A 144,179-nucleotide genomic window follows, 5' to 3' on the forward strand; every position below is an offset into this window, starting at 1 on the left:
GAAGGTTACTGGACCTGTTGGCAAGGAAATGCGCGCTGATGCCCAAGGATCCCAATGCCACTATCATAATGGTATATATGATCAAGTCAAAAACCATTATATTCATGGTTTTCCTTAGTGTTGTTGCCTTAAATTTGGAATTTTTTTTTGCTGTTTGTAGCTTGCTACTGGAACTGGGATTGCCCCTTTCCGCAGTTTCTTGTGGAAAATGTTCTTCGAGAAGCATGAACTAGTAATTGCACAAACATTCATGTTTTTCCATAGTTTACCATCCTCATTAATTACACTCACAGTCAAGTTAAGTTGTTGATTTGATCATCACGATATTACAAGTTTGATCATCCTGATACTTTAAGTTTAAAATTAGTTTATGTTTATTGGCTTAATGTTTAGTAGTTTTGTTGAATTGTGGTACTTATATTAGTTTTATGTTTAGTAGCTTGAATTAACTTAATGAATTGTGTTCTTTATATTAGTTTCATGTTTAATAGTTTGAATTAGTTTAATAAATTAGTTGATGTTGAATGTTGAATGTTAAATTGCTAGCTGCGCAGGATTTGAAAATTGATACAGGTTGGGTAGAAACCATAAAACGAATATAATATATATAAAAAATAATAATAACATACGCCGTTGGCTTTTAGGGTAAAGCCGACGTCGTATAGTTTTTAAAAATTTAATTAATTAACATACGACGTCGGCTTTTAGGTTAAAAGCCGACGCCGTATGTTAATTATTTTTTTTTTAAAAAAAATAATAAATATATACGGCGTCGGGTTTTACCTAAAAGCCGACGCCGTATGTTAATTATTTTTTTTAAAAAAATTAATAAATATATACGGCGTCGGGTTTTACCTAAAAGCCGATGCCGTATGTTAATTATTTTTTTTTAAAAAAATAATAAATATATACGGCGTCGGCTTTTACCTAAAAGCCGACGCCGTATGTTAATTAATTTTTTTAAAAAAAATAAATAAATATATACGGCGTCGGCTTTTACCTAAAAGCCGACGCCGTATGTTAATTATTTTTTTTTAAAAAAAAATATACGACGTCGGTTTTTTAACCGACGTCGTATCATTTACTTACGACGTCTCTGAAGTCGACGTCGAAAGATAACCGACGTTAAATGGGGTATTTTAACCGACGTTAAAACTGTTTTCTGTAGTAGTGCGGGCAGTGGCCTGCCCGCCGACCACCCGCTGGAATCTTGGCTGCCCGCCGGCGGGTCCACCCGCCACCTACCTGCTGGAAAGTGGGTACGAGGCGTGTTGTTTTCCCCCGTTTGATGTTTTCCCGTATCCCGTTGTGTCTCGTTGTACCCCGTTTTCGTGTATGAGTCTCGTTTAATGTTTTGAATACAGTTGTAGGGATTTATGTGTAGTACGTGTCGTTGTTATGCCTTGATTGCTATTGATTGATTATGTGTTGATTGATTGAATGATGATGAGTATCGTGGTCATTGCGCAATGGCCGGTGTGACAGATGATAAAGATGTTGAGATTGTGATTGGTGGAAATGAATTGTTGGCGGTTGGCACAACGAGTGCCCGGTCATTGTACTAAAGGTACAGGCCTAGCGGTTACTGTGCTAAAAGCACAAACCCACCTTCGACTAGCTTGCCGTTGAGCATGGTTCAGGTTATAAGTGCTGCGGTGTCATGTCGGGGCTATATGCGCTGACCCCTTGATATTGATACTAGTGGTACGGATCGTGCGAATGGCACTGCGACGCTATCTTGATATGTTGGTGGTTGAAAGGTGGTTTGTCGGTGGGGGCATGCAGTTGCCCGAAGGAATAGGGGAGGCGATATAATGGTGGCCTGGAGGTATAGGTTGGAACTGATGTAAGGACGGAGGGGAGCCACAAGGTTGGAACTTGGTATAAGGTTGGAAGATGGATTGTGTGCCTTGATGATTACCTGTTAATTGATTGCCTTTGAATGCTATAGTTGTCTCTATTTGCTATTTATGAGCTTATCTGTCTATTATGTCTTGTATCGTATTCTCAGGACGCATGCTAGTCTTTATGATTATATTGTCGAGTCTATTATCGTGTCTTGAGTCTTGATCTTGGATTTAAATTAGAGTCCCGTAAGTTATATATGTATTCCAATTTCAAAATTACTTTCCTATATCTACCTATATTGTACTTAACGCGTTGGAGTGGGTTACCAACATTATTCGCTGACAGTTGTTACACCATATGTTTTCCCAGGTACAGATCAGTAACTTCGAAGCGCGTTAGATGGACTCGTGGATTTAGCTTAGTATTAGTTAGATGGCCGGTGAGCCTTGAATTGTATCATGGATATTAGTATTAGTTCATGTTTGGTTAGTTTAGCCTGTGCATCTAGGTTCTCAAACCTAGATGTGGCATAGCACCCCGACTATTACGTTTCGTTTATGCTCTGTTTTGGATTTAATATTAGATTCGCCTTTATTTTATAAGCTTTAAATATTTTAAAATTTTGGGGTGTTACAGTTGGTATCAGAGCCTAAGTTCGACCGTAGGATAAGACCTCTAAAGGCAAGACTTTAGGACATTAAGTTCGGACTCTAGGTACTTAAGTACACAGGATCTAGGGAGTCTAGGACGCACTGTGAGACTGTGAGTTTATCTATCATTATCTGTTTAACTTCTCCTTGCTCTATTCTGTGCTTAGCTTAAGAGTTCCCCATAATTATAGCATCAAGGTAAGGAAGCAAACCCCTAACTTACCGTTACGATCGGTGCTGATCTTGTAAACATCGGAATGGCGCCGACGAGGAACCAGTCGAGAACCCCCGAGCTCCTACCCCAGGATTCGTTAACCCAGAACCTTCAACAGTTGACTCAGGTTGCCCAGACGTAGAGCAACGCCATCCTCAAATAATAACAACCGACCACCCCTGAACAGGAACCCAGACGTGGCTCGCCAAGTCTTGAGCCATCGCCCATCTATCTTCGCAGGGGAAGAAGATCCTACGACCCTCGAGGAATGGATCCGAACGTTCGACAAGATCTTTGAAGTAGTGGAATGCCCGGAAGGACGCCGCGTGGAACTAGCCTCGTTCTACTTCGGACATAAGGCTGATCTTTGGTGGGTTCACGAGGGACCTGCCTGTATGCAAGAACTAGGATTCAACTGGGAAACCCTGAAGGCTCCGTTACGGGGACGTTTCTACCCCGCGCATGTAAGGGCAGCCATGTACGAAGAATTCCTCCACCTGAAATAGGGGATAACTACAGTGGTGGAATATCACAAACGATTCTTCGAGCTAGCTCGTTTCGCACCTGAATTGGTGCCCACAAAGTCGACTAAAGTAGAGAAGTTTGCGGTGGGTCTCAACTTCGAAACTCGAAAGGCTTTAACCGTAAGTAAACCCAGAACCCTCAACGAGGCATACGCTAATGTAACACCCCAGATTTTAAAGACTTTTAAAACTTATATAATAAAGGTAGAATCTCATTAAATCCCAAGATACGATACAAAGAGTACGGGGTGCTATGCCACACCTGAGCTGGAGAACTCAGGTGCACAGGCTAACTAACTAATATCCATAGTAAAGAGAATGCATAACATGGCACGCAGGCCGAAAGGGAAACTATCTACTTCCACATTCCAGGGTTCTAGCGCGCTCCAGCGTCTACTCTTCTGTGCCTGAAAGCCAAATATATCTGTTCAGCGAGAGATGCTGGTAACCCACTCCAACACGTTGAAATACAATACATACATATATATATATATATATATATATATATATATATATATATATATATATATATATATATATATATATATATATATATATATATATATATATATATATATATATATATATATATATGAAAAACCATTTCGAAGCATGAAGATATAACCTGAGAGACTCTAGCTTTCAAATAAGGGAATAGACTCGACAGATAGGGGTAACCACAACTAACAGACATAACCAAGCGTAGACAATTCACAAGCATACGATAGATAAGCACAACCAATAATCATGAGCAAGCATACACAGTTTACTAGCATATATCCTATGGTCCCGTTTTCATAACAGTCATAACATCAATCCTCCTGATCACATCACGTAGCACACTTTGTTGGCGCCACAGGACCAATCGCATGCCCATACATGAGGGTAAGCGCATATAGCTCTGACACGGCCCCGCAGCACCCTGCCCCGTATCGCAACACGGAGGGGTCGATCGCAACCGACCGATGAACCGCAGCTCATTATAGTTTGATCGCAACCAAACAGTGGACCGCAGCCCAAGAGTATGTCATCTGACCGCAGCCAGGAAAATGAACCGCAGCTCATGTAGAACGTTTGATCGCAACCAAACGGTGGACCGCAGCCCTATATAATATTTATATACCTGACTGATCGCAACCGGCCTGGTTAACAGTCAGTGTGGTTCTCAACCCATCCAACTGCCCGTATAACCAATTTGATCGCAACCAAATTGGGGTATCATGCACACATAACACATAGCAAGCACATGCAACCCACATTAACACATTGGGAAGGGGGAGAAATCGTATAACGAAACCTATGCGTGATCATCCACATGCTAAAAATACTCCTAAGGGGTTCATACTCCTTACACCTAGGCCAACGGGATACCAATCCAACTATCATGCAATATACAAGACTTATTCAACCTACGAATGGTATCCGAACATCAAACTAGACATAGGCACAATGGACAGAGTCCGTTGGGATGTCACGGGGGTCGGGGAAACATCAAATGGGGAAGTCGGAAACCCGAGGTAGGGTATTTTCCAGCGGGTAGCCGGTAGGTGAGGGTTCACCCGCCGGCTGCCCGCCGGTGGCGTGACTCCGGGCAGCGGGTGCCCGGCGGGCAGCTGCCCGCCCGCCGGCTCCCCGCTGCCGGTGTTGCCCCAATAAGCCGCGGGTAGGTAGCGGGTCCCCTACCCCCACCTACCCCCCACTGACTCTTTTTCACCAAAAACGCCCCGGGAACCTTTGTGGAACCCGAAACCATGCTTAGACACTTTCAAACGCAATTGATAACACACGTAGACAATTAACGGATCAAAATCAAGAAACATACGACATCGATCCTATCATGCTTTTCTAAACATAATTAATACCCAAACGTGTGAATTCCCACCCAATACACCAAGAATAATACCACACGAATTTCACGATACAACCTAGGGTTCTAATCACTTTTAAATTAACAAGAACACAATTCATCCTTTAATGTCAGGATTCGGTAGGAATATCACGTAAACATCAAGAACATCATATAATTATCAAGAACATCATATAATCATCAAGAACACCATATAATCATCAAGAACCTCTCAAGATCACCAAGATCACCCATGGAGTCACAATGCCAATTATCAAGATCAATATAACGAATCATCAATCACGCATGAATATGGGGGAAATCCTAAGAGGGGAATCATAGCTATGAAAATAGGTTTTGTTGAGACATGGGTTACCTCTTTAGCCTTAATTAATTCCTTGGCTATGAAGGGTCTTTCTTTAATCTTTCTTCTTTCTTGATTTCTCCTAGGGGATGGAATTCTTGGTGTGGTGAGAGATTATTGTGGTGGGGGTTCTAGGTGCCTTCTAAGTTCCCTATTTATATATCTAAGAGTCTTACTTGGGGTCTATTCCTTCTAGGACTAGGGGTTGGGTTTAGAGATGAGGGCCCATGGACTATGGTGGGCATTTTCCTAATTAATTCCTGTAATTTAATTCTTTCTTTTGGGTAATTGGTTAAATGATTAATTGGTTTTAGGGGTCGTAACACGGGGTGTTACACTCTCCCCCCCTTAACGGGAAGCTTCATCCCCGAAGCTTGGTCCTTGTCGAGTGATTTCCTTTTAGTTACCTGGTGTGAAAAGTTCGGGGTACCGTTCCCTCATTGTGTCCTTGAGTTCCCTTGTTGCTTCCTTGGTCCCATGGTTGGTCCAGAGGACTTTCACCATTTCTACGGCTCGACGTCGGGTGTTTCTCGTCTTGGTGTCCAGGATTCTCATGGGTTTTTCTTTGTATACTAGTGACTCGTCGAGGTCCACGGCCTCGGGTTGAAGCACGTGGCTTGGATCGTGCACGTACTTCTTTAGCTGGGATATGTAGAATACGTTGTGTACTCGTTCTAATTCAATGGGTAGAGCGAGGCGGTAGGCTAGGTTCCCGACTCTTTCTATGATTTCATAGGGGCCGATAAATCGAGGGCTGAGCTTCCCTTTTCTTCCGAACCTCCTCACCCCTCGTGTGGGCGAGATTCTCAACCAGACCTTGTCCCCGGGTTTGAATTCGGCTTGTTTTCTTTTTAGGTCGGTGTAGGACTTCTGGCGGTCCTGGGCAGCCTTCATCCTTTCCTGGATGTGTTTGACCTTGGTTATGGTATCTTGTAGGTATTGGGGACCTAGTGCTACTGGGTCGACCATGTCTTCCCAACATAAGGGTGGTTCTACACTTTTGTCCGTATAGAGCTTCGTAGGGCGCCGTACGAATGCTTGCGTAGTAGCTGTTGTTATATGAGAATTCAATGAGGTCTAGGTGTTCCTCCCATGTCCCTTGAAAGTCAAACACACAGGCCCTTAGCATGTCTTCAAGAGTCTGAATGGTTCTCTCGGTTTGGCCGTCAGTGGTGGGGTGGAAGGCAGTGCTTAGTTTTAGTTGTGTCCCCAAGGCCAATTGCAGCGATTTCCAGAATTGTGAGAGGAACCTGGAGTCTCTATCGGACACAATGTTTTGGGGGACTCCGTGGTACTTCACTACTCGGCTCAGGTAGGCTTGGGCCAGTTGTGTCATTGTCCACGTTTCCTTCACGGCAATGAATCACGCCGTTTTGGTTAGTCGGTCCACTATGACCCAAATTTTATCCTTGCCGGTCTTTGTTGGGGGTAACCCTCCGACGAAGTCCATGGATATGGAATCCCACTTTCCTTGTGGTATCTCAAGGGGTTGTACGAGTCCCTTGGGTTTGCATCGTTCGGCCTTCACCCTTTGGCAATTCAGGCATTTGGCCACGAAATCTGCGATTTCCTTTTTCATGTTGGGCCACCAAAACGATCTTTTCACATCTTGGTATAGTTTGTCACCTCCTGGGTGAACTGAGTATGGGGAGTTGTGTCCTTCCTCCAAGATCTGTTGTTTCAAGTGAGGGTGCGTTGAGGGCACGTACCACCTACCTTGGTAACGAAGACTGCCATCCTTGTGTATTTCGAAGGGTCCTTCCTTTCCCTGGGTTAGGTCGAGACGAATTTTATCTAGTTCCGGATCCTGCTGTTGTCCTATTTTGATTTCCTCGAAGAGTGTGGGTATGATTTGCGTGTTGAATAAGTGGACATCGGGGTGGGTTTGACTTTGCTCTATTATTTCCAAATTCAGTTTTTGGAAGTCCCTGTACAGCTGGTCTGGTAGGATCTAGGTGGTGTTGAGGGAGTGGTTAGTCTTCCTGCTTAGGGCATCCGCCACAATGTTAGCTTTTCCCTCGTGGTATTGGATGTCTAGGTCGTAGTCTTTTATGAGTTCTAGCCACCTTCGTTGTCTCATGTTTAGGTCTTTCTGGGTGAAGATGTACTTTAGGCTCTTATGGTCTGTGTAGATCTTGCATTGCACCCCATACAAGTAATGCCTCCAGATTTTTAGTGCGAACACGATCGCGGCTAGTTCGAGGTCGTGGGTGGGGTAATTCTCTTCGTGGGTTTTGAGTTGCCTGGATGCGTATGCTATTACCCTGCCTTTTTGCATTAACACGCACCCCAACCCCTTTTTGGATGCGTCGCTGAAGACCTCGAATCCTTCCGCCCCGGAGGGAATGGCTAGCACGGGTGCCGTGGTTAGCTTATCCTTCAATTCCTGAAAGGCCGAGATGCAGTCGTTGTCCCATCGGAAGGGGGTTTCCTTTTTCATGAGTTTGATGAGAGGTTGGGCTATCTTGGTGAAATCGGGTACAAACCTCCTGTAGTAGCCAGCCAAACCTAGGAAGCTTCAGACTTCTGAAAGTGAGCTCGGTGTGGTCCATTCCTTGACGGCACGAATTTTGGCGGGGTCCACCTTAATTCCCTCCTTGGCTATCACGTGGCCCAGGAAGGCCACACTGTCTTTCCAGAATTCGCATTTAGAGAACTTGGCGTACAGTTGGTGCTCTCTTAGAGTTTGCAAGGTTATGCAGAGGTGTCTTCCATGTTCTTCTTCGTTTCGGGAGTAGACTAGGATGTCGTCAATGAATACAATGACGAAGTCATCCAAGTGGGGTCGGAATACTCGGTTCATGAGGTCCATGAATATGGCGGGTGCGTTGTTGAGTCCGAAGGGCATTACTGTGAATTCATAGTGGCCGTAACGTGTCCGGAAGGCCGTTTTCTGAATGTCTGGCTTGGCCACTTGTATTTGGTGATATCCGGACCTTAGATCAATTTTCGAGAACACCCCTGTCCCTTTAAGTTGGTCGAACAAGTCGTCGATCCGGGGAAGGGGGTATCTATTCTTTATTGTGACTTGGTTAAGTTCCCTATAGTCGATGCACAGGCGCATGCTTCCATCCTTCTTTTTAACAAATAATACTGGTGCCCCCCATGGGGAGGTGCTGGGGCGGATGTAACCTTTATCTAGCAATTCCTGTAGCTGCGTTTTTAGTTCCTTCATTTCTTTTGGCGCCAGCCTGTAGGGTGGTTTAGAGATCGGGGCAGCGCCAGGTACGAGATCTATGGTGAACTCGACTTCTCTGGCCGGGGGTGCCTCGGGGATTTCGTCCGGGAAGACGTCGGTGAATTCGTTCACCACTGGAATGGTTTGTGGTTCGGGGGCTTTGGTGTTGAGGTCCTCGGCCGAGCATAGGAAGACCTCGCTTCCCTGGTTTAGGTATTTCTTTATTTTCATCATGTTCACCAACTTGATCCCTGAGTCCTGGTGGGTCCCGCGGTACGACACCCTTTTACCGTTTGGTCCCCGTAGGACCACTTTTTGTTCTCCGCATAGGATTTGTGCTTGGAATTTCCCTAGCCGGTCCATGCCCAAAATCACTTGTACCCCATCCAGTTTGAATCGTATTAAGTTGCTGGGAAATTCCACCCCTTGGATGGTGATCATTATGTTCTCGTACATGCGGTCGCACTTTAGGATTTCGCCGGAGGCCACCTTGACCTGGAGTCGGACCTTGGTGCTGGTGTTGAGGCCGAGCTGACTGGCAAACTCGGTTGCTATAAACGAGTTGGTAGCCCCTGAGTCAAATAGTATAGTGGCGGGGGTGGCGTGTACTAAGAAGGTTCCGGAGACTATGTTGCTGTCTCCGACCCTGGCTTCGCTTAGAGTAAGGATCCTTCCCTGAATGGTTGGCGTTGTGATCTTGTGAGGAGAGACGACCCTGGGGTTTTTAGGCTCTCGAGTGGGGTTTGTGTGATCCCCTTCAGGTTTCCTTTTGTACCCCGGGTGTGTCTCCCGGGGTTGGTTTGAGATTTGTTGTAGTTGGGATGCCTTGGCATAGGCTTCTCTGAGGGTTCCTGGCTCTTGTGTGGCCAGTGCTCTTTGGTGTTCGGGATCAAGGCCTGTTATGAACTTCTTGACCTTGATCCTCTCGGTGGGTACTAGCTCGGGGGTGTGGCGAGCCAGTCGACGGAATTGCTGGTAGTATTCCGTGATCGGGGTGGCACCTTGTTTTAGGTGGAGGAACTCTTCGTATATGGCGGCTCTTAGATGATTGGGATAGAATTGTTCTCGTAGTCGTGTTTTCAGGGTTTCCCAGTTGGGTTCGAGATTCTGTTCGTATGTGGGTTTCTCGTGAGCCCACCAAGTGTCGGCCTCGTGTGTGAAGTAGAAGGAGGCTATTCTTACTTGGTGGTTTTCTGGGCAGTTGGTTGCCCGAAATATCTTGTCAAAGGCCCCGAGCCATTCCTCGAGGGTCGTGGGGTCTTCGTTCCCCGAGAAGGTGGGTGGTTGGCGTGCCGAGACTTGGTGGTGGATTTCCAAGTTCTCGTTTGTCGGTAAAGGTTGGGAAACGGTAGTACTCAGTGCGTGGGTAATTTGAACTAGGTGTTGCAGATTCTGAGTCAAGAATTCCTGAGTGGGGAGCTTCGGTGTCCCTACCTGTTTCCTTCTTGGCGCCATCCTGGTGTTCATGGGTCGATGTTAATTTGCATTCTTACCTTGATGTGATAAATGGAGGGGGGAGTTTTCTTTTAAATAAGTGAGGGAGGGTCAGGTGTAGGTTTCACAGTCTCACCGCGTGTCCTAAGATTCCTGAGTCCTATGTTCCTTAATACCTAGAGTCCAAGCCTAATGTCCTAAAGTCCGGTCTTAAGAGTCTTATCCTAGGGTCAAACTTAGGCTCTGATACCAACTGTAACACCCCAGATTTTCAAGACTTTTAAAACTTATATAATAAAGGTAGAATCTCATTAAATCCCAAGATACGATACAAAGAGTATGGGGTGCTATGCCACACCTGAGCTGGAGAACTCAGGTGCACAGGCTAACTAACTAATATCCTTAGTAAAGAGAATGCATAACATGGCACGCAGGCCGAAAGGGAAACTATCTACTTCCACATTCCAGGGTTCTAGCGTGCTCCAGTGTCTACTCTTCTGTGCCTGAAAGCCAAATATATCTGTTCAGCGAGAGATGCTGGTAACCCACTCCAACGCGTTGAAATACAATACATATATATATATATATATATATATATATATATATATATATATATATATATATATATATATATATATATATATATATATATATATATATATATATATATATATATATATATATGAAAAACCATTTCGAAGCATGAAGATATAACCTGAGAGACTCTAGCTTTCAAATAAGGGAATAGACTCGACAGATAGGGGTAACCACAACTAACAGACATAACCAAGCGTAGACAATTCACAAGCATACGATAGATAAGCACAGCCAATAATCATGAGCAAGCATACACAGTTTACTAGCATATATCCTATTGTCACGTTTTCATATCAGTCATAACATCAATCCTCCTGATCACATCACGTAGCACACTTTGTTGGCGCCACAGGACCAATCGCATGCCATACATGAGGGTCAGCGCATATAGCTCTGACGCGGACCCGCAGCACCCTGCCCCGTATCGCAACACGGAGGGATCGATCGCAACCGACCGATGAACCGCAGCTCATCATAGTTTGATCGCAACCAAACAGTGGACCGCAGCCCAAGAGTATGTCATCTGACCACAGCCAGGAAAATGAACTGCAGCTCATGTATAACGTTTGATCGCAACCAAATGGTGGACCGCAGCCCTATATAATATTTGTATACCTGACCGATCGCAACCGGCCTGGTTAACAGTCAGTATGGTTCTCAACCCATCCAACTGCCCGTATATCCAATTTGATCGCAACCAAATTGGGGTATCATGCACACATAACACATAGCAAGCACATGCAACCCACATTAACACATTGGGAAGGGGGAGAAATCGTATAACGAAACCTATGCGTGATCATCCACATGCTAAGAATACTCCTAAGGGGTTCATACTCCTTACACCTAGGCCAACGGGATACCAATCCAACTAGCATGCAATATACAAGACTTATTCAACCTACGAATGGTACCCGAACATCAAACTAGACATAGGCACGATGGACGGAGTCCGTTGGGACGTCACGGGGGTCGGGGAAACATCAAACTGGGAAGCCGGAAACCCGAGGTAGGGTATTTTCCAACGGGTAGCCGGTGGGTGAGGGTTCACCCGCCGGCTGCCCACCGGTGGCGTGACTCCGGGCAGCGGGTGTCGGGGAAACATCACGTAAACATCAAGAACATCATATAATTATCAAGAACATCATATAATCATCAAGAACACCATATAATCATCAAGAACCTCTCAAGATCACCAAGATCACCTATGGAGTCACAATGCCAATTATCAAGATCAATATAACGAATCATCAATCACGCATGAATAAGGGGGAAATCCTAAGAGGGGAATTATAGCTATGAAAATAGTTTTTGTTGAGACATGAGTTACCTCTTTAGCCTTAATTAATTCCTTGGCTATGAAGGATCTTTCTTTAATCTTTCTTCTTTCTTGATTTCTCCTAGGGGAATTCTTGGAATTCTTGGTGTGGTGAGAGATTATTGTGGTGGGGGTTCTAGGTGCCTTCTAAGTTCCCTATTTATATATCTAAGAATCTTACTTGGGGTCTATTCCTTCTAGGACTTGGGGTTGGGTTTAGAGATGAGGGCCCATGGACTATGGTGGGCCTTTTCCTAATTAATTCCTGTAATTTAATTCTTTCTTTTGGGTAATTGGTTAAATAATTAATTGGTTTTAGGGGTCGTAACACGGGGTGTTACAGCTAATGCCGCCAACCTTTACCGAATCCAACTTCTATAATGGGGAGTTCGGGAGCATATCCGGAAAAGGAGTAACGGAAGTGGGAGACCACCTGTAAAGAGAACTAGGACGCCAATTAAGTGCAAGGAAGTAAAGTAATGCATGAACAACGCCTTTGCTTAATCTTTAGTGCGAGGTAAGTATATCATGTTAACTTGTGAACCCTTTGCCTTAGCTTAAAATATCATTCGCCCTTGAATCCCAGCCTCTTGATATTCCTAATTGTTGGAATCCTTGCCTTGAATCCTTGGTTATCCTTGAAAGCAATTAAACTGTGACACCCCAAAAATCCACACTCCAATCCATGAATTAATTGAGTAATTAATTCTATTTCTCTTGAGGAATTGATTCCTAAAATCCTGATTTTTTTGATACTCAAGGACTAGTATTTGACTAGTCAATCTTTAAGTTGTGTTGTACCTTGTGCTTTGGGAGGAGTTCCCTTGTTCCTTACACTTTCTAAGAGTTAGTAAGGGTAGCCTTGTCTTTTCACCAAGAGTTAGTTTTGTAACCTAAACCTAGAAGACTTCTTCATTTAATTCCTCACAATTCCTAGAAAAATATCTCTACCTTCTCTCTAGAAAAGAAGAGTAGCTTGTTCTTCAAGCCAAGTGAGACTTTTGACAAGATTCCAAGTTTTGCTTCCAAGATTCAATCTTTCACCTATTTGGGCATCTAGAAGGGTAAGATCTAAGCTTGTCTAGTATTGTTGGTTCCATCTTAGTTGTCTTTTTCTTAAAGCTAGGATCTTTATGATCTTTTGGTTTGATCTTGAAGTGGGTTTGGTTAGTGAACTTAGTGGAGAGCTTGTTGTGGTGTAAGAGGAGTCTTTTGGTTTTCAAGAGGTAACCCATGCTCTACAAAACCTATTTTTCTTACCTATATATGATTTCTTGGCTTCTATTTGTGTTTTGCTATGAAATGTGAGAGTTTATGCATTTATCTTGTGATATTGCATATCTAGAGCTTGTGTTTAGGATTCCTTTGTGCCATTGCTTGGCATTTTCCATGGTTCAAGTCATTTTGTTGTGTTTGGTGAGATTTGGTATGTTTTGGACTTGAATTTGTGTTTGGAGAAGAAAATCTCCGAAGGGATTGTTTGACACAGGAGCGTGTACTCGCGGGCAGAACGGCGGGGAGAGCCCTACCTGCCGCCTACCCGCCTGTACACGGGAATGTGGGTGTTGTACCCGCGGGCAGAACGACGGGTAGGGGCCTACCCGTGGGTCCACCCGCGGGGTACACGGTGGCGTTTGGTTCAGGATTTGTTCCCCGTGATTTGTTTGTCTCGGTGTTTGGTCTTTTCGCTTCCCGTTGTTCTTTTGTGGAACTATTTGAGTGTTTTCTTGATGTTTCTTAGGTCTAGAGCTATATGGTAGGTATCCATGTAGGATCTTTGGTGTCGTGAATCGTGCTAAGTGTTCAACATTGTGTTTCGTTGAACCAAGAAGTGTCTTGTGTGTTCCTCGGAACTATCTTGAGTTTCTCCGTTGATAAGCATGCTAGTTTGTTGTCTTAATGCTAGCGTGTGTGTTGTTCGTACCTTTCGTTTGGTTGATGATAACTTGCGTTTTCATCGTTGTTGTTGTTGGGTGGTGACTCGTTCCTTGATTGAGTATGTTTCATACCTTCGTTGTAATCCGTTGCTTGACTTTCGTGTGAGTGGTGGTGCGTGTGTGGCTCTACCTGGATTGCACGATTAGTGGTATGGGACGCTAGTCACCAAGGTATTGCAGCGGTCCTCGTGGTGGCCGTGATGTGATTATGGAGCTGTGGCTGAGTCCACGTGATTGGGGGATAACATTGTGTTATCCGGGCATGTGTTGCCGTGATTGGTGGGTTTTCGTTGGTGGTTATAGGTGGGGGACGACGGTCCTGGCGGAATAAGGTTGGACTTGGCTGTACAGGGGTTTTCTGGAGGTAATGGTTGGCTTTGAAGGTACAAGGTTGGGGGTAGCCATAAGGTTGGAACAGGGCATAAGGAAGGCATATCAACTCGTGATGGGTGATGTCACGAGGGCTTGTGTAGCCGTTGTTGTGTGATCTTCTCTCGTGACTTGTGTAGTCACGGAGGCTTGTGTTGTTTGGCATGTGTTGCCGTTGGGTGAGTCTTTATCCTTGTGTGTGGTTAACCTTTGTGGTTGGGATGTGTTCCCGGTGTTATCCTTGCGAGTGGTGAGTCTTGTGTCGTCTTTTAATCTTGGCTTTTGACTTATATATATGTATTCCGTTTCAAAAATGGTTTTTATATCTTATATCTACCTATTTATGATACTTAACGGTATTGGTGGGTTACCAGCATCTTTCGCTGACCGGGCGTCGCCCCGATGTTTATCTTTGTGTTCTTTCAGGTGTTGAGTAGTCGAGCGCGATGTCTAGAGCTGGTAGCTTAGTACCTGTACCTTTAGACTGTGTTTTTGGTGGCCTGCGTGCCAATGGTTTTAGATTGTTTTTAGATGGACGTTTTGGGATAGTGTGTTACACGTGCAGATTGTCGCCTTAGCGTTACCTCGTGTGGTATACGTGGCATAACACCCCTGTTTTGGATTTCTTTTATCCAGTTTCTGTTTATCTTCCGCTGTGCTAGTTTTATTGTTAATCTGCATGTGTTAAGGCTTGTTTTTAGGTCTTGTTGTTTTTGTGGGGGGTGTTACAGTTGGTATCAGAGCTTAGGTTTTGAGCCTTGGTTTAGAGCCTAGGAAGAGTTGAGTCTGGACTTTCTAAGTGTTTAAGTGTTTTTTGAGACCTCTAAGAGACCTTAAGAAGGTAAGTGTTAGGCTTAGGATTCTAGGTTGCGCGGTGAGATGTGCGTTGCTTTCTGTCTTGCTTGCTTGCTTGCTCTTTTGGTAACCTTGTTGTTGTAGCAGAAGTCTGTGATGCCTCCTCGCCATCGAACCTTAGTGTTTGAAGATGTGGGTGAAGTGGTTAAGAAATCTCGGTTGACTGAAGCTAGCAATGCTTCTGGGGTGATTGAGCGGTGGATTCAGAGTGGTACGTTCACAAGGGTAAGTCCTAGTGCAGCGGCTTTGCCAGCACACTGTGATGTAAGAGAGTTTGGGAGGATAGAGGTTCATCATCCGGTGGTGGGGTCATCTGAAGAGAGGGTGCTTACCTTAAATGAAGTTCGAACAAGTGACAGTGACGTAGTAGTGGGAACCTTCCTTGTGCAATCTGTGCCAGCAACAGTCTTGTTTGATTCAGGGGCGTCTAACTCGTTTATATCATTCGGCCTCGTGAAGAAGTTGGGCTTATCTGGGGGCACTGGAGTGAGGTTTGACGTGAAGGTAGCATCGGGAGAAGTTAGGATGTGTGATCGTCTTTTTGAGGACATCAAGATTTGTATCAAAGGTGAATAGTTTTCGAGTGATCTAATCCAGTACGACTTGGATGGGATGGATGTGGTCCTAGGTATGGACTGGTTGGGGCGGTTTAGAGCCCAAATCTTGTGCAAAGATCAGAAGGTAGTGCTACGAGGACCCAGCGGGAAAAGAGTGTCATATCGTGGAAAGATGGAAGAACCCGGAATTAAGTTGGTGTCTATGGTAAAGATGAAGAGGTATATGGACAAGGGCAATGATGTGTACTTGTGTTCGGTCGAGAACTTGAAGGCAAAAGGAGAGGTAGCTCAATCTATTCCCGTAGTCCGTGAGTTTCTTGATGTTTTTCCCGAAGAAATACCGGGTATGCCGCCTGCTAGGGAAGTGGAATTTCAGTGGATCTTATGCCGGGCACTGCACCCATCTCTAAAGCCCCTTATCGTTTGGCTCCGCCTGAAATGCAAGAGTTGAAGGCTCAATTGCAAGAACTTCTTGATAAGGGTTATATCTGGCCAAGTGCATCGCCTTGGGGAGCTCCGGTGTTGTTTGTAAAGAAGAAGGACGGGAGTATGAGGTTGTGTATCGACTACCGGGAGCTGAATCAAGTTACCATCAAGAACAAATACCCTCTCCCAAGAATAGACGACTTGTTTGATCAACTCCGTGGCGCGGGAGTGTTTTCCAAAGTTGACTTGAGGTCAAGATACCATCAGATAAGGGTAGCAGACAAGGATATCCCTAAGACTGCGTTTCGGACTCGGTACGGTCACTATGAGTTTACAGTTATGCCGTTTGGGATGACTAATGCTCCTGCAGTTTTTATGGATCTGATGAACAGAGTGTTCAAGCCCCACCTCGATGATTTTGTGATCGTGTTCATCGACGATATTTTGGTTTATTCAAAAGATAAGAGAGAGCATGTTGGGCACCTTCGGACGGTACTTCAAATCTTGCGGGAAAAACAGTTGTACGCCAAGTTCTCTAAGTGCGAGTTTTGGAAAGACAGTGTGGCGTTTCTAAGCCACGTGATTGATAGTAGGGGGATTTCTGTGGATCCGGACAAGATACGGGCAGTGAAAGATTGGACTATACCTTCATCGGTGTCAGAAGTAAGGAGTTTTCTTGGTTTAGCAGGCTATTACCGAAGGTTTGTGTTAGATTTTACCAAGGTGGCTCAACCGTTGACTAAGTTGTTAAGAAAAGAAGTGCCTTTCGTTTGGAGCTAAGCTTGTGAATCAGCATATCGAGATTTGAAGGAGAGGCTCACGTCTGCACCAGTTTTAATTTTGCCATCGGGAACGGAAGGGTTTGAGGTATACAATGATGCGTCCAAGAAAGGACTAGGTTGTGTGTTGATGCAAAACGGGAGAGTGATTGCTTACGCCTCACGTTAGCTTAAGGTTCACAAAGAGAATTACCCTACGCACGATTTGGAATTGGCCGCGGTGGTGTTTGCTTTGAAAATTTGGAGGCATTATCTCTATGGGGTGCGTTGCAAGATATTCACGGATCACAAGAGTCTCAAATATATCTTTACCCAAAAGGATCTCAATATGCGACAACGAAGGTGGTTAGAACTCATCAAGGACTATGAGTTAGATATTCAGTATCATGAAGGAAAAGCTAATGTGGTGGCGGACGCCTTAAGTCGGAAATCGAAGCATACCGCTAGTTCTATTTGGGTGGTGGCGGATGAGCTTTGTAAGGAGCTTCAACAGATGAGCTTAGAAGTGGTGGAACAAGGAAATGTGGAGGCAGAAGTTCGTTGCTATAACTTGAGGATTGTACCTACGTTTCTGGGAGAAATCAAGGAAGAGCAGCAAAGGGATATGTTTTTGACCAAGGTAAGGGATGACCTAGCTAGAGGAAAAGGGGGACCGTTTGAGTTGTCTGCGGATGGGGTGTTGAGGTACAAAAACCGTGTGTGCATACCCGCGTCATATGATCAGTGGAAGCGACGGATTTTGGAAGAGGGTCATAACACACCCTATTCGGTTCACCCCGGGGGAGACAAGTTATACAAAGATGTGAAAGGCTTCTTCTGGTGGCCTAATATGAAGAAGGAAGTTGCAGAGTTTGTAGGGAAGTGCCTTAATTGCCAAAAGGTTAAAGCGGAACGTTGTAAGGTTAAGGGGTTGGTACAACCGTTAGAAATTCCACAAGGAAAGTGGGATTCTATATCTATGGATTTCGTGGGAGGATTACCGACGACCCGTTCGGGTAAGGACAAAATCTAGGTAATAGTTGATCGTCTGACTAAGACCGCTCGCCTTATTGCTATGAAGGAGACTTGGACAATGACACAGTTGGCTCAAGCTTATGTCAACCAAGTGGTAAAGTATCATGGAGTTCCGAGGGATATTGTCTCCGATAGGGATCCAAGGTTCTTGTCTCAATTTTGGGAATCCTTGCAAGCAGCCCTTGGGACTAAGCTAAGTCTCAGTACGGCTTTCCACCCAGCCACCGATGGACAAACAGAAAGGACGGTACAGACTATCGAGGATTTGTTGAGAGCTTGTATGTTAGATTTTCAAGGGTCTTGGGAGGACCATATGGATTTGATCGAGTTTTCTTACAACAACAGTTATCATTCGAGTATTCGCATGGCACCTTATGAAGCTCTCTATGGACAGAAGTGTCGTAGCCCGCTTTGTTGGGAGGATCTTGTCAATCCGATAGTGTTGGGGCCACAATACTTGTTGGACACATCCGAGAAAGTTAAACAGATACAGGAAAGGATGAAAGCGGCTCAGAATCGTCAAAAATCTTATGCTGATTTGGCTAGAAGACAGGTGGAGTTTTCGGTTGGGGATAAGGTTTGGTTGAAGGTATCTCCCACCCGAGGAGTAATGCGGTTTGGGAAGAAAGGGAAGTTGAGCCCTATATTTGTAGGCCCGTATGAAATCTTGGAAAGGATTGGGAGTTTGGCTTACTGTTTGGCGTTGCCTTTGGAGTTGGAAAGAGTGCATAATGTGTTTCACGTATCGCAGCTCAAGAGATATGTTCACGATCCGGCTCATGTTTTACCACCGGAAGTGTTACCGATAGAGGAAGATTTGTCTTATGAAGAAAGGCCGCTCAGAATTTTGGACTTCAAGACTTGGGACACTCGTAGGAAATCTGTTAAGATGGTAAAGGTTTGGTGGTCTCATCATGGGGTTGAAGAAGCTACTTGGGAGCTAGAGGCATCGATGCGGGAGCGGTACCCTGAGTTGTTTGTGGAAGGTACCTTGTTTCCTTAGGTTGTTGTGTGCTTTGTGTGCTTGCTTGTTCTGTTTGTTGCCTTGTTGTTTAGCTAGTTTGTTAGTTGGTGTTTGGGTTAGTTCTTGGTTGTTGTCTAGAAGTTGGTTGTTGTGTTGAGGTTAGAGTTCTTGATGCTCAATATATCCGTTTGTTGACCCCTTGCCAATCCTTGAATTCGTAATGTCTTCTTCTTTGCTTTGGAACCCTTGTGAGAACTTTTGGAGTTTTTGACCAAAAGGGATATTCTTGAAATTTCTTGTCACAATTTTGTTTCCTTGTTACCTTCATTTTAACTCGTTGTACCCAAGTTTCGGGGACGAAACTTCTTTGAAGGGGGAGAGGATGTGACACCCCAAAAATCCACACTCCAATCCATGATTTAATTGAGTAATTAATTCTATTTCTCTTGAGGAATTGATTCCTAAAATCCTGATTTTTTTGATACTCAAGGACTAGTATTTGACTAGTCAATCTTTAAGTTGTGTTGTACCTTGTGCTTTGGGACGAGTTCCCTTGTTCCTTACACTTTCTAAGAGTTAGTAAGGGTAGCCTTGTCTTTTCACCAAGAGTTAGTTTTGTAACCTAAACCTAGAAGACTTCTTCATTTCATTCCTTACAATTCCTAGAAAAATATCTCTACCTTCTCTCTAGAAAAGAAGAGTAGCTTGTTCTTCAAGCCAAGTGAGACTTTTGTCAAGATTCCAAGTTTTGCTTCCAAGGTTCAATCTTTCTCCTATTTGGGCATCTAGAAGGGTAAGATCTAAGCTTGTATAGTCTTTTTGGTTCCATCATAGTTGTTGTAACACCCCAGATTTTCAGGATATTTAAAACTTATGAAACAAAGGTGAAATCTTATTAAATCCCAAAAACAGAATACAAGAGTACGGGGTGCTATGCCACACCTGAGTTAGAGAACTCAAGTGCACAGGCTAACTAACTAATGCCTCAATAATGTTAATGTGTGAACATGGCACGCAGGCCGTAGGGGAAACTAACTACTTCTATGTTCCAAGTTCTAGCGCGCACTAGTGACTTACTCTTCTGTTCCTGAAAGCCAAATATATCTGTTCAGCGAGAGATGCTGGTAACCCACTCCAACGTGTTGAAATACATTACATATAGAGATATATATAGATATACAAAAACCATTTTGAAGCATGAAGATATATCCTACGAGACTCTAGCTTTTAAAACCGGGAATGACTCGACAGATAAGGCTAGACACAAGCAACAGTTATAACAGGCGTATACAATCCTCCACAGGCAAGACAGATAAAGCTGAGCACAATTAATAATCATAACCCAATGTAAGCAATCCCCAGCATAGATCCCATAGTAACATCCCCCAATATAATCATAAACACACTCATCCATATCTCATCACATAGCACACTTTGTTGGCGCCACAGGACCAATCGCATGCCCATACATGAGGGTCAGCGCATATAGCCCTGACACGGCCCCGCAGCACCCTGCCCCGTCTCACATTACGGAGGAGCCGATCGCAACCGACTAATGAACCGCAGTTCTATATAATATTTATATACCTGATCGGTCTCTACCATCCTGGTTAACAGTTGGGATGGTTCTCAACCCATTCAACTGCCTGTATAGTGGACCTTTGTCCTATATAATATTTATATACCTGACCGGTCTTTACCAGCCTGGTTAACAGCCGGTATGGTTCTCAGCCCATCCGACTGCCCGTATAGTGGAACTTAGTCCTATATAATATTTATATACCTGACCGGTCTCTACCAGCCTGGTTAACAACCGGTATGGTTCTCAGCCCACCCGACTGCCCGTATAGCCCGATTGATCTCAACCAATTCGGGGTGACACGCACACATAACACGTAGCAAGCACATGCAACCCACATTAACACAATGGGAAGGGGAGGAAACATATAACAAAACCTATGCGTGATCCTTCACATGCTAAGAATAGTCCTAAGGAGTTCATACTCCTTTCACCTAGGTCAGCGGGATACCAATTCAACTAGCATGCAATATATAAGATTCATACAACCTACGAACGGTACCCGAAATATCAAACTAGACATAGGCACGATAGACGGAGTCCATTGGGACACCACGGGGGTCGGGGAAACATCAAACGAGGAAGCCGAAATCCCGGGTTGGGGTATTTTCCAGCGGGTAGCCGGTGGGTGGGGGTCCACCCGCCGGCTGCCCGCCGGCATGCACTGTTCCGGGCAGCGGGTGCCCGGCGGGCAGCTGCCCGCCCGCCGGCTGCCCGCTGCCGGGACTGCCCGACTTGGCCGCGGGTAGGTGGCGGGTCCCCTACCCCCACCTACCCCCCACTGACTCTTTTCATCACAAAAACGCCCCAGGAACCATTGTGGAACCTGAAACCATGCTTAGACACTTTACAACGCAATTAACGATCAACACGTAGTCAATTAACGGATCAAATACGAGAAACGTACAGCACATAACCTATCATGCTTTTCTAACATAATCGACACCCCAAACATGCAATTTCCCACCCGATACACCAAGAATGATATCATACGATACAACCTAGGGTTCTAATCACTTTTATACCCACAAGAATACGATTCGTCCTCCAATTACAAGATTCGGTGCAAATAACACATAAGCATATACAATTATCAAGAATGACATATAAACATCAAGAACTCCACATAATCATCAAGAACATCATAATTATCAAGAATCTCCCAATATCAAGATCACCCATGGAATTATCCCATCAATCATCAATAATAATATCGCAAATCATCAATACACAATAATATGGGGAAATCCTACGGGGGAAATCATAGCTATGAAAATAGGTTTTGTTGAGACATGGGTTACCTCTTAGCCTTAATTAATTCCTTGGCTATGAAGGGTCTTTCTTTAAGCTTTTTTGCTTTCTTGCTTTCTTGATTTCTTCTAGGGGGATTCTTGGAGCTCTTTGGGGTGGTGGGCGTTATTCTTGTGGTGGGGGGTTTCTAGGTGCCCCTTAAGTCCCCTATTTATATATTTAGGTGTCCTAGTTAGGAACTAATATTATGGGCTTGCTAGTTCTATTTCTTTTGGGACTAAGGATTGGGTTTAGGGATAAGGGCCCGTGGACTATGGTGGGCCTTCCTAATTAATTATTGTGATTTAATTCTTTCTTTTGGGTAACTGATTAAATGATTTAATTGATCTTAGGGGTCGTAACACGGGGTGTTACACTCTCTCCCCCTTATCGGGAAGCTTCGTCCCCGAAGCTTGGTCCTTGCCGAGTGACTTTCTCCTAGTTACCTGGTGTGAAAAGTTCGGGGTAGCGTTCCCTCATTGTGTCTTTGAGCTCCCACGTTGCTTCCTCGGTCCCATGGTTGGTCCAGAGGACTTTCACCATTTCTATGGCTCGGCGACGGGTGTTTCTTGTCTTGGTGTCCAAGATCCTCACGGGTCTTTCTTCGTATACTAGTGACTCGGGTTGAAGCACGTGGCTCGGGTCGTGTACGTATTTCTTTAGCTGGGATATGTGGATTATGTTGTGTACTCGTTCTAGTTCGACGGGTAGGGCGAGGCGATAGGCTAGGTTCCCAACTTTTTCTATGATTTCATAGGGGCCGATAAATCGAGGGCTGAGCTTCCCTTTCCTTCCGAATCTCATCACCCCTCGTGTGGGCGAGATTCTCAACCAGACCTTGTCCCCGGTGTTGAACTCGGCTTGTTTCCTCTTTAGGTCGGCATAGGACTTTTGGCGGTCCTGGGCAGCCTTCATCCTCTCCCGGATGTGCTTGACCTTGGTGATTGTATCCTGTAGGTGTTGGGGCCCTAGTGTTATTGGGTCGACCATGTCTTCCCAACATAAGGGGGTTCTGCATTTTTGTCCGTATAGAGCTTCGTAGGGTGCCATACGAATGCTCGCGTGGTAGCTGTTGTTGTATGAGAATTCAATAAGGTCTAGGTGTTCCTCCCATGTCCCTTGAAAGTCTAACACGCAGGCTCTTAGCATGTCTTCAAGAGTCTGAATGGTCCTCTCGGTTTGGCCGTCCGTGGTGGGGTGGAAAGCAGTGCTTAGTTTTAGTTGTGTCCCCAAGGCTAATTGCAGTGATTTCCAGAATTGTGAGAGGAACCTGGAGTCTCTATCGGATACGATGTTTCGGGGGACTCCGTGATACTTCACTACTCGGCTCAAGTAGGTTTGGGCTAGTTGTGTCATTGTCCACGTTTCCTTCATGGCGATGAATCGCGCTGTTTTGGTTAGTCGGTCCACTATGACCCAAATCTTATCCTTGCCGGTCTTCGTTGGGGGTAGTCCTCCGACGAAATCCATGGATATGGAATCCCACTTTCCTTGTGGTATCTCAAGGGTTGTACGAGTCCCTTGGGCTTGCATCGTTCGGCCTTCACCCTTTGGCAATTCGGACACCTGGCCACGAAATCCGCGATTTCCTTTTTCATGTTGGGCCACCAGAACGACCTTTTTACATCTTGGTATAGCTTGTCACCCCCTGGGTGAACCGAGTATGGGGAGTTGTGTCCTTCCTCCAAGATTTGTTGCTTCAAGTGGGGGTGCGTTGAGGGCACGCACCACCTACCTTGGTAACGGAGACTACCGTCTTCGTGTATTTTGAAGGGTCCTTCCTTCCCCTGGGTTAGGTCGAGGCGGATTTTATCTAGTTCCGGATCCTACTGTTGCCCTATTTTGATTTCCTCGAAGAGCGTAGGTACGACTTGTGTGTTGAATAAGTGGATGTCGGGGTGGTTTTGACCTTGTTTTATTATTTCCAAATTCAGTCTTTGGAAGTCCCTGTACAGTTGGTCCGGTAGGATCCAAGTGGTGTTGAGGGAGTGGTTAGTCTTCCTGCTTAGGGCATCCGCCACCACGTTAGCTTTTCCCTCATGGTATTGGATGTCCAGGTCGTAATCCTTTATGAGTTCTAACCACCTCCGTTGTCTCATGTTTAGGTCTTTTTGGGTGAAGATGTACTTTAGGCTCTTATGGTCCGTGTAAATCTTGCATTGCACCCCGTATAAGTAATGCCTCCAAATTTTTTGTGCGAACACGATGGCGGCTAGCTCGAGGTCGTGGGTGGGGTAGTTTTCTTCGTGGGTTTTGAGTTGCCTGGATGCGTAGGCTATTACTCGGCCTTTTTGCATTAGCACGCACCCCAACGCCTTCTTGGATGCGTCACTGAAGACCTCGAATCCTTCCTCCCCGGAGGGGATGGCGAGTACGGGTGCCGTGGTTAACTTATCCTTCAATTCTTGAAAGGCCGAGACGCAGTTGTTGTCCCATTGGAAGGTGGTTTCCTTTTTCATGAGTTTGTTGAGGGGTTGGGCTATCCTGGTGAAGTCGGGTACAAATCTCCTGTAGTAGCCCGCCAAGCCTAGGAAGCTTCGGACTTCGGTGAGTGAGCTTGGTGTGGTCCATTCTTTAACGGCACGGATTTTGGCGGGGTCCACCTTAATCCCTTCCTTGGTTATCACGTGACCCAGGAAGGCCACGCTGTCTTTCCAAAATTCGCATTTAGAGAACTTGGCGTATAGTTGGTGCTCCCTTAGAGTTTGCAGGGTTATGCGGAGGTGTCTTTCATGTTCTTCCTTGTTTCGGGAGTAGACTAGGATGTCATCAATGAATACAATGACGAATTCATCTAAGTGGGGTCGGAATACTCGGTTCATGAGGTCCATGAATATGGCAGGCGCGTTGGTGAGTCCGAAGGGCATTACGGTGAATTCATAGTGACCGTAACGTGTCCGGAAGGCTGTTTTCTGAATGTCCGGTTTGGCCACCTGTATTTGGTGATACCCGGAACTTAGATCAATCTTTGAGAATACCCCTGCCCCTTTAAGTTGGTCGAACAAGTCGTCGATTCGGGGAAGGGGGTACTTATTCTTTATCGTGACTTGGTTAAGTTCCATGTAGTCGATGCATAGGCGCATGCTCCCATCCTTCTTTTTAACAAACAACACTGGCGCTCCCCATGGGGAGGTGCTAGGACGGATGTAGCCCTTGTCTAGCAATTCTTGCAGTTGCGTCTTTAGTTCCTTCATTTCTTTTGGTGCTAATCGGTAGGGAGGTTTGGAAGTTGGGGCAGCGCCCGGTACGAGATCTATGGTGAACTCGACTTCTCTGACTGGGGGTGCCCCGGGGATTTCGTCCGGGAAGACGTCGGTGAATTCGTTTACCACTGGAATGGTTTGTGGTTCGGGGGTTTTGGTGCTGAGGTCCTCGACCGAACATAGGAAGGCCTCGCTTCCCTTGTTTAGGTATTTCTTCATTTTCATCATGTTCACCACTTTGATCCCGGCTTTCTGGTGGGTCCCATGGTATGATACCCTCTTACCGTTTGGTCCCCGTAGGACCAATTTTTGTTCTCCGCATAGGATTTGTGCTTGGTATTTCCCTAGCCAATCCATGCCCAAAATCACCTGTACCCCATCCAGTTTGAATCGGATTAGGTTGATGGGAAATTCCACCCCTTGTATGGTGATCATTATATTCTCGTACATGCGGTCGCATTCTAGGATTTCGTCGGAGGCCACTTTGACCTGGAGTCGGACCTTGGTGCTGGTGTTGAGGCCGAGCCGAGTGGCAAACTCGGTTGCTATAAACGAGTTGGTAGCCCCCGAGTCAAATAACACTGTGGCGGGGGTGGCGTGTACTAGGAAGGTTCCGGAGACTATGTTGCTATCCCCAATTTTGGCTTTGCTTAGAGTAAGGATTCTTCCTTGAGCGGTTGGCGCTGTGACTTGGCGGGGTGAGGCGGCCCTGGGGTTTTTAAGGCCGCGGGTGGGGTTCATGTGATTTCCTTCTGATTTCCTTTTGTTTCCCAGGCGTGTTTCCCGGGGTTGGTTTGGCACTTGTTGTATTTGGGATGCCTTGGCATAGGCTTCTCTAAGGGTTCCTGGCTCTTGTGTGGCCAGGGCTTTTTGGTATTCGGGGTCAAGGCCTGTTATGAACCTTTCGATCCTGATCCTTTCGGTGGGTACTAGCTCGGGGATGAGGCGAGCCAGTCGGTGGAATTGTTGGTAGTATTCCGTGATCGAGGTTGCACCTTGTCTTAGGTGGAGGAATTCTTCGTATATGGTGGCTCTTAGGTGGTTGGGATAGAATTGCTCTCGTAGCCGCGCTTTTAGGGTTTCCCAGTTGAATCCGGGGTCTTGTTCGCAGGTGGGTCCTTCGTGAGCCCACCAGGTGTCGGCCTCGTGTCTGAAGTAGAAGGAGGTCATTCTTACTTGGTGGTCCTCGGGGTATTTAGTTGCCCTGAATATCTTGTCGAAAGTCCCGATCCACTCCTCGAGGGTCGTGGGGTCTTCGTTCCCTGAGAGGGTGGGTGGTTGGTGTGTCGAGACTTGGTGGTGGATCTCCAAGTTCTCGTTTGGTAAAGGCTGGGGAGCGGTAGTACTTAGTGCCCGGGCAATTTGGGCCAGGCGTTGCAGATTCTGAGTCAGGAATTCCTCGGTGGGGAGTTTCGGTGTTCCTACCTGTCCTCTTCTCGGTGCCATCCTGGAGTTCATAGGTCGATGTTATTTTGCGTCCTTACCTTGATGCAATAAGCGAAGGGGGGAGTTTCTTTAAGTTAGAAAGGGATAAAGTGAGGAGAGGTTATGTGTAGGTTTCACAATCTCACCGCGCGTCCTAAGATTCCTAAATCCTATGTTCCTAAGTACCTAGTGTTTAAGCTTAATGTCCTAAGGTCTGATCTTAAGAGTCTTATCCTAGGGTCAACTTTAGGCTCTGATACCAACTGTAACACCCCAGATTTTCAGGATATTTAAAACTTATGAAACAAAGGTGAAATCTTATTAAATCCCAAAAACAGAATACAAGAGTACGGGGTGCTATGCCACACCTGAGTTAGAGAACTCAGGTGCGCAGGCTAACTAACTAATGCCTCAATAATGTAAATGTGTGAACATGGCACGCAGGCCGAAGGGGAAACTAACTACTTCTATGTTCCAAGTTCTAGCGCGCTCCAGTGACTTACTCTTCTGTGCCTGAAAGCCAAATATATCTGTTCAGCGAGAGATGCTGGTAACCCACTCTAACGTGTTGAAATACATTACATATAGAGATATATATAGATATACAAAAACCATTTTGAAGCATGAAGATATATCCTACGAGACTCTAGCTTTTAAAACCGGGAATGACTCGACAGATAAGGCTAGACACAAGCAACAGTTATAACAGGCGTATACAATCCTCCACAGGAAGACAGATAAAGCTGAGCACAATTAATAATCATAACCCAATGTAAGCAATCCCCAGCATAGATCCCATAGTCACATCCCCCAATATAATCATAAACACACTCATCCATATCTCATCACATAGCACACTTTGTTGGCGCCACAGGACCAATCGCATGCCCATACATGAGGGTCAGCGCATATAGCTCTGACACGGCCCCGCAGCACCCTGCCCCGTCTCACATTACGGAGGAGCCGATCGCAACCGACTAATGAACCGCAGTTCTATATAATATTTATATACCTGACCGGTCTCTACCAGCCTGGTTAACAGTTGGGATGGTTCTCAACCCATTCAACTGCCCGTATAGTGGACCTTTGTCCTATATAATATTTATATACCTGACCGGTCTTTACCAGCCTGGTTAACAGCCGGTATGGTTCTCAGCCCATCCGACTGCCCGTATAGTGGAACTTAGTCCTATATAATATTTATATACCTGACCGGTCTCTACCAGCCTGGTTAACAGCCGTTATGGTTCTCAGCCCACCCGACTGCCCGTATAGGCCGATTGATCTCAACCAATTCGGGGTGACACGCACACATAACACGTAGCAAGCACATGCAACCCACATTAACACAATGGGAAGGGGAGGAAACGTATAACAAAACATATGCGTGATCCTTCACATGCTAAGAATAGTCCTAAGGGGTTCATACTCCTTTCACCTAGGTCAGCGGGATACCAATTCAACTAGCATGCAATATATAAGACTCATACAACCTACGAACAGTACCCGAAATATCAAACTAGACATAGGCACGATAGACGGAGTCCGTTGGGACACCACGGGGGTCGGGGAAACATCAAACGGGGAAGCCAAAATCCCGGGTTGGGGTATTTTCCAGTGGGTAGCCGGTGGGTGGGGGTCCACCCGCCGGCTGCCCGCCGGCGTGCACTGTTCCGGGCAGCGGGTGCCCGGCGGGCAGCTGCTTGCCCGCCGGGACTGCCCGAGTTGGCCGCGGGTAGGTGGCGGGTCCCCTACCCCCACCTACCCCCCACTGACTCTTTTCATCACAAAAACGCCCCGGGAACCATTGTGGAACCCGAAACCATGCTTAGACACTTTACAACGCAATTAACGATCAACACGTAGTCAATTAATGGATCAAATACGAGAAACGTACAGCACATAACCTATCATGCTTTTCTAACATAATCGATACCCCAAACATGCAATTTCCCACCCGATACACCAAGAATGATATCATACGATACAACCTAGGGTTCTAATCACTTTTATACCCACAAGAATACGATTCGTCCTCCAATTACAAGATTCGGTGCAAATAACACATAAGCATATACAATTATCAAGAATGACATATAAACATCAAGAACTCCACATAATCATCAAGAACATCATAATTATCAAGAATCTCCCAATATCAAGATCACCCATGGAATTATCCCATCAATCATCAATAATAATATCGCAAATCATCAATACACAATAATATGGGGAAATCCTACGGGGGAAATCATAGCTATGAAAATAGGTTTTGTTGAGACATGGGTTACCTCTTAGCCTTAATTAATTCCTTGGCTATGAAGGGTCTTTCTTTAAGCTTTCTTGCTTTCTTGATTTCTTCTAGGGGATTCTTGGAGCTCTTTGGGGTGGTGGGCGTTACTCTTGTGGTGGGGGGTTTCTAGGTGCCCCTTAAGTCCCCTATTTATATATTTAGGTGTCCTAGTTAGGAACTAATATTATGGGCTTGCTAGTTCTATTTCTTTTGGGACTAAGGATTGGGTTTAGGGATAAGGGCCTGTGGACTATGGTGGGCCTTCCTAATTAATTATTTTGATTTAATTCTTTCTTTTGGGTAATTGATTAAATGATTTAATTGATCTTAGGGGTCGTAACACGGGGTGTTACAGTTGTCTTTTTCTTAAAGGTAGGATCTTTATGATCTTTTGGTTTGATCTTGAAGTGGGTTTGGCTAGTGAGCTTAGTGGAGAGCTTGTTGTGGTGTATGAGGAGTCTTTTGGTCTTCAAGAGGTAACCCATGCTCTACAAAACCTATTTTGCTTACCTATATATGATTTCTTGGCTTCTATTTGTGTTTTGCTATGAAATGTGAGAGTTTATGCATTTATCTTGTGATATTGCATATCTAGAGCTTGTGTTTAGGATTCCTTTGTGCCATTGCTTGGCATTTTCCATGGTTCAAGTCATTTTGTTGTGTTTGGTGAGATTTGGCATGTTTTGGACTTGAATTTGTGTTTGGAGAAGAAAATCCCCGAAGGGATTGTTTGACACAGGAGCGTGTACTCGCGGGCGGAACGGCGGGGAGAGCCCTACCCGCCGCCTACCCGCCGGTACACGAGAATGTGGGTTTTGTACCCGCGGGTAGAACCACGGGTAGGGGCCTACCCGCGGGGTACACGGTGGCGTTTGGTTCGGGATTTGTTCCCCGTGATTTGTTTGTCTCGATGTTTGGTCTTTTGGCTTCTCGTTTTTCTTTTGTGGAACTATTTGAGTGTCTTCTTGATGTTTCGTAGGTCTAGAGCTATATGGTAGGTATCCATGTAGGATCTTTGGTGTCGTGAATCGTGCTAAGTGTTCAACATTGTGTTTCGTTGAATCAAGAAGTGTCTTGTGTGTTCCTCGGAACTATCTTGAGTTTCTCCGTTGATAAGCATGCTAGTTTGTTGTCTTAATGCTAGCGTGTGTATTGTTCGTACCTTTCGTTTGGTTGATGATATCTTGCGTTTTCATCGTTGTTGTTGTTGGGTGGTGACCCGTTCCTTGATTGAGTATGTTTCATACCTTCGTTGTAATCCGTTGCTTGACTTTCGTGTGAGTGGTGGTGCGTGTGTGGCTCTACCTGGATTGCACGATTAGTGGTATGGGACGCTAGTCACCAAGGTATTGCAGCGGTCCTCGTAGTGGCCGTGACGTGATTATGGAGCTGTGGCTGAGTCCACGTGATTGGGGGATAACATTGTGTTATCCGGGCATGTGTTGCCGTGATTGGTGGGTTTTCGTTGGTGGTTATAGGTGGGGGACGACGGTCCTGGCGGAATAAGGTTGGACTTGGCTGTACAGGGGTTTTCTGGAGGTAATGGTTGGCTTTGAAGGTACAAGGTTGGGGGTAGCCATAAGGTTGGAACAGGGCATAAGGAAGGCATATCAACTCGTGATGGGTGATGTCACGAGGGCTTGTGTAGCCGTTGTTGTGTGATCTTTTCTCGTGACGTGTGTAGTCAGGGAGGCTTGTGTTGTTTGGCATGTGTTGCCGGTGGGTGAGTCTTTATCCTTGTGTGTGGTTAACCTTTGTGGTTAGGATGTGTTCCCGGTGTTATCCTTGCGAGTGGTGAGTCTTGTGTCGTCTTTTAATCTTGGCTTTTGACTTATATATATGTATTCCGTTTCGAAAATGGTTTTTATATCTTATATCTACCTATTTATGATACTTAACGGTATTGGTGGGTTACCAGCATCTTTCGCTGACCGGGCGTCGCCCCGATGTTTATCTTTGTGTTCTTTCAGGTGTTGAGTAGTCGAGCGCAATGTCTAGAGCCGGTAGCTTAGTACCTGTACCTTTACACTGTGTTTTTGGTGGCCTGCGTGCCAATGGTTTTAGATTGTTTTTAGATGGACGTTTTGGGATAGTGTGTTACACTTGCAGATTGTCGCCTTAGCGTTACCTCGTGTGGTATACGTGGCATGACACCCCTATTTTGGATTTCTTTTATCCAGTTTCCATTTATCTTCCACTGTGCTAGTTTTATTGTTAATCTGCATGTGTTAAGACTTGTTTTTAGGTCTTGTTGTTTTTGTGGGGGGTGTTACATAAACACCCGTTATGCCTTTACTTACTCTTTGTTATATATAATTCATCCTTGGAAACCTTAAATTGTTATGAGCTTGGAATCATTGACATTGCTCTAATTTTGTATCCCTCTCTTCCGAACCCTTTCTAAAACCCTACAAGAGGTGTAAACCCCTTGCTTTGTCTAAATTGCGTGAAGGTTGATGCTTATTAGGTTGGTGTTAGGATAGTTGTTAAAAATGACTCGGCGTGTTAAGCAGAGGCAACGGAAGCATAGAAAGTACTATGCACTAAGCTTCACAGCAATGAAGATCTTACTTTGGAATGAGGACCTCGATGGTTTTAAGGCACCGTAAGAAGTACATGCGATACACAAAATCGCCAAACGTCATGCGGCGGCACTCCAAGAAAGAGAAAGGCATCACTAAGCATTTGGTCGCTAAAGGATTAAATGGGACCGGACGACAAGCCAAACTTCAAGAAAGACCAAGAGGGCTTGTTGTTAACCAAGACAAGGAAAAGGCAAAAGATTGGATTACAGCCAGCTACCTTATGCAGATTCCAAGATTGCCAACTGTGAACAAGACGCGACCTATTGAGCAATTAGTAAGGGCATGCATGAATCCTTGGGGAAAGGAACAATGGATCACCTCAAGGTGTTGACTTTAGTAAACGACTTAAACTCACGTCTCATTTCCAAAAATGTATTATCGATTGCGTTAGTTGTGAAGTTACAGTTGAACCCTACAATTCAACCAACTAGGAATGATTGACAAAAAGAAACGTGCAAAGTCGAGTTAAGAACTTGCGCTACAGACTTACAAAAGCCTCAAGTCAAGCCCTAAGGATGGACCGAGTTTCTTACAATCTTGGTTATCGTTCGCATCTTCAAAAGGACTCCTTCAAGATTTTGTAAAGAGCAAGAATGCCGACACCCATGGTACAAACCCATTCCAGTCCTTAACCCTTTGTTTACCTTACTAAATGTCCCCGAATCCGTGAAGAATAATGGAGACATCCTTTTCACCCAAGAAGAACAAAATAAGACGACTAGAGTCTAAGGACATTTCTTATCATAAGATTTCGTGCACCCATTCTAGGGTCGTACGTTCACGGGAAGTGTATGGAACACTTTGGTAGCAAGACCTCAATTACTTTAAGGGTCAAACAAGGAAGTAAAATAACTCGTAAGGACCGCCAAGTCATTTCACAACAAGAATCAATAACGGACTGCATTCCAAGAAGGAAGGAAGCGTGCTAAGAGCTTTCGCTACTAGAAGCATCACCAAAAGGGAGCAACAAGCCAAATTTTGGGAGGGACGTGAGGACGTGCTAAGGATCTCACCTACCAAGGAAGAGATGAAATTCAATAAAACGAGGAAACCAACCCAAAGTCCCTTGATCCTTAAGAAACCCCAACAAGAATCGGGAGTTGAGACCTAGGGATTGGCTTTGCTAACCAACAAGGTCAAGACTTTTGGGCATTTTGGGAGAGTATGCACGGAATTCATCACGGGAATTCCTTCAAAAGCGATAAAGATGGATAAGATTTTAGCTTGGGAAGGAAAGATCAACGGAAACCTTAGAGACAGGTGGTGCCAAGACTGAAAGGGCCATCAGTTCGTCGTTACGTCATAATTTAACGAAGCTACAAACAGGAATAATCGCTTGAAGTCAAGAATCCTTAACCCCATTCTAGCCAAATTCCTTTCCTTTCTTTGTCTATCGAATACCGTTTCATTAAGGGACCCATTCTACCCTTTCAAAACTCATTTTTGATTCCTTATTTCAAATGATACCATACAAGGTGGCAACCTTACTTCCTAAGTTGCAACTTTGAAAACTTTGATCCTATTTCCTAAATTGACTTTGTCCTCAAGATTGAAACCCGAATCGTCCACTCTCATTATCCTTCCAACCCAATCCTTATGGTTCTATTCATGGCTATAGGGTTGCTAGAGGTGCTCCCCATATCTCACATTTATTTTTTGCTAATGATAACCTACTGTTTTTCAAAGCTAATGCACAGGAGGCTGGTGAGATTAAGAATTGTTTGCCTATGTATGAGAATTTATCTGGGCAGGTGGTTAATTATCATAAATCTAGCATATGTTACAGCAAGAATACATGTGAGACAGACAGAGAAGAAGTGGCGGGCAGATTCTAAAAGCAGTCCAGGCCCCTAATTTTGGAAAATATTTGGGACTACCTTATTTTTTAGGAAGAAACAAGAATACAACTTTCTCATATATTGAAGATAAAATCAGGCAGAGAATTGGATCGTGGAACAAGAAACTATTATCGTAGGCCGGTAAGGAAATCTTATTGAAATGTGTGGCTCAGTCTTTGCCTACGTTTTCAATGGGTGTTTATGTAACACCCCAGATTTTTAAGACATTTTAAGCTTATATAATAAAGGTAATATCTCATTACATCCCAAAGTATATCATAAGTGTACGGGGTGCTATGCCACACCTGGGCTAGAGAACCCAGGTGCACAGGCTGTCTAACTAATATCCATTGAAACACAATGCATAATATGGCGCGCAGGCCGAAAAGGGAAACTAATCTACTTCTACGTTCCAGTTCTAGCGCGCTCCAGTGCTCTAGTCCTCTGTGCCTGAAAGCCAAATATATCTGTTCAGCGAGAGATGCTGGTAACCCACTCCAACGCGTTGAAATACAATACATATAGAGATATATATAGATATACGAAAACCATTTTGAGCATGAAGATATATCCTACGAACTCTAGCTTTAAAACCGGGGATGACTCGACAGATAAGGCTAGACACAAGCAACAGTTATAACAAGCATATGCAGTTCACAACAGATAAGGCAGATAAGGCAAAGCATAAACAATGATCATAACCCAACATGAACATTCCCCAATATAAATCCCATAGTCACATCCCCCAAGACACTCGTAATCACAACTCGTCCATGTCACAACACATAACACACTTTGTTGGCGCCACAGGACCAATCGGATGCCCATACATGAAGGTCAGCGCATATAGCTCTGACACGGCCCCGCAGCACCCTGCCCCGTATCGCAACACGGAGGGGTCGATCGCAACCGACCGATGAACCGCAGCTCATCATAGTGTTTGATCGCAACCAAACAGTGGACCGCAGCCCAAGAGAATGTCATCTGACCGCAGCCAGGAAAAAGGACGAACCGCAGCTCGTATAGAAACGTTTGATCGCAACCAAACGGTGGACCGCAGCCCAAGAGTATCAATCTGACCGCAGCCAACTTCTGAACCGCAGCTCAGGATAACCAATCCGATCGCAACCGAATTGGGGTAAAACACACATATAACACATAGCAAGCACATGCAACCCACATTACACATTAGGAAGGGGGAGAAAACGTATAACAAAACCTATGCGTGATCCATCACATACTAAGAATAGTCCTAAGGGATTCATGCTTCTACCACCTAGGTCAACGGGATACCAATTCAACTAGCATACAATATAATAGACTCATAAACCTACGAACGGTAACCGAAACATCAAACTAGACATAGGCACGATAAACGGAGTCCGTTGGGACACCACGGGGAACGGGGGAACATCAAACGGGGAAGCCGGGATCCCAAGGTGGGATAATTTCCAGCGGGTAGCCGGTGGGTGGGGGCCACCCGCCGGCTGCCCGCCGGTCTTTACTGTTCCGGGCAGCGGGTCGCCGGCGGGCAGCTGCCCGCCCGCCGGCTACCCACTGCCGGGCGGTGTTTCACGGCCGTGGGTAGGTGGCGGGTCCCCTACCCCCCACTGACTCTTTTCACACACTTTATGCCCCGGGAACCGTTGTGGAACCCGAAACCATGCTTAGACACTTTACGACGAAATTAACGACAACACGTAGCCAATTAACGAATCAAATACAAGAAACGAACGGCACATAACCTATCATGCTTTTCTAAATATAATCAACACCCAAACATGCGATTTCCCCACCCGATAATCCAAGAATAAGATCATACGATACAACCTAGGGTTCTAATCACTTTTATATCAACAAGAATACGGTTCGTCTTCTAATTGCAAGATTCGGTAAGAATAACACATAAGCATCAAGAACGTCACACAATTATCAGGAACAACACATGATCATCAAGAACTCCATATAATTATCAAGAACACCATAATTATCAAGAATCTCCCAATATCAAGATTGTCAAGATCCCCCATGGGATCATCACATCAATTACCAATAATAATCATCATAACTCGCCAATATACAATAATATGGGGAAACCCTAAGGGGAATTATAACTATGAAAATAGGTTTTGTTGAGACATGGGTTACCTCTTAGCCTTAATTAATTCCTTGGCTATGAAGGATCTTTCTTTAAGCTTCCTTGCTTTCTCGATTTCTCCTAAGGGGATTCTTGGAGCTCTTTTGGGGTGGTGGGGCGTTAATCTTGTGGGGGAGTTCTAGGTGCCTCTTAAGTCCCCAATTTATATATTTAGGAGTCCTAATTAGGAACTAATATTATAGGCTTGCTAATTCTATTCCTTTTGGAACTAAGGATTGGGTTTATGGGTTGGGTTTTGGAACTAAGTAATTCTATCCCTAATTAATCATTATAATTTATTCTTTCTCTTGGGCTATTGATTAATTAATTAAATGGTTTTAGGGGTCGTAACACGGGGTGTTACAGTTTATTTGCTACCTGTGTCAGTTTATTCAGCTATTGAGCGAACCATGAACTGGTATTGGTGGGGATCTGGAGCCGACCGAGGTATTCACTGGCAAGCGTGGGATAAGTTATGCATCCCTAAGAAACATAGGGGTTTGGGTTTCAAGGATTTACGGGCATTTAATTTGGCATTGTTGGGTAAGCAGGCATGACGCTTTCTTACTAAACCTAATTCTTTGGTGGCTCGTTTTTACAAGGCTAGATACTATCCTAAATGATCATTCTTTGAAGCATGTTTAGGAAATAACCTTAGTTTCTGTTGGCGTAGTATTATGGCAGCTAAAGGCATGGTTTGTAGTGGTGTGAGACGCAGGATTGGGGATGGGGAATTTACGCTAATTTGGGAGCATCCTTGGCTCCAAGATGATCAAGATCCTATGATACAAACTGAGATGCCTCCTCAACTCACTGGTGCTAGAGTAGTGGGTTTCATTTACCAGGATATTGGTATGTGGGATCATTCAATTCTGTCAGATATTTCCGTACCTACTGATGTAGCTCGTATTTTAAAAATACCAGTTTCCCCAGACTGCGAGGATACTTGGTATTGGCATGGGGATCCTAAAGGTTACTATTCTATTAAGAGTGTCTTCAGGCTAATCATTGGGAATTAGGAGAATAATAGTGGGACATTTGATAAATGGCTCACCATTTGGAAGCTTAAAATCCCCCCCAAATGGAAAACTTTTCTATGGAGAGCTCTAAGTGATACCCTCCCCACCACAAAGAACTTGCTTATAAAGAGGGTGGATGTTGAACCAAATTGTGCCATGTGTGGTATCATCCATGAAGACACTATGCATGCTTTGGTGTTATGTGATTTTGCAAGCAACATTTGGAGCCAATATAGCCTTTCAATTCCTAATATTGTGAAAAATATTTTTCATGCTTGGTTTAGTCAAGTCTTGAATATTCTAGACACTAATAGAATTATGTACACAGCTGGAATTCTATATTATATTTGGAGGGCGAGGAATGGTGCGGTCTGGGATGCTTGTCTTCCATTGCCAAGAAGAGAGATTGCGGCTGCCACTTCTGCATTGCAAGCATGGCGTCACGCTCATCCGGACGCCGGCCGCCAGCCACCGACCGAGACTGCCGAATCATCCCACTCTGCCTTGCTTGCCGAGGCTTTCCCTGCCGCTACCAACAATGAATCTGTGCCACTGCCGAGCCAACCGAGAAGGTGCCAGTTACCGACATGCGACGAACAGTGCGACGGTAGGAGCAGTTTTCCTAGACGGGAATGGTGGGTACATCTCGGCCTTCAGTGCTTCTCTCTCGGACTGCTTCTCCCCACTTATGGCCGAGGCATTTGCATGCAAAGAAGCCTTATCATCGTTGAGGGATCGCGGAGAACGGTCTATAGTGCTACAAACAGATTGTCTAATGCTTCAACAGTTGCAAGATTTACATGTCAGCATTTGACTATTGTTTAGTTTAGTTTATTCCTAGATCAGAAATTTTTTTAGCTCATTCTTTAACTTCATTAGCTTTTGATCAGACTATTGCTTTGTATTGGGATTAGGAACCACCTGATTCAATTTCCGCATATTTTGAATAAATACCAAAGTTTGGTTTCTTTCAAAAAAAAAAAAAAAAAAAAAAACAAACATCATATGATACGATTGATAGAGACACCATCTCTCCATCAATATTCAATATCCTTCCTCTCTTAATTAAATTGAAGTACCAGTGTACCACCCAACAAAATTGCTTTATTTATATTCTTAAAAGATAAAATCACGTTTTTACTTTAATTTTGTAATTTCTAAAAAATGTGCTTACCAAATACCAACACAAATTTTTTTAAATTCGTTGTCTATCTTCCTTAATAAAAAGGAGAAATTTCTCCAATTAATAAACGTTATCATATTTCAAAAATTCTTAGGGGTGTATTCAATCAAGACTTTTAATGACTTTAAAAGTTTGTTAGTATTCGAGATTTTTATAGACTCTTTAAAAGTCTACTGGTATCCGATTCGTACTTATAAAGAGTCTTTAAAAATATATTGTTATTCAACTCAAACCTTTATAAAGTCTTTAAAAGTCAACTACTATTCAAAAAGTTATTAATTTTATAGACTCTATCTGAATAGGATTTCTGTACACTTTTATTCAAAAATATAAATAGTTGAAATCTAACATTCGAACTTCAAACTTTTCAACTTTCTCTACAGACTTTTTTTTCTTTGTATAAACCAAACAGACTTTGTATGTTTCAACACTTTCATAAATACTCATATGTTTTTGGTTTTTATATTTTTATTTTCATACATCTATAAAAAATTATAGCAAATATTTTATTATTGTTGCAAACAACAATTAGGTTTTGTTACTATTTCATACTCATCATTTGATATGTATATAATGTTGGATATCCGTTGGTAAAAAACAAATAATAATCCAATTAAAATAAGATTATTATTTTTTCTGGAAAAAGAAGGGAAGGAAAGATGGAGAATTTGGCTAGAGTTTGGTGTTGGGTTTTTAGCAAGAGTCAAGCGATCACTCTTTCCTTAAAACCTTATTTGACACCTCCCAAAAGTGCTAGGAGCTTTGTGGCCTAGGCTTCCCAGGATAAAATTTGTTGCGATTCAATGTTTGAGCACCCAAACAAGGAATCCGACGAACAAAGCAAGGTTATGAACACAGTATGGCTAAGAAAGAGTAGAAGCAGAGAGTTTTGAGGCTTAAAAAAATGAACTTTCTTGTTCTGTGTAAATCTCTACTGCCCAACTCCTTATATAAGGGTGGGAGATTAAATACATTTTAATTAGGCACTTAAGGGCACCCCTCCAACTCCTATAACAACAACCATTTACATGGATTTTAATTCAAAATTTAAAAATAGAATTAATTCATAGAATTAATCCCGTAACAGCTGAATTAAATCCCAACAGTTACAAACAGGAGCTTCAGTTCGGCCATGGCAAGGCCGAACTATCGGCTATATTTCTTTCGGCCCAAGGTGAAACAATTTCACCACCAAAATTTAATATAATATTGTTTTGGGCCAAGGTGAAACATTGTACTTCACCAAGCAAGTTTCAACCAAGCTGGCTGAATTGGAATCTCATTTTGGGATTAGATTTGCACCCCCTTGCGCGCGAGAGAGAGCCTCTATGCTATACAATTCAATAAGTTTAAAAATAACTCTTGTATAAATAGTGGGGCAAATCCTCTTCCCAAATCAATGTGGGACAAAAGCTCACTTTTTCCGTTCATTATTCCAACTCAGTGTGTCTACTTTGAGAATCAATATCTCATTCACCCATTATCCGTTTTGAGCGTACAATATATCAATCTTTTCGTCTCACTACGAAGAATCCGAATCCACTTTGATCCGACCCAAATTGGAAGTGGACCCCACTTATAATTATACCACAAAATAGCCACTTAACATGCTATTTTATGCCATTTTAAGCTATTTTTTTTCAACAATCCCCCACATGAATGAAAAAATTGATTTTGAGGGTATTTTGAAATCGGAAAAAACTGTGTTCAAGCGAGACCCCCACAGTGACGCGCTCCGTTCCATAATTTAGTTGTCCCATTGAACCTAGGTGCCAGCTAGGTTGGGTATCCACTATAGAACTTTTTAGTCCAAGGGAATTAGACCCATTCCTCGTGTCAACTTCTCCACGACTTCTTTGCCTAACCCTTTGGTCAGCGGATCCGCTATATTGTCTTTTGACTTTACGTAGTCAATCGTGACAACACTAATTGTGAGCAACTGTCTAATGGTATTATGTCTCTGATGCATATGTCTAGACTTACCATTGTACATATGACTCTGTACTCTCCCAATTGTGGCTTGACTATCGCAATGCACACATATTTGAGGTACTAGTCTTCCCAATTAGGAATATCCTCTAGAAAATGGCGTAGCCATTTAGCTTCTTCACAACCTTTGTCCAATGCTATCAGCTCAGATTCCATCATTCTAGCTATCACAGTTTGCTTAGAGGATTTTCATGCAACGGCTGCACCGGCTAGTGTAAACACGTAGCCACTCGTGGACTTAGTGTCCTTAATATCATATATCTAGTTCGCGTCGCTATACCCTTCAAGTACAGTAGGATATCTCCCGTAGTGCAGTCCAAGATCACGAGTATACCTCATGTATCTCATAACCTTTACTATTGCATAGCACCGGGGTTACTCGTATATCTACTGAGTTTACTAACCGCATAGGCAATATTCGGCCTAGTACAACTCATAAGATACATCAAACTACCAATAACCCGAGCGTATTCCACTTGTGAAATACCTTCTCCGTGGTTCTTGGTTAGATGAACGTTTGTATCAAATAGTGTTCTAGCCAAATGATCATCATCTTTGTTAAATTTCTCAAGGATTTTGTCAATATAATGTGATTGGCTCAACATAAGACCATCAGGTCTTCTAATGATTCTAATCCCAAGGATTCAATCAGCCAAACCCATATCCTTCATGTCAAATCTCGCATTTAACATGTTTTTGGTAGACTTGATCATTCGATCATTACTACCAACGATGAGAATATCATCGACATATAAACAAAGAATGACGTAGCCGTCTATCGTTTCCTTAACGTAGACACATTTGTCACTTTCGTTTATTTTAAACCCGTTAGTTAACATCGCATGGTCAAACTTCTCGTGCCACTGCTTAGGCACTTGTTTCAAACCATAGAGCGATTTAACCAACTTACACACTTTCCTTTCTTGGCCCGGAACCACAAACCCTTCGGGTTGTTCCATATAGATTTCCTCATCTAAATCGCCGTTTAGGAAAGCAGTTTTCACATCCATTTGATGAACTTCCAAGTTCCGCAACGCGGCTATGGCAAGTATCATCCTAATGGAGTTTATTCTTGTCATGGGAGAATACATGTCGAAGTAATCAAGGCCCTCACGTTGCCTGTAACCCTTGATTACAAGCCTAGCCTTATACTTCTCGATGGAACCATCAGGTTTCATCTTCCTTTTAAAGACCCACTTGGATCCTAAGGGTTTACTACCCGGAGGAAGATTAACAAGTTCCCAAGTGTGATTCTGTAGTATAGAATCCACTTCACTTTTTATAGCCTCTTTCCACATTGGTCCTTCCGTAGAAGTCACGGCTTCTACATACGTTCGAGGCTCGTTCTCTATCAAACAAGATAGAAAATCGGGTTCGTTTTCTAATAAACAAGTTAGAGTACCCGAATCATATTCTAACAAGTAAGTTAGAAAATCAGGAGCGAATGATTTTCCAACTCTCGCCCGCTTACTGCGTCTCGGCTCGAGCTCGGGTTCTTTCTCAGATTCCCCACTATCATTATCCATAGTTTCGTCAAACGTTCATTTTGACGTACTTGGTCCCTCGTTTGACCTACAAGGAAATATATTTTCGAAGAAATATGCATTCCTTGATTCTATTATTGTGTTCTCATATACGTCCGGATTATGAAACTCATGTACTAAGAATCGATAAGCACTACTATTATGCGCATAGCCAATAAAGATATAGTCCACCGTCTTAGGACCTATCTTTACTTTCTTGGGTGTTGGCACCAAAACTTTGGCAAGACACCCCCACACTTTCAGGTACTGGTAGGAAGGTTTCCTACCGTTCCACAGCTCATAAGGAGTCTTATCGAGCTTCTTGCGGGGTACCTTATTCAAAAGGTAATTGCTTGTCAAAATCACCTCACCCCACGCATCTTGGGGTGGGTCCGAACTTATAAGCATCTCATTCATCATGTCTTTCAATGTACGATTTTTTCGTTCGGCAACACTGTTTGATTGAGGTGCGTAAGGTGCCGTACGCTCGTGTATTATACCTACACTTGCACAGAAGTCACCAATCGGTGCTTCGTTCTCACCACCTCTATCGCTTCTGACCTTCATAATTCTCCGATTAAGTTGATTTTCCACTTCATTCTTATAAAGAATGAATTTATCAACGACTTCATCTTTGCTCTTAAGCAAATACACAAAGCAGTATCGTGTGCTACCGTCGATAAACGTGATAAAATACTTATTACCACCTCTCGATTGTATCAACCAAACATCGCACAAATCACTATGGATTAATTCTAGTGGTTCAGTTTCCCTTTCAACCGATTTGAAAGGTACTTTCGTTAGTTTTGCCTCAACACAAATTTCACACTTGTTATTTGTGTCAATTTGAAAGTTAGGAATATGGTCCATGCTAATTAATCTATGCATAGAATTAAAATTAACGTGACCTAGTCTACCATGCCACAAATTGGAAGACTCAAGCAAGTAAACAGAATTAATTTTGCTTTTATTGATAACAGGAATTACACTGAGCTTAAAAAGCCCACCAGTTACATATCCTTTACCAACAAACATTCCTAACTTAGACAAAATAACCTTGTCTGACTTGGTCACCATGCAAAAACCATGCTTGTTCAACAAAGATCCAGACACAATATTCTTCCTCAGCTCCGGAACATATATAGCACGTTGTTCAACGTCAGTTCCTTCCCGGAAGTCATCTTCAGAACCACCTTGCTCATGCCTTCCACAGCAGACTGAGCAGAGTTTCCCATCCACACCTTTTCACCCTCAACGGTCTCAAAGGTGTTTAACATCTCTCGGTTGCAACACAAATGCCCGGTTGCACCGGTATCAATTGTAACACCCTGTGTTACGATCCCTAAAACCAATTAATCATTTAACCAATTACCCAAAAGAAAGAATTAAATCACAATAATTAATTATGAGAGGCCCACCATAGTCCATGGGCCCTTACCCCTAAACCCAATCCTTAGTCCTAGAAGGAATAGAGTTAGCAAACCTATAGTAATTAGGCCCTAAGTAAGACTTTTAGATATATAAATAGGGAACATAAGGAGGCACCTAGAACCCCCACCACAACAATCTCTCACCACACCAAGAATTCCAAGAATTCCCCTAGGAGAAATCAAGAAAGAAGAAAGCTTCAAGAAAGACCCTTCATAGCCAAGGAATTAATTAAGGCTAAGAGGTAACCCATGTCTCAACAAAACCTATTTTCATAGCTATGATTCCCCTCTTAGGATTTCCCCCATATTCTTGTGTGTTGATGATTCGTTATAATGATCTTGATAATTGGTGCTATGATTCCATGGGTAATCTTGATGATAAGAGGTTCTTGATGATTATATGGTGTTCTTGATGTTCTTAATGATTATATGATGTTCTTGATATTTATATGATATTCCTATCGAATCTTGATTTTAGAAGATGAATTATGTTCTTGTTGATTTAAAAATAATTAGAACCCTAGGTTATATCGTGGAATTCATATGGTATTATTCTTGGTATATTGGGTGGGAATTCGCATGATTGGGTGTTGATTATGTTTAGAAAAGCATGATAGGTTATGTGCCGTATGTTTCTTGATTTTGATCCGTTAATTGTCTACGTGTGTTATCAATTGCGTTTGAAAGTGTCTAAGCATGGTTTCGGGTTCCACAAAGTTTCCCGGGGCGTTTTTGGTGAAAAAGAGTCAGTGGGGGGTAGGGGACCCGCCACCTACCCACGGCCAAAAGAGGTTTCGCCGGCAGCGGGCAGCTGCCCGCCGAGCACCCGCTGCCCGGAACAGTGCCGCCGGCGGGTGACCCCTCACCCACCGGCTACCCGCTGGTTTGTACTCCACCTTGGGATTTTGGCTTCCCCGTTTGATGTTCCCTCGACCCCCGTGGCGTCCCAACGGACTCCGTCTATCGTTCCCATGTCTAGTTTGATATTTCGGGTACAATTCGTAGGTTGTACGAGTCTTATATATTGCATGCTAGTTGAATTGGTATCCCGTTGACCTAGGTAAAAGAAGTATGAACCCTTAGGAGTATTCTTAGTATGTGAAGGATCACGCATAGGTTTTGTTATACGTTTCCTCCCCCTTCCCAATGTGTTAATGTGGGTTGCATGTGCTTGCTATGTGTTATGTGTGCATGATACCCCAATTTGGTTGCGATCAAATTGGCTATATGGGCAGTTGGATGGGTTGAGAACCATACTGACTGTTAACCAGGCCGGTTGCGATCGGTTAGGTATATAAATATTATATAGGGCTGCGGTCCACCGTTTGGTTGCGATCAAATGGATTATACGGGCAGTCGGATGGGTTGAGAACCATACTGACTGTTAACCAGGCCGGTTGCGATCGGTCAGGTATATAAATATTATATAGGGATGCGGTCCACCATTCTACATGAGCTGCGGTTCATTTCCTGGCTGCGGTCAGATGACATACTCTTGGGCTGCGGTCCACTGTTTGGTTGCGATCAAACTATGATGAGCTGCGGTTCATCGGTCGGTTGCGATCGACCCCTCCGTATTGTGAGACGGGGCAGGGTGCTGCGGGGTCGTGTTAGAGCTATATGCGCTGACCCTCATGTATGGGCATGCGATTGGTCCTGTGGCGCCAACAAAGTGTGCTTATGTGATGAGATAGGGATGAGTTGTGATTATGAGTATCTTGGGATGGGGCGACGGGATTTACATTGGGGATTGTTTATGTTGGGTTATGATTATTGATTATGCCCAGCCTTATCTACCTTGCCTGTTGTGAACTATACATGCTTGCTATAACTGCTGTTTGTGCTTAGCTCTATGTGTCGAGTCTATCCCTGTCTTAAAAGCTAGAGTTCGTAGGGTATATCTTCATGTTCAAAATGGTTTTGGTATATCTATATATATCTCTATATGTATTATATTTCAACGCGTTGGAGTGGGTTACCAGCATCTCTCGCTGAACAGATATATTTGGCTTTCAGGCACGGACGAGTAGATTACTGGAGCGCGCTAGAGGTCGGGGCGTAGATTAGATAGTTTTTTCTTTTCGGCCTGCGTGCCATGATTTGTATTGATACTGACTGAGACTGTTAGAACTTAGCCTGTGCACCTGAGTTCTCTAGCTCAGGTGTGGCATAACACCCCGTGTTCTTATAAACGTATTTTGGGATTTATAACTATTTACCTTTATTGTATTGTCTTTAAAAGTTTTAAAAATCCCGGGGTGTTACATCAATGAACCACTCACGTGGTTTAGAGCCCATGAGGTTCACCTCGGTCACCATAGTCGAAAGGCTAATCTTGACCTCCTTCTGACTGCTATCTCCAACAACATTGGCTTCAGAACTCTTGTTCTTCTTCCTTGGAGCCTTGCATTCAGACGCTCTGTGGCCAAGCTTGCCACAATTGTAGCATTCACCAGGAAACTTGTTCTTGGTAACGCCACCTTTCAGACCTAGCTTTCGCTTGTCCTTCTTGTTCCTCTTGGAGCTTTTACCGTGCTCCACAATGTTGGCCTTAGCGCCAACAATGATAGGAACTTTCCTATCATTTGTCTTATTCCCCTCCTCAATCCTGAGTCGCTTGATCAGGTCTTCCAGGTTCATCTCCTTTCGCTTATGCTTAAGGTAGTTCTTGAAGTCTTTCCAACCTGGAGGCAGCAAGTGGATCACAGATCCCACTTGGAAGGCTTCACTTAGCACCATGCCCTCATCACGGATCTCGTCGAAGATTAATTGCAAATCATCTACCTGACTTAGCACGGTCTTTGAATCAAGAATTTTGAAGTCGAGGAATCGACCAACCACAAATTTCTTTGAGCCAGCATCCTCACTTAGGTATTTATGATCCAAAGCTTCCCACAACACTTTCGATGTGCTAATCTTTCGATATACATCATATAGCGTGTCACACAATCCGTTCAGGATGTAGTTTCGGCAAAGGAAGTCCGAATCCTTCCAATAGCTAACTGCCATCACGAATTGTGCATCTTGTTCCTTCAACTCAGGAACACTCTCGGACAAGAACCTTGCCAAGCCGAGAGTTGCTAGGTAGAACAACATCTTTTGTTGCCACCTCTTGAAGTTCGACCCAACACCGGTGAACTTCTCTGGCTTTTCAGCCGATCCGCTCGGTACCGAAGGTACCCGAGTCATGGGAATATATCCCTCGGTGCTCCCACCATCTTGTGAACCAACGTTCACTGGTGTAGCTTGGAAATTAGCAACATTGTTGCCTCCATTGTTGTCCGCAACAACATTATCCTCCCCATTGATTGGCAGTACGGGATGCTCCATTTTCTTCAAAGAAATTCGGAGAAGACCACCAACGGGAAAAACAAGATATAAGGTTTTAAGACTGTTGGATATCCGTTGGTGAAAAATAAATAATAGTCCAATTAAAATAATATTATTATTTTTTCTGGAAAAAGAAGGGAAGGAAAGATGGAGAATTTGGCAAGTGTTTGGTGTTGGGTTTTTAGCAAGACTCAAGCCATCACTCTTTCCTTAAAACCTTATTTGCCACCTCCCAAAAGTGCTAGGAGCTTTGTGGCCTAGGCTTCCCAGGATAAAACTTGCTGTGATTCAATGTTTGAGCACTCAAACAAGGAATCCGGTGAACAAAGCAAGGTTTTGAACACAGTATGACTAAGAAAGAGTAGAAGCAGAGAGTTTTGAGGTTTAAAAATAATGAACTTTCTTGTTCTGTGTAAACCTCTACTGTCCAACTCCTTCTTATATAGGGGTGGGAGATTAAATAGCTTTTAATTAGGCACTTAAGGGCACCCCTCCAACTCCTGTAACAGCAACCATTAACTTGGATTTTAATTCAAAATTTAAAATTAGAATTAATCTCGTAACAGCTGAATTAAATCCCAACAGTCACAAACATGTGTGGCTGAACTAGAAACTCATTTTGGGATTTGATTTCCACCCCCTCGCGCGCAAGAGAGAGCCTCTATGCTATACAATTCAATAAGTTAAAAAGAGCTCTTGTATAAATAGTGGGGCTAATCCTCTTCCCAAATCAATGTGGAACAAAAGCTCACCTTTTCCCTTCATTCTTCCAACTCAATGGGTCTACTTTGAGAATCAATATCTCATTCACCCATTATCCGTTTTGAGCGTACAATATATCAATCTCTTCGTCGCACTTCGAAGAATCTGAATCCACTTTGACCCGACCCAAATCGGAAGTGGACCCCACTGATAATTGTACCACAAAATAGCCACTTAACATGACATTTTATGTCATTTAAAATATATAAAATAATACGGAGTATTTGTTGGAAGGAAATTCAAAACATACAAATCTCAAGTTTTCCGTCCAACAGTTAGTCAGAATATCCATTTGACAATTGGAATGAAAATCATGAAATACAATTCTCGAATTTTCCGTCCAACGTTGGTCGGAATTTCCGACCAATAAACGTTGTTGGACGGGAATACCCATATTTTAAGAATGGTGGGTTATCCCTCTGGAATTTCCATCCAATTTTAATATCTATTGGAGCTATTTTAGACCAAAAGCTAGTCTTGAACGAAAATTCCTATGTGATTTTTTTAGATTTCTCTTTTGGTCAGTATGTTAGTCGGACTTATTTCTAACCAAAATATCTCATTTACAGTCCAACTTTTATTGGACGGAAATGACGAGATTCCCAACTGTGATTCTAAGTAATTAAATAATAATAATTAGTTATAATTCATAAAAAAAAAAATTATTACAATTTATTTTCACTTAGTAATTTTTCAAGACAAATTATGATGCATTATAGATTAGATGCCAATTTTCTACAACGTTAAAACGTTTCCAACCCCAATGATTTTCCATATATATATCCCATGAAAAATTCACTTTCTGCCCACCTGCTCTTGTAGTTGTTCGTTAGTAGTTGAGATTTACCTTTTTTGTGCAGAAAGAAAATACTATATTTACCAATCATTATTCCATACACCATGGTTCACACATTTGTGTGAATCATAAACAAAAAAGTACATTTTTAATATACTAAAAATACATTATTTAAAAATATATATATTTTTGGGAAAATAGCACTTTTTCCCCCTGAGTTATATATTTATAACATTTTTTCCCCTAAATTATTGAAGTGGCTGTTTTTTCCCCTGAAATGTTAAATGGACATATTTACCCTTAAACTAAATATTTAATTTATTTTTTCTCCAACAAATTATGACCATAATTTGGTTCAAACCAAACAAACACTATAGCAACCAAACCGAAATATTTCAATTACAATTTAGAATCGAAATTCGATATTTAGAGTTTATTAAAATCGTGAACCGGAACGGACGGTTCATGTTCCGAACTGAAAAAATAAAATACATTTATTGTTGAATTTAGACTATTTTAAAATAAAAAATAAAATTTTAAAATAAAGATGGTTCAAAATCGCGAATCAGATCCGGAACTGCCGGTTCACGGTTCGAGATTCAATTTTTTTTGATACATAATTTAAATAAATTGACATTTAAATATTGGGTTCTTGATCTGAATTATAACCGGAAACTATTAATTCGATTGCTTTAGTATCCTGTTCAATTCAAACCGAACCGTGGTCATCCCTACGTATACGCAATAATTTGTTGGAGTAGTAAAATAAATAAAATGTTTACTTTAAGGGTATAAATGTCAATTTAATATATCAGGGGAAAAAAGCACCACTTTTAGAATAATTGAGGGGACTAATGTGCTTACCTAAATAATTGAGGGGGAAAAAGTGCTATAAGTATATAACTCAGGGGTAAAAAGTGTCATTTTCCCTATATTTTTTTATATATCATCAAATAATGTATATTCAGTACACAAATAATGTAATGTTAATATATTAAAAATGTATATTACATTTATGGTTCACACAACTATGTAGACCATGATGCACACAATAATTTGATCTCATTCTCATCTCCCAACTTTTACTCCACACTTAAAATTTTGATATAAATACTCTTACATGGGCCTACATAAAGAAAACAACCTATCAACAATCGCTATATTAAAATAAATTTGAGTAAGATTTGAAAATATACGTATTAGTACTAGATTTAAAATGACCGAACAAAAGATACAAAATCAGTTATGGGATTCACTCCACATTTTTGAGAGGTACCTACCACACTTGCCAGATCTAGGCTTACTACCTAACCAATAAGAGTTTGCCACCTTGGTTGGGGGCCCACCTAGTTTCCCACTGGCCCCACCACCGCCACCTTTAAGGTTGTGCCTATACTCAACTGCCACTTGTTCAAACACCTCAACATCAAACATGTTCAGCTTCAGCTTAGGGTTCATCATGTCTCTCACGAATGCAAATGCCAGTTGGTCTCTAGGGTTGAATGCTTCAGCCTCATTGAATACTAAGCATGAGAAGAGGTTTGTTGCCACACTATGTTTCCTAATCATCACAGCACTGTCTGGTACATCTGCAAAATTAATATCAACAAACCACAAATCTTAATAAAGGATTATCATCAACAAGTAGTTGTGATAGGTTGGTGTAGTAATGACCGCAACAGCTTAGCTCACTGATTCAGTAGGCAGTATTTGGGAGAAGAAATCAAGGTTCGAAACTTGGCAGCGACAGTGTGAGGATTATGCCTAAAGTGGACAGATCCCCTGTGCGCACCGGCATTTGGCCCTGTTTGCTGAGCCATTGAGTCACCCTGATTTACATCCTCCCAAATGCTGTCAAGCCGGGGTGTGGGAAACCTTTGAAGTTGGGAATTCAACCTTTTCGAATATTTATATCAGTAAGCTTCTTAATTACTCAATTCAGACTTAGTACTATCTGTCACTTTCATCTAAAGAATGGGATTTCCTTAAATGATAGGACTCACATTATTTACTCATTTTCCCTTTGAAGGTGGTTTTTTTAAGTCACATTATTTCTCTGAGACAAAGACAACTATACCTACCTACATATAAAAGGTTATATTAGTTCCTTATAAGAAACAGCCTGTACTAGAGAAGAGAAACTTCACGAGATATATTGTGCTAGTGATAATTAAGTTAGAGCCTACAAGTAAGCAAACTTAAAAGGAAACAAAGTTTAAAGCTTGATTAACAGTTTTATAAATCTTATCCTTTAATTTATTAGCTTAGGGTCCGACTCAACCTATCTATCGAGGTAATAAACTTATGATATAAATATGCGATTCTCAGATTAATAAGCCCACTCTAAGCATTTGAATAGTGATTTATATGATGTAGTTAGGCCCCATGCAGTATTTATTTTTAGGGTGACGACAAAAACATGCAGTCATTATCAGAGAATGTGTACTGGATAAATTCTGCCTCATGATCCTAACTAGCAAAGGATCACATGAAGGTCAGCCTATGTTGCCCATTGCTGACAGTCTAACCGAGAAAGTATCACAAAGAGGTCAGCCTAGGTTGCCTAGATTGCCCATAACTAATCGCCTAACTGACAAAGGATCACAAGAAGGTCAGCCTAGGTTGCCCAACTGACAAAGGATCACAAGAAGGTCAGCCTAGGTTGCTCATAGTTGATCGCCTAATCGACAAATGATCACAAAGAGGTCAGCCTAAGTTGCCCATAGCCGACAGCCTCACCGGCAAATGATTATAAAAAGGTCAGCCTAGGTTGCCCATAACTGACCACCTAATCGGCAAAGGATCACAAGAAAGTCAGCCTAGGTTATCCTTAGCTGACCGCCTAACCGACAAAGGATCACAAAGAGTCTGCCTAAGTTGCCTATAGTTGACCGAAGTCAACCCATGCAGTATTGATTCCAAAAAAGTACGGAGTAGCATATATATGTTACCTGAAGGATAATGCTTTTTGTGTGTCCATGGCTGTAATCCATTGTCACAATACGTCTCCATCTGCATCTTTAACCCATAAGCATCCCCCCATTTGTTCCACCTAGCAGTTGCCATGGCTTCTTCCATGGTGTGAACAAAAAAGGGATGCCTAGACATAGCCATATCCACATTCTCCTTCATAACCATGGAATGAACCAACAGCAACGGATCCACCACAAGCTGCACCTTTGCGTCTATCCAAACGCTGAACTTCGAGTTGGAGAAAAGCCTGTGAACCAAGAACTTTGGTATCACCCCATTCATGGCCGCATTTTGGTATAGACTTTCCTTTCTCACCTCCACAACCCTCCACACCCCAACCCTTCGCTCCTCCGTAGCTTCTCTTGAAACCAAGTTGTGATAATGGAGGCCGTTCATTGTCACGTCGTCCACAAACATGAAAAAACACACCATTTTTGGGGTTTCGGATCCTAGTCCCTTTGGCTGCCGGATTTTGTCGTGGTCGTTCAATATTGCAGAGACAACCACCACCCCCGTGCATCGATCCATTGCAATCCTATCTGATAATCCCCAAGAAAACAGCTATATTGTTAGGATCAAACTCTTACCACTTATGTCAAAACAGCCTAGTTTATTTTCTTATAACGCCCGTTTTTGAGACGTGGCTGCTTAACTTGGGCTCTTTAGACCCTCTACCTGCCTCCGCCCAACAATCCCTAGCCACCGGATGTAGATTTGGCCTCAGCCCAACACCATATATAAAGAGTGCCCCTCACAAATATGTCATCTATCAATGTCAATCTTGAATTATTAGTGGTGTAACATAGGAAGGAAGAAACATTGTTGTAGGCTACGAAGAAAAAAAAATGAAGGAAAAAAAATGAAGTCTTCAAACATGAAAACAACGGGTAAAGACATTTACACCACTATATGTTACGGTTTGAAAATTGAGGAATAACATTTGCATTACTAATAATTCAGGGATGACTTTGATAATTGATATATTTGTGAGAGATATAAATTACTATTTGTCCAAGGGTTTAATTTCCAATATTTCATGTACAACGTAGTAATACATACTAACCGGAATTTGTAATCGGGAAATGTTTGAAGAATCCGCATGGGATTGCCTTCCGATGATCTCTGTGATGGAAATACGAAAACCGTCTCCGGGCAGTGAAATTCCCACCGAAGGAATCTGATGCATTATTCGCTGGAAGATACCTTAGGTTCCACGAACCCAACGACGAAGAATAATCCTCAGAAAGCGCTTTGATTTCCTTCACCACGCCCCAATAATCTGAAAAAACAACAAAAACCCATTTCTCAGAACACAAACCCCATTCCCAGAAAAGGGTTAAAAGGATTCAATTCCTGGGCTTTACCGGAGAAGAAAACCGGGGACTGGCAGGAGGAACGAGAGGTTGGCAAGGCGTGTCTGTGTTCACCATAGGAGGAGTTGTAGAAGAAGAGAGGGGAGAGGATTGGATCGTAAGGGGAGGATCTGAAGATGCATTTGAATTTAGGAGAGACAGAAGAGAAGACAGCCAAGAAGAGAGTGCTGAAGAGGTAGAGAAGAGATAAACACAGAATCTTTGATTGGAAAAGCTGTGGCTTCGACAACCTTAACTTCCCCGTTATCCATCCCGATCCCGGCCGGTTCGATCTCAATATTCTATACATAAGGTTTCAAACATAAAAATAAACATCAACATATATATATATATATATATATATATATATATATATATATATATATATATATATTATCCAACAATTTAAATTTATGATTGCGAAAATGACAAATGAGAGAAACGGGAATGGGATATATGTCACGCAAAGAAGAGACTCTCATGACATTATCACCTCAGGCGTTATTTTGTTTAAGGACCATTTCAAAGTCGGACATTAAATAGACTAATTTTCGAATCACCACTGTAGGTAAGAACATCATCAATTTGATTTAGCGAGTAGACATTTAAATAAAAGTATTGATATATTTACATTTGAATGCGTAATTACACCAAAGTGACGTATTTAGTCATTGTTTTGATTGGAGTTATTTTGGATAGAAACCTAATTAAACAACACTAATATAAAAAGACAATTGTTATAAATTCTTATTTATGGACATTATTATGGCATTGATTGATTACTTGATTTGTAACTGTTGTAACAGTCAATTTGTATAGATTATATATATGATGTATAAGGATATAATGAGATCATGAATAAAAACAATGACTCTCCCTTTCCTCCCATATCTCTCTTTCTGCAATTCCTTTTGATCAATCACGTTTGAACTAATGGGTTACAACACGTTATCAGCATGCTCTGATCTCTAGGTGAACGGAAACCCAAACCCTAAACCCACGCACGCCAACCGCAAGTGCTCTGGCGATTTGCGAGAAAAGAATCACAAAACCTTCGCAAACTTCTTTGGCCATTTTTTCCCGCGTCGGCGGCCGGTGTTTGGCCGAACTGAATCGGTCATCTTCTCGGTCCTCTTGATACCATTATGGAGGTGGGTCGTCCCCCTCCAGAACCACCTGGAGCAGTTGAAGAAGTCTACCTGTTCAAGGAATTCGCGACTTTCAAGCAGATTTGCGACGCAGGGGTTCTACGTTATCTCCATCGACGGTCAAGCATCTCCTGGATAGCGATGCCCTATTGCGATTTTCAGAGGCCTCCGTCAATCCATCCTAGCCATCATCCGTTGACGATCGTAGGCCATCTGTGATTTCTTGTAATCTGCCCGAGTCAATAGCGTAATCTCCGGCGATCCAACCATCGGATCATGGTGTTGATGGTGGACTTAGAATCACCTCTTCATCGCGATCAATCGCCACTGCTCTGATCGATGATCGACCGCCAATGATCAGGGTGACGATCAGAGGCCATCCGCGAGTTCTCGTGATTCGGTTGAAGCTTCATCCATGGCGGATTTGACGACGAACCGGACGTCTGATCAAGGATCATCTGGCATGGATGGGGTTGTGGATGAGTTGCGAAGGTCCGCCACTTATCAGATCATTGATTGGCTACCTGCGCAATTTCCAGTGGCAGTGCGCAGCTGGTCATTTTCTGGAGACCTGGGGCGGCTGACAAAAAAAAAGGATGATTCCGATTTTTAGCCGCCTCTACCGTCACGTCCACCACTTCTTCTCCTCCATTGTTGTCGATTGCTAGATCGATGATGGAAGATTGGAGAATATCAAGGCTAGATAATCAAAATCCAAAAGCTAAGTGTTCTGATCTCCTTCAATTCCTATAAAAATATACATACTGTTGTTCCCGGTGTGCGTATATCAGCAACGTCAAAAAAAGGCAGCAACTTTCGTTGAAACCTGGACGGGAAGAGAACTGGAAAATATGGTAGAAAAGGCTACATCTGTGGTGTGTATATTAACACTCCCTTAAAAGCATTTGCGACCAGGGTATCGCATGCTCCCGACAGGAAAACACAGATGAACAAGAACAATAGTGTTCATATAACTCAGGCAGTGACGAAGCCCGACAGGAAAACACAGATGAACAAGTACAATAGTGTTCGTATAACTCAGGCAGTGACGAAGGTTCAACGTATCTGATGAAATGAAAGGAGTATGTTATATACTGGAAGTAGTAACAGCTCTTTCATTACCATCCATGAAGAATTGCTACAAAGAGGGAGAGCAAAAAGGATAACCACAACACATTCACAGATTGTGATGAGAGTGGGGACCCCACCACACCGCATCACGCGAACCGAACCGGGCGAGCGGCGACGCGCGCGAGATCTCCCCTTGTTTCCTCTTCATAACACTTCAAGCTTTCTAAGAAAGGTTGTAGTTTAAAAGGTGAGAAATAGTGAGGTATCCAAGCAATGTGGGACTAAGAGACAAACTTAAGCATTGCATTAAATGCTTCTTAAATGTTCCCAACACATACATGTGTGTATATTTATACCATTGATTATCTAACAAGTGTTCTTGCATAATGATGTGGATGAGTTTAGTCTTACATCAAATAATATCATCTATGACTTAGAAATCTTTTTGAGTGAATGAATTGACAATCCTAAATCAAGTTGAATTTTCTCCTACCTGACACGAGACAGATCCCTAAAAGCATAATTATGTTTTACATGGATCAGGTTATATTATATATATCCCTATATTATTTGCAACTTTGCAAGACTGCATCTTTATATATAATTGTGTGGTTGTTTATTCATTGAAATCTCTGGACATTGTATCACATGTCCAGCATTGACATATATTGTTTCTTGTTTGGCATAAATATATAGTAGAGTTGGGTCCGTCCGAGAGAATAAAAATGACATCATAAATTCTGGTGAGAAGTATTTTAGCCGTGTTGATCCGCTGCCACTACGAATATGTTGTTTCCGCCTGGAAACTTAGTTGAGGACACATATGGCGATGGTGTTTGGTCTGCCAGCTGTTTCTCTTGGTGTCTAATCAAAAGCCACAATGATGACATATCAAAGAATCATTCCTCTATGATTTATGCCATAATTTATGAAATCTTTTTTGGAGCACGGATATTACCGTCAACTATTCTACATGCTAAAAGGCAAGAAACAATGGCTACATATTAGAAGTTTGTCAAAAACCTTCTCGGAGAGCTAAGTATTTTTACTTTCTGAGTAAATATTTCTACCAGGATATATTTTTTGATATGTGCTATAATTAGTTAATTACTATGTGCATGTGATCATATTTTCCTGAACATATGTCTTTATCGACTATTAAAAAATGTATAGTGATTACCTTGGGTGACTAATACCTATATGGTTATTGTCCGATGATTGGCTTGGGTCACGCAGCATCGTGGCAACGACAACTAGATATCACATTTTTTTTATTGCCATAATAATCTTGATTATGATATTGAAAATCATATTTTGAAATTCCTATTGAATTTACTCATTCAAAATTTATGTGGTAATAATGATGATTATTGTTATTATCATTTTCTTGCTGAAAATTGCATGGCAAGCTAGTATTATTCTTTGTCATCCATGAGATATGATTGGCTTTGAGCTTCATTTTATGACCCTATGGAGAACCTTAGTTTGATCTTGTGATATCAATTGGATTATATGAGTCTAAATATTGTGATATCTAGCGTGAATATTGACTGTACTATAGTTTTGCCCGGAAGGTGAATTCATATCACTAGTGTGAGTCTCATTGTCTTCAAGGTTAGTCATCTTGTACTCCAGTAGTAGTACATAACAAAACTATACTAAGTATTTTAGGGTCATTACATTTTGAAAGATACATCTAAAACTTAGTTTATGTGGGAATATACTATGAGTTCTTAGCCTTCTCTATTTGACAATGTGACTTGTAATTGGATTGTTCTTCTAATAAAGGTCTAGAAGCCCTCATAAGAGGATTATATAATCTTTGGGTGACTAATGGCTCATTAATGAAGTTTGCAACTTCTATTTCTAATGATCTGCTACTCTCCAAAAGTCAAAATTGACTCACATCATGCTGGTTTGCCTGAAGCAAACAAATTGTGAATATTTTTTTTTACAAAGTAATCATTGCTTGAAAATTCTGACCGGCGCAGTTTGAAAATTAAATTCGTGCAAAATACTTCTTGAACTCCTTTTGGCATGGAATTTTTTCTGGAGAACCTAGACTCGTGGTATTTGATGTCTATAAAAAGATTTTGTTAAAAATATGCTTTGGTTATTCCATAAAAATTTGTAAAGTTTTGGCAGTATGCTGCCAATTATTTTTCTTCCTGGAGCAATAGGAAAATTTCGGGAAAAATAATTTTAGACCTTGGATTGGCATGAAGATTTTTGTCTACGTTCTAGACTTGATGAACTACATATCTGCAAAATTTTGTGCCAAAATGTGTTACCATTTTTCCGTAGAAAATTCTGAAATCCAGGTCACAATTATGAAAATTTTTGCCGTTTTCAGCTTGTATATCTTGCTATTTTGTGATGTTTTCATGCTTGTATAAAACTATGAGATAAAATGAGAGCTTGCTTGGAAAAGTACTGTTTTTGACTCCCCGGAATAGGAATGAATGGGCCCGGTAGCAAACATGTGCTCCTTATTCTTCGGTGAACGGTACTTCCCTCATTTTTCTAATTTATGAATTAGAATATCTCTTGTCATGTCATGCCTTGTGTGTACCAAATATGATACTCTTTATTTAATGGATATGCATGACTAAATTGAGTTTTTGGTGTCCAAGACATAAGGGACAAATATATCACATATTGCATGTGATTCTCTTTAATTGACAACATTTAGCATATAATCTCTTGATTATCTTCATATAAGAGATTTTGTTATTTCTCTTGTTGGCAATTTATAATTTGCTATAGGCCATAGCTATTGAAATTCATCACACAACTTATAAGTGAGGCAATAGCATGAATTCTCAATATGGTTAGGTTGCACCTATCGTTGCTAAACCTTAGCTTGCATGCGATAACAATTAAAGCTATGACTTCTTTACAGTACTAGTTTCTGCTATATAAAATCTTTGACATGAGATTTTGGGTAAATTATTTCACTACAAGAAAAATCGCGAATCGCGACGGAATTTTTCCGTCGCGAAACAGCAAAATTCCGTCGCGAATCAGGTTTTGCGACGGAATCCATTCCGTCGTCTATGGCCTTGTCGTATTTTTGTTCGCGACAGAATTGGCAACGGAATAAGGCGTCACAAATTTGCAACGGAACTTTTTCCGCCGCAATTGTGTCGCCATTTTGGAAACAAATATTCCGTTGCCATATATTTTTTCCATCGCTATTCCGTCGCATTTAGTGCAATTATATTCTATCGCAAAGCTTATATTTTGTTGCGATTCCGTCATCTTTTTTAATTAGTTTTAAAAAAAAATTATTTATAATTATTATTTTTAAATAGTAATATAAACTTTTAAAATATTAATATAAAACTACAATGACATATTAAAACACAATTAATTCTTAAAAAATAACATAATTCTAAAACATTATCAATCCACATTAAGTACAAGTACTAATATATCATCAATCCACATTATCAAGTCGTTCCAATACATTCTATGAAACAACTATGTATGGCATGAGGTTCTTAAAAAAAACACTAAACCAAAGTTACTGAACAACTTAACAAACAGAAATAAGAGACCCAAAACCAAAGTTACTGAACAATCTTATCTTACTCTATATAATAGTAAAATGTTTTTTGCCACATCAGTTTCCCGCCTAAATGAAATTGCATTATTTTAAGGTAATAATAAATGAAATTGCATCATTTTCCCTTAATGAAAATTTAATTTCATTAGTTTTTAAATTTCCGAATTGCAAATCATATTAATAAATGTTTTCCGAATTTTTTAAATTTCTTTTATAAAAATGTGTGTGTGTCTATATATATATATATATATATATATAATTATTTTAATGTAAAATTTTAAAATTTCATGTGGTATCTAATAACACAATTCTTTATAATATATGCTAATAGTATGTGATGTTAGATACAACAACTAATTTAGTATTGTTAAAGAAAAATATATTTCAGAATGAATTTTTATTTCATAATTAATATTTTATTTTATTATTTTTAAAATTTTATCAACAATAAAGTTACTTAAATTTTATGCCGTGCATCGCACGGGACAAAAACTAGTTTAACAAAAAGAAATAAGAGACCCATATCCAACATGTACTAAAGATCCCCTTCAAGAACTCAACAGCTTCACTAGTCAATTCCATGCTCTGCAAGAAGGCAAGAACACAATCAGAAAGAACTGAACAAATGTGAAGAATACATCAATAAAAATATCATTAGAAAGATAAATTACTCTTGACCTGCAATAAGAAAAGAATTAAAAAAAAATCAAATGCAAGCTATGTAACATTACAACTTAAACAAAACAAAAAAACAAAAATACAAAAGAAAAAAAAACACAACCATGTAAAGGTTTAATTCTTTATTCCTTACCCCGGCAATGGAAGGACAACATCATCAATTGTATAAGTTCCAGATCTTATTTCTTCATTTACATCCTATCCAAACATAGCTACTGTCTCATTATCTTGATTTAAATAAAATAGATAATGCAACTCAATCATATAAATGGATGTAAGATCATTGGAGAGACAGAGAACCCTTTTGAATTCAGTCACTAACACAATTATTCCCTTACCCTCTCAAAATCTCCCCCTCATATTAATAGTTTTTGATGATTCAAGGTTTTATGGAAGTATTATAAAAACACACAAGTTCTTTAAAGAGTGCTTAGGTACTTGTACAGAATATCAAGTACCCTTGATATTAGTGGAGCATTAGAGAGTTTATGTTGTTTCCTCTATATCATACTGGTTATTGAACGGAGAGAGATTGTCTATAGAAAATTGTAGACTCTAAGAGAGATCCCATGGATGAAAATGGATAAAAAAATACCAAACAGCATACATAAAGACCTACCATTGAATCACTATTCAGAAAGCACAATATTAAATTCATTTAAGCATTGTTGAGATATTTGCTGCACAATAAAATAGAATTTCAGGCAATACTAAATACCCTTTTATTCAGAAGTGCTTTCATGGAATACCAGTTACAGAAAGTTAAATGGTGGTAGTAATCTACCTTAACGGAAATATTTCTTTCTTCAGGAACATCAGGTAGAGAGATTTAATATTGAAACCTAATATAATAAAATAACATAAATTTAATATTCAAATCTAATATTGTAGAAATTAAATACAAATATAGAGAAAGTTAATATTGAAACCTAATATAATCACTAAAAAGATTGTACTAAGAAAACATTTCAATTAGAAACGGATATGAAAGAGGGAACATATTATTGTCTTTTTGCTTAGTTCATACCACAATATTGCCAGTGAGTATAGTATCACATACGAAAAATACTACTCTATGAACCCTGAGAAGTGAGAAGTGTTGTATGTAACTATACTGTGATAAAGAAAGGAAAAAGAAATCCATGATATAGTGAAGCCCAACATTCCATTGACCTGTGCATTTCTTGAGGTTGGAGTTCATTTTGGTGTTCAATCTGTTAACTTCTACATCATAATCACCTCATATCATTGTCCCACAAGATAATTATTAACTATATACAACATCCAAGGCACAAAAAAAAAAAATTTGCATATTAAGAAAAATAATTAGAGGATGACCGATGTTCAGGTTTCAACTATTCTAATGCATCCTAGGTGATTGACAACTCAAATCTTTCAAGACTTACCATATGCCAAATTCAAACAAATTCTAGTAACTCTAGAACACACAATATAACCATTCTTTGCTCAAATATCAGTGCATATTAAATCAAGAATAGAAACGGATTTTGCTCAAATCTCACTGCACAGATATCAAACAAGGCCATAAAATTTATAGTCATTTTAGTTATCAAACAGAGAGGAAATGTAACGTACCCTAAGAACAACAAATCGAAAAAAAAAAAAAAACATTAATCAGTGCTATAAACCCTAAGAAATTGGGAAATTTAATAACAAAAATCATTAACCATCGGCTCTGGATCTATAATAATAATAATAACCTGCGTGTTTGCGGCAGTGGACGGCGGTGGCTGGGGTAGAGGCGTCGACTGCGGCGGCGTCGGCGCAGGGGAGGCAGCGGCGGCGTCGGCGCAGGGGAGGCAGCGGCGGCGTCGGTGCAAGGGAGGCAGCGGCAGCGTCGCAAGGCTCTCTCAATCGGAGGAAACGACGGTCTAGCGGTGGAGAGTGAGCTGTGGCGGTAGCTTCGTTGGCGGCTATGGCGGTGGAGGCGTGGATTGCGAGAGTTAGAGAGTGAGGGCGTGCGGTTTTGAGGCAGGGAAGAGAGGGCGTGGGGACTGGCATAGGGAAGAGAGGGCTTAAGGAAAAATTTTGTACAGTGTACACTAGGTTAAGAATTAAGATGTTAAATAAAATTTTAAGAAATAATTGCGTTGGAAGTAATTCCGTCGTTGATTCCGTCGCAATATTTATTATTATTTTTTAAAAATCTTCTTTCGCAACGGATTAAAATTAGGTTGTAATTTTCGTCGTCATTTCGCGACGGAACGTAATTCCGTCGTTTTTCCGTCGCTAAATAGACGACGTAATTTACATCCGTCGCAAATTTTGTCGTAGAAATTTTGCCGCTAAGATTTCGCGGGTTTAATTTTTTCCTTGCGCCAACAATCGCGATGGAATTAAATTCCGTCGCGAATTCCGTTATTAATTTGCAACGGAAACTATTCCGTCGCTATATTACGACGGAATAGTTTCCGTCGCAATGTTCCGTCGCGATTCGCGATTTTTCTTGTAGTGTTTTTATAGCCCTCATTTTTCTATATTTATTTGCCCAGAATGTAGATTAAGGACTTTAATTCTATGAGTCACCCTTTAGGATGAACCTTGACGATAAATTCTTGACCAGAAATGGTCCACCTATCCCATCAATCCCTGAAGGATTGCTATGATGTTACTATGAGTCAAGTTCTTTTTACCCAAGTCTAACTCAATGCATATCACAAATCAATCCCTCAAGGATTGCTATACCCCCCTTTTCACCTAGTACGTGGTTTCAGAAGTAACATTTCCCTATCTGCGTTATTTTTAGTGCGCATTCTATTCTTATATCACCACCACAACGTACCTCTAAAAAAGGGCTATCAAAGAAACCTCCATCTATTGATTAAATACCGAAAGCCCATGATAGGAGATCAATACATATAATTGGGTACGTTGTCTATATTCCTAATGAAGATTGTTTCTAGGCATTAGGGGAGATAATATACTAGCTTTTAATGGAATGTCAAGAAATTTCATAAAATGAAAAGATCTTCATTATCTAAATCTACGTACTAGTTAGTCTGAACTAGAAGTTCAAAAGATAATCTATTTGTGATATTAGCAAATAATTTGCCAAATACATCTATTGATCATACCGATCATTAAAGAGTGACTAGGTCCCATGTACCTTCCCCAACATGGACCAAATATATCTACCGATACTCCTTGACGCATGAAGTGTAGGAGATCTGTGAGTAATATTATATTTTTGTACATAATATTATATGTGGATAGTGTTTAGTTTGACTTAGCTATCCTAGACTGTAGGAGTAGATTACGTTAGCTCTATCTCCTTAGCTTGTATTATTGGTTTCTCTCTGTTCAGTTAATTCAATTACGATTATTCTCTCACTCATCTGGTATCAGTAGTGTTAGGATTCCTGTTTTTTCTCCCCCTATCGCAAAAATGTCGACCAACTCATCTGAGCGAACGGTGACCACCACCACCGCTGCATCTCCGATCACCACCAACCCTCTCTCCTCAGCCCACCATTTCGTGTCGATCAAGCTGACGGCACGAAATTTTCTCTTTTGGCGGACACAACTTGTGCCATTCCTCCGTGGCCAGGGTCTATTGGGCTATGTCGATGGCGAACACCCGTGCCCACCGGCGGTCATCCCCGCAGCTCCGTCCGATGCGTCGACCTCCACCGGCGTCACTCCGTCCGTCACGCCGAATCCGGCTCATGGTGCCTGGATAGAACAAGATCAATCGATCTTGTCGCTCCTTATTTCCAGCTTGTCCGACGAGGTAATGTACCTCGCTGTTGGCCGCGTGACATCCCGGGAGGTGTGGCTGTCCATCACAGCGGCGTTGGGGTCCTCCACGCGTGCTCGTTGCCTCAACCTCCTAGCCCAGTTTCAATCCCTCCGACAAGGGGATAGCTCGCCGGCGGAGTACCTCGGCAGGGCGCAATTTATTGTCGAGGATCTCTCATTGGCCGGCCGGCCAATCTCTCTGGACGAACAGAACCTTTACGTGTTTAGGGGGTTACGTCCAGAATACCGTGCGATGGCAGCGTCGCTTGCAGTTTCCGGCGAACCCGTGACAATTCCGCAGCTAGCTGATTTTCTGTAGGCACAACAATTTATCTTTGCAGATGATTTCACGGCAGGTGGCACGGCCTTCCCTGGAGATGCCCCGACTGCTATGGTCGCTGGACGTGGGCGCAGAAATGCAGGAGACGGCGGCAATGGTCGTGGCCGTGGTGGTTCCGGGCGCGGCAACAACCGTGGAAGAGGTGGCAATAACCGAGGCAGAGGCGGTTCTCCCCGATGCCAAATCTGTAGATCGCACGGGCACACCGCTATCTACTGTTTCCGGCGGTACACTGGTCAACCGGCCGCGAATGTGGCAGTGGCCGGAGATGGCGTTGCGGCTCCGGAAGCTGAGCCGTGGTATCCCGACACCGGCGCGACGTCACATGCGACACCCGATTCCACCGTGTTGACTCATTCCGAGGACTATACGGGTGGTGAGGTGCTCAGAGTGGGAAACGGTACAGGTTTGGTTATTTCCAGTGTTGGTCATGCCTCTATTCCCACTCCGTCAAAGTCATTAAATTTATCAAATGTGTTACACGTTCCCGACTTGTTAGTTTCATTATTATCAGTCCAACAATTTACTGCTGAAAACAATGTGTATTTTGAATTTCACCCAACTTGTTTTATTGTGAAGGACTCCATCACACAAGCAGTAATCCTTAAAGGACCGAGTTCGGGTGGTCTATACAAGCTTACGGTTCCCCGGTCACATCTAGCTTTTTTGAGTGCTCGGGCGTCATCCACTATTTGGCATAAGCGGCTAGGCCACCCTCACGATCAAGTGTTGCGGCGTGTGCTTCCGGATTGCCCCGTTGAGTCAAATAAATTCAGTTCGTCAAACACTTGTTCCGCATGTCACATGGGAAAGTCGTGTCGTTTTTCGCTTGATAGATTATATCGTGCTAGCAATAATGTATTAGATCTAGTCTATACGGACATTTGGGGGCCTTCCCCCGTTATTTCTGATTCTGGGTTTAGATACTTTGTTTTGTTTGTGGACGATTGTTCACGGTTCACTTGGTTTTATACGCTGCGTGTAAAGTCCGATATATATAAAGTGTTTGATTCTTTTCGGGTGATGGTTGAACGCTTGTTTTCGCGTTCTATAAAATCCATCCAATCTGATCTAGGGGGTGAATACCGCCGTCTACACACAGTTTTTGAGTCACTCGGTATAGTGCATAGGCAATCTTGTGCCTACACGCACGAACAAAATGGTTAAGTGGAGCGCCGGAATCGACACATCGTTGAAACTGGTCTGACTCTGCTAGCGGCTAGCTCTGTCCCGTTGAAATATTGGGACTTTGCTTTGGAAACCGCTACCTATCTTATAAACCGACTTCCTTCCTCTGTTTTACAGTTTTAGAGTCCACACTACAAACTGTTTAACACTCCACCGTCATACACGTTTTTAAGGGTTTCTGGCTGTCGCTGCTACCCTTATCTCCGTCCCTACAACCGTCACAAAATTGAGTTCCGCTCAGCGCCTTGTGTATTCCTAGGTTACCCCGCCTCTTTTAGGGGGTATAGGTGCATGAACCTCACTACTGGAAAGACCTTTATCTGTCGCCATATGCGCTTTGACGAGAGTTATTTTCCCTTTGCTACAGGTGCTTCTACACAAGTACCCCGTTGTGACACGGGGACCACACCATGGGCCTCCGGGCCGGTTGTACCGTATGGTGGACCGCCACCCGCGTCACAGGCCGCACCCGTGCCTCTCATCGGGTCTGAATCACCTCTAAATGAGGCTCCTTTGGCTCGGATCGATGCGCCCCCGGTGGCTCGAGGACGTCCACGTGGTCGTGGTACACGGGCACGGGCCCCGCGTGTTCGTGCCATCCAGTCCCGTGACCACGTCATGAGACTACGACACATGACACGTGACACCGGAGAAGAGTTGCAAGCTCTCACCGCAGTTGCTGATCCAACGTGTTACTCTCAAGCCGTAGGTCACCCACAATGGCGTGACGCTATGGATCAAGAGTTCAACGCCCTATTACACAATAACACGTGGCAGCTTGTACCTGCTAAACCTGGCATGAACATCATTGGATGCAAGTGGGTCTACCGGACTAAGCGGAAGGCAGATGGCTCAATTGAGCGTTATAAAGCACGCCTGGTGGCCAAAGGGTTCAATCAGGTAGCTGGAGAAGACTTCTTTGACACCTTTAGTCCTATAGTCAAACCGACTACAGTACGCATGCTCTTTTCCTTTGCTGTTTCCCGTAATTGGACTCTACGCCAGCTTGACGTTCACAATGCTTTTCTGAACGGACACCTGGCTGAAACCGTGTACATGCGGCAGCCTCCGGGATATGAGGATACGACTAATCCTGATAATGTCTGTCATCTTCAGAGATCTCTATATGGTTTAAAACAGGCCCCTCGGGCATGGTTTAAACGTCTGCATGATTTCTTATTGTCAACAGGGTTTTGTGCTTCCAAAACGGACGTCTCTCTATTCCACTACACTAGTGGGGAGTCACGTGTGTTTTTACTCGTCTATGTCGACGATATCATTATGATGGGCAACAATGCTTCTTTAGTTGACACCATCCTGCAGCGATTGTCTACAACTTTCAAAATCAGGGACTTGGGTACACCTAGTTTTTTCCTCGGGATTGAAACTATCAAGGCGGGCGATTCCCTAGTGCTATCTCAGCGGCGGTATATGGGTGATCTCTTGAAACGTGCAGGTATGACAGAGTGTAAGCCACTGGCCACTCCAGCTGCTGTCACCCAACCTGTCTCTCCACCGACTCAACCCTTTGAGAACCCTACACAGTACCGGCGTCTCGTTGGTGCCTTACAGTACTTAACCATCACACGCCAGGATTTGTCGTACTCTGTGAATTGGCTTTGTCAGTTTATGCATGCACCAACTGATGAGCACTAGGGTCTTCTAAAGCGGGTCCTTCGGTATGTCAAGGGATCTCAGGACCATGGCCTCCGCTTATCGTGCTCCGAGTCCACCGACATACATGCCTTCTCCGACTCAGACTAGGCTGGCTGTCCGATCGATAGGAAGTCAACCAGTGGTTATGCTGTATTCATCGGGACTAACCTTGTGTCCTGGGTCTCCCGCAAGCAACGGACAGTGGCCCGATCTTCGACCGAGGCTGAGTACAAGGGTCTGGCGGACGTTTCAGCCAAAGTTACTTGGATAGTTTCCCTACTTCGTGAGCTTGGTCTTCACTCCGGCAAGCCGGCTACTCTATGGTGTGACAATCTCGGGGCTACGTATCTCTGTGCCAATCCGGTGTTCCACGCTAGGACCAAACACGTCGAGATTGACTACCACTTCGTACGGGACAAGGTGGCATCTGGTGATTTCCAAGTCAATTTTGTCTCAACCAAGGACCAGCTGGTCGATATCTTCACTAAACCTTTACCCACTGCTCGCTTTGGATCGTTACGTGACAAGCTCAATGTTGTCACCCTCCAACCTTGTGCTTGAGGGGGTGTGTGAGTAATATTATATTTCTGTACATAATATTATATGTGGATAGTGTTTAGTTTGACTTAGCTATCCTAGACTGTAGGAGTAGATTATGTTAGCTCTATCTCCTTAGCTTGTATTATTGGTTTCTCTCTGTTCAGTTAATTCAATTACGATTATTCTCTCACTCATCAGATCTATCGATGAAAAAGATATGAATCATAATACTAGATCTAGTAAAGAAACATTGTCACTCTTGAATCTGGTTATGGGTGCACCAAACAAACGTAATACTAGGAATGCGGAACGACCAGATCAAAATACCTTTGGTAAATGTCTAGAATCTGGTTATTTTAGAAAATTGCCATTAACTTTTACAAATATGGGAGACATTTATAAAAAATGTTATAGTTGTCGACAACACAATTGCCATTACAAATTCCCCGTTATATGATAATCTGGATCCAGAGTTAGGCACCGGAAGTGTCATGAGTATTTAACATATAAAGGAGCAATTAAAGCATAGCTCAACTCGCTAAAATGAATAAATTCTCTTTATAACAATACACCGTTGTGCGTTAACCCTGAAGGTTACAAATGGGTGTGTGCATGAAAGAGAAGTAAGAACAACGAGGTGATAAGATATGAAGTGAGTTTGTAGCCTATGGGTTCACGCAGAGACCCTTAATTGATTTTAATCAATTATACTCTCCCACGGTAAATGACATTAAGTTCTGCTACATAATACAATTGGCAGAATAATAAATTTAGATATACAGTTAAATTTATTTTGAGAAATCCTGGATGGATTCATAATTCTCGAAATGAGGATTTTTTTTAAGTATTATTATGTGCCATTATTTACTCTTTAAAGAGTTGCAAATGGGGTTATTATCCTCATATAGAAGGAATAATATGTACCATTATGTGCTCAATAAAGAATTGATAATGGACTTATTATCTCAGTCAAGATTGATGGTTTAAACATCAATGAAATATATAAAGAGCTTGATAATGTCAGTTCATGTTTAAAGACTGAGACTTTTGAAATAAAAAGCTTGTGAAAGCTATAAGTATTATCTCGACTTGAAGATCGAGTTTTTCATTGAAGATTTTTTTATACACCAGTCACCCTACATCTAAAAATGTTTTTTCACATGTCTATATGCATAAGTGTCATGTTTTTATCAAACTACATGTTGCCTAATAATCTCTTGAAGCATATAAGGAACCTTTTGGACTCGAAGTCCCTTACTTCATTATCGTTGGAGCAACATTTTAGAACCAGAAGTTCTATAATCGCAACAGGCATGATATTTGCGATGAAATTGCTAGCAAAATCTAGTGCTCCCCCTACAAATGAAGTACTTGAATAATGATTAACATATCCTCCGGTATCTTCGAGATACAAAGACATGACATTTATGTAAGAAACCATGATACGGTTTTAATAGGCTACTTGGGTACTGGCTATTTTGTTTGATCCCCGCAATGCCAAGTCCAAATTAAACTGGTTATACAATGAATTTTTCTAAATGTTCAAAATAAGGACAATAACACTTGTGTTGCACAAATGCTATATGAGCTCTAGAAGAGCCATAAGATTATTAGATATTTACTCTAGTGACAGTCCAGAAGATTTGTCCAATTCATTTCTTCAAATTTTGAAATATATGTAGAACTTGAAGATTGTTACCTTCAGGGGGAGATGAGTAGTACATTTACTCGAATCAATTCAGAAGATTTAACGTATAATCCTGAAGATTAAGTCATAAAAGACTAACAGCTGCGCACTATTTGCAACACATCATGTACTCTTTTCCTCACTAGTTTTCTCCAATTGAGTTTTCTAGTGTGGTATTTAACGAAACATAAGTATGATATAATGATGTAAATGGGGAAATGTTACAAAATAATTGCTTAAATGGACAAACCCCAAAATCTTGAAGATTATGCAGTTTGCGCCCTGAAGGGTTATGGTTGTACTCTTTTTCCCTTAACTAAGTTTTCCCCACAGGTTTTCTTACGTTAAGGTTTTTAATGAGGCGACCAATACTATATATGTTTTTACATATATCATGTACTCTTTTCTTCAACTAGGTTTTTTCCCACGTGGTTTTCCTAGTGAAATTTTTAATGAGGCATGAATGTATTCAAATATGCTATCCATATACCTTGTACTCTTTTCTTGTTTAGGTTTTTCCCACAGGGTTTTCCTAGCAAGTTTTTAATGAGGCAAGATCAATGTGTTATAATGTCCAAGGGGGAGTGTTATAAATTCTTATTTATGGACATTATTATGGCATTGATTGATTACTTGATTTGTAACTGTTGTAACAGTCAATTTGTATAGATTATATATATGATGTATAAGGATATAATGAGATGATGAATAAAAACAATGACTCTCCCTTTCCTCCCTTATCTCTTTTTTTGCAATTCCTTTTGATCAATCACGTTTGAGCTAATGAGTTACAACACTAATATTTTCAATATAATTTTCTTGGATGAACCTTATAAAAAGACAAAATTGTATTTTCAATATAATTTTCTTGGATGAAAACCCAAACAACATCTATCAAGTTCTTTCTACACGTTGGACATTGGAGAATATTTCCGTGGATGATTTAGTCTATTTTGGATGGAGAAGAAAGTTTTATTGGGGTTTTAGTATTCGTAAGGTGAGAATTACAATTGTTAATAGTTGAAAAAATATCTTTTTTTTTTGAATGCTACTAGCTCTATTACATTGTAGTATCTGTTCATATACTTTCTCAACCTACTGAAACACAAAGAGCCAATAACGCCTCCACTGAGGCTCGAACTTACAACCTTCCAAATGGAAGTCCAACCCAGATACCATTAGACCACATAGTCCTGGTAGTTGAAAAAAATATCTAATTTATTTAAAAGTTACAAATTTACTTTTAGTTATAACTCAAGCAAGAATACTTTTTTACCTCATCATGAAGTTTCCCCTCCTATTTTTTCTTTTGAATATGGTTTATATTTATTTGTTGGTCATGAACGGGCTGTCCTCCAAATACTTGTTATTATCAAATACTCCGTACTAAAGTATCTAATAAAATAGTGTCATATTAGGAGAAAGAATTAGGACGGTTAGCATGTTTGGATTTTTTTGGTCTAAAATAATGACATTCATTAAGATGAGTAAAGATGCCACCTTAGGGCGAATTAGTGATACTATTGCAAAACTATATTAATCAAGAAAGAAAGTTATATTTATCTTAGGAATAAGGCTCAAATAGGCCATCGAACTGCACATGATAATACAATTAGGCCACTAAACTCAAAAAACCAACAATTGAGTCCCTAAACTAACCAATTCTTAAAAATTTTTCCAATTTGAAGGTTTCCAACAGGTCATCCTCCAAATTAATTATTTTTTAAAAAATAAAATTTAAAAATTAATGATTAAAAAAAAAAAAAAAAAAAAAACAGATTCCTGCCGGAGTCTCTGGCCTGTTTCTTCGTCTCCACGGCGGGAGACGAAGAAACTCTTCGTCTCCGGCTATGGAGACACATAGTTTCTTCGTCTCCGGCAGGATTCTTTGTTTTTTTTTTTTTAATTATTTAAATAATTAATTTTTAAATTTTATTTTTTAAAAAATAATTAATTTGGGAGGATGACCTATTAACCTGTTGGAAACCTATAAATTGAAAGAATTGTTTGAAATTGGTTAGTTTAGGGATCCAATTGTTTATTTTTTAGGTTCAGAGGCCTAATTGTATTATCGTGTGTAGTTCGATGACCTATTTGACCCTTATTCCCTTATCTTATAATTCAATAACTAAAATTGTAATTTTTCAAGCATATTTATAGAAACAGGAGAAGTAATTTGTGAGAGTGGCGATCATAGGCGACTTGAAAGTCAATCGTTATACGATCGAACATAGTCCAAAACAACATTGTTTCTTTTAATGAAAAGAAATGCTTCCTGTTACGTTCATCCAATTGTGTATCTTGATGTGCATATTTTTTTAATATAAAAATGAAAAGCAAGTTTTTGCCTACATTACCTTTCCAGTACTGCATTGTTATGTCTTTGAGCTCCGGAGCTGATCTGATCTTCTCATCCCGACACCATTGTTGCTAGTCAAAAGCTTCATTAAACGTGATAAATTTTTTATCCAATAGGCATTGTTTTATTCCTTGCTAAAATGTATTTATAAACACAAACGATGTTTCGCCGAATGCTAATGAAATGTAGAGACGTTCATTATAATGTACTAAAGTTCATTATGCTTAAGCTTTATTAGATACACATGACACTTCATTTTGCAGTTTCTATTATCTAGGGCTTATAATCATTCGGGACTAAAATGTAGTAAAAAATCAATCCGGAACCCACGAAATGATTGTAATGCTTGAACAATATTGTATGTGTATATTGTCAAATGAACATACACACGTAGTTGCACTAAAATGATGTGTTGGTCTCGAAGGGTTTTGGGGATAAGTCCAGTGGCGGATCCAGAAAATAATGTGAGTGGGGGCGTACGTACTTAACTCGAGAGATCACTTTTAAGAAAAAATTGCATCTTTCACAATTTTGTCTGAAGAATTCGCCACGACTTTAGAATTGTCAATAGACGACCCTTCGTCGGTCTGCTATGGAAGAACAAATAAAAGCCCATTCGTGACAAAATATCAAACATCTATAATATGGTTCAAATACATTATAAATTATAATACAATATTTATGATAGACTACAAGATAGTTAAGGGCGGAGCCAAAACTATACTTGGATAGGGTGAAATTTTAAAACACTTTGAAATATTATAAAAATATTTATGACAAAATATAAAGCATAATCGATAGAAGCTAAAATATACATGCAAAAAAAAGTAGAATTAAAAAATATATTTAATTTATTGAAGGGTGTGAAGAGCTTAAATAAAGATAAAAAGCTAAAACATAATAAAATGCTATAGGTGGGATTTGAACCTGTGCTACTCCATGTCATATTCAAGGTTGAACCCACTAATCTACTAAACACTTTGATGCCTTATTCATGTACTTATATATTAGTAGGAAGGGTTAAGGGGGGGCAGTGGCCCCCACTGCCCCCATTGTGGCTCCGCCACTGGATAAGTCTAGATGGAGGAGGGTAAATAGAGTTGATTGAGTTTTGAAAATAAATTCAAATGAACTTGAATTTCGAAAGTTAGTTTTTTAAAATGCAAAAGATAAAAATATTAACCCTTTTTAATTTTGAGGTATGTTTTAGTCTTGTTAAATATTACGTTTGAGTGTTAATGAGATAACCAAAAAAATAAAAAGCGTTGAGTAAATGAGAGATAGAGATTTTTACAGTGGTTCAGTAAACATGGTCTAATCCACTCTTCTCTTAGAATTTTTAGGAGGTTTAATTTCACTAGTATTTCACTCCTTATATACAAGTAGAGAGAACTTGTGCTTTGATCATAATGTCAGCGACAAACCTCAAGGTTTTCACAAGTTACACTTGTTATTATTCCTCCCCTTTCTACTTCAACAAGTAGAAACGTTGGGTTTGAACATGAAAGTTGTTCTTCTCCAACTAATGATGACTTGGTGTTGAATACTTATTGAATCTACCAAAGTCTTCTATTAATCTTGAAATGAATAGGGCAATTTCTCTCACTGGTCATCTTGATTTATTTGAAAGTAGTTTTGAGCACTTGTATGTATTTTCTTGAAAAGACCAGTGATGTTTATTAGTTTAGTGGGATGGATGGTTATGTGGAAAGTGTAAACGAGGATATGGAACCCCCAAGTGTCGAACTTAAGGATGGTAAATCGAAGTAAGCAAAGTGTAAGACAATTTGTTGTCACAATGTCTCCACAAGAGTGAACTAGGTGCAAGAGGAGAGTAGGTATGGGAACATGTGTGGAAGCATAGAAGACAAGAAAATAAAGGAAAACAAGCAAATATGTAAAATGGGGATTTGGATGGAAAGGGTTCGTGATCATGCATTCATTGGTCTCAAGTGGACAAGAGATGGTGCAAGGCAAGACTAACCTAAGGGAGAACTATGGCACCAATAATAGGTTGCGTAGAACCTAGACTCTCATCAGTTCCTAAGTAGGGTGAGGCATTCTAACAAACACTTGGTGGGTGGTCTATCTTATCCTCCCGGGCCTAGCCCTCTCGGATCGTAGGACGGGGATTGCAAGGGGAGGACTAAGGAAAGTGCAATCTCTTGCCACTTTTCCACTCTCACACTCCTATCTCATTGGGATCCTACAATGAAGAGAGAATCTATATGCACACCTCTACAACATAGACATTCAAGGTCAAGCAATACATCAAATCTCATCATCTAATCTATACAAAGCATGAATACACAATAATAAATCAATTCCAATCCAAATATCCTAGAAGTCTAGCAACTCATCATCATTAATATATCACAAACACAAAGAAAGAGATTCAAGATAACACAATAGAATATAGAATTCAAAGCTTAAGAAAGTAGGGTTACCAAATCTTCAATCAATGTGAGCAATCGTTCAAGAATTGTTGATCAATGAGTGTAGATCTAAGAAAAATGTAAACCTAAGCTAAGTACCCTAACTAAGAGTGCTATTGTAACACCCCCGATTTCCATGCCAATTTAAAACTTAATCATGCAGATAATCTAACCATGATAAGCATACACAGCGGAAGTCTAACTATATAACAGATGGAAAACGAAGAGTGTTATGCCACGCCCACACTAAGGTGAACGCACAGGCGTAAACAACATCAACATAATCACTCTACAAAGGACAAGGTCAAACAATCCATAAGTCTAAAATCCAACATAGGAGGCACACAGGCCAAAACAAACTACAAGGTTTGAGTGATCTACATTATCCATCACTAGATCGTGCTCGCCTCTACTCGGGACCTGAAAAAAACACATAAATATATGGGACGACGCCCGGTCAGCGAATGATGCTGGTAACCCACCAATACATGTGAAATATCATACATAGATAGGATATATATACAAATCATTTGCGAAACGGAATATAGTATATATAAGTTCAAAGGCAAGAGTAGAAGTCAATCACAAGACTCAATACACTCACAACGAAGACAAGGGAACACATCCCAAGACCACAAGAAGTACAACGACACACAAGAACAGCTCAAGATGTATTCTACCATCACTCAGTAGCATAACACCTGACATGCATAACACAAGAGAATAAGAGACACACAATGGCAACACATGCCTTCGCGACAACACTCGTCACGAATATAGAATTACACAATGACAACACTTGCCTTCGTGACATCACCCATCACGAACTGATATGCCTTCCTTATGCCCGGTTCCAACCTTATGGCTACCCCCAACCTTATGTCTAGTTCCAACTATTACCTCCAGGACCCCTATACATCCAAGTCCAACCTTTTCCCTCTGAGGACCGTCGTCCCCACCCGCCAACGACTGCCAACAATTCCACCAATTCATAGTACACGAGGGTTCCGATCACACACATGGCAACACATGCTTCCGAAGAAATACATGAACTCATCACTCAGGTCACAAACTCCATAATCGTGTCATGGACACCACGTGGACCACTGTCGTACCTTGGTGACTAATGTCTCATAGCATTAATCGTGCAATCCAGGTACAACCACACACACAACACCATCATAGGAATCAATCAACGGATCACAACGAAGATATGAAACCATACTCAATCAAGGAATGGATCACAATCCGACAACTAGAGCTGTCAAAACGGGCCAGCCCGGCCCATATGGGCTGGCCCGTCTTGGGTTCAACTGGAAACGGGACGGGACGGGCCGACCCGTTTTCCCACGGGTTGGGATTTTCCCAACCCAACCCGTGTAGGACGGGCTGACGGGCCAGCCCGTCAGCCCGTTTATTCTTTTTTTTTTTTTTTTTTAAATTTGCATGATTAAAATATTTATTGTTGTATTGCTTAAAAATTGAACCCATAACCTCTAAATTAGTAACCAAGACTATTTCCAATCAACCATATTAACTTTTGTGAACAAATATGTATATTTATATATATACAAATCTGTATATACGCATATAACATATACACATATACACATATGACATATACACATATAAAATTAGATTTTAGTTTTTAATATGTAATTATAATTTATTTAATTTATATTTAATACTAATATGTTTTACATGTAATATTTTTTATTTTGTAATCCTTTATATAATAAAGCTATATGGTTTGGAAAATAATTAATGTTATAGTTAATGCCACAACATCCTTTATTATAAAAAAAAGCACAACATTTAAAAAATAAAATAGCTATATAGTATATAATCATATAAAAAATATACTTTTGAAAAATAAAATAGCTTTATATATATATTATATAATCATATAAAAAATGTGTTCAATTAGAGTTTAAATTTACACATACAAAATTTGAAATTTGCTTTCCAAATGTAATTATCTTAGTTATTTTTCGTATTGTGAAAATTATAATATAAATGAAATACAATTAAGAATAAATCAATGTAATTATGTAAATTCTCTCTATAAGTTTATTTGAATATGCACATAATTAGAGATTATATTAACCATACAAAATTATAATTTTAATATTAATTTTAATTTTAATTGTAATTTTGTATTCTATAAAAATAATAAATACTTGACCAATGGAAGCTCAAAAATATTATTATATTAAATAATTTAAAATATTTTAATTTTTCTATTTTTTATTTATATTTATAATAACATAATTTTTTTACCGTGCATCGCACGGGTGAATTACTAGTTATAATATATACTATTAAGTTATAAAGTTTATAAAATATATAATTTATTACTTTATGTAGTTTATATAATAAATAAACTTTAAATTAATATTTATATAAAGATACAATTAATTGTATTAATTAATACTTTTAATAAATGTAATATAAATCAATTATATATTTAATAATGCTTGTGAATGATGTAAATAGATATATAATTATATTAAAGTGTTCAACATGGGTTCTTAGTATAATTGGTTTCAATAATAATAATTTGATTATAACTTAAGTAAAAGGTTAAGGGTTCAAGTCTTGTTACCAACAATGTTTTTAAATATTAATAAAATACTCAATTATACAACACATTTGGGAGTGGGTGGGGATACGGGTTATACGGGCCGGCCCGTGTAACCCATGGGCCAACCCGTATAACCCGTATCCCCCACGGGTTAAACGGGACGGGCTAGAAATCCTCCAACCCAGCCCGTGTAAAGTACGGGTTAAACGGGCCCAACCCGACGGGTTGGGCCCGTTTTGACAGCTCTACCGACAACAACGATGATTAACACAAGTCATCATCCACAATAGGAAAGGACAAACCACACACGCTAGCATTTAAACACCGAACTAGCATGCTTATCAAACGGGTAAACCAAACACAGCTCCGAAGAACACACACGACTCATCATGGTTCAACGAATCACAATGTTGAACACTTAGCACGGTTCAAGACACCAAAACCTACATGGATTCCTACCATATAGTTCTGGACATACGAAACATCAAGAAGACACTCAAATTGTTCCACAAAAGAACATCAGGAAGTCAAAAGACCAAATACCGAGTCAAAAGAATCACGAGGAACAAATCCCCATCATCCAACATTTGTGTACCCGCGGGTGGGGCCACAGGTGGACCCCCACCCATGGTTCCGCCTGCGGGAACCACTTCCCAAACACCCTGTACCCCGCGGGTGGACCCCTACCCGCCATTCCGCCCGCGGGTACAACCTCTGTACCAAAAATATCCCTTCGGGGATTTTCAACACTAAGCTCAAATTCAAGTCCAAAACATGCCAAATCTCACCAAATACAACAAAATGACTTGAATGAAAGGAATAGCCAAGCAATGACATACATGAACCCTAATAACAAGCTCTAGATATGCATTTTCACAAGACAATGCATCAACACTCACATTTCATAGCAAAATCACATGTAGAATCCAATAAATCATCATATAGGTAAGCAAAATAGATTTTGTAGAGCATGAGTTACCTCTTTCGCTTAACATCCAAAAACAACGCCAACTTAGGCTAGGCTCAACTCGTAAGCCAAACGGGAACCTTAGAATTAAATCGGATCTCAACTATTAACAAAAGTACTAATAAAACTAATTATACTCATAAAGGGATTTAAACTCTAGTTTAACCCTAAATTACCCACAAATCTAACCATCTAAGCTAGGCATCCTATTGCTAATTAATCACAACAATAATAAGAAAACTATTAACTAAACTTCTAGGGTAGAACTTATAATTAAAACTTAACAACTTAACTAATTAAACAAAGCTAGGATTTAAACTTTAGCCCCTCACCAAAACAAATGCACGCCTTACCACTAGGCTAAAGCCACACTTGATTAATCTAAGCAACCAAAATCTACTTAAACACTATTTAAACTATAAAAACAAGAGAAGGATCTCACCACTTCGCCTTCCTCTTCTCCGCGTACTGCCATGAGACCGCGGGTGGAACCACGGAAAACTCCCACCCGCGGCTCTGCCTGCTGCCACCAAGCCATGATATCACCGGATTAGCTATCACGCCGGGAACGGAGGAGAGACGCCATCACCGAGCTCCGTCGATACCGCCGCCGTCACGCATCACTGCCACGAGCCTTCGACCATCGCCTCTGCTTGTCTCGCCTTGCTGCCACCAACTAAGGGTGTGAGAAGGAAGAAGATGCTGGGAAGGGGAGCTGCCGGAGCTCTCTTGCCGCTACAAGGCTTCACCGGAAAAACGAACCATGCCGCCGTAAAACTGCTTCGCACCGTCCAAGCTGCCACCACCGCCATCTTGCTCTGTCTCACGATGTTTCCGTTGACCAAGGGAGGTGCATGGTGGTCGAGAAGAGAAACAAGAAAAGGGTGGGGTTTGTCTATGGTGAAGGAAGCTGCTGCAAAGTCTATCTACATACACACGCATAAGGATAAAAATGTGGATAGGCAACATGCTAATTAGGGTAGGCTTCTATTTTGGGTTGGGTTAGGCCAAATAAGGATTCTGGGCCAACATCTTGGCTCACAACATAATAATACTTATATTTATACAAACATTTGGGTTTGGCTAGTTTGGGTTCAAAGCTTACATAACATATAATAAATAAGTACATTTTGGGCTTGGGATAACAAATAAACTTCTGGGCTCAAAATCATTTTTTTTTTTGGCTTAAGGCATTTGGGCGCAAAATATCGGTTCACAATAATAGGTAGACCCAAACCCATTTTAAATCAAATAGCTATATATATATTTTTAATAAAAATATATAATATCGGGACCATAATTTATTTTTAGGAAAATACGGGGTGTCACATCCTCACCCCCTTAAAAGAAGCTTCGTCCCGGAAGCTAGAAAATCATTTTGGGGATAAGAGTGTCACAAAAATACGATAATAAGTATAGAGAAAATATTTATACGGGAAAATATATACTAAGTTCTGGGAAGGTTCGGTTTGGTATGGAAAAGAGGATGAAAGTTTAGGTTCCAAACTTGAGGACAACGTTAATTAGGATTAGGATCAAAGTTGCAACATAGGAAATAAGGTTGCCACCTTGCACAAAATTGTTTGAAGTGAGGGATCAAGAACGAGGTTTGAAAGGATTGAAAGGATTTTTTAACGAAAGGTACTAGGTTTAGGCTTCAGGATAGTGTAGATTAGGAAGGAAATCAAGATTTTCAAGGTTACAACTTAGGAAAACGAGGTTGTCACCTTGTACAGAATCAAATTAAGAAGGAAACAAGAACGAGGCTCGAAGAGATAGGATGGATTTTCTCGGGAAACGACATTTGGTTTGACGAGGGAAGGAGATGTAAACGGCTTACAGAGGGTAAAGGGTTCTCGACTTCAGGCGACCTCTTCAACTTGACGCTTCGATCACTGCACTTTTGACAAACTACAGGCTCCTTAACTAGATTCTGACGCATTCTTACGCTAAGATCTTTAGCGGACCCTCTTCATAAGCTGAGATTACAAACATCTTCACCCTAAACCCTTCTTCAAACACTGGTTTCTTCTTCAACTTTGTTACAGCCGAGCGAAACTCACATGGTGCATCACAACGTATTCTTCCAAGGTACTCCAAATCTTGTCCAACTCGGTGGCTAAACCAAGCTTTAGGTTACTTTTCCCAACTCTTCCCAAGACCTCACACGGACTAGGCAACTGTGAGTTGACTTGCTTCCCTTATCGGTCTTCATCCATGCGTCGGTAATGAAACTTTTAGCAAACCATCTTGATCTTCCTAAAGATTCGGCTTGTTGTCCATTCTAGCTAACTCAAGATCGGTCGAAGCACTGACAACTGCTTTCCTCTTTCTTTAAGCGCACCCGGTTGTCGGTCCTTTTCGTCCCAAGTCTTCGGTGACTTACAAACCAAACTTCCTTCCTTATTGCATCTACAGATCATCGCGGTCTAATCACCCGCGTATTCCTTAAACCTTCCTTAGCATCGTGACCGTTGGCACTCAAAATCTCACAAAATCCTGTAAAGAGTCCTTTGAATGCTTGACAACAACCATCATTGAAAGGGAAACTTGATTCCATCATCAGAGCACAATCCGCGGCCTTCGTAAATCCAAAGCGCAAGTTTCCCAACTTGCCTTCTTGATCTGTATGATTCTTTCCCATTAACCATCTAAAGCTGGTTGGATTGTAGAGCTCAACTGCAACCTTAAGCCAAACGCAAACGATAGAACTTTTTCGTAAGCTGCAGTCGTTACCAAAGTCAACATCGGGAGACCTTACATGGTTCTTTGCCCAAAGAATTGCTCCTGACCTTACTAGAAGCTCAGTAGGTCAAGTCTTGCTCACCGTTGACAAACTTGCAATCTTCATAAGGTAGTCGGTTACAAACTAACTTCGTCTTTTCTTGTCTTGATTAACGGTAGGTCTTCCCTGAAAACTTTGTTGCCGCACGGGCATGTCTTACTTATGGAGGTCCAACGGTAGAATCGGTGTGTAGGTTGATCTCTGACTGTCCTTCCTTTTACTGTTCAAACTTCCCATACAAGATTACCTACTTCTTGTCCCTTCCTGGTTTTAGGTAAATCTCTTACCAGGAATCCTTGGCACAGAGTCTCACTTGCAATTTAGGAACACCCGGTGATCAGATCCGTCTTTGCTTCACTCTTGTCGGTTTGAGTCTTCTGGCTGCCCCAACAATTGATTGCAGCTCGGTTACGTCTTTTTTCCTTCTTGTTGCCAAACCTCCTTACCAAAAGTCTTCATGTTAGACATAACTTTCTAGGTGTGCCGACGAGGATAAACGCTACCCTCATTTACCAACTACTACTCAACCTCTTCACGTTTCACAAGATCAGGCGACTTGTCAACAAAGATATTCTTCCCTTCCATGTATCTTGGAGGTCCAAGCTGATCCAGTACGGCCATCTTGATCTTTATTACTTCCAAGCTGAACGCCTCGAACTTGCCCAATCTTGGTTTCTTCAAGGGTAGATAAAACTACTTCTAGGTTGAACACTTCGATCTTACACTTCAACTCCTTGAACTTGTAAAGGTCCAAGGTTGACTCGTAGCTCTTTAACTCTAGGAGGCTTCAAACACGTTGACCCACGAACGACCCCTTGGCGTGAGCTAACATCTTCTTAGAGCATATGGGACCGCTCTTGGCTTCCCCTCGCGAGTGAGGGTCTTCTAAACTTGATCTTTGAACTCTAAACGACGTCTTGCTTCTTATCGGACTTCGGTTGCACGAGACTAAGACTTCAACCCTAGGATTAGCGTAGAACTGCTGAAGATGTCGTATGAGGGACGGCGCCACTTGCTTGAACGGAGTTTGATGTAGCTGGCTCCAGGTTGCGAGTAGAGTAATCCATCTTCTTTTTGTTGACCACGTGCCCAGCTGTAACCACAACGACTTGACTATCTTGTAACAGCAAACCTTCGAGTCTTCTTACTATTGGACGCAGTCTTTGACAAGACTTTAACGAACCCAGAATGAGGAGGCTTACCGAGAAGGTTCACACCAACCGAGAACAACAACTACAACCAAAACTACTAACGGTAACAACAAAACAAGATAGGAGAACTACACAAATAACAAAAAGGAAACACACAACCTCACTGCGCATCCTAAGAATCCTATACTTAGGTACTTAAACACTTAGATGCTTCACTAAACATCTTAAGGTCACAGCTTACAAACACTAACCTAACCTCAACTTAGGTCTTTAAAGTCTAACTCTTACCATCCTAGGCTCAAACCTAGGCTCTGATACCAACTGTAACACCCCCGATTTCCATGCCAATTTAAAACTTAATCATGCAGATAATCTAACCATGATAAGCATACACAGCGGAAGTCTAACTATATAACAGATGGAAAACAAAGAGTGTTATGCCACGCCCACACTAAGGTGAACGCACAAGCGTAAACAACATCAACATAATCACTCTACAAAGGACAAGGTCAAACAATCCATAAGTCTAAAATCCAACATAGGAGGCACACAGGCCAAAACAAACTACAAGGTCTGAGGGATCTACACTATCCATCACTAGATCGCGCTCGCCTCTACTCGGGACCTGAAAGAAACACATAAATATATGGGACGACACCCGATCAGCGAATGATGCTGGTAACCCACCAATACATGTGAAATATCATACATAGATAGGATATATATACAAATCATTTGCGAAACGGAATATAGTATATATAAGTTCAAAGGCAAGAGTAGAAGTCAATCACAAGACTCAATACACTCACAACGAAGACAAGGGAACATATCCCAAGACCACAAGAAGTATAACGACACACAAGAACGGCTCAAGATGTATTCTACCATCACTCAGTAGAATAACACCCGACATGCACAACACAAGAGAATAAGAGACACACAATGGCAACACATGCCTTCGCGACATCACTCGTCACGAATATCGAATAACACAATGGCAACACTTGCCTTCGTGACATCAACCATCACGAATTGATATGCCTTTCTTATGCCCGGTTCCAACCTTATGGCTACCCCCAACCTTATGTCTATTAATAAAAATATTTAATATCGGGACCATAATTTATTTTTAGGAAAATACAGGGTGTCACAACTATGATATGATTTCTAAAGAGGGAAAGATGATAGATGAAAAGTCTCCCAAAATATTCCCCTTACATGCCTTTAAATAGGCTAAATTTCTGAAATTTCCGCGATGGGTACTCCAACGCACGTACAACATGTGTTGAGCAGATGCTTCCCGTCCATGCATGACCCACGCACATTGGATGAATGCGTGGAACTTTCTGTTGGGAATTAGCAACTTTTGTCTTCACCAAAGTTGTATCCCTTGAATTTTTCGTTCCATAACCACTTGAATCACGTCATTTAGACATTCCTAGCTCAAGATATGCTCCAATTACCGAATTGTCGCCGGAATTCCCTGTAATTGACAATGTTTTGCTCTTTTCTACAAAGACAACCACAATTAGTCTTTGCTCCTAACTTTTATCAAAGTAAGGTATTTTAAACATTTAGTAGGCTCAAAGGATTCCAATTATAGCACAATATGCCTCCAAAATACCCTACTAAATGTATCATCTTTGGCACTTATCACAGTTTCCACACTTTATTCTTGCTCGTCCCCGAGCAAGGTTTCCATTCAACTCAAGGAATAATAAGTGACAAAGATACTTAATGCAAATTCAATCAATCAAAAGTTCAATCAAGAAGGGTTTGTGAGACAACGGAGGGGGTTAAATCCCTCATGCTATCAAGCAAGTATGTTAATCATGTGCTATACTTTGCAACTCAAGGAATATACAAAGGAGCAAAAACCCCTAGCAAAAGGATAAATGTAAGATCAAGGGAACCCACTCTCCATACCAATTCAAGCATGCAAAAATTTTGAATTCACCTCCTATTTTCTATGGGCCTTCAAGCTGAGCCCACTGGTGGGAACGATGTCAATACGCCAACCAACATTCAACCTTATACCGCTAAAGCCCAGAGGCATAAAAATATGTGAGGGTATGTCATGGACCTCTCCTCGCCAATAGGCTTAGGCGGGCACTCTTTTCTTCTCAACCCCCTAGAATCGTTACCGAGCGACCCGACTTCACATAGAGCTTCATGCTTTTTTCGATGGTCGGTGCTATGGGTGTCCGGTTTCCAGCGGGGTGGCTGTAACACCCCGTGTTACACCCTCCGTATCCGGATTAATTATTTAATTAATTCTGTTAACATATAATTCAAAAGGATTTAATTAGACTAGAATCCCCATTAATTAATTAGTGTGGTCCACGATGGATCATGGACCTTTATCCTTAACCAAGTCCTTAATTCTATAAGGAATATGAAAAGTGGGCCTTTATCATTCAGGTTCTAGTTAAGACTCCTAAATCTATATATAGGGACTTAGGAAGCATTTAGAAACCCTACCATAGTTAATTCTACCACGCAAGATATTCCCGAGGGAAACCTAGTTAAGGAATTCCCCCGCCACCAAACGTAGAGGAATCCACTGGAGGGAAATCTTAGAGAAGAACCTTAGTAGCCAAGGATATTGATAAGGGCTAAGAGGAAACCCATGTCTCGACAAAACCTATTTTCCTTGCTATATCTTATTTATTGGCTAGTTAGATAATCGTATGTGTAATTCTGTGATTGAGTCTTGATAGAGCCCTTGCATAGCACTTATATTGTGTTTATTTGGTAATCTTGATATTCTTGATATTGTGATTGTTTATATGTAGGATCTTTTATTTTAATTATGTCTAGAGCCCTAAGATTTATATTGTGAATTTTGTGACGTTTTTGGTATATTTGGGTGGGATCGTGCATGATCGGGTGTTAAGTCTAGCCTAGGACTTGTATTTGGGACTTTGCTTATAGATTTCTTGATGTTCTTGTGGTTCCGGATGTTCCTAAACCATTATATGATTAATGTGGAGTCTTGGCATGTTTAGGAATCACGTTAGAACGTATTCAGTGTGATTCTTGATTTAATTCCGTTAATTGAATACATGGTGTTGTCGCTATGTGTTTAGACATGATTTCGGGTTCCACGAGTGATCCCGAGACTGAATATTTGACTATGTACCAGTGGGGGGTAGGTGGGGGGATGACTGCCCACAACCTACCTGCTGCCCGGCGAGCGCCTACGCAACGGGCAGCCGGCGGGCGGAGCCGTGCCCGCCGGCCTCCCGCTGGAATGTTGGCTGCCCGCCGGCGGGTGGCTGGTGGGTGGTCATCCACCCACCACCTACCCACTGTAATGTGGTTATGGGTCATGATGTTTTTCCGCGTTTGATGTTTCCCTGTGTCCCGTTGTGTCCCGTTGTACCCCGTTTGTCGTGTATGAGTCTCGTTTGGTGTTCTGAGTATCGTTATAGGAATCTATGTGTAATACGTGTCGTTGTTGTTGTGTCTTGATTGTTAATTGATTGATTATGTGTTGCTTGATTGAATGATGATGAGTATCGTGGTCATTGCGCTATGGCCGGTGTGAATGATGATGATGATGAGATTGTGATTGGTGGAAATGAATTGTTGGCGGTTGGCACAACTTGTGCCCGGTCATTGTACTAAAGGTACAGGCCATAGCGGTTACTGTGCTAAAGGCACAAACCCACCTTAGACCTGCTTGCCTTCGAGCATGGGTCAGGTTATAAGTGCTGCGGTGTCATGTCAGAGTTATATGCGCTGACCCCTTGATATTGGCACTAGAGGTGCGGATCATGTGAATGGCACTGCGGCACCATCTTGATATGTTGCTGGTTTATAGGTGGTTTGTCAGTGGGGGCATGTAGTTGCCCGGAGGAATAAGGGGAGGCGATATAAGGGTGGCCTGGAGGTATAGGTTGGAACTGATATAAGGACGGGGGGGGGGGGGGGGGGGGGGGGGGGGGGGGGGAGCTATAAGGTTGGAATTGGTATATGGTTGGAAGACGGATTGTGTGCCTTGTTGATTACTTGCTAACTGTCTTGAATGCCTTTGTTGCTTCTATTTGTTATTTATATGCTTATCTGCCTGTCATGTGTGACACCCGGTAATTTTAAGCAAGAATATAATTTTGAGAAAATATTATTTAGTTCACCCTTAATATATTTTCATATGATGCCAAAAGAATTTTTGAAAAATTATTCTTATAAAAATTAAATTGTTATATTTATCTATTATGTCTAAAAGAAAGCCTTATATTCTTTTTCGTATATATATATATATATATATATATATATATATATATATATATATATATATATATATAATTTGCTAAGAAGTAAACCAAGAGATGAAGTGGTGTGTTGGTTTGAGACTTGTATGTTAATCTTGAGATGTTGGGTTTGATTCTTGCCAGTTGCGAAATGGTTAACTTGTTTTTGATTTTTTTTAGCAATGATTTTTTTTTATCAGTATATTGTTAATTGATTAGCAGTAGATTAGGGACACATTGGATGGATTAGCAGTTATATATTCTTATTCTAATGATTGATGGATGATTAGCAAATGTATATTATTTATTATTATAAGAAAGTAAAGTATTATAAGAAGGGGGTAGGGAGATGAATCGTAGGAAGGAAAAAAAAAAGAATGAAAAGAAAGAAAACAGACGAAAAGAAAGAAACAAAAAAGAGAGAGAGAAATGGGAAGAAAATAGAGAAAGAAGGATAGGAGATGAAGTTGTGCAGTTTATAGAGTTGATAGTGTAATCATTTTGGTAACATTTCATGTTCATCAAAATTACTTTTCCCGTGAATATTATATGTTGTGTGAATATGAGTATGATATCTATGATGTGAGTTATAATGTTCATGTGATCACAAGTGCATTGTAATGTTGTGAGTAGTAATTCTCGAGCTATCGAGAATGGGTTTCGACGTGTCGAACCCGTGTGTTGTGTAAATGCTTGGCTTGGAAGTTTTGGTATTTATATATATTTATATATTTTTATATATTAAATAATGATCAAATGTGATCAATTTACAAAAAAGTATTATTTTGGACAAGCTACACCATTTATATATGTGGTGAAATTCTTATTATTATTCCACGTTCATATTATTAAAGTTTGGAAAAGAAATATTTTTAATGAAAGTATATATATACATACATATTTTAGTCTTGGAGGAGCGTGATATTTGGTGCTGGTGTGAGCCGGAAAACTCACAACCAACTGATTGGAAATTTTGGTCATTTTACCGGAGTGAGCCGGGAGAACTTACAAAAATATTTTTATTATACCGGAGTGAGCCGGAAGAACTCACAAATTTGAAATTTGTCTCAGAAATGGAAACCGGAGTGATCCGGTAGAACTCACATTGGAATTCTAAATTATTTTCATGATTGGCTTATGAGATGCCTCTCGGTGGTTATGTTGAGAGCTTAAAGACTCTACACTTGGTATCTACTCCTCCTTGATAAATATGTTATATTTTGGAAAAATGACGTGGAAGGTTTTGGAAAATGATTATTTACTAAGTAATACTTTGTCAAACTCTACTATGTTAGTTATACAAAACTATACATATATTTATCTATATAAATGGTTTGCAAAAGTATTAAGAATATATAAGTGTTTTATTTGAAAATTATATAAAATCCGAGCCTATTATTTTACGGGGTGAAGTGAAACATACTTAGCTTACGCTAATTTTTGTCTACACCCTATTTTGTTGCAAATTATTTTTACAGGTGAATATGGATAAAAGGATTCAAGATGAATTCAAGTTGAGAACGAGTTTACTCTATCAAGAATAGGCATATTGAAGATTTGAATTGATATTTGGGAAAATATGGTTGTATAATTATTTACACTTACTGTATTAAGTTAGTTTTGGATTGTTCAATTGGAATTAAGTTGTATTTTAGCCTTAGCGTTTAGGTATAAGAGAAATACCTAAGCGTGGCGGTAACACCCAGTTTTCTTTTGGTTAGTTAATGCTTCCGCTATGTTATTAGTGAATAATTCAATTAAGAAAGATTAAATATTAAGGAAATTTTGGTTATGAAAATTGGGGTGTTACATCATGTCTCGCAACGTGTTCTTAGGACGCATGCTAGTCTTTATGATTATTCTATACTGTGGAGTCTGTTATTGTGTCTTGAGTCTTGATCTTGGATTTAAATTAGGGTCTCTAAGTATATACGTAATCCAGTTTCAAAATGAGTTTCTTATATCTACCTATATTGTACTTAACGCGTTGGAGTGGGTTACCAGCATTATTCGCTGACGGTTGTTACACCGAATGTTTTTCAGGTAATGAGCATTAGTTGCGGAGCGCGCTAGTCAGAACCTTGGACTTAGCCTAGTTAGCTCTAGTATAGTAGATGGCCTGTGTGCCTTGGGTTGTACTTGAATATTGACTTACGAATTAAATATGCATTGGTTAGTTTAGCCTGTGCACCTAGGTTCTCAAACCTAGGTGTGACATAGCACCCCGACTCTTATATATAGTTTTGTGCTCTGTTTGGGATAATTAATGTTGGTTGCGCTATTTATATAAGTTTTAATTATTAAACAAAAATTAGGGGTGTCACAGTTGGTATCAGAGCCTAAGTTCGACTCTCGGACAATGCCTTTAGGATAAGACTTTGGGACATTAAACTTGAACTCTAGGCACTTACATGCTTGGGATGTTAAGAGTTAGACTTTAAGAATCTAGACTGCACTATGTACTCTAAGTTTGAGACTTTAAGATGTTAAGCTTTAACTCTAAATGCTTAAATACTTAGGACTTAAGAATCTTAGGATGCGCGTTGAGGCTATGAGTTTATCTATCATTGTCTGCTTAACTTCTCCTCACTCTATTCTATGCTAAGCTTAAGAATTCCCCGCAATTATAGCATCAAGGTAAGGATGCAAACCCCTAACTTACCATTACGGTAGGTGTTGGCCCTGTAGACACCAGAATGGCACCAACAAGGAGTCGGTCAGGAACCCCCAAGCCTTCTGTCCACGATTCGTTAACTCAGAACCTTCAACAACTAACTCAGGTCGCCCAGACACTGAGCAATGCGGTCCTCCATAACAACAACCGACCACCACCGCCAAACGGAAACTCGGATATAACTCGCCAAGTCTCAAGCCATCGCCCACCTATCTTCTCAAGAGAAGAAGATCCCACGACCCTCGAGGAATGGATCCAGACATTCGACAAAATCTTCGAGGTAGTGGAATGCCCTGAGGGCGCCATGTAGAATTAGCCCCATTCTACTTCGGACACGAAGCCGATCATTGGTGGGTCCACGAAGGACCTACTTGTAGGCAAGAACCGGGATTTAACTAGGAATCATTGAAGGCACGATTACGAGGACGGTTCTACCCCGCACACATAAGGGTAGCCATGTACGAAGAATTCCTCCACCTGAAACAGGGGATGGCCACGGTAATGGAATACCACAAACGATTTCTTGAGTTAGCTCGTTTCGCACCTGAATTGGTGCCTACAGAGACGACCAAAATAGAGAAGTTCATGGTAGGCCTCAACTCCGAAGCTCGAAAGGCTTTAATCGTAAGTAAGCCCAGGACCATTAACGAGCGTTACACCAGTGCCGCCGACCTTTACTGGATCCAACTTCTACAACGGGGATTTCAAGAACAAATCCGCAAGAGGAATATCGGAAGCGGGGGACCGACTATGAAAAGAGCAAGGAATGACTCTAACACAAGGACAGCTAACCCACCTAATCAAGGATCGTCCACGAGGTACAACGAAACAAACGCAAGGCAATTCCTTTGCAGAAAATGTAATAAGGACCATAGGGGAAAGGGCTGCCTCGGGAACGCCTTACGATGCTTCAATTACGGGGGGAAGGACATAAGGCCTTCCAATGCACTCAACCCCCAAGCGCGAACCCTACGGCCATGGCCCAACCAGGGAACGCGAACAATCGGGGGTGTAACACCCCAGATTTTCGAAACTTTTGAAACTTATATAAAGAAGGTAAAATCTCATTAAATCCCAAACATAATATAAAGAGTACGGGGTGCTATGCCACACTTGAGCTAGAGAACTCAGGTGCACAGGCTAACTAACTAATATCCTCAACAAAGTAAATGCATAACCGTGGCACGCAGGCCGAAAGGGAAACTATCTACTTCTATGCTCCACGATTCTAGCGAGCTCCAGTGTCTACTCTTATGTGCCTGAAAGCCAAATATATCTGTTCAGCGAGAGATGCTGGTAACCCACTCCAACGCGTTGAAGTACAATACATATAGAGATATATATAGATATACGAAAACCATTTTGAACATGAAGATATATTCTACGAACTCTAGCTTTTAAAACAGGGATAGACTCGACACATAGAGCTAAGCACAAACGGCAGTTATAGCAAGCATATATAGTTCGCAACAGGCAAGGTAGATAAGGCTGAGCATAATCAATAATCATAACCCAACATAAACAATCCCCAACGTAAATCCCGTAGTCACATCCCCAAGATACTCATAATCACAACTCATCCATATCTCATCACATAAGCACACTTTGTTGGCGCCACAGGACCAATCGCATGCTCATACATGACGGTCAGCGCATATAGCTCTGACACGGCCCCGCAGCACCCTGCCCCGTTTCACAATACGGAGGGGTCGATCGCAACCGACCGATGAACCGCAGCTCATCATAGTTTGATCGCAACGAAACAGTGGACCGCAGCCCAAGAGTATGTCATCTGACCGAAGCCAGGAAAATGAACCGCAGCTCATGTAGAACGGTGGACCACAGCCCTATATAATATTTATATACCTGACCGATCGCAACCGGCCTGGTTAACAGTCAGTATGGCTCTCAACCCATCCGACTGCCCGTATAATCCATTTGATCTCAACCAAATGGTGGACCGCAGCCCTATATAATGTTTATATACCTGACCGATCGCAACCGGCCTGGTTAACAGTCGGTATGGTTCTCAACCCATCCGACTGCCCGTATAACCAATTTGATCGCAACCAAATTGGGGTATCATGCACACATAACACATAGCAAGCACATGCAACCCACATTAACACATTGGGAAGGGGGAGAAAACGTATAACAAAACCTATGCGTGATCCTTCACATACTAAGAATAATCCTAAGGGGTTCATACTTCTTTCACCTAGGTCAACGGGATACCAATTCAACTAGCATGCAATATATAAGACTCATACAACCTACGAACGGTACCCGAAATATCAAACTAGACATAGGCACGATAGACGGAGTCCGTTGGGACACCACGGGGGTTGGGGGAACATCAAACGGGGAAGCCAAAATCCCGAATTGGGGTGCAAACCAGCGGGTAGCCGGGTGAGGGTTCACCCGCCGGCTGCGCGTCGGCGGCAACTATTCCGGGCAGCGGGTGCCCGGCGGGAAGCTGCCCGCCCGCCGGCTGCCCGCTGCCGGCGATGCCACATTTAGCCGCGGGTAGGTGGCGGGTCCCCTACCCCCACTGACTCTTCTTCACAAATAAACGCCCCGGGAACCACCGTGGAACCCGAAACCATGCTTAGACACTTTCAACGCATTGATAGCACACGTAGACAATTAACGGATCAAAATCAAGAAACATACGGCACATAACCTATCATGCTTTGTAAACATAATCAACACCCAAGCATACTAATTCCCACCCAATCTACCAAGAATAATACCATACGAATTCCACGATATAACCTAGGGTTCTAATTATTTTTAAATCAACAAGAACACAATTCATCTACTAATATCAAGATTCGGTAGGAATATCATATAAACATCAAGAACATCATATAATCAACAAGAACACCAAGAACACCATATAATCGTCAAGAATCTCTTATCATCAAGATTACCCATGGAATCATAACACCAATTATCAATGTCATTATAACGAATCATCAGCACACAAGAATATGGGGGAAATCCTAAGAGGGGAATCATAGCTATGAAAATAGGTTTTGTTGAGACATGGGTTACCTTTTAGCCTTAATTAATTCCTTGGCTATGAAGGGTCTTTCTTGAAGCTTTCTTCTTTCTTGATTTCTCCTAGGGGAATTCTTGGAATTTCTTGTGTGGTGAGGGATTGTTGTGGCGGGGGGTTCTAGGTGCCTCTTAAGTCCCCTATTTATATATTTAGGAGTCCTAATTAGGAACTAATATTATAGGTTTGCTAATTCTATTCCTTTTAGGGTTAGGGGTTGGGTTTTAGGGGTGATGGCCCACGGACCACGGTGGGCCTTTTCCCTAATTAATTATTGCAATTTAATTATTTCTTTGGATAATTGGTTAAATGATTTATTGGTTTTAAGTGTTACAATCTCCCCCCCTTAACGGGAAGCTTCGTCCCCGAAGCTTGGTTCTTGTCGGGCGACTCCCTCTTTGTTACCTGGTGTGAAGAGTTCGGGGTAGCGTTCCTTCATTGTGTCCTTGAGTTCCCATGTTGCTTCTTCGGTCCCATGGCTGGTCCAGAGGACTTTTACCATTTCTCTGGCCCGACGACGGGTGGTTCTTGTCTTGGTGTCCAGGATACTTACGGGTCTTTCTTCATATGCTAGAGACTCGTCGAGGTCCACGACCTCGGGTTGTAGCACGTGGCTTGGGTCATGCACGTATTTCTTTAGCTGGGATATGTGGAATACGTTGTGTACTCTTTCTAGTTCGATGGGTAGAGCGAGGCGGTAGGCTAGATTCCCGACCCTTTCTATGATTTCATAAGGGCCGATGAATTGGGGGCTGAGTTTTCCTTTTCTTCCGAATCTCATTACCCCTCGTGTGGGTGAGATTCTCAACCAAACCTTGTCCCCGGGGTTGAATTCGGCTTGTTTTCTCTTTAGGTCGGCGTAGGATTTCTGGCGGTCCTGAGCAGCCTTCATCCTTTCTTGGATGTGTTTGACCTTGGTTATGGTGTCTTGTAGGTATTGGGACCCTAGTGTCACCGGGTCGACCATGTCCTCCCAACACAAGGGAGTTCTGCATTTTTATCCGTATAAGGCTTCGTAGGGTGCCATACGGATGCTTGCGTGGTAGCTGTTGTTGTACGAGAATTCAATGAGGTCTAGGTGTTCTTCCCATGTCCCTTGGAAGTCTAACACACAGGCCCTCAGCATGTCTTCGAGAGTCTGAATGGTTTTCTCGGTTTGGCCGTCAGTGGTGGGGTGGAATGCCATGCTTAGTTTTAGTTGTGTCCCTAAGGCCGATTGTAGTGACTTCCAGAATTGTGAGAGGAATCTGGAGTCTCTATCGTACACAATGCTTTGGGGAATTCCGTGGTATTTCACCACTCGAGCTAGGTAGGCTTGGGCTAGTTGTGTCATCGTCCATGTCTCCTTCATGGCAATGAATCACGCCGTTTTGGTTAGTCGGTCCACTATGACCCAAATTTTATCCTTGCCGGTTTTTGTTGGGGGTAATCCTCCGACGAAGTCCATGGATATGGAATCCCACTTTCCTTGTGGTATCTCAAGGGGTTGCACGAGTCCCTTGGGTTTGCATCGTTCGGCCTTCACCCTTTGGCAGTTCAGGCATTTGGCCACGAAATCTGTGACTTCCTTTTTCATGTTAGGCCACCAAAACGACCTTTTCATCTCTTAGTATAGTTTGTCACCCCCGGGGTGCACTGAGTACGGGGCGTTGTGTCCTTCCTCCAAGATTTGTTGTTTTAAGTGGGGATGCGTCGTGGGTACGCACCACCTACCTTGGTAGCGGAGACTGCCATCTTCGTGTATTTTGAAGGGTCCTTCTTTCCCTTGGGTTAGGTCGAGGCGTATTTTATCTAGTCCCGGATCCTGCTGCTGTCCTATTTTGATTTCTTCGAAGAGTGTGGGTATGATTTGTGTGTTGAATAGGTGAATCTCGGGGTGGGTTTGATTTTGCTTTATTATTTCCAAGTTCAGCTTCTGGAAGTCTTTGTACAGCTGGTCGGGTAGGACCCAGGTGGTGTTGAGGAAGTGGTTAGCCTTCTTGCTCAGGGCGTCTGCCACAATGTTAGCTTTTTCCTCGTGGTACTGAATGTCTAGGTCGTAGTCCTTTATGAGTTCTAGCCACCTTCGTTGTCTCATGTTTAGGTCTTTCTGGGTGAAGATGTACTTTAGGCTCATATGGTCTGTGTAGATCTTGCATTGCACTCCGTATAAGTAGTGCCTCCAAATTTTTAGCGCGAATACGATAGCGGCTAACTCGAGGTCATGGGTGGGGTAATTTTCTTCGTGAGTTTTGAGTTGCCTGGATGCGTATGCTATTACTTTGCCCTTTTGCATTAACACGCAACCCAACCCCTTTTTGGATGCGTCACTGAAGACCTCAAATCCCTCCACCCCGGAGGGGATAGCTAGTACGGGTGCCGTGGTTAGTTAATCTTTCAATTCCTGAAAGGCCGCGATGCAGTTGTCGTCCCATCGGAAGGGCGTCTCCTTTTTCATGAGTTTGATGAGAGGTTGAGCTATTTTAGTAAAGTCGGGTACAAACCTCCTGTAGTAACCAGCCAGGCCTAGGAAGCTGCGGACCTCTGACAGCGAACTTGGTGTGGTCCATTCCTTAACGGCACGGACCTTGGTGGGGGCTACCTTAATTCCTTCTTTGGTTATCTCGTGGCCTAGGAAGGCCACGCTGTCTTTCCAGAATTCGCATTTGGAGAACTTAGCGTATAGTTGGTGTTCTCTTAGAGTTTGCAAGGTTATGCGGAGGTGCCTTTCGTGTTCTTCCCTGTTTCGGGAGTAGACTAGGATGTCGTCAATGAATACAATGACGAAGTCATCCAGGTGGGGTCGGAAAACCCGGTTCATGAGGTCCATGAATATGGCGGGTGCATTGGTGAGTCCGAAGGGCATTACTGTAAATTCATAGTGGCCGTAACGCGTCCGGAAGGCCGTTTTCTGAATGTCTGGTTTGGCCACTTTTATTTGGTGATATCCGGATCTTAGGTCAATTTTCGAGAACACCCCTGCCCCCTTAAGTTGGTCGAACAAGTCATCTATCCGGGGAAGGGGGTACCTGTTCTTTATTGTGACTTGGTTAAGTTCCCTGTAGTCGATGCATAGGCGCATGCTCCCGTCTTTCTTTTTAACAAATAGTACCGGTGCTCCCCATGGGGAGGTGCTGGGGCGTATGTAACCTTTATCTAGCAATTCCTGGAGTTGTGTTTTCAGTTCCTTCATTTCTTTTGGTGCTAGCCTGTAGGGTGCTTTAGAGATCGGGGCAGCGCCAGGTACGAGGTCTATGGTGAACTCGACTTCCCTGGCTAGGGGTGCCCCGGGGATTTCGTCTGGAAAGACGTCGGTGAATTCGTTTACCACCGGAATGGATTGTGGTTCGGGTGGTTTGGTGTTGAGGTTCTCGACCGAGCATAGGAAGGCCTCGCTTCCTTGGTTTAGGTACTTCTTCATTTTCATCATGTTCACAAGTTTGATCCCTGGATCCTGGCGAGTCCCGCGTATGACACCCTTTTTCCGTTCGGTCCCCGTAGGACCACTTTTTGTTCTCCACACAGGATTTGTGCTTGGAATTTCCCTAGCCAGTCCATGCCCAAGATCACTTGTACCCCATCCAGTCCGAACTGTATCAAGTTTCTGGGAAAGTCCACTCCCTGGATGGTGATCATTACGTTCTCGTACATGCGGTCGCATTTCATGATTTCGCCAGAGGCCACCTTGACCTGGAGTTGGACTTTGGTGCTGGCGTTAAGGCTGAGTTGAGTGGCGAACTCGGTTGCTATAAACGAGTTGGTAGCCCCTGAATCAAATAGTATAGTGGCGGGGGTGGCGTGTACTAGGAAGGTTCCGGAGACTATGTTGCTGTCTCCGATCCTGGCTTTGCTTAGGGTGAGGATTCTTCCTTGAGTAATCGGTGTCGTGACCTTGGGGGTGAGACGGTCCTGGAGCTTTTATGTCCTCGGGTGGGATTTGTGCGATTCCCCTCAGGTTTCCTTTTGTACCCCAGGTGTGTCTCCCGAGGTTGGTTTGTTACTTGTTATAGTTGGAATGCCTTGGCATAGGCTTCCCCGAGGGTCCTTGGTTCTTGTGTGGCCAGGGCTTTCTGGTGTTTGGAATTAAGTCCTGTTATGAACTTCTTGACCTTGATCATCTCGGTGGGTACTAGCTCGGGGGTGAGGCGAGCCAGTCTGCGGAATTGCTGGTAGTATTCCGTGATCGGGGCTGCCCCTTGTTTTAAGTGGAGGAACTCTTCGTATATGGTGGCTTTTAGATGGTCGGGATAGAATTGTTCTCGCAGCCGTGTTTTTAGGGTTTCCCAGTTGAATTCGGGGTTTTGTTCGTAAGTGGGTCTCTTGTGGACCCACCAGGTGTCGGCCTCGTGTCTGAGGTAGAAGGAGGCTATTCTGACTTGGTGGTTTTCTGGGCATTCGGTTGCCCAGAATATCTTGTCAAAAGTTCCGATCCATTCCTCGAGGATCGTGGGGTCTTCGTTCCCTGAGAAGGTGGGTGGTTGATGCGCCGAGACTTGGTGGTGGATTTCCAAGTTCTCGTTTGTTGGTAAAGGTTGGGGAATGGTAGTACTTAGTGCCTGGGAAATTTGGGCCAGGCGTTGTAGATTCTGAGTCAAGAATTCCTGAGTGGGGAGTTTCGGTGCTCCTGTTTGTCTCCTTTTTAGTGCCATCCTGGTGTTCATAAGTCGATGTTACTTTGTATTCTTACCTTGATGTAATAGGGGATGGGGGAGTTTCTTTAAGTCAGAGAGGGATTAAGTAAGGGGGCTATGTGTCGGTTTCACAATCTCACCGCGCGTCCTACGATTCCTGAACCCTATGTTCTTAAGTACCTAGAGTTTAAGCTTAATTCCCTAAAGTCTGGTCTCAAGAGTCTTATCCTAGGGTCAAACTTAGGCTCTGATACCAACTGTAACACCCCAGATTTTCGAAACTTTTGAAACTTATATAAAGAAGGTAAAATCTCATTAAATCCCAAACATAATTTAAAGAGTACGGGGTGCTATGCCACACTTGAGCTAGAGAACTCAGGTGCACAGGCTAACTAACTAATATCCTCAACAAAGTAAATGCATAACCGTGGCACGCAGGCCGAAAGGGAAACTATCTACTTCTATGCTCCACGATTCTAGCGCGCTCCAGTGTCTACTCTTCTGTGCCTGAAAGCCAAATATATCTGTTCAGCGAGAGATGCTGGTAACCCACTCCAACGCGTTGAAGTACAATAAATATAGAGATATATATAGATATACGAAAACCATTTTAAACATGAAGATATATCCTACGAACTCTAGCCTTTAAAACAGGGATAGAATCGACACATAGAGCTAAGCACAAACGGCAGTTATAGCAAGCATATATAGTTCGCAACAGGCAAGGTAGATAAGGCTGAGCATAATCAATAATCATAACCCAACATAAACAATCCCCAACGTAAATCCCGTAGTCACATCCCCAAGATACTCATAATCACAACTCATCCATATCTCATCACATAAGCACACTTTGTTGGCGCCACAGGACCAATCGCATGCCCATACATGAGGGTCAGCGCATATAGCTCTGACACGGCCTCGCAGCACCCTGCCCCGTCTCACAATACGAAGGGGTCGATCGCAACCGACCGATGAACCGCAGCTCATCATAGTTTGACCGCAACCAAACAGTGGACCGCAACCCAAGAGTATGTCATCTGACCGAAGCCAGGAAAATGAACCGCAGCTCCTGTAGAACGGTGGACCGCAGCCCTATATAATATTTATATACCTGACCGATCGCAACCGGCCTGGTTAACAGTCAGTATGGTTGTCAACCCATCCGACTGCCCGTATAATCCATTTGATCTCAACCAAATTGGGGTATCATGCACACATAACACATAGCAAGCACATGCAACCCACATTAACACATTGGGAAGGGGGAGAAAACGTATAACAAAACCTATGCGTGATCCTTCACATACTAAGAATAATCCTAAGGGGTTCATACTTCTTTCACCTAGGTCAACGGGATACCAATTCAACTAGCATGCAATATATAAGACTCATACAACCTACGAACGGTACCCGAAAGATCAAACTAGACATAGGCACGATAGACGGAGTCCGTTGGGACACCACGGGGGTCGGGGGAACATCAAACAGGGAAGTCAAAATCCCGAATTGGGGTGCAAACCAGCGGGTAGCCGGTGGGTGAGCGTTCACCGCCGGCTGCCCGCCGGCGGCAACTATTCCGGCAGCTGTGCTCGGCGGGCAGCTGCCCGCTCGCCGGCGATGCCACTTTTAGCCGCGGGTAGGTGGCGGGTCCCCTACCCCCCACTGAATCCTCTTCACAAATTAACGCCCCGGGAACCACCGTGAAACCCGGAACCATGCTTAGACACTTTGAACGCAATTGATAGCACACGTAGACAATTAACAGATCAAAATCAAGAAACATACGGCACATAACCTATCATGCTTTTCTAAACATAATCAACACCCAAGCATACAAATTCCCACCCAATCTACCAAGAATAATACCATACGAATTCCACGATATAACCTAGGGTTCTAATTATTTTTAAATCAACAAGAACACAATTCATCTTCTAATATCAAGATTCGGTAGGAATATCATATAAACATCAAGAACATCATATAATCATCAAGACCACCAAGAACACCATATAATCGTCAAGAATCTCTTATCATCAAGATTACCCATGGAATCATAACACCAATTATCAAGATCATTATAACGAATCATCAACACACGAGAATATGGGGGAAATCCTAAGAGGGGAATCATAGCTGTGAAAATAGGTTTTGTTGAGACATGGGTTACCTTTTAGCCTTAATTAATTCCTTGGCTACGAAGGGTCTTTCTTGAAGCTTTCTTCTTTCTTGACTTCTCCTAGGGGAATTCTTGGAATTTCTTGTGTGGTGAGGGATTATTGTCGTGGGGGGTTCTAGGTGCCTCTTAAGTCCCCTATTTATATATTTAGGAGTCCTAATTAGGAACTAATATTATAGGTTTGCTAATTCTATTCCTTTTAGGGCTAGGGGTTGGGTTTTAGGGGTGATGGCCCACGGACCATGGTGGACCTTTTCCCTAATTAATTATTGTAATTTAATTCTTTCTTTGGATAATTGGTTAAATGATTAATTGGTTTTAGGGATCGTAACACGGGGTGTTACAGGGGGCATTACGGGGCACTTGAAAAAGTATTCGTCATTAGCCGCACCCAAGCCGACCTCGAAACCGAAACTGCGGTCGACGCAGAAAATGAAGCCCTAGGGGACGAGGACCCTACAAATCAATTGGAAGAGAATTCGGAAGAAGAATTCGGTCTAGGGTAGATAAACTACGAACCCTTGTAAACTACCTTTTAGTATAATCGCTTACTTAGTTTGATTATTTAGAGTCCCCATACTTTTAAATAAAAGCCAAGTTAATTAGTTCAATTTGCTTAAATTTCCCTTACTCCGCCCACGAATTAATTAAAGGATTAAATTCGTTCCTTCTACCAATCTACGAATCCCGAAACCAACATTCAGTGAAACCAAAGGATACGACTAGGAAGCCTAATCGAAACCCTTGCCACCCTGGGACAAACGAATAATATGAAGTCCTCAAAGATATAAAAAGAGTGCACTAAAAAAATTAATGTAGCTTGTAAAAACTAAACCCTAGACTTCTTGTTCCCAAACTAATGCCTTGACCATTAAACCACCATTGTTTCTTAAAACCTTAAGGGAACACAACCTTCTTAACCCTCTCCAAATCCCTAAAACCCAAAATCCCTAAATATAAAACCCTTCTTCCTCCTCCTCCTCCTTCATCTTCTTCTCTCACTCTTTCTCTCTCCCTCTAACCCACTCCTGCCGCGAACTTCCCCCCGAGAACCAGTCGAACCCCCGGTCACGCCCCACGCACTGCCCGGCCGCCGACCGCCAACCGCCCGTCACCACCACCTCACCCGCCACAACCGTCGCCGACCGCCTAGACGAACGCCGCACCACCGCCAGTCCACAGCGTCGCACCAGTCACGCGACACCACCCCCTTCACCACAGCACCAACCTGCCGCCACCTCACCACCGTAGCTGCATCGCACGTGGAGGCCCCTGCCGTGGTCGCCATCCGTTGTGCCTGTCGGAGATGTCGCCGGAAAAACCACCAGAATTCTCGCCGGAAAATCGACCCCCATCCGTAGCCACCACCTAAATTCCTACAATGACGAAGAGGTCCTCCAATGCCCAAGTCCCGGAGTGGAACAACGCTGACTACACAGTGATCGGAGGTAAAGCACTTGAACCCGACCAATTCTCTCCGGAGTTGGTTGATATGCTTAGATTCCAAGGCCTTTTGGATACCTACCTCACGATTAAAGGGGATACGTATCCCGAGTTGGTTAAGGAATTCTACTGCCATTTGGTAGCTACCAAACAGGGGGGACAATTTAGAGATCACCTCCAAAGCCCGAGATAAGGAGATAGTGCTCTCCGAGGGCCGCTTGACTAAACTCCTGAAATTGACCACCACGAGTGTGTCAGACTATGACCGAAAGGCATGGGTCAGCACCCGAGACACGGGTACAAGGATTATCTCGGGTATTTGTTGGGAAGAGAAGGTGGTTTTACTTCGGCCACAAGGCCAATTAAGAAGTTACTAACCGCCGAGCAGAAGTTGCTAGTTATTATGATAGTGTCCGACAACTTGTTGCCCACTAACAACAAGAGAAAGGATGTGGGAAGCTTGGAATGCACCTTTGCCTATTTCCTTAAGCATAAGGTCAAGTTCAATCTGCCTGCCCTTATGTTGAAGCACATGGAATTTTGTAAATCTAGCAACTGGCTCAGTCTATCCTACGGGATGATCCTAAGCTGGATCACGGAAAAGAAGGGAGTGGACATAAGCTGGACTGAGGCCAGACCCATGAGTGGGATGGTTTTAAATGCCCAAAACCATCGCCGCAATGACATCTACCATGTCGGAGAGGGACAGTACATCACCCACGAGGAGGTTTGCCTGAACTCCTCGAAAGAACGACGAGTCTTGGTGGATCAGTTGGAGATCTCAAACAAGAAAATAAAACGGGCAATGCAAGATAGTGAAGAGCAAGAGGAGCAGGAGGAAGAAAGCGAGCCTAGCCAGCCTGAACCCACACAAGGAAGGGGAAACCTGGAGGACTGAGACGAGAGGTCCACCAATGAGCGCATCCCCGCGCAGCTCACAAGGCAGAATCAGATTGTGGATGAAGGATTCTCGTCCTTGATTCTCGCGACGAGCTCATTGGACAGGAGGGTGGCGGCAATCGAGACCATATTAGGCACACGTGGAGCTTCAAGCTCAGGAGCGGGAAACCAAGGTATACTCAAAATCTCAAACCTCACTTACCACCGACCTAATCAACCCCCACCCTACACTCGTTAAATGACAAACTTGAGCCACATTTCCTTAATTAGGAGACCAAATTGCATGATACCTAGGAGCGAAGGGAGTAATCTGTGCCCGAGCTTCGGGGATAAAGCTCCTTGTAAGGGGGGGGGAGGGGGGGGGGGGGGGAGGGTGTAACACCCCGTGTTACGGCATAGGTATCCGGATTAATTATTTAATTAATTCCGTTAACATATAATTAAAAAGGATTTAGTTAGACTAGAATTCGCATTAATTAATTAGTGTGGTCCACGATGGATCATGGACCCTTATCTTTAACCAAGTCCTTAATTCTATAAGGAATATGAAAAGTGGGCCTTTACCATTCAGATTCTAGTTAAGACTCCTAAATCTATATATAGGGACTTAGGAAGCATTTAGAAATCCTACCATAGTTAATTCTACCACGCAAGATATTCCCGAGGGAAACCTAGCAAAGGAATTCCCCCACCACCAAACGTAGAGGAATCCACTGGAGGGAAATCTTAGAGAAGAACCTTAGTAGCCAAAGATATTGATTAGGGCTAAGAGGTAACCCATGTCTCGACAAAACCTATTTTCCTTGCTATATCTTATTCATTGGCTAGTTTGATAATTGTATGTGTAATTCTGTGATTGAAGATTGATAGAGCCCTTGCATAGGATTTATATTGTGTTTATTTGGTAATCTAAATATTCTTGATATTGTGATTGATTATATGTATGATCTTGTATTTTAATTATGTCTATAGCCCTATGGTTTATATCGTGAATTTCGTATTATGACGTTCTTGGTATATTTTGGTGGGATTGTACATGATCGGGTGTTGAGTCTAGCTTAGGACTTGTATTTGGGACTTTGCATATAGATTTCTTGATGTTCTTGTGGTTCCGGATGTTCCTAAACCGTTATATGATTAATGTGGAGTCCCCAACACGTTTAGGAATCGTGTTAGAACGTATTCGGTATGATTCTTGATTTAATTCTGTTAATTGAATACGTGGTGTTGTCGTTGTAACACCCCCAATTTTCATGCCATTTTAAAACTTAAATATGTAAGGTAAGGTAGCTAACATATATTAGGAAACGTAAGCAACAACGGAAGTCTTAAATAAAAATAGGGAAAACTAGGGAGTGTTATGCCACATTCACCTCAACTTGAATGCACAGGCAAGTCTAAAACCATCAAACTATTTTGTTCAACAACTGTGGCACATAGGCCAAAACACTAACTACATTGTTCAAGGGAACTATACTACCAACGGCTAACGCTCTCGCCATGTCTACTCACGACCTGTAAAGCAACATAAAGAAAGGGGACGACGCCCGGTCAGCGAATATTGCTGGTAACCCATCAATACGCGTTCAATAGCATATATAGATAGTATAATACAAAATCATTTTCGAAACGGAATACAGTATATATCAATTCAAAGTCAAAGAGAGAAGCCAACTGCAAAGGCTCTATTTCACTCTCAAAAGAACAAGGGAAATCAATATCCCAAGACAACATCAAGACAAGACAACAATAGCACAACTCAACACGACTCAAGATGTAATCTATTGATGATAAAGTAGAAAACATTGTGGCAAAGACAACAACAATAAACAAGTACAACTCGAGGCGTATTCTACTGATCACAAAGTAGAATACCACTCGACATGCTCATCAGAAAAGAATAGACATTACTCATTGGCACTACATGCCACCACGACACTTCATGTCACAAGTTCCAACCTTATGGCTAACCACGGCCTTATTACGGTTCCAACTTTACCTCCGAGTACTCCTGTACTTCTGAGTCCAACCTTATGCCTCCGGGAACCTACCGTCGTTCCCCCACCAACAACTGCCAAACAATACCGCCGAAGGCTTAGTACACGAGGGTACATTGTAAAATCATATCACAAAACTGCCAAACATGTAAGCTAAACTCACGATAACAAACCACCAAACTCAATTCATGGCCACCACGAGGACCACATCTGTACCTTGGTGATTAATTTCCTATACCATTAACCATGCAATCAAGGTACAACCCATACACACATTTTCCATCACAGGAGTCAATCAATGGATCACAACAAAGATAAGAAACCATACTCAATCAAGGAAGGGCTACAATCTGACTCCAAACAATGATCAACACAAGTTGCCATTCTCACAAGGGAAGAACAAACCGCACACACTAGCATTTCAACATCAAACTAGCATGCATATCAAACGGGTAAACCAAACATAGTTCCAAAGAACATACAAGACTCATCATAGTCCAACGAATCACAAAGTTGGACACTTAGCACGATTCAAGACACCAAAATCCTACATGGATTCCTAACACACTGTTCTAGACATACGAAACATCAAGAAGACACTCAAATAGCCCAATAAAACAACATCGGGAGGTCAACACATCAATTACTGAGTTAAAAGAATCACGGGGAACAAATCCCCGAACATCACCAAACGTGTACCCCGCGGGTGGGGCCACGGGTGGACCCCCACCCGTGGTTCCGCCCGTGGGAACCATACTCCAAAGCCAAGTGTACCCCGCAGGTGGGGCGGTGGGTAAGCCACTGCCCGCCGTTTCGCCCGCGGGTACGTCCTATACCAAAAAATAATCCCTCCGGGGATTTTCAACAACAAGTCCAAATTCAAGTCCAAAACACCCAAAATCTCACAAAATACAACAACATGACTTAAATCCAAGAAATAGCCAAGCAATGGTATACAAGAACCCTAATAACAAGCTCTAGATATGAATTCTCACAAGACAATGCATCAAATCTCACATTTCATAGCAAAAATCACAAGTAGAAGTCAAGAAATCATCATATAGGTAGGAAAATAGATTTTTTAAAGCATGGGTTACCTCTTGTTAGCCTACAACTTCACTTATCACACCCTTACAAGCTTCTATTAAGGCTCTACTTCAACTTCAACTTCAAGAACACACCAAAACACAACAAAGATTCTATCTTTTAGAAAAGACACTTAAAAAGGTACTAAAAAGACTAATGGACCAAGGATCTTACCCTCCCCTATTCTCAAGCTCAAGAAAGTATGAATCTTGGAGACTAACTTGAAGAATCTTGGATTGCCCAAACTTGGCATGAAGAAGAAGCTAACAATTTTCTAGAGAGATGGAGGAGCTTTTTTGTTTTGGGTGTTAGGGAAAGAAATGAAGGATGACTCTAGGTTAGAATGGGACACAAACATAAGGTGAAATTCTTCTTTACCCTTACTGAAGTGGGAAGTGTAAGGATACAAGGGAACAGTTCATAAAGCATGGAGAACAACCCATTGACTTGGATTGACTAGTCAATTTCTAGTCCTCCGACTATTGAATTTTCAGGATTTTAGGAATAAATTATCAATTAAGCTAGAATTAATTATCTAATTAATCCTTAAATAGAATTTGGATTTACGGGGTGTCACATCCTCTCCCCCTTAAAAGAAGCTTCGTCGCCGAAGCTTGGGTACGACGAATCCAAACAAAACGGCAACATGAAACAACAATGTGACAAGAGAATCAAGAACATCCTTTTGACCCAAAACTTCAAGAATTCAAAGAGATACAAAATGGTCAAAAAGTCATGGCATTACAAGGTTGAAAGAAATAACCAACGGAGTTCTTTGAGCATAACAAACACTAAGGTCAAACACAACAACCAACTTTTTAAACACACTAGAGTTCTAAACAACTAGATCCTAGTAAAACAACCCATAAAACTCACTACTCCAACACAACCAACAAAGCAAGAAAGATCACACAAGGCCACAACAAAACAACTAGCAAGCGGAAACAATAAAGCGTTAACAACAAATAAAGAAAGGAAGACGAGATTACCACAACTCCGCACTAGAATGACTCGCTCTCCGACTCCTCGGTGTCTTCGTCTGAATCTTCATCATCCCCTCTTCGGCTAGAACCGACCTCAAGCTGGTCCAACCTCTGGTTAACCGCAACGAACTGCGTCTTCATAAAGGCAAAGCCTTCCTCTATCATTCTGTTTTGCTGGCGTAGAAGGGTGACCACACGGTCATCGTGTGTCATAGCGTCATGTTCCCTCTTAGTTTTGGCTTCCTTCCTTCTTCGATTCTCTTCTTCGTCCTCGGAGTTGCTATCTTCGGCTTCAGCAGCTTCTCTTACATCCACATCTTCCTCTTGGTCATCTTCTTGGTGTTTAGCTTCATCATTCTCGGCGTCACCTCCCAAACTCCGAACTGCGAGGTTTAACTTCCCAACGAGAATCTCTAACTCGGCAACCAACGCGTTCCTCTCATCGGGGGCTTTTCTGGCAACCTCCTTAAGCGTGATGTACTCCCCATCCTCAATCTGAAACAGGTTGCAACTTCGTAGATTGGAGGCATCCAACACCATTTTACCTACTGGCTTCGGTACACACCCGTCAACACTTATTCCTTTCTTGGCGAAGATCCAGCTCAAAACCATTCCATACGGTAAACTCTTTCGATTGTGATCTCGGCAAAATACCATGTGTTGTAACATTAAAGCAGGCAGATTGAACTTCACCATAGTCTTTAAACAAAAGGCAAAAGTACATTCTAACTTCCCCAACAAATGACTTTTGTTATTATTAGGCATCAGACAATCCGAAACAAACATAACAAAGATTCTCTGTTCAGCAGTCAACTATTTCCTTTTCGGTCTCGTGGCTTGGGTAAAACCACTAGTCCGACCCAACAGATAACTCAAATAATCTTGGTACCCCATGGTATCTGTTCCAATCCAGGAGTTACCAATGTAATGCGAAACTCCCGTAGTGGTCAGACTCAAGAGCTGAGCTAGCCTCTTCTTAGACAAAACAACCTTCACACCTCTAACTTTAGAGGTAACCTCTAACTTTCCACCATCTTTAGTCACAACCCTATGACTGTAGAATTCCTTAACCAAACTCCGGAGAGTCTCAACCCTTATGGTGAGAAACCCATCCAACAAACCTTGATATCTCAATATCTCTAACAAGGAACTTGAAAAAGAATCAGGGTCAAAGGCTTTACCTTCTAACACGAGGTAGTGGGCATTTGTGACACCCCGTAACCCAAATTCAATTAAGGGATTAATTAAGTAATTAATCCTAATCCAATTGCTAATTTAATTCCTTAAATTCCTAAAAATTCAATAGTCGGGGACTAGTAATTAACTAGTCAACCCAAAGTCAAAAGTTATACCTAAAGCTTTGTGAGTTGTTCCCTTGTTCCCATACACATTTCATCTTAGTAAGGGTAAATGAGACATTTCCTTGGCAATAGTCTTTCAAGCTAACCTAGGAAGACACATTTCATTTCTTCAAATACTCTCCAAGAAAAAAATCATAAGCTTTCTCGCTTCTCTCTAAAAGCTAGTTAGCTTTCTCTCCAAGCCACACCTAGGGCCACCAAGATCTTTCAAGTTTGCATTCAAGATTCTACCTTTCATACTTTTGAGCATCTAGGAGTGTAAGATCTAAGCTCCTCTTGTGTTTTTAGTATTCTCTAAGGTATCTTTTTATAAAAGTGAAATCTTTATGTTGTTTTGGTGTGTTCTTGAAGTGGTTGTGGAAAGCGAACCTTGTTGGGAGCCTTCTGGAGTGTTGTAAGTGAAGGATAAGTCTTCAAGAGGTAACCCATGCTCTACAAAATCTATTTTGCTTACCTATATGATGATTTCTTGGATTCTACATGTGATTTTGCTATGAAATGTGAGTGTTGATGCATTGTCTTGTGAAAATGCATATCTAGAGCTTGTTATTAGGGTTCATGTATGCCATTGCTTGGCTATTCCTTTGATTCAAGTCATTTTGTTGTATTTGGTGAGATTTGGCATGTTTTGGACTTGAATTTGAGCTTGGAGTTGAAAATCCCCGAAGGGATTATTTTGGTACAGGGTAGTGTAGCCGCGGGCGGAACGGCGGGCAGAGCTCCACCCGCTGCCCCACCCGCGGGGTACAAGTGGCGTGGGATGTGGTTCCCCCGGGCGGAACCATGGGTGGAGGTCCACCCGTGGGCCCACCCGCGGGGTACATATGTTCGTTGTGCAGGGATTTGTTCCCCGTGATTCTTTTGACTTGGTATTTGGTATTTTAACTTCCCGATGTTCTTTTATGGAACAATTTGAGCGTCTTATTTATGTTTCGTATGTCTAGAACTATATGGTAGGAATCCATGTAGGTTTTGGTGTCTTCAATCGTGCTAAGTATTCAACATTGTGATTTGTTGAACTGTGATGAGTCTTGTGTGTTCTTCAGAACTATGTTTGGTTTACCCGTTTGATAATCATGCAAGTTCGGTGTTTAAATGCTAGCGTGTGTGTTGTTTGTACCTTCCTATCGTTGATGACAACTTGTGTTAATCATCGTTGTTGTTGGACTGTGATCCATACCTTGATTGAGTATGGTTTCATATCTTTGTTGTGATCCGTTGATTGATTCCTGTTGTGGTGTGGTGTGTGTGGCTGTACCTGGATTGCACGATTAATGGTATGGGACATTAGTCACCAAGGTACGACAGTGGTCCTCGTGGTGGCCATGACGCGATTATGGAGTTTGTGACCTGAATGATGGGTTCACGTATTTCTTGGGTGGCATGTGTTGCCCTGTGTGTGATTGGTATCTTGTGTACTATGAATCGGTGGTTTTGTTGGTGGTTGTTGGTGGGGGACGACGGTTCCAGGAGGGAAAAGGTTGGACTCAGAAGTACAGGGGTCCTGGAGGTAATGGTTGGAACTAGACATAAGGTTGGGGGTAACCATAAGGTTGGAACCGAGCATAAGGAAGGAATATCATTTCGTGATGGGTGATGTCACGAAGGCTTGTGTAGCCGTTGTTGTGTGTTTCTCTATTTTGTGACGTGTGTAGTCACAAAGGCAATGTGTTGCCACTGGTCGTGTTCTTATGCTCTTGTGTTATGCATGTCGGGTGTTAATCTACTGTGTGATGGTAGATTATACCTTGAGCCGTTCTTGTGAGTCGTTATTGCTTCTTGTCGTATTGGGATGTGTTCCCTTATCTTTTGTGTGTGCATAGAGTCTTGTGTTGATCTCTATCTTGGCTTTTGAAATTGATATATACTATATCCCGTTTCGCAAATGATTTTGTATATATATTAACTATCTACATATGATATTTCACATGTATTGGTGGGTTACCAGCATCATTCGCTGATCGGGCGTCGTCCCTTATTTTATGTTTTTCTTTCAGGTGATGAGTAGACGAGAGCACGGTCTAGAACCTGTTAGCTTAGATCCCTTTGTTTTGATATTTTGTGGCCCGTGTGCCAATGTTAGACACTAGTACTCCTGTTTCTGAATGAATTAGATTGTGGATTTATGCAGATGTCCCGCCTGTGCGTTCACCTTTGAGTGGACATGGCATAGCACCCTTTATTTCCTATTCATATATTCCCTATTTAGTCTTCCGTTGTGTATGATGTTATGAGTAGTTATCTGCATGTCTAAGGCTTAATTTAACATGGAAATTAGGGGGTGTTACAGTTGGTATCAGAGCCTAGGTTGATAAAGTCTAGACTTCTAAGTGGATAAGTGTGGTTTGAGACCTTAAGGTGACCATAAGAATGTAAGTGTTTAAGCTTAGTATTTCTTACGATGCGCGGTGAGCTGAGCGTTGTTTACAGTTGTTTGCTTGTTCGTTGTCTTGCTGGTAATTGTGTTGTTGTTGTAGAAGCTTGCGATGCCACCTCGTCGGTGTATCGTGTCGTTCGAAGAAGTGGGTGATGCTACCAAGAGACCCAGAACAACAGGAGTTCGTAACACTCCTAGTGTGGTCGAGCAGTGGATTCGAAGTGGCACGTCCATACGGATAAGCCCCAGGACAACTACCTTGCCATCATTCCGTGATCTAAGAAGAAGTGGTGTGTTGGGGACCCAGAGTTTGTCAGAAGAGTTAATCCAAGAAAGGACCCTCACCCTAAGCGAGGCTCGGGCAGGGGACAGTGATGTAGTGATCGGGACATTTTTGGAGCATGTCGTTCCAGCGGTAATCTTGTTCGATTCCGGGGCGTCCAACTTGTTCATATCCCCGGGACTCGTGAAGAAGTTAGGCTTAACCGAAGACGTCGGGGTGAAGTTAAGTGTCAAAGTAGCATCAGGAGAAGTTAAGGCCTGCGACCGTCTCTTCAAAGACGTTAAGATAGCCATCAGCGGAGAAGAGTTTTCTAGTAATTTAATACAGTTCAGCCTGGACGGGGTAAATGTGGTCCTGGGTATGGACTGTCTAGGGCGGTTCAGAGCCCAGATCTTGTGTGGTGAACAGAAAGTGCTTTTTGAAAGGGCCAAGTGGAAAGAGGGTGTCGTACCGAGGATCAACCGAGGAATCGGGGATCAAGTTAGTGTCCATGATGAAGATGAAAAAGTACGTTGAGAGAGGTCACGAGATCTTCTTGTGCTCAGTTGAAAACCTGCAGGCCAAAGGAGATGTGGCTCAGACCATACCTGTTCTATGTGAGTTCCTTGATGTCTTCCCCGAGGAGATTCCAGGAATGCCTCCTCCGAGAGAAGTGGAATTCTCAGTGGATCTTGTACCTGGTACATCGCCTATCTCTAAAACTCCCTATCGTTTAGCGCCCAAGGAGATGCAGGAGTTGAAGACCTAGTTGCAAGAGCTGTTAGACAAAGGTTACATCCTGCCGAGTACGTCACCGTGGGGAGCGCCGGTGCTTTTTGTAAAGAAGAAAGATGGGAGCATGAGGTTGTGCATCGACTACCGCGAGCTGAACTAAGTCACAATGAAGAACAATTATCCCCTGCCGCGGATCAACGACTTATTTGATCAACTCCGAGGTGCCGGGGTGTTCTCCAAGATTGATTTAAGATCAGGTTACCATCATTTGAAAGTGGCAGACCAGGACATACCTAAGACGGCGTTCCGAACGCGCTATGGCCACTACGAGTTTACAGTGTTGCCGTTCGGGTTAACCAATGCGCCAACAGTGTTCATGGATCTAATGAATCGTGTGTTCAAGCCTCATCTTGAAGACTTCGTGATCATGTTCATAGATGACATCATTGTGTATTCTCGGGATAATGAAGAGCATGTGGGTCATCATCAGACAGTACTCCAGATTCTGAGGAAAAAGCAGTTGTACACCAAGCTTTCGAAATGTGAGTTCTGGAAAGATAGCGTGGCATTCTTGGGCCATGTGATAGATAACAGAGGTATATCGGTGGATCCAGATAAGATTCGGGCGGTGATAGAGTGGACCGTGCCGACAACCGTGGCGGAAGTAAGAAGCTTCTTAGGGTTAGCAGGTTATTACCAAAGGTTTGTGTTGGATTTCGCTAAGGTGGCCCAACCGTTGACAAAGCTGTTGAAGAAGGACATGCCTTTCCAATGGAATCAACCTTGCGAGTTAACGTTCCGGGAGTTGAAAGAGAGGCTCACGACCGTACCGGTACTAATCCTACCATTCGGGACAGAGGGGTTCGAGGTATACAGCGATGCATCCAAGAGAGGACTAGGTTGTGTGCTGATGCAAAATGGGAGAGTGATAGCTTATGCATCGCGAGAGCTTAAAGTGCATGAAGAGAACTACCCCATGCATGATTTAGAGTTGGCAGCCGTAGTTTTCGCCTTGAAGATTTGGAGGCATTATCTGTATGGCGTGCGTTGTAAGATCTTTACGGACCACAAGAGCCTCAAGTATATCTTCACCCAAAAGGATCTCAATAGGCCTCAAAGACGGTGGTTAGAGCTCATCAAAGACTACGAGTTGGATATGTAGTGTAACACCCCAGATTTTCAGGATATTTAAAACTTATAAAATAAAGGTGAAATCTCGTTGAATCCCAAAACATAATACAAGAGTGTGGGGTGCTAAGCCACACCTGAGCTAGAGAACTCAGGTGCACAGGCTAACTGACTAATATCCTCAAATAGTATCAGAACTAAATCATGGCATGCAGGCCGAAAGGGAAAAACTATCTAAGCTACGTCCAAGCTTCTAGCGCGCTCCAGTGATCTACTCGTCTGTGCCTGAAAGCCAAATATATCTGTTCAGCGAGAGATGCTGGTAACCCACTCCAACGCATTGAAATACATTACGTATAGAGATATATATAGATATACAAAACCATTTTGAAGCATGAAGATATATCCTACGAGACTCTAGCTTTTAAAACCGGGAATGACTCAACAGATAAGGCTAGACACAAGCAACAGTTATAACAAGCGTATACCACAGGCAAGACAGATAAAGCTGAGCACAATTAATAATCATAACCCAACATAAACAATCCCCAGCATAAATCCCATAGTCACATCCCCCAATATACTCATAAACACAACTCATCCATTTCTCATCACATAGCACACTTTGTTGGCGCCACAGGACCAATCGCATGCCCATACATGAGGGTCAGCGCATATAGCTCTGACACGGCCCCGCAGAACCCTGCCCCGTCTCACAGCACGGAGGGGTCGATCGCAACCGACCGATGAGCCGCAACTCTATATAATATTTATATACCTGACCGGTCTCTACCAGCCTGGTTAACAGTTGGGATGGTTCTCAACCCATTCAACTGCCCGTATAGTGGACCTCTGTCCTATATAATATTTATATACCTGACCGGTCTCTACCAGCCTGGTTAACAGTTGGGATGGTTCTCAACCCATTCAACTGCCCGTATAGTGGACCTCTGTCCTATATAATATTTATATACCTGACCGGTCTCTACCAGCCTGGTTAACAGTTGCGATGGTTCTCAACCCATTCAACTGCCCGTATAGTGGATCTTAGTCCTATATAATATTTATATACCTGACCGGTCTCTACCGGCCTGGTTTACAGCAGGTATGGTTCTCAGCCCACCCGACTGCCCGTATAGCCCGATTGATCTCAACCAAGTCGGGGTAGCATGCACACATAACATATAACAAGCACATGCAACCCACATTAACACATTGGGTAGGGGGAGAAAACGTATAACAAAACCTATGCGTGATCCTTCACATACTAAGAATAGTCCTAAGGGGTTCATACTCCTTTCACCTAGGTCAGCGGGATACCAATTCAACTAGCATGCAATATATAAGACTTATACAACCTACGAACGATACCCGAAACATCAAACTAGACATAGGCACGATAGACGGAGTTCGTTGGGACACCACGGGGGTCGGGGGAAACATCAAATGGGGAAGTCGTGGTCCCAAGTGTGGGAATTTCTAGCGGGTAGCCGGCGGGTGGGTGGCCACCCGCCGGCTGCCCGCTGCCGGAACTGCCCCTTTTTGACCGCGGGTAGGTGGCGGGTCCCCTACCCCCACTTACCCCCCACTGACTCATCAACACCAAAAACGCCCCGAGAACCTTCGTGGAACCCGAGACCATGCTTAGACACTTTCAAACGCAATTGATAACACACGTAGACAATTTAACGGATCAAAATAAAGAATCAAGCGGCACATAACCTATCATGCTTCTCTAGACATAATAAACACCCAATCATGCGAAATCCCACCCAATATACCAAGAATAACACCATACGAATTCCACGATATAACCTAGAGTTCTAATTATTTTTAATCCATCAAGAATACGATTCGTCTTCTAATTACAAGATTCGGTAAGAATATCACATAAGCATCAAGAACGCCAAAAAGAACATCAACCTAGGGTTCTAATTACTTTTATATCAACAAGAATACGGTTCGTCTTCTAATTACAAGATTCGGTACAAATAACACATAGGCATCAAGAACGCCATACAATTATCAAGAACACCATATAATCATCAAGAACTCCACATAATCGTTAAGAACACCATAGTTATCAAGAATCTCCCGATGTCAAGATCGCCCATGGAATTATCCCATCAATCATCTATAATAACATCACAAATCATCAATACACTATAATATGGGGAAAACCTACGGGGGAAATCATAACTATGAAAATAGGTTTTGTTGAGACATGGGTTACCTCTTAGCCTTAGTTAATTCCTTGGCTATGAAGGGTCTTTCTTTAAGCTTTCTTGCTTTCTTGATTTCTTCTAGGGGGATTCTTGGAGCTCTTTGGGGTGGTGGAACGTTTATTGTGGTGGGGGGTTTCTAGGTGCCTCTCAAGCCCCCTATTTATATATTTAGGAGTCCTAGTTAGGAACTAATATTATAGGCTTGCTAATTCTATTTCTTTTGGAACTAAGGATTGGGTTTAGAGATAAGGGCCCGCGGACTATGGTGGGCCTTTCCTAATTAATTATTGTGATTTAATTCTTTCTTTTGGGTAATTGATTAAATGATTTAATTGATTTTGGGGATCGTTACACGGGGTGTTACACTCTCCCCCCCTTACGAGGGGCTTCGTCCCCGAAGCCCGGTGTGTTAATCCACTCTTTCACCCCTAGGCATCCCGTATCTTGGCCTCCTGGTTAGGAATGTGGCCCTCACGTTTTGCCTTAGCTGGGGTAGACTGGATTTCTGGTGGTGATGTGGTAGAAGGGTTTTAGGTCTACCTCGGTCTCCTGCTCCTGAGCTGGACGCCCCGCGAGTGCCCAAGGTGGCCTCGATTGCTGCCACCCTCTGATCTAGCGCGTGTGTCGTACGGATCAAGGATGAGAACCCTTCCTCCATGATTTGGCTTTGTCGGTTGAGTTGTGCGAGTATGCGCTCATTGATCGAGCTCTCGTTTTGCTCCCTGGGATTCCCTCTTGATCGTGGGTGCAATGGCGGTCCGGGCTCGTCTTCTTCCTCCAGGTCCTCATTTTCCCCGGGATCCCACAATCTTGCATTGCCCGCTTGAGTTTCTTGTTGGAGATGTCTAATTGGTCAACCAATTCTCTTTGTTCCTCCTCGGGTTTTTGGCAAATTTCCTCGATGGTGAGGGAGTGTCCCCGTTCGGTGTAGTAGATGTCGTTGCGGCGGAGATTCTGGGCGTTAAAGATCATGCCGTTTGCGGTTTTAACCTCGGTGTGGCTTAGGTCCACCCCCTTTTTCTCCATGATCCAACTTAGGATCATCCCGTAGGGTAGGCTAAGTCGGTTGCTTGATTTGCAAAACTCCATGTGTTTTAGCATGAGGGCCGGCAGGTTGAACTTGATTTTATGTTTCAAGAAGTAGGCAAAGGTGCACTCTAAACTCCCCACGTCCTTGCTTTTATTGTTCGTGGGCAAAAGGCTATCGGTTACAATCATAACCAATATCTTTTGTTCCGCCGATAGCCACTTCCTACTTGGTCGTGTGGCCGCGGTGAATCCGTCTTCTTTCCCGAGTAGGTACCCGAGATAGTCCTTGTACCCCGTGTTTTGGGTATCGATCCACCCCTTTCGGTCATAGCTTGACACACCCGTGGTGGTCAATTTCAAAAGCTTGGCCAAACGGCCTTCGGAAAGTATGATTTCCTTGTCGCGGACCTTGGTGGTGATTTCTAGCTTATCGCCCCGTTTGGTGGCTACAAGATGTTGATAGAATTCTTTCACCAATTCGGGGTACGTATCCCCCTTGATGGTGAGATATGTATCTAAAAGCCCTTGGTGTCTAAGCATATCAACCAATTCCGGAGAAAATTGGTCGGGTTCAAGGGCTTTACCTCCGATCACGGTGTAATCGGCGTTGCTCCACTCCGGGGTGCGGGTTCCTAGGGGCTTTTTCGGCATTGTGGAGCTTCTCTTGGTGGAAAATTATCCGGCGAACTTTCCGGTGAGTCAGCGGCGGCACGTTTTCCGGCGAGGTTCCCGGTGGCGCGTGTTTGCGAGGGAGACGGCGGCTAGGCGGGTTCCGGCGCAGGGCGGCGAGGGAGCGATGGCGGGGTGGCGACGTTGGGCAGTGGTGGCAGCGGGTTGCAGCTGGGAGCAGCGTGGGTGATGGTGGGGCGGTCGGCTTAGGCGGCGGCGCGGTGGCGTGGGCGGACGGATGGTGTTCGGCCGGTGGCGGCGTTCGGTTGCGCGTGGTTTGGTGGTTGGCAGTGGTGATTCGTGGGGGTGGTCGGACGAGCGGAAGAGGAAGGAAGGGAAGAGGGAGAGAGAGAGGGTGTGGAAGAAGGAGAAGAAGGGTTTTTGATTTGGGGATTTTTGTGGGTTTAGGGACTTATAGGGCTTTAAGAAGAAAGTGTTCCCTTGTGGTTTCAAGAAACACCCCTAACTTAGTGGTCAAGACCTTGGTCTTGTAAGTGGGAGGTCAAGAGTACAATTCTCATTGGTAACACTAGGCTTTTTGATGATGGGGCCCTTGTCTTTTCCTTATTTCGGCTTTTAGTGGTGAGGTTTGGTTAGTTTGTGTAGTTTTAGTTCTATCCCCCCCCGCAAATAGGACCGAATTTCGAACTAATCTTTTATTTATAATATTTCCAAGTAATTAAGCTAAGTAAGTAGTTCCACTACGAAGGTGATTACAAGGAAATTGCCGACTTATCCTAGACAGAATTTGTTTTCTTGGCTTTCTCCCACGGGGTCTGCGTGGTCCTCGTCTTCTGGGGTTGGGTTTCCTTCCTCGAGATTGTGTTCATTCCCGAGGTTGGCTTGAGTGCGGCTCATGACGAATATTTTCCCAGGAGCGCCGTAGTTTCCTTGATGAGAGGTGCCCCCATGTTTTCCTATGGTGGTAGTGCGTGGTTTCTGGGGTTGGGCGCAATGGAAAGCCTTGTGTCCTTCTTCTCCGCAGTTGAAGCACCGCAAGGGATTGCCCATGCAATCTTTGCCTCTATGGTTCTTGTTGCACTTTGGACAAGGAAAACTCCTGGTGTTAGCGTCGTTGTTCCCCAGGGGTGGCCTTTGGTTGGTCAGGTTACTCGGTCTTGTATTGGTGTCGTTTCTTGCTCTCTTTACTGGTGGTGCCCCTCCTCCGGGGTTCCTCTTTCGTATCTGCTCTTGGACCCCGCGTTGGAGTAGTTGGATTCGGTAGAGGTTAGCGGCACTGGAGTAGGCCTCGTTCAGAGTCCGAGGCCTGTTTACCACTAGTGCCTTTCGGGCTTCAAAGTTGAGGCCTGATACGAATCTTTCTATCTTGGTCACCTCGGTGGGGACTAGTTCTGGTGCGAAGCGTGCTAGTTCAAGGAATCGTTTGTGGTATTCCATGATGGTAGCTGCCCCTTGTTTTAGATGGAGAAACTCCTCGTACATGGATGCCCTCACGTGTGTTGGATAGAATCGCTCTCGTAGTCGCGTTTTGAGCTGCTCCCAGTTGAACCCCGGTTCTTGTTGGTAAGTGGGACCCTCGTGGATCCACCAGAGATTGGCCTCGTGTCCAAAGTAGAACGAGGCTATCTCTACGCGGCGTTCTTCTGGGCATTCCACTAACCTGAGAATTTTGTCAAGGGTTCGGATCCATTCCTCCAGGATCACGGGATCCTCTTCTCCTGAGAACGTGGGTGGTCGTGGTTAGAGACTTGTCGGGCGAAGTCTGCGTTTGCGCTCGACGGAGGTGGTGGGGGCCTGTCGTTGCGGAGAGCCACGTCGCTCAGTGCTTGGGCGACTTGTATTAGTTGTTGTAGCGTTTGGGTTAGGGGGTCGTGCGCGGCGGGTTCTGGAGTCCTTGATTGTCTTCTGTTGGGTGCCATGTCGTCGTCTTCCTGGGTCAAAGTTTATAAGAACGTTAAATTGGGGCTTGATGTCCCTTTTTGTGATAACGGGGAAGGTTTTCTCCGGTAAGGGAGATTATGTGTAGGTTTCACAGTCTCACCGCGTGTCCTAAGATTCCTGAATCCTATGTTCCTAAATACTTAGAGTTCGAGCCTGTTGTCCTAAAGTCTGGTCTTAAGAGTCTTGTCCTAGGGTCAACTTAGGCTCTGATACCAACTGTAAACACCCCAGATTTTCAGGATATTTAAAACTTATAAAATAAAGGTGAGATCTCGTTGAATCCCAAAACATAATACAAGAGTATGGGGTGCTAAGCCACACCTGAGCTAGAGAACTCAGGTACACAGGCTAACTGACTAATATCCTCAAATAGTATCAGTACTAAATCATGGCACGCAGGCCGAAAGGGAAAAACTATCTAAGCTACGTCCAAGCTTCTAGCGTGCTCCAGTGATCTACTCGTCCTGTGCCTGAAAGCCAAATATATCTGTTCAGGCGAGAGATGCTGGTACCCACTCCAACGCATTGAAATACATTACGTATAGAGATATATATAGATATACAAAACCATTTTGAAGCATGAAGATATATCCTACGAGACTCTAGCTTTTAAAACCGGGAATGACTCAACAGATAAGGCTAGACACAAGCAACAGTTATAACAAGCGTATACCACAGGCAAGACAGATAAAGCTGAGCACAATTAATAATCATAACCCAACATAAACAATCCCAGCATAAATCCCATAGTCACATCCCCCAATATACTCATAAACACAACTCATCCATTTCTCATCACATAGCACACTTTGTTGGCGCCACAGGACCAATCGCATGCCCATACATGAGGGTCAGCGCATATAGCTCTGACACGGCCCCGCAGAACCCTGCCCCGTCTCACAGCACGGAGGGGTCGATCGCAACCGACCGATGAGCCGCAACTCTATATAATATTTATATACCTGACCGGTCTCTACCAGCCTGGTTAACAGTTGGGATGGTTCTCAACCCATTCAACTGCCCGTATAGTGGACCTCTGTCCTATATAATATTTATATACCTGACCGGTCTCTACCAGCCTGGTTAACAGTTGGGATGGTTCTCAACCCATTCAACTGCCCGTATAGTGGACCTCTGTCCTATATAATATTTATATACCTGACCGGTCTCTACCAGCCTGGTTAACAGTTGCGATGGTTCTCAACCCATTTCAACTGCCCGTATAGTGGATCTTAGTCCTATATAATATTTATATACCTGACGCGGTCTCTACCAGCCTGGTTAACAGTCGGTATGGTTCTCAGCCCACCGACTGCCCCGTATAGCCCGATTGATCTCAACCAAGTCGGGGTAGAATGCACAGATAACATATAGCAAGCACATGCAACCCACATTAACACATTGGGAAGGGGAGAAAACGTATAACAAAACTATGCGTGATCCTTCACATACTAAGAATAGTCCTAAGGGGTTCATACTCCTTTCACCTAGGTCAGCGGGATACCAATTCAACTAGCATGCAATATATAAGACTTATACAACCTCTACGAACGGTACCCGAAACATCAAACAAGACATAGGCACGATAGACGGAGTCCGTTGCGACACCACGGGGATCGGGGGAAACATCAAACGGGGAAGTCGGGTCCCAAGTGTGGGAATTTCCAGCGGGTAGCCGGTGGGTGGGGGGCCACCCGCCGGCTGCCCGCCGGTAAACACTGTTCCGGGCAGCGGGCAGCTGCCCGCTGCCGGAACTGCCCCTTTTTGACCGCGGTAGGTGGCGGGTCCCTACCCCACCTACCCCCACTGACTCATCAACACCAAAAACGCCCCGGGAACCTTCGTGGAACCCGAGACCATGCTTAGACACCTTGAAACGCAATTGATAACACACGTAGACAATTTAACGGATCAAAATCAAGAATCAAGCGACACATAACCTATCGTGCTTCTCTAGACATAATAAACACCCAATCATGCGAAATCCCACCCAATATACCAAGAATAACACCATACGAATTCCACGATATAACCTAGGGTTCTAATATTTTTAATCCATCAAGAATACGATTCGTCTTCTAATTACAAGATTGGGTAAGAATATCACATAAGCATCAAGAACACCAACAAGAACATCAACCTAGGGTTCTAATTACTTTTATATCAACAAGAATACGGTTCGTCTTCTAATTACAAGATTCGGTACAAATAACACATAGGCATCAAGAACGCCATACAATTATCAAGAACACATATAATCATCAAGAACTCCACATAATCGTTAAGAACACCATAGTTATCAAGAATCTCCCGATGTCAAGATCACCCATGGAATTATCCCATTAATCATCAATAATAACATCACAAATCATCAATACACTATAATATGGGGAAACCTACAGGGGAAATCATAACTATGAAATAGGTTTTGTTGAGACATGGTTACCTCTTAGCCTTAGTTAATTCCTTGGCTATGAAGGGTCTTTCTTTAAGCTTTCTTGCTTTCTTGATTTCTTCTAGGGGGATTCTTGGAGCTCTTTGGGGTGGTGGAACGTTTATTGTGGTGGGGGGTTTCTAGGTGCCTCTCAAGCCCCCTATTTATATATTTAGGAGTCCTAGTTAGGAACTAATATTATAGGCTTGCTAATTCTATTTCTTTTGGAACTAAGGATTGGGTTTAGGGATAAGGGCCCGCGGACTATGGTGGGCCTTTCCTAATTAATTATTGTGATTTAATTCTTTCTTTTGGGTAATTGATTAAATGATTTAATTGATTTTGGGGATCGTAACACGGGGTGTTACATATAGTATCACGAAAGGAAAGCAAATGTTGTGGCGGACGCCCTAAGCAGGAAGACCAAACATGCCGTTCATTCCATTTGGATAGTGGCTGACGTGCTTTGCATGGAATTTCAAAGGATGAACCAAGAAGTGGTGGAACAAGGTGAAGTCGAGTCGGAAGCCCGTCTTTTCAACCTAAGGGTCGTACCTACGCTTTTGGAGGAGATCAAAGAGGAACAGTTAAAGGATGCTAGCTTAATGAGGGCAAGAGATGACCTAGCCAAAGGAAGAGGGGGACCGTTTGAGTTGTCCACGGGACGGAGAGTTGAGGTACGAGGGTCGTCTATGTGTACGTACATCATGTGATCGGTTGAAGCGTTAGATTTTGGAAGAAGGCCATAATACACTCTACTCTGTACATCCTGGAAGCAGCAATTGTACAAAGACGTGAAGAGGCTTTTCTGGTGGCCCAATATGATGAAGGAGATAGCGGAGTTTGTGGGCAGATGCTTGAATTGTCAGAAGGTGAAAGCAGAGCGTTGTAGGGTCAAAGGCTTGGTGCAGCCGTTGGAGGTTCCACAAGGGAAATGGGACTCCATATCTATGGTCTTTGTGGGAGGCTTACCAGTGACCGTTCCGGTAAGGATAAAATCTGTGTAATAGTTTGCTTGACCAAGACCGCTCGCCTTATCGCGATGAAGGAAACATGGACAGTGACGCAGTTGGCCCAAGCTTATGTTAGTCGGGTGGTGAAATATCATGGAGTACCAAAAGATATAGTCTCCGATCGAGATCCAAGGTTCTTGTCACAGTTTTGGAAGTCCTTACATGCAGCCTTGGGAACCAGCTAATCTCAGTACCGCCTTCAATCCGGTCACAGACGGACAAACATAGAGGACTATTCAAACCATCAAGGACATGTTGAGAGCATGCATTTTGGATTTTCAAGGATCATGGGAGGATCACCTGGATTTAATAGAGTTCTCCTATAACAACAGTTATCACTCGAGTATACGCATGGCTCCTTATGAAGCTCTTTACGGTCAAAGGTGTCGCAGTCTGTTGTGCTGGGAGAATATGGTCAACCCGGTAGTTTTGGGACCGCAGTTCTTGCTTGACACCGCAGAAAAGATTAAACAGATTCAGGGAAGGATGAAAGCGGCACAAGATCATTAGAAGTCCTACGCTGACTTAGCAAGAAGACAAGTGGAGTTTATGGTTGGGGATAAAGTTTGGCTGAAAGTATCTCCCACCCGGGGAGTGATGAGGTTTGGAAGGAAGGGCAAGCTGAGCCCCCGATTCATAGGACCTTATGAGATACTCGAGAGGGTTCGGAATTTGGCTTACCGGTTAGCTTTACCTATGGAGTTGGAGCGAGTGCATAATGTTTTTCATGTGTCCCAGCTTAAGAAGTATGTTCATGACCCGACACACGTTCTACCACCGGAAGTGATTCCTTTGGACGATGATATGTCTTATGAAGAGAGGGCGCTCAAAATTCTAGATTTTAAGACTCGGGATACGCGTAGAAAGTCAGTAAAGATGGTGAAGGTTTGGTGGTCGCATCACGGTGTAGAAGAAGCTACTTAGGAGCTGGAATCAACCATGAGGGAGCGTTACCCAGAGTTGTTCTCGGCAGGTACCTTGTCTTACCGTTGCTAGTTGTTGTGGTTGCTTCGTGTGTTTGTTTTGCCTGCTTGCTTGGTTGGTTTGTTGGTTTAGTGGTTTGTGCTAGAAGTTAGAGGTTTTAGACCATGGTAGTTGGGTAGAAGTTGTTGGTTGTGTTTGGTTTAGAGTTTGATATGCTCAATATCTCCGTTGGTTAAATTCTTTCAATCCTTGTATCGATATACCTCTTTTCTTGCTTATGTTTGACACCTTTTGAATCCTTTGAGTTTTGACCAATAAGGATGTTCTTGACACTCTTGTCACATTGTGGTTTCGTTTCACCGTTTGATCTAATTCGTCGTACCCAAGCTTCGGGGACGAAGTTTCTTTGAAGGGGGAGAGGATGTGACACCCCGTAACCCAAATTCAATTAAGGGATTAATTAAGTAATTAATCCTAATCCAATTGCTAATTTAATTCCTTAAATTCCTAAAAATTCAATAGTCGGGGACTAGAAATTGACTAGTCAACCCAAAGTCAAAAGTTGTACCTAAAGCTTTGTGAGCTGTTCCCTTGTTCCCTTACACATTTCATCTTAGTAAGGGTAAATGAGACATTTCCTTGGCAATAGTTGTAACACCCCGAAATTTTGAAAATTTTAGAGCTTATATAACAAAGGTAAATCCTCATTAAATCCCAAAAGTTAGAGAGCTCAGGTGCACAGGCAAACTAACTAAAATCCTCAAAGTAAAGTCAGTACATAAGCATGGCACGCAGCCCGAAAAGGAAAAACTAGCTACTCTACGCTTCGGGTCTCTAGCGCGCTCCGGTGTGTACCCCTCTGTGCCTGAAAGTCAAATATATCTGTTAAGCGAGAGATGCTGGAAACCCACTCCAACGCGTTGAAATATATATATATATATATATATATATACGAAAATCATTTTGAAGCAGGAAGATATACACTTAAGAGACACTAGTTTTAAAAGCAGGAATGTACTCAGCAAATAGGGTAAGCACACAATCAACAATAATAGTTAGGAGGATCATCATAAAGAATTTGCAGCTAAGGTCACAGTCTATATCCACATCAATCATATCATCATTCAATCATCATTTAATCATCATTCAATCATCATTTGTGACACTCAATCATACTGCACTGGCGCCACGGGACCAATCGTATGCCCCGAACATGAGGGTTAATGCGTATAGCATTAACACGGCCCCGCAGCACCCTACCTCATACCGGTGGCATGTAGGGAGTTGATCGCAACCAACCCATGGAGACCGCTGACGAACTCAACGTCGGACCACGATCCGATACACCGCTAACGCGCACAGTCGGTGGACCGTGATCCCCTTTACAAGGGGGGACTTACGAACCTACACACCGTTGATGCGTATAGTCGGTGGACCGTAGCGGATCAAGCCCTACACACCGCTGAGGGATTCAGTCGGTGGGCGAAGATCCTCGGAGAATACGGCCCTGCGCACCGCTGTCCCATCACTCGGTGGATCGCAACCAGCCGTAGCCCTACACACCGCCTAATTACTCAGGTCGGTGGACTACAGCCTTCCTCGCCTTATTGGCCCTACACATCGCCTGGCGCGTCCAGGTCGGTGGGTCATATCACCGAGGCCCATGTGGACCTGTAGTCCTATATAATCTTTATATACCTGACCGATCTCAACAGTTGGGATGGTTCTCAACCCATTCAACTGCCCGTATAGTGGAACGCAGCCTATATAATATTTATATACCTGACCGAATCTTAACCGGCATGGTTAACAGTTGGGATGGTTCTCAGCCCATTCAACTTCCCTTATAGCCAACTTGATCGCAACCAAGTTGGGGAATCATGCATCACATAACACACAATAGCACATAATAACACATTGGGAAGGTGGAGACATATAATTCTGCTTACGTGTGATCATTCACATACTAAGAATAGTCCTAAGGGGTTCATACGTCTTCCACCTAGATCAACGGGTCATTAATTCAACTAGCATGCACTCCTACTCTTTATCCTACGAACGGCACCCGAAACATCAAACTAGACTCAAGCATGACAACGGGGTCCGTTGGGACACCACGGGGAGTGGGGAACATATAACGGGAAGCCGAGGACCCGGGGCGGGTAACGGACCATCGGGTAGCCGGTGGGTGGAGGGTCACCCGCCGGCTACCTGGCGGAGATCACTGCCGGCAGCGGGTTGCCGTCGGGCGTTGCTGCCCGGCGCCTACCCGCTGCCCGGCGGTGATCTTTGGGCAGCGGGTAGGTGGCGGGTACCCCTACCCCTACTGACTCTTTCATCACAAATTCATCCCGGGATCCTTTGTGGAACCCGAAACCATGCTTAGACACTTTTAAACGCAATTAACGACGCCACTTAGTCAATTAATGGATCAAAAGCAAGAATCATGTATACTCATCCTATCACGACTTCTAAACATGAAACTACACTCGAACATGGGAATTCCCACCCAATATTTATCAAGAACATTACAACACAAATTCCCTATCCACCCTAGGGCTCTAATCCCTCCCAATTCATTAAAATCACAATTTTATATTTAACATCAAGAAATATAAAGTTTTTTCAAGAATCATCACATCAATATCAAGAACGCTCTTTTCAACCATCAAGATCATCCAGATTTCCAAGAATACACATAAATCATCTTATCAATCATCAGAATATATCACAAATAGCATAGAGGAATTAATCAAGTCACAAGCATATAGGAGGAGGCCAAGGAAGGAGATTATAGTGAAGAAAATAGGTTTTTTTGAGACATGGGTTACCTCTTGGGCCTTAATTAATTTCCTTGGCTATGAAGGGTCTTTCTTTTAAGACTTCTCCTTTCTTGATTTCTCCTAAGGGAATTCTTGGAACTTCTTGTGTGGTGAGAGATTATTTGTGGTGTGAGTTCTAAGTTCCTCCTATGTCCCTATTTATATAATTAAGAGTCCTAATTAGGATCTACGTGGCATGGGTTTACTAATTCTATTTCTTATAGGACTAAGGGATTGGCCCTTAGGGATAAAGGCCCATGGACTATGGTGGACCCCTTTTAGCTAATTCAATGGATTTTAATTCCCCTCTTTAGGGTGGTTGATAATTTAATTGATTTGGTTTAGGGTTCGTAACATGGGGTGTTACACTCTCACCCCCTTACAGAGGCTTCGTCCCCGAAGCCGGTGCCTGGATCCATTCTTTCACCCCCCGGACATCGCGTAATTTGGCCTCCGATTAGGAAGTGTTGCGCCACGTGTTGTCTTTGGCTGGGGTGGATTGGATTTCTGGTGTAGTGGTGATTGGAAAATTCGGGTCTACCTTGGTTTCCTGCTCCCGAGCTGGATGCCCCGCGAGTGCCCAGGATGGTGTCGATTTGCTGCCACCCTCTGATCTAAGGCGCGTTTTGCGTGGATTAGGGCCGAGAACCTTCATCCATGATTTGGTTCTGTCGGGTGAGCTGTGCGAGGATGCGGCTCGTTTGGTGCTTCTTCGTTTTGGGCCCCCGGTTTCCCCTTGCTTGTGTGGGTGCCGGTGGTTTGGGTTCGCTATCCTCTTCTTGCTCCCCATTTCCCCCACATTCTTGGCATCGCCCGTTTAAACTTCTTTGTTGGAGATATCTAGTCGATCAACAACTCCCTCCGTTCCTCTTCAGGTTTAAGGCAAACCTCCTCGAGGGTGATGTATTGTCCCCCTTCGATGTAGTAGATATCATTGCGACGGAGATTCTGGGCATTGGAAAATCATGCCACTTGCGGTTTTGACCTCAAGGTCCACTCCCTTCTTTTCCATGATCCAACTTAGGATCATCCCGTAAGGTAGGCTAAGCCGGTTGCTAGTCTTGCAAAACTCCCTGTGTTTCAACATAAGGGCCGGTAGATTGAACTTTATTTTGTGCTTCAGGAGGTAAGCAAACGTGCACTCCAAACTCCCCACATCCTTGCTCTTATTATTTGTAGGCAACAGGCTATCTGTTACAATCATGACTAGTATCTTTTGTTCCGCGGTTAGCCATTTGCTGTTTGGTCGGGTAGCCGAGGTGAAGCCTTCTTGTGACACCCAAAAATCCACACTCCAAACCATGAATTAATTGAGTAATTAATTCTATTTCTTTTGAGGAATTGATTCCTAAAATCCTGATTTTTGATACTCAAGGACTAGTATTTGACTAGTCAATCTTTAAGTGGTGTTGTACCTTGTGCTTTGAGAGGAATTCCCTTGTTCCTTACACTTTCTAAGAGTTAGTAAGGGTATCCTTGTCTTTTCACCAAGAGCTAGTTTTGTAACCTAAACCTAGAAGACTTCTTCATTTTTCATCCCTTACATTTCCTAGAAAATATCTCTACCTTCTCTCTAGAATAGAAGAATAGCTTGTTCCTCAAGCCAAAAGAAGCCTTTGTCAAGATTCCAAGTTTTGCTTCCAAGATTCAATCTTTCCTCTATTTTGGCATCTAGAAGGGTAAGATCTAAGCTTGTCTAGTCTTTTTGGTTCCATCTTAGTTGTCTTTTTCTTAAAGGTTGGATCTTTATGATCTTTTGGTTTGATCTTGAAGTGGGTTTGGCTAGTGAGCTTAGTAGAGAGCTTGTTGTGGTGTAAGAAGAGTCTTTTGGTCTTCAAGAGGTAACCCATGCTCTACAAAACCTACTTTGCTTACCTATATATGATTTCTTCGCTTCTATTTGTGTTTTGATATGAAATGTGAGAGTTTATGCATTTATCTTGTGATATTGCATATCTAGAGCTTGTGTTTAGGATTCCTTTGTGCCATTGCTTGGCATGTTCCTTGGTTCAAGTCACTTTGTTGTGTTTGGTGAGATTTGGCATGTTTTGGACTTGAATTTGTGTTTGAGGAGAAAATCCCGAAGGGATTTGTTGTGGTACAGGGACGTACCCGCGGGCGGAACGGCGGGCGGGGCACCACCCGCGGAAACGTGATGCCTTGTGGGTGTTGTACCCGCGGGCGGACCACGGGTGGGGCACTACCCGTGGGTCCACCGCGGGGAACACAATGGTGTTGAGATGGGATTTGTTCCCCGTGATTTGTTTGTCTCGGTCTTTGATCTTTTGGCCTCCCGATGTTCTTTTGTGGAACTATTTGAGCGCCTTCTTGATGTTTCGTAGGTCTAGAGCTTTATGGTAGGTATCCATGTAGGATCTTTGGTGTTGTGAACCTTGCTAAGTGTTCAACATTGTGTTTTCGTTGAACCGTGTGGTGTCTTGTGTGTTGCTCGGAACTATCTTGAGTTTCCCCATTGTTGAGCTTGCTAGTTATTATCTTAATGCTAGCGTCGTTATTGTCGTTGGGTGGTGACCCGTCTCTTGATTGAGTATGTTTTATACCTCTTTTGTAATCTGTTGCTTGTTTCGTGTGAGTGGTGGTGCGTGTGTGGCTCTACCTGGATTGCACGATTAGTGGTATGGGACACTAGTCACCAAGGTATATCAGCGGTCCTCGTGGTGGCCGTGAAGTGATTATGAAGTTGTGGCTGAATCCACGTGTTTGGGGATAACATTGTGTTATCCGGCATGTGTTGCCGTGAATTGATGGTTTTCATTGGTCGGGGACAACGGTCCCGCGGAATAAGGTTGGACTCGGCTGTACAGGGGTTTTCTAGAGGTAGTGGTTGGCTTTGAAGGTACAAGTTGGGGGTAGCCGTAAGGTTGGAACAGGGCATAAGGAAGGCATATCAACTCGTGATGTGTGATGTCACGAGGGTTTGTGAAGCCGTTGTTATGTGATCTTCTTTCGTGACGTGTGTAGTCACGGAGTCTTGTGGTGTTTTGGCATGTGTTGCCGTTGGGTGAGTCTTTATCCTTGTGTGTGGTTAACCTTTGCGGTTGGGACGTGTTCCCGTGTTATCCTTGTGAGTGGTGAGTCTTGTGTTGTCTTTTGATCTTGGCTTTTGACTTATATATATGTATTCCATTTCGAAAATGGTTTTCATATTATATAACTACCTATTTATGATACTTAACGGTATTGGTGGGTTACCAGCATCTTTCGCTGACCGGGGGTCGCCCTTTATCAAGAACATTACAACACAAATTCCCTATCCACCCTAGGGCTCTAATCCCTCCCAATTCATTAAAATCACAATTTTATATTTAACATCAAGAAATATAAAGTTTTTCAAGAATCATCACATCAATATCAAGAACCTCTTTTCACCATCAAGATCATCCAGATTTCCAAGAATACACATAAATCATCTTATCAATCATCAAGAATATATCACAAATAGCATAGAGGAATTAATCAAGTCACAAGCATATAGGAGGAGGCCAAGGAAGGAGATTATAGTGAAGAAAATAGGTTTTTTTGAGACATGGGTTACCTCTTGGCCTTAATTAATTTCCTTGGCTATGAAGGGTCTTTCTTTAAGACTTCTCCTTTCTTGATTTCTCCTAAGGGAATTCTTGGAACTTCTTGTGTGGTGAGAGATTATTTGTGGTGTGAGTTCTAAGTTCCTCCTATGTCCCTATTTATATAATTAAGAGTCCTAATTAGGATCTACGTGGCATGGGTTTACTAATTCTATTTCTTATAGGACTAAGGGATTGGCCTTAGGGATAAAGGCCCATGGACTATGGTGGACCCCTTTTAGCTAATTCAATGGATTTTAATTCCCCTCTTTAGGGTGGTTGATAATTTAATTGATTTGGTTTAGGGTTCGTAACATGGGGTGTTACACTCTCACCCCCTTACAAGAGGCTTCGTCCCCGAAGCCGGTGCCTGGATCCATTCTTTCACCCCCCGGACATCGCGTAATTTGGCCTCCCGATTAGGAAGTGTTGCCCCACGTGTTGTCTTTGCTGGGGTGGATTGGATTTCTGGTGTAGTGGTGATTGGAAAATTCGGGTCTACCTTGGTTTCCTGCTCCCGAGCTGGATGCCCCGCGAGTGCCCAGGATGGTGTCGATTGCTGCCACCCTCTGATCTAAGGCGCGTTTTGCGTGGATTAGGGCCGAGAACCCTTCATCCATGATTTGGTTCTGTCGGGTGAGCTGTGCGAGGATGCGCTCGTTGGTGGCTTCTTCGTTTTGGCCCCCCGGGTTTCCCCTTGCTTGTGTGGGTGCCGGTGGTTTGGGTTCGCTATCCTCTTCTTGCTCCCCATTTCCCCCACATTCTTGCATCGCCCGTTTAAACTTCTTGTTGGAGATATCTAGTCGATCAACCAACTCCCTCCGTTCCTCTTCAGGTTTAAGGCAAACCTCCTCGAGGGTGATGTATTGTCCCCCTTCGATGTAGTAGATATCATTGCGACGGAGATTCTGGGCATTGAAAATCATGCCACTTGCGGTTTTGACCTCAAGGTCCACTCCCTTCTTTTCCATGATCCAACTTAGGATCATCCCGTAAGGTAGGCTAAGCCGGTTGCTAGTCTTGCAAAACTCCCTGTGTTTCAACATAAGGGCCGGTAGATTGAACTTTATTTTGTGCTTCAGGAGGTAAGCAAACGTGCACTCCAAACTCCCCACATCCTTGCTCTTATTATTTGTAGGCAACAGGCTATCTGTTACAATCATGACTAGTATCTTTTGTTCCGCGGTTAGCCATTTGCTGTTTGGTCGGGTAGCCGAGGTGAAGCCTTCTTGTGACACCCCAAAAATCCACACTCCAAACCATGAATTAATTGAGTAATTAATTCTATTTCTTTTGAGGAATTGATTCCTAAAATCCTGATTTTTGATACTCAAGGACTAGTATTTGACTAGTCAATCTTTAAGTGGTGTTGTACCTTGTGCTTTGAGAGGAATTCCCTTGTTCCTTACACTTTCTAAGAGTTAGTAAGGGTATCCTTGTCTTTTCACCAAGAGCTAGTTTTGTAACCTAAACCTAGAAGACTTCTTCATTTTTCATCCCTTACATTTCCTAGAAAATATCTCTACCTTCTCTCTAGAATAGAAGAATAGCTTGTTCCTCAAGCCAAAAGAAGCCTTTGTCAAGATTCCAAGTTTTGCTTCCAAGATTCAATCTTTCCTCTATTTTGGCATCTAGAAGGGTAAGATCTAAGCTTGTCTAGTCTTTTTGGTTCCATCTTAGTTGTCTTTTTCTTAAAGGTTGGATCTTTATGATCTTTTGGTTTGATCTTGAAGTGGGTTTGGCTAGTGAGCTTAGTAGAGAGCTTGTTGTGGTGTAAGAAGAGTCTTTTGGTCTTCAAGAGGTAACCCATGCTCTACAAAACCTACTTTGCTTACCTATATATGATTTCTTCGCTTCTATTTGTGTTTTGATATGAAATGTGAGAGTTTATGCATTTATCTTGTGATATTGCATATCTAGAGCTTGTGTTTAGGATTCCTTTGTGCCATTGCTTGGCATGTTCCTTGGTTCAAGTCACTTTGTTGTGTTTGGTGAGATTTGGCATGTTTTGGACTTGAATTTGTGTTTGGAGGAGAAAATCCCCGAAGGGATTTGTTGTGGTACAGGGACGTACCCGCGGGCGGAACGGCGGGCGGGGCACCACCCGCGGAAACGTGATGCCTTGTGGGTGTTGTACCCGCGGGCGGGACCACGGGTGGGGCACTACCCGTGGGTCCACCCGCGGGGAACACAATGGTGTTGAGATGGGATTTGTTCCCCGTGATTTGTTTGTCTCGGTCTTTGATCTTTTGGCCTCCCGATGTTCTTTTGTGGAACTATTTGAGCGCCTTCTTGATGTTTCGTAGGTCTAGAGCTTTATGGTAGGTATCCATGTAGGATCTTTGGTGTTGTGAACCTTGCTAAGTGTTCAACATTGTGTTTCGTTGAACCGTGTGGTGTCTTGTGTGTTGCTCGGAACTATCTTGAGTTTCCCCATTGTTGAGCTTGCTAGTTATTATCTTAATGCTAGCGTCGTTATTGTCGTTGGGTGGTGACCCGTCTCTTGATTGAGTATGTTTTATACCTCTTTTGTAATCTGTTGCTTGTTTCGTGTGAGTGGTGGTGCGTGTGTGGCTCTACCTGGATTGCACGATTAGTGGTATGGGACACTAGTCACCAAGGTATATCAGCGGTCCTCGTGGTGGCCGTGAAGTGATTATGAAGTTGTGGCTGAATCCACGTGTTTGGGGGATAACATTGTGTTATCCGGGCATGTGTTGCCGTGAATTGATGGGTTTTCATTGGTCGGGGGACAACGGTCCCGGCGGAATAAGGTTGGACTCGGCTGTACAGGGGTTTTCTAGAGGTAGTGGTTGGCTTTGAAGGTACAAGGTTGGGGGTAGCCGTAAGGTTGGAACAGGGCATAAGGAAGGCATATCAACTCGTGATGTGTGATGTCACGAGGGTTTGTGAAGCCGTTGTTATGTGATCTTCTTTCGTGACGTGTGTAGTCACGGAGTCTTGTGGTGTTTTGGCATGTGTTGCCGTTGGGTGAGTCTTTATCCTTGTGTGTGGTTAACCTTTGCGGTTGGGACGTGTTCCCGGTGTTATCCTTGTGAGTGGTGAGTCTTGTGTTGTCTTTTGATCTTGGCTTTTGACTTATATATATGTATTCCATTTCGAAAATGGTTTTCATATTATATAACTACCTATTTATGATACTTAACGGTATTGGTGGGTTACCAGCATCTTTCGCTGACCGGGGGTCGCCCCGATGTTTATCTTTGTATCTTTCAGGTGATGCGTAGTCGAGCGCGATGTCTAAAGCCGGTAGCTTAGCACCTGTATCTTTAGACAGTGTTGTTGAGGCCTGTGTGCCAATGTCTTTAGATTGTTCTAGTTTGTTGTTTTTGGGATAGTGGTACACTTGCAGATTGTCGCCGTAGCGTATGCCAAGTGTGGTATACGTGGCATAACGCCCCATTTTGGATTCCTTTTTATCCAGTTATCTTTCTATCTTCCGCTGTGCTAGTGTTTTGTTGTTAATCTGCATGTGTTAAGACTTGTTTTTAGGTCTTGTTTCGGGGGGGGGGGGGGGGGTGGGGGGGGGGGGGTTACTGTTGGTATCAGAGCCTAGGTTTGAACCTTGGTTTAGAGCCTAGGAAGAGTTAAGCCTAGACTTTCTAAGTGTTTAAGTGTGTTTTGAGACCTCTAAGCGACCTTAAGAAGCTCAGTGTTAAGTTAGGACTGTTGTTTTCTGTCTTGCTTGCTTGTTTTTTGTGGTAACCTTGTTGTTGTAGCAGAAGTGCGATGCCTCCTCGTCCTCGCGCCCGCTCCCCAGAGACCCCGGCCAACGAGCAGCTCGCCCAGAATCTCCATCAATTGACGCAGACGATGCAGTCTCTCAGTGAATCTCTGTTGAACAACAATCAAGCTCCACCGCCTCCACCTCCGGTTGGGCACCGCGATGTGGGTCATTTAAGAGTGGCTACGGGTGTTTGATAAGATTTTTACCGTGGTGGGTTGTCCCGAAGAGAGGAGAGTAGACCTGGCAACGTTCTACTTCTGCCAAGAAGCTGATCTGTGGTGGGTTCACGAGAGTCCGGCCTTTCTTGAAGAGCCTGGGTTTGATTGGACCGCGCTCAAGGACAGGATGCGCGAAAGGTTCTACCCAGCGCATGTGCGAGCCACCATGTTTGATGAGTTCCTTCATCTGCAGCAAGGACCCTTATCTGTGGTGGAGTACCACAAGAAGTTTTTAGAGCTGGTGCGCTTCGCGAGGGTGTTGGTGCCTACAGAGCTTGCCAAAGTTGAGCGTTTCGTTGCCGGTCTGAATTATGAGGCACGAAAAGCGTTGACGGTGAGTAGACCCAGTTCCCTCAAGGATGCGTATCTGTGTGCCGCGGATCTGTTTCGTGTTCAGCAGCTTCAGAAGAGTTCGCTTGAGTTGGCTAGGAAGAGAGTTGAGAGTGGTGGTTCTTTTGCTTTCAAGAAGCCCCGACCGAGTTTTCCGGCTAGAGTTGTGTCATCTTCTTCTCAAGGACCAGTTAGGATGGAGCCTCCGGTTCAAGCTAAGTCGGTTGGTTGTCGCAAGTGTGGGAAGGTGCATCCGGGTCAAGTTTGCTATGACCAGGCATTTAAGTGTTTTCGCTGTGGGGTTGTTGGTCATAGAGTTGCGAAGTGTCCTCAGCTTGTCGGTCAGAGAGCGTTGCCGCCACCCCCGGGAGTCGGAGGAGCACCAGGAGGGAGTTCGAGTCGTGGAGCTGTTGGAGCTAGGCCGCCAGGGAGAGTTTTCGTGATGGCGCGTTCGCAGGTAGAGTCGGAGGGTCTGGTGGAGGAGGAGTTAGCAGGTAACCCTTGTTTTGAGCCTATCCTTGTGTCCCCGAGAGCTTTGTGTTTTTTGTTGCCTCGGGTGCTATCTTGTGTTTCGTAGTTGTCTTTGTGTTCTTTGTTGCCTTGGGTGCTATCTTGTGTTTCGTAGTTGTCTTTGTTCTTTGTTGCCTTGGGTGCTATCTTGTGTTTCGTAGTTGTCTTTGTTTGGCAATCCTTGGCTTGTTTCGTTTCATTTGCTTGTTTTTTTGTTTGGCAATCCTTGGCTTGTTTCGTTTCATTTGCTTGTTTTTCGTTGGATGCTTAGTATAGACTCTTTTCTTGCTAAGTGTTTTCTTTAGTTGGCATCTTGTTTGTGGTAGCCATCTATCCTTGAGTTATCTTGTGCTTAGCCCAATTCTTTCACCTTTGGTCTTGGTTGTTTTTACAACAATTCCTTGTGCTTTTCCCTAAATTTTCCAAGTATTCTTTGATTTGGAAAAATAGCAATCTCTACCAAAATCTTTCCTTGTGTAGCCTACAAGTTGAGCCTAATGTTTCTTTGTAGCCTTTGAGTTTCAAACCCTAGCCAATTTCTTTTCTACCCAACCTCTAAACCACTTGAGCCAATTATCTTTCTTGAAACCTAACCCATTTTAATTCCTTTTAAACCTTAAATTCCACTTTGTTCAAAATCCCCAAATTTAATCATCTTTTTCCCCAATCTCACCCAAATCCCTAATTTCTTTCCCCAAAATTCTCTTCATCTTTTTCTTTCTCCCTACCCATGAGCTACCCAAAGCCACCCCATCCCGTCGCCCAGCACCACCTGCCCGTCGCACCACCGCCTCGCCACCGCCGGAGTTCGCCGCACCGCCGCCGCCGCCGACCTGCTGTGTGCCGTGCCGCCGAGCAACCGCGAGAGAGAGAGAGCTCGAGAGAGTGAGAGAGAGCAGCGAGAGAGAGAGAGAGAGCCGCGAGAGTGTGGTAGAAGAAGAAGAAGTTGTGGGCTTTGTTTGTTGAGCTTTGGATCATCTTTCACCATGCCTTGAAGGTCAAGTTTGGCAAGAAAAGCGGAATGGGTGGATGCCCACTACCTTGTGCTTGAAGGTAAAGCTTTTGACCCGGAATCTTTTTCAAGTTCCTTGTTGGATTTGCTTAAGTTTCAAGGTTTGCTAGATGGTTTTCTCTCCATAAGGGCCGAGACTTACCCGAGTTTGGTGAAGGAGTTTTACCATCACATGGTTATGACGAAGGAAGGTGAAAGGCTTGAGATCACCTCTAAGGTGAGAGGTGTGAAGGTTGTGTTGTCTGAGAAGAGGTTAGCTCAGTTGTTGAGTTTGTCTGCTACCGGAGTGGCTCAGTACAGTGGTCATTCTTGGATTAGTACGGATACCATGGGGTACCGTGACTATTTGAGCTATCTGTTTGGCCGTACGAGTGGTTTCACTCAAGCCTCGAGGCCGGAAAGGAAGTGGTTGTCTGCGGAACAAAGGATCTAGGTTATGTTGGTGTCAGATTGTTTGTTGCCTAACAACAACAAGAGCAGTTTTTTGGGTAAGTTGGAATGTACCTTTGCTTTCTGTTTGAAGAATATGGTTAAGTTCAATCTGCCTACTTTGATGATGCAACACATGGTGTTTTGCCGGGATCACAACCGAAAGAGTTTGCCGTATGGAATGGTGCTAAGTTGGATCTTGGTTAAGAAAGGTGTTAGTGTGGATGGTTGTCCCTCGAAGGCTGTGGGAAAGATGGTGTTGGATACCGCCAATCTCCGGAGTTGTAATCTTTTTCAGTTGGATAGTGGTGAGAACATCACGCTTGAAGAGGTAGCTAGGAAAGCACCTGTTGAGAGAGCAGAGTTAGCTGCTGGGCTTGAGATTCATGCCAGGAAGTTGAGCATTACAGTCCAGAGTTTGGGTGGTGACGAAGAAGTTGAGGAGGAAGCAGATCAGGAAGAAGATGAAGGAGCACCGGAGACCGCTGAAGCTGAAGTAAGTGAATCAGACGGTGAGGAACGCCGTAGAAAGGAAGAAGTTCGCACCAAGAGAGGGCAGGATGTCGCCTCTTTGCTTCGTCAGCAGAACAGTTTGATCGCCGAAGGTTTTGCGTTTGTGAGGTCGCAGTTTGCCGCAGTGCATCAGAGGCTGGATCGGTTTGAAGCTAGTTCTAGTCACAGAGTTGAAGCCGAAGAAGAAGAGTCTGAAGAGGCCGAAGAGTCGGAGAGTGAAGAGTTCTAGTGGTGTTGTGGTAACCCCGTTCGCTTCTTCTTTGTTGTTTCTTAGCCTTTGTAGCTTGGTGTTTGGTTGATGTGTGCTTCGTGTGCTTGCTTGTTTTGTTTGTTGCCTTGTTGCTTAGCTAGTGTGTTAGTTGGTGTTTGGGTTAGTAGTTTAGTTCTTGGTTGTAGGCTAGAAGTTGGCTGTTGTGTTGAGGTTAGAGTTCTTGATGCCCAATCTATCCGTTTGTTGACTTCTTGCCAATCCTTGAATTCGTAATGTCTTTCTCTTTGCCTTGGAACCTTGTGAGAACTTTTGGAGTTTTTGACCAAAAGGGATATTCTTGGACATCTTGTCACAATTTTGTTTCCTTGTTACCTTTCGTTCTTAATTCATTGTACCCAAGTTTCGGGGACGAAACTTCTTTGAAGGGGGAGAGGATGTGACCCCCCAAAAATCCACACTCCAAACCATGAATTAATTGAGTAATTAATTCTATTTCTTTTGAGGAATTGATTCCTAAAATCCTGATTTTTGATACTCAAGGACTAGTATTTGACTAGTCAATCTTTAAGTGGTGTTGTACCTTGTGCTTTGAGAGGAGTTCCCTTGTTCCTTACACTTTCTAAGAGTTAGTAAGGGTATCCTTGTCTTTTCACCAAGAGCTAGTTTTGTAACCTAAACCTAGAAGACTTCTTCATTTTTCATCCCTTACATTTCCTAGAAAATATCTCTACCTTCTCTCTAGAATAGAAGAGTAGCTTGTTCCTCAAGCCAAAAGAAGCCTTTGTCAAGATTCCAAGTTTTGCTTCCAAGATTCAATCTTTCCTCTATTTTGGCATCTAGAAGGGTAAGATCTAAGCTTGTCTAGTCTTTTTTGTTCCATCTTAGTTGTCTTTTTCATAAAGGTTGGATCTTTATGATCTTTTGGTTTGATCTTGAAGTGGGTTTGGCTAGTGAGCTTAGTGGAGAGCTTGTTGTGGTGTAAGAAGAGTCTTTTGGTCTTCAAGAGGTAACCCATGCTCTACAAAACCTACTTTGCTTACCTATATATGATTTCTTGGCTTCTATTTGTGTTTTGATATGAAATGTGAGAGTTTATGCATTTATCTTGTGATATTGCATATCTAGAGCTTGTGTTTAGGATTCCTTTGTGTCATTGCTTGGCATGTTCCTTGGTTCAAATCACTTTGTTGTGTTTGCTGAGATTTGGCATGTTTTGGGCTTGAATTTGTGTTTGGAGGAGAAAATCCCCGAAGGGATTTGTTGTGGTACAGGGACGTACCCGCGGGCGGGGCACCACCCGCCGGCCTACCCGCGGGAACGTGATGCCTTGTAGGTGTTGTACCCGCGGGCGGGACCACGGGTGGGGCACTACCCGTGGGTCCACCTGCGGGGAACACAATGGTGTTGAGATGGGATTTGTTCCTCGTGATTTGTTTGTCTCCGTCTTTGATCTTTTGGCCTCCCAATGTTCTTTTGTGGAACTATTTGAGTGTCTTCTTGATGTTTCGTAGGTCTAGAGCTTTATGGTAGGTATCCATGTAGGACCTTTGGTGTTGTGAGTCGTGCTAAGTGTTCAACATTGTGTTTCGTTGAACCGTGTGGTGTCTTGTGTGTTCCTCGGAACTATCTTGAGTTTCCCCGTTGTTGAGCTTGCTAGTTATTATCTTAATGCTAGCGTCATTGTTGTCGTTGGGTGGTGACCCGTCTCTTGATTGAGTATGTTTCATACCTCTTTTGCAATCCGTTGCTTGTTTCGTGTGAGTGGTGGTGCGTGTGTGGCTCTACCTGGATTGCACGATTAGTGGTACGGGACACTAGTCACCAAGGTATTGCAGCGGTCCTCGTGGTGGCCGTGACGTGATTATGGAGTTGTGGCTGAGTCCACGTGTTTGGGGGATAACATTGTGTTATCCGGGCATATGTTGCCGTGAATTGGTGGGTTTTCGTTAGTGGTCTGTAGGTGGGGGACGACGGTCCCGGCGGAATAAGGTTGGACTCAGCTGTACAGGGGTTTTCTGGAGGTAATGGTTGGCTTTGAAGGTACAAGGTTGGGGGTAGCCATAAGGTTGGAACAGGGCATAAGGAAGGCATATCAACTCGTGATGTGTGATGTCACGAGGGCTTGTGAAGCCGTTGTTGTGTGATCTTCTCTTGTGACGTGTGTAGTCACGGAGTCTTGTGGTGTTTTGGCATGTGTTGCCGTTGGGTGAGTCTTTATCCTTGTGTGTGGTTAACCTTTGAGGTTGGGACGTGTTCCCGGTGTTATCCTTGTGAGTGGTGAGTTTTGTGTTGTCTTTTGATCTTGGCTTTTGACTTATATATATGTATTCCGTTTCGAAAATGGTTTTCATATTATATAACTACCTATTTATGATACTTAATGGTATTGGTGGGTTACCAGCATCTTACGCTGACCGGGCGTCGCCCCGATGTTTATCTTTGTATCTTTCAGGTGATGCGTAGTCGAGCGCGATGTCTAAAGCCAGTAGCTTAGCACCTGTATCTTTAGACAGTGTTGTTGAGGCCTGTGTGCCAATGTCTTTAGATTGTTCTAGTTTGTTGTTTTTGGGATAGTGGTACACTTGTAGATTGTCGTCGTAGCGTATGCCAAGTATGGTATACGTGGCATAACACCCCGTTTTGGATTCCTTTTAACCAATTATCTTTCTATCTTCCGCTGTGCTAGTGTTTTGTTGTTAATCTGCATGTGTTAAGACTTGTTTTTAGGTCTTGTTTTTGGGGGGTGTTACACTTCTTCCCTTCCGAGTAGGTACCCGAGGTAATCCTTATACCCTTTGCCTTGGGTACCGATCCACCCCTTCCGGTCGTAGTCTGACACACCCGTGGTAGTCAATCTTAAGAGTTTGGCCAAGCGGCCTTCGGAGAGTATGATCCCCTTGCCTCGGACCTTAGCGGTGATTTCCAATTTATCACCCCACTTGACGGCTACCAAATGGTGATAGAATTCTTTCACCAATTCGGGGTATGTATCCCCTTTGATCGTGAGATACGTATCCAAGAGTCCTTGAAACTTAAGCATATCGACCAACTCCGGGGAGAATTGGTCGGGTTCGAGGGCTTTACCTCCGATCACGGTGTAGTCGGCGTTGCTCCACTCCGGGGTTCGGATTCCGAGGGGGTTTTTCGGAATTGTTGGGATTCTTCGGTGGTATTTTCCAATGGGTTTCCGGCGTCTTTCTCCGGCGGCGAGTTTTTCCGTGACGTTGGGGGGGGGGGGGTGAGACGACTAGGTCTGCTGTCTCCGGTGTCAATGGCGTGGTGTGACGTCCCGGTGGAGTAGCTGACGGCATGAGGAGGCTAGGAGGCTGGGCGACGTACGGCAGTGGCGGTGATGGGGGCTTCGTGGCAGCGGGGTGCAGCCGGGTGGGTTTCGGGTCCTCGACGGTGGGTCTCCGGAAGTGGGGTGGCCTGGGCGGCGGACGGCGGTTGCTGGCGGCAGTTCGTTTGGTGGGACGGCCGGTGGTGCTTTTTGGGTGGTGGGCGGCAGTATAGAGAGGAGGAGTGGGAGAGAGAGAGAGTAGTTGTGTGTTTTGGAGGAAGAAGAAGGGTTTTTTATTTGGGGGTATTGTGGGTTTTAGGGTTTTAAGAGGGGAGTATTCCCTTAAGGTTTCAAGAAATACTTATAGCTTAGTGGTTAGGTACTTGGGTTTATAATTGGGTGGTTTAGAGTTCAATCCCCCTTGATGACATTAGTTTTCCCTATTGTGTCTTCCTTGTGTTTTTCCTTCTTTTGTCTTCTAGTGATAGAAGATTTGGTTGTTTTCCCCTTGTTGTTGATGTGGATAGTCAAGTTCCTTTTCTTTATGCCAACATTATTTTTTATTTACAATAATTCCAAGTAATTAATCTAAACAAGAAATCTTACTACGAGGGTGGTTACAAGGGATTGTCAGTTATCCTAAATAGAACTCATCTTCTTGGTTTTCTTCTGGCGGTTCTGCGTGATCCCCGTGTCCTGGGACCATGTTCTCTTCGTCGAGGTTGTCCTGGCCCTCAAGTTCTGCTTGCGTTCGGCTCATGACAAACACTTTTCCGGGGGCACCGTTATTTCCTTGATTGTTCGTGCCCCCGCGTTGGCCCGTGGTCATTGGGCGTGAGCTCGAGGGTAGAGTGCAGTGGAAGGCTTTGTGCCCTTCCTTCCCACAGTTGAAGCATCGTAAGGGGTTCCCCATGCAGTCCTTGCCCCTATGGCTTTGGTGGCATTTTGGGCAAGAGAAGCCCCCTGTATTAGTTTCGTTGTTTCTTGGGGGTGGCCTCTGTCCAGCTGGGTTGCTTGGCCTCGTGTTGGTGTCGATTCTCGTTCTTTTCATAGGTGGTACCCCACCTCCTGTGTTCCTTTTTCGAATCTGTTCTTGAACCCCACGTTGTAGTAGTTGGATCCGATAGAGATTGGCGGCACTGGAGTAAGTTTCGTTGAGGGTCCGGGGCCCGCTTACTACTACTGCTTTTCGGGCTTCGAAGTTGAGGCCCGATACAAATCTTTCTATGTTGGTTGATTCTGTGGGGACTAGTTCTGGCGCGAAGTGTGCTAGTTCGAGGAATCGTTTATGGTATTCCATGACGGTAGTCGTTCCTTGTTTTAGGTGGATGAACTCTTCGTGCATAGCTGCTTTTACGTGTGTTGGGTAGAATCGTTCTCGCAGTCGTGTCTTTAGGTTTTCCCAGTTGAATCCCGATTCTTGTCTGTAAGTGGGTCCCTTGTGGATCCACCAGAGGTCTGCCTCGTGTCCGAAGTAGAACGAGACTATCTCTACACGACGTTCTTCTGGGCATTCTACCAACCCTAGAATTTTGTCGAAGGTCTGGATCCATTCTTCGAGGTTGGCGGGGCCTTCTTCTCCCGAGAACGTGGGTGGTCGATGATTTGAAACTTGTCGGGCGACTTCTGAGTTTGTGTTTGGTGGAGGTGGTGGTGGTCTGTTGTTGCGGAGAGCTACATCGCTTAGTGCTTGGGCGACTTGGGTGAGTTGCTGTAGGGTTTGAGTCAGGGGGTCATGTGTGGCGGGTTCCGGAATCCTTGATGGTCTTCAGCTGGGTGCCATGTTGCTGATCTATAGAGCCAATGTTTATAGTGATGTTGAGTTAGAGTGTGGTACCCTTACCTTGATGCGATAAGCGAAGGGGGGTTCTTTAAATTAATGAGGGATAAAGTGAGGGAGAGTTTTTAGGGGTCTCACAATCTCACCGCGCGTCCTATGATTCCTAATTCCTGTGTTCTTAGGTACCTAAATCCTATTCTTACTGAACTCCGAGTGTTTTAAGCCTATTGTCCTAAGGTCTTTAGTCTTAAGAATCTTATCCTTGGGTCAAACTTAGGCTCTGATACCAACTGTAACACCCCGAAATTTTGAAACTTTTAAAACTTATATAACAAAGGTAAATCCTCATTAAATCCCAAAAGTAAGCATAAGAGTACGGGGTGCTATGCCACACCAGAGATAGAGAGCTCAGGTGCACAGGCAAACTAACTAAAATCCTCAAAGTAAAGTCAGTACATAAGCATGGCACGCAGGCCGAAAAGGGAAAACTAGCTACTCTACGCTTCAGGTTTCTAGCGCGCTCCGGTGTCTACCCCTCTGTGCCTAAAAGCCAAATATATCTATTCAGCAAGAGATGCTGGTAACCCACTTCAATGCGTTGAAATATATATATATATATATATATATATATATATATATATATATATATATATATATATATATATATATACACGAAAATCATTTTGAAGCAGGAAGATATATACTTAAGAGACACTAGTTTTAAAAGCAGGAATGGACTCAGCAAATAGGGTAAGCAGACAATCAACAATAATAGTTAGGAGGATCATCATAAAGAATTTGCAGCTAAGGTCACAGTCTATATCCACATCAATCATATCATCATTCAATCATCATTTAATCATCATTCAATCATAATTTGTGACACTCAATCACACTGCACTGGCGCCACGAGACCAATCGTATGCCCCGAACATGAGGGTTAATGCGTATAGCATTAACACGGCCCCGCAACACCCTACCTCATACCGCGGCATGAAGGGAGTTGATCGTAACCAACCCATAGAGGACCGCTGACGAACTCAACGTCAGACCACGATCCGACACACTGCTGACACGCATAGTCGGTGGACCGTGATCCCCTTTACAAGGGGGTACTTACGACCCTACACACCATTGATGCGTACAATCGGTGGACCGTAGCGGATCAAGCCCTACACACCGCTGAGGGACTCAGTCCGGGGGCGAAAATCCACGGAGACTACGGCCCTACGCACCGCTGTCCCATCACTCGGTGGATCGCAACTAGCCGTAGCCCTACACACCGCCTGATTACTCAGGTCGGTGGACTACAGCCTTCCTTGGCTTATTGGCCCTACACACCGCCTGGCGCGTCCATGTCGGTGGGTCATATCACCGAGGCCCATGTGGACTTGTAGTCCTATATAATCTTTATATACCTGACCGATCTCAACCAGCCTGGTTAACGGTTGGGATGGTTCTCAACCCATTCAACTGCCCGTATAGTGGACCGCAGACCTATATAATATTTATATATCTAACCGATCTTAACCGGCCTGGTTAACAGTGGGATGGTTCTCAACCCATTCAACTGCCCTTATAGCCAACTTGATCGCGACCAAGTTGGGGAATCATGCATCACATAACACATAATAGCACATAATAGCACATTGGGAAGGGGGAGACATATAATTATGCTTACGTGTGATCATTCACATACTAAGAATAGTCCTAAGGGGTTCATACGTTTTCCACCTAGGTCGACGGGTAATTAATTCAACTAGCATGCAATTCCTAAAACTCTTTTATCCTACGAACGACACCCGAAACATCAAACTAGACTCGAGCACGACAAACGGGGTCCGTTGGGACACCACGGGGAATGGGGAACATCAAACGGGGAAGCCGAGGACCCGGGGTGGGTAACAGACCAGCGGGTAGCCGGTGGGTGGAGGGTCACCCGCCGGAGATCACTGCCAGGCAGCGGTTTGCCGGCGGGCGGACGCATGCCCGCTGCCCGTCGGTGATCTTCGGGCAGTGGGTAGGTAGCGGGTACCCCTACCCACTCCTACCCCCCACTGACTCTTTCATCACAAATTCGTCCCGGGATCCTTTGTGGAACCCGAAACCATGCTTAGACACTTTTAAACGCAATTAACGACGCCACTTAGCCAATTAATGGATCAAAAGCAAGAATCATGTATAACTCATCCTATCACGACTTCTAAACATGAACAACACCCGAACATGCGAATTCCCACCCAATATTTATCAAGAACATTACAACACAAATTCCTGATCCACCCTAGGGCTCTAATCCCTCCCAATTCATCAAAACCACAATTTTATCTTTAACATCAAGAAATATCAAGTTTGTCAAGAATCATCACATCAATATCAAGAACCTCTTTTCATCATCAAGATCATCAAGATTTCCAAGAATACACATAAATCATTTTATCAATCATCAAGAATATATCACAAATAGCATAGAGGAATTAATCAAGTCACAAGCATATAGGAGGAGGCCAAGGATGGAGATTATATCGAAGAAAATAGGTTTTGTTGATATATGGGTTACCTCTTGGCCTTAATTAATTTCCTTGGCTATGAAGGGTCTTTCTTTAAGACTTCTCCTTTCTTGATTTCTCCTAAGGAAATTCTTGGAACTTCTTGTGTGGTGAGAGATTATTTGTGCTGTGAGTTCTAGGTGCCTCCCATGTCCCTATTTATATAATTAAGAGTACTAATTAGGGTCTACGTAGCATGGGTTTACTAATTCTATTTCTTATAGGACTAAGGGATTGGCTTTTGGGATAAAGACCCATGGACTATGGTGGACCCCTTTTAGCTAATTTAATGGATTTTAATTCCCCTTTTTAGTGTGGGTGATAATTTAATTGATTTGGTTTAGGGGTCGTAACAAGGGGTGTTACAATAGTCTTTCAAGCTAACCTAGGAAGACACATTTCATTTCTTCAAACACTCTCTAAGAGAAAAATCATAAGCTCTCTCTCTTCTCTCTAAAAGCTAGTTAGCTTTCTCTCCAAGCCACACCTAGGGCTACCAAGATCTTTCAAGTTTACTTTCAAGATTCTACCTTTCATACTTTTGAGCATCTAGGAGGATAAGATCTAAGCTCCTCTTGTGTTTTTAGTATTCTTTAAGGTATCTTTTTATAAAGGTGAAATCTTTATGTTGTTTTGGTGTGTTCTTGAAGTGAGGGTGTGGAAAGGAAACCTTGTTGGGAGCCTTGTGGAGTGTTGTAAGTGAAGGATAAGTCGTCATGAGGTAACCCATGCTCTACAAAATCTATTTAACATACCTATTTGATGATTTCTTGGATTCTACATGTGATTTTGCTATGAAATGTGAGTGTTGATGCATTGTCTTGTGAAAATGCATATCTAGAGCTTGTTCTTAGGGTTCTTGTATGCCATTGCATGGCTATTCGTTTGATTCATGTCATTTTGTCGTATTTGGTGAGATTTGGCATGTTTTGGACTTGAATTTGAGCTTCGAGTTCAAAATCCCCGAAGGGATTATTTTGGTAATGGGTAGTGTACCCGCGGGCGGAACGGCGTGCAGAGCTCCTCCCGCCGCCCCACCCGCGGGGTACAAGTGGCGGGGGATGTGGTTCCTGTGGGCGGAACCACGGGTGGATGTCCACCCATGGGCCCACCCGCGGGGTACATATGTTGGTTGTGCGGGGATTTGTTCCCCGTGATTCTTTTGACTCGGTATTTGGTTTTTCGACTTCCCGATGTTCTTTTGTGGAACTATTTGAGTGTCTTCTTGATGTTTCATATGTCTAGAACTCTATGGTAGGAATCCATGTAGGTTTTGGTGTCTTGAATCGTGCTAAGTGTTCAACATTGTGATTCGTTGAACCGTGATGAGTCTTGTGTGTTCTTCAGAACTATGTTTGGTTTACCCGTTTGATAAGCATGCTAGTTCGGTGTTTAAATGCTAGCGTGTGTGTTGTTTGTACCTTCCTATCGTTGATGATAACTTGTGTTAATCACCGTTGTTGTTGGACTGTGATCCATTCCTTGATTGAGTATGGTTTCATATCTTCGTTGTGATCCTTTGATTGATTCCTGTTGTGGTGTGGTGTGTGTGGCTGTACCTGGATTGCACGATTAATGGTATGTGACAATAGTCTCCAAGGTATGGCAGTGGTCCTCGTGGTGGCCATGACGCGATTATGGACTTTGTGACCTAAGTGCTGGGTTCACGTATTTCTTGGGTGGCATGTGTTGCTGTGTGTTTGATCGGTACCTTGTGTACTACGAATCGGTGGTTTTGTTGGTGGTTGTTGGTGGGGGACGACGGTCCCAGGAGGGAAAAGGTTGGACTCAGAAGTACAGGGGTCCTGGAGGTAATGGTTGGAACTAGACATAAGGTTGGGGGTAGCCATAAGGTTTGAACTGGGCATAAGGAAGGCATATCAATTCGTGATGGGTGATGTCACGAAGGCTTGTATAGCCGTTGTGGTGTATTTCTCTATTTTGTGACGTGTGTAGTCACAAAGGCAATGTGTTGCCAATGGTCGTGTTCTTATCCTCTTGTGTTATGCATGTCGGGTGTTAATCTACTGTGTGATGGTAGATTATACCTTGAGCCGTTCTTGTGAGTCGTTATTGCTTCTTGTCATATTGGGATGTGTTCCCTTATCTTTTGTGTGTGCATAGAGTCTTGTGTTGATCTCTATCATAATTTTTGAAATGATTTTGTATATATATTAACTATCTACATATGATATTTCAAATGTATTGGTGGGTTACCAGCATCATTTGCTGACCGGGCGTCATCCCTTATTTTATGTTTTTCTTTCAGGTGATGAGTAGACGAGAGCGCGGTCTAGAACCTGTTAGCTTAGATCCCTTTGTTTTGAGATGTTGTGGCCTGTGTGCCAATGTTAGACACTAGTACTGCTGTTTCTAAACGAATTAGATTGTGGATTTATGCAGATGTTCCGCCTGTGCGTTCACCTTTGAGTGGACGTGGCATAGCACCCTTTATTTCCTATTCATATATTTCCTGTTTAGTCTTTCGCTGTGTATGATGTTATGACTAGTTATCTGCATCTCTAAGGCTTAATTTAGCATGGAAATTAGGGGTGTTACAACATCTACCCATTCCACTCTTCTTGTCAAGCTAGACCTTCTAGGTATGATTGCGAGATGACCCAAAAACTCAAGGAAAACCAAAAACTCTTCTCTTTCTTTCTTTTCTTCTCTCCCTCTTTTCTCTTTATCTCGCTGCTCCTCGGCAGCACAGCAGCTCACGGCGGCGGCGACGGCGGTTGGTTCCAGTCGGCGGCGATGGCGGCAGGTGGCGTCGGCGGCTGGTCGGCGTCGGCAGGGGGGTGGCGACGGGCAGGGCTGCTAAGGGGAAGCAGGGAAAAAGGTTTTGGGAATTTGGGGAAAATTTTGGGGAAATTGGGAAGAAGAAGGTTTTAATTTGGGGATTTGAGGGTAAAATGAGGAAATATAGGTTAATTGGAATTTAGATGGAATTTAATTTAAGAAATATAATTAGCTCAAATGGTATAAGGGTTGGGTTGGTAACTTGCATAGCTGGGTTCAAAACTTGGTGGCTATAAATTAAAATTTCTTAGGTTTTTTTAAGCTACACAAGAAGGAATTTTTAGGATTTTTGCCTAATATAAATTCAAGGGTACTCAACTTAACTTAGATTACTCACAAGAAAGGTTGAGTTAGAAGAGCATATATGCAAGGCAACACAGAAAAGGCAACAAAGGAAGAAGATACACTCTCAAGATAAGGATAGGATTAGAAAAGGGTTACCTGCCATCTCGTCCTCAACTAACCCCTCCGTCTTAGCCTGGGATCGTCCCATCACAAACACCCGACCCGAAGGTCTAGCTCCAGCTGCTCCTCGACTTGAACTCCCTCCTGATGATCCACCGGGTCCCGAACTAAGTGGTAACGCCCTTTGGTTAGCTTGCTGAGGGCATACGACAGCCTTGTGTCCTCTCTCTCCGCACTTGAAGTACCGCAAAGCATTTCCATGGCAATCCTTTCCCACACGCTCTTTTCCACAGATTCCGCATGCAAACCTCTTAGCTTGATCACCGGACCCTGCTCGGTTTGATCTTTGAGGTGGGGAAGGTGCGGTCTTGGCTCGGAAGTCCTGTCTTGGCTTCTTGAAGTTAGAAGATCCACCACTTTCATTCCTCTTCCTAGCAAGCTCAAACGATCCCCCCTGCAACTGTTGCACCCGGTATAAGTCGGCAGCACTCAGATAAGCCTCCTTCAAGGTCTTCGGCTTGCTCATGGTCAAAGCCTTACGAGCCTCGTAGTTGAGTCCACCCACGAACTTCTCAACTTTCGCGAGCTCGGTGGGGACAAGCATCCTAGCGAAACGAGCGAGCTCCAAAAACCTCTTGTGGTACTCTACCACCGTCGATGAACCCTGCTGGAGGTGCAGAAACTCCTCATACCTTGCAGCTCGGACATGTGCCGGGTAGAACCGCTCTCTCATCCGGTCCTTCAAAGTTGTCCAGTCGAAGTCGGGCTCCTCTAGGCATGCGGGTCTCTCGTGCACCCACTACAAGTCGGCTTTTATGGCTGAAGTAAAAGGAAATGCCAACTCCACTCGGCGCTCTTCGGGGCACCCAACGACCGAGAAGATCTTGTCAAAGGTTCGTACCCACTGCTCAAGCACGACGGGTTTCTTCCTCACCGGCAAATATCGGTGGTCGATGGCCCGATAAAAGGCGCCCAACATCCCGATGTCCGGCAGGCTGTGGCGGCGGAGCAGGATGATTGTTATTCAGAAGAGCTTCACTCAAGGTTTGCATGGTCTGCGTGTGGTGTTGCAGGTTCTGAGCTAGCTGCTCATTGGTTGGGGTCTCCGGCGTACGAGCGCGTTGGCGAGGTGATGCTATGACAAAGCTTCTACAACAACAACACGGTTACGAAAGATACAAACAACTATGCACCCTTACCTGTCGCTGACTAAAGGAACACAAAACTAAACAGAAACA

The 144,179-nt window shown here is 43.0% G+C and overlaps 5 protein-coding genes across 10 annotated transcripts; 3 read left to right on the top strand and 2 right to left on the bottom strand.

Annotated features, from left to right (window-relative positions):
* Positions 1 to 16,456: 16,456 nt before the first annotated feature.
* Positions 16,457 to 36,243, top strand: LOC109188591. Its single transcript, XM_019339221.1, has 5 exons — positions 16,457 to 16,818; positions 17,239 to 17,797; positions 18,011 to 18,896; positions 35,621 to 35,767; positions 35,870 to 36,243. Exons 1-5 carry the CDS (start codon positions 16,457 to 16,459, stop codon positions 36,241 to 36,243), a joined length of 2,328 nt encoding a protein of 775 aa, XP_019194766.1.
* A 12,142-nt stretch (positions 36,244 to 48,385) lies between these two features.
* Positions 48,386 to 51,914, bottom strand: LOC109188594. The gene is made up of 4 exons (XM_019339224.1): positions 51,594 to 51,914; positions 51,293 to 51,508; positions 50,208 to 50,768; positions 48,386 to 48,845 (listed from the first exon to the last, which is right to left on the bottom strand). Exons 1-4 carry the CDS (start codon positions 51,889 to 51,891, stop codon positions 48,496 to 48,498), a joined length of 1,425 nt encoding a protein of 474 aa, XP_019194769.1. The 5' UTR covers positions 51,892 to 51,914; the 3' UTR covers positions 48,386 to 48,495.
* A 5,901-nt stretch (positions 51,915 to 57,815) lies between these two features.
* Positions 57,816 to 60,087, bottom strand: LOC109188595. Of its 6 annotated transcripts, XR_002055455.1 has the most exons (5): positions 59,768 to 60,087; positions 58,831 to 58,888; positions 58,180 to 58,244; positions 58,040 to 58,046; positions 57,816 to 57,953 (listed from the first exon to the last, which is right to left on the bottom strand). XR_002055455.1 is itself a non-coding variant. In XM_019339225.1 (3 exons), the coding sequence occupies exons 1-3, from the start codon at positions 60,066 to 60,068 to the stop codon at positions 57,941 to 57,943; spliced, it is 372 nt and encodes a 123-aa protein (XP_019194770.1). In that variant the 5' UTR covers positions 60,069 to 60,087; the 3' UTR covers positions 57,816 to 57,940. The 6 variants fall into 6 exon arrangements, 2 of the variants coding, with proteins under 2 accessions (XP_019194770.1, XP_019194771.1); XR_002055453.1 differs by lacking the exon at positions 58,040 to 58,046; XR_002055454.1 differs by lacking the exons at positions 58,040 to 58,046; positions 58,831 to 58,888.
* Positions 60,088 to 61,452: 1,365 nt separating this feature from the next.
* On the top strand, positions 61,453 to 62,124 carry LOC109188592. Its single transcript, XM_019339222.1, has one exon. It carries the CDS (start codon positions 61,453 to 61,455, stop codon positions 62,122 to 62,124), a length of 672 nt encoding a protein of 223 aa, XP_019194767.1.
* Positions 62,125 to 118,373: 56,249 nt separating this feature from the next.
* On the top strand, positions 118,374 to 118,748 carry LOC109188593. Its single transcript, XM_019339223.1, has one exon. It carries the CDS (start codon positions 118,374 to 118,376, stop codon positions 118,746 to 118,748), a length of 375 nt encoding a protein of 124 aa, XP_019194768.1.
* Positions 118,749 to 144,179: the final 25,431 nt, after the last annotated feature.

This window comes from Ipomoea nil, unplaced genomic scaffold (assembly GCF_001879475.1).
Source record: "Ipomoea nil cultivar Tokyo-kokei standard unplaced genomic scaffold, Asagao_1.1 scaffold1438, whole genome shotgun sequence".
Lineage (NCBI taxonomy): Eukaryota > Viridiplantae > Streptophyta > Magnoliopsida > Solanales > Convolvulaceae > Ipomoea > Ipomoea nil.

What these genes read in the sequence shown, in the direction of transcription:
- LOC109188592 (XM_019339222.1), top strand. Translation starts at nt 61,453, where the DNA reads ATGTCGACCAACTCATCTGAGCGAACGGTGACCACCACCACCGCTGCA.
- LOC109188595 (XM_019339225.1), bottom strand. Translation starts at nt 60,068, where the DNA reads ATGCCAGTCCCCACGCCCTCTCTTCCCTGCCTCAAAACCGCACGCCCT. An exon ending in CCACTGCCGCAAACACGCAG is followed by an intron (nt 58,889 to 59,767) that starts GTTATTATTATT and finishes TTATTATATTAG; the next exon opens with GTTTCAATATTAAATCTCTC.
- LOC109188594 (XM_019339224.1), bottom strand. Translation starts at nt 51,891, where the DNA reads ATGTATAGAATATTGAGATCGAACCGGCCGGGATCGGGATGGATAACG. An exon ending in GTCCCCGGTTTTCTTCTCCG is followed by an intron (nt 51,509 to 51,593) that starts GTAAAGCCCAGG and finishes TTGTTTTTTCAG; the next exon opens with ATTATTGGGGCGTGGTGAAG. An exon ending in TTTCCCGATTACAAATTCCG is followed by an intron (nt 50,769 to 51,292) that starts GTTAGTATGTAT and finishes GGGGATTATCAG; the next exon opens with ATAGGATTGCAATGGATCGA.
- LOC109188591 (XM_019339221.1), top strand. Translation starts at nt 16,457, where the DNA reads ATGCCGTTTGGGATGACTAATGCTCCTGCAGTTTTTATGGATCTGATG. An exon ending in TTAAAGCGGAACGTTGTAAG is followed by an intron (nt 17,798 to 18,010) that starts GTTAAGGGGTTG and finishes CAAGTGGTAAAG; the next exon opens with TATCATGGAGTTCCGAGGGA. An exon ending in ATTTAATTTGGCATTGTTGG is followed by an intron (nt 35,768 to 35,869) that starts GTAAGCAGGCAT and finishes AAGCATGTTTAG; the next exon opens with GAAATAACCTTAGTTTCTGT.
- LOC109188593 (XM_019339223.1), top strand. Translation starts at nt 118,374, where the DNA reads ATGGTTGGGGATAAAGTTTGGCTGAAAGTATCTCCCACCCGGGGAGTG.